Source organism: Schistocerca nitens, chromosome 6, assembly GCF_023898315.1.
Source record: "Schistocerca nitens isolate TAMUIC-IGC-003100 chromosome 6, iqSchNite1.1, whole genome shotgun sequence".
Taxonomy (NCBI): Eukaryota; Metazoa; Arthropoda; class Insecta; order Orthoptera; family Acrididae; genus Schistocerca; species Schistocerca nitens.
In genome coordinates, this window is record NC_064619.1 from 50,833,185 (window position 1) to 50,977,363 (window position 144,179).

General features: G+C 40.2%; 1 protein-coding gene across 1 annotated transcript; it reads right to left on the minus strand.

Moving 5' to 3' along the window:
• Positions 1-22,918: 22,918 nt before the first annotated feature.
• On the minus strand, positions 22,919-108,947 carry LOC126262895 (RNA polymerase II subunit A C-terminal domain phosphatase). The gene is made up of 8 exons (XM_049959790.1): positions 108,719-108,947; positions 85,879-86,035; positions 76,291-76,416; positions 71,459-71,703; positions 66,197-66,387; positions 65,300-66,102; positions 37,866-38,418; positions 22,919-24,441 (listed from the first exon to the last, which is right to left on the minus strand). Exons 1-8 carry the CDS (start codon positions 108,934-108,936, stop codon positions 24,161-24,163), a joined length of 2,574 nt encoding a protein of 857 aa, XP_049815747.1. The 5' UTR covers positions 108,937-108,947; the 3' UTR covers positions 22,919-24,160.
• Between the last annotated feature and the right edge of the window lie 35,232 nt (positions 108,948-144,179).

Here is a 144,179-nt window from a genome sequence, read left to right on the forward strand (position 1 = left end):
CCCGACCTTTTTAGGGGGACGTTACTGTTCTCAATCCCATGGCGCAAGTCCAGGAAGTCACAGCCTAGGTTGTCACAGTACCTTCGAAGTCTCTGGTTCAGTCCTTCCACTTGACTCAGAGCCAAAGAGTCATGATCATTTCTGGGGACAATGTTGCAAATTGTAAGTTTCACTGAAACTCCATGCGCAATGCTGGTCTTCTCAACCATCTCTGCCAGTCACTGGAATGACCCAAATATGACCTTGGAGTCTAAACAACAGGCATCATTTGTTCCAATGTGTGTGTCAATTTGCAGTATGTTGCACACTGTTCTCTCAATGGCTGTCGGAATAGTCTCTTCAACATGTTGAATAAGGCCCCCAGGCATATACACTGAGGGCACATGGTGATCTTTCCTGCCCCTTGCTATCATTTCTGCCTAGGGGTACCAGATTCGCTCTATATTTGATCCGCTGACAGTTAATAGACCCCTAACCTTTTGTGATTGCCTCCTCCTGATACTAGACCAAACAGGTTTCCCCAAAACAGGAGAAGTCAGTCCCACTGGCTCAGTTTCAGTGAAAGACAGCATCTCAGACATGTTGGTTAGGGGGATCGGTACAACACCTTGAGTCCTCCCTGTACAAACACCTAGATCTACAACTGCCATGCCACTCGCAGCCAAGTGGATGGGTAGTGACAGGTCCTGTAAATGACAGCTCCTGTAGTTTCTGCAGAGGAGACAGGATCTCCAGTACATGTATCACAGGTACATGACTCTCAGGAACTCTGTGAACACACCGATTCAAAACAGCTGCCAATCTTTTGACAGTAGTCAGTTCAACTGCCAGATGCTATGGAATGTCAACCAACTCATCCGTGTTTGAGAACAGTGTTCACAGTGATGCTGCATTTTGGCTGGTGCATTATATTACAAGGCAGTGAACAAATAACTTTAAATTAAGCCTACTGATTATCTTTTAATCTGTTGAGCTAAAAAATTCCGAATTCCCTATAAGAATTGAAGCAGATACACAAAACAAGATTTCTATTATGGCAACGCAAGATTACTAATTTCCTAAAATGTTTTGGATATAATTACAGTTGTTAGCAAACTCGAAAAAAAGAGTTAAAATTTAAAATAAAAGCAGATAATATATATGGCTACTCCTCTTTAAGGGAAAACTAGATGTAACACAATATTTTAGATAGAAAATCTACTACAGTAACTAAATTGCAAACACTAGTTTGCTACAAACTGCTCTCAGATTATGTAGAGGAGTATGGTAACTTCTGAAAATTCTCAGAATGCACATTTATTGCATCGATATACAATGAAACTCAGGGCTGATGTATACTTCGGCTGAACCGTGAACCACAAATGCTGATTTGCTACGAATTAAATTACATATCCAAAACACTTGTACCGCTAACTTATGTCAAAAAGGTGTATATCATGCAGGAACAAAACTTTACAACAGAATACCAAGACATATAAAATCTCTTCCTGAACTACAAAGCTTTAAAAAGTCTGTGACAGCCTACCTTCTAAAAAAACTGCTACTATTCAATCTCACAGTATCTTACGCAAGAAAAAATGTAATTTATATCTTTAATTGTCGAAATAAGTTATAAATATACAGTATTTCAAAAAATTGTCATTATTAGCTGTATAGATCCAATTTGTTATAAAAATTTAAATAATGTATGTTTGATGTTTGAAAAACCAATAGCTAAAAAGGTTTTCTGTCCAACATCCTGTGAACAATATATGTACTGAAAAAGAGATTTATATGGACAAATAAATAAAAATAAATAAAATATAATTTTGTAAGCTTCCAAAAATTCTGAAACTAACCTATTTCTCACGTAATTGTTAAATGAAATAAGTGAAGACTGTTTTGAACAAGGATAGGCCTATTGTCCTCAAAATTTCTAAAAGAACACAATTTAGTTTAAGCCTACAATTGATGATAACAGTATTAGTTTATCGCAGCACTCGCAAATGTTCTAAATTTCAGAATATATCACAATACGGGTATTGAGATAATCAACAAAAGATTATGCAGAAGAAGCGATGCAAACAGAAAATTATGCGAATCTAGAACTTTAAATAGTTGGCTTTTATATATAAATAAGTGCATGTATTGCACCAATTTTTCACTTACCTGATTCTGTGCACACTTCTATGCTGGCGTGCTCGAGAAGAACACTGCAGCATAAGATTATTTCGATCAAAATCGCTAAAATGTGCAGCTAACAGTGGAACCATGGGCATTGATTCAGCTTAGGTCTTTCAGTCTGTGTCAAATTCTTCTTCGGGTCATATCTCTCATCTCATCTTCATCTACTTCCTCTTCCCTTTCTATAATACTTCCTTCAAGTTCATATCCCTTGTATAATCTCTCTATGTATTCCTTCCACCTTTCAGTTTTCCTTTCTTTGCCTAATACTGGTTTCCCAACTGAGCTATTGATATTCATACAGCTGCTTCTCTTTCCTCCAAAGGCTCTTTAATTTTTCTATTGGTGGTATCTCTCTTTCCACTAGTTATATCGGTCCTATAGCCTTGCATTTGTCCTCTAACAATTCCTTCTTAACCATTTTGCACTTTCTCTAAATCTCATTTTCTAGATGTCATATTCCCTTTCGCCTGTTTCATTTTCTGCACTTTTATGTTTTCTTCTATCATCAGTTAAATTCAATATATCCCAAATTATCCAAGGAGTTGGCATGTAGGTGCACCAATATTAATAACTATGGGTCTTAGAGTGATGCCTTCCTTGTGTACATTACGAAGGCCGCATGGCTGCGATGGTTCAGCTGATCATATTCTATGATCATTAATAAACATTACGTGTGTGGTTGTTTTTATCCCTTTGTTGTACAATGAAGGAGTAGAAGTCACCAACATGAGGTCCATTGTTGAACAATTTATTCACTAGCTGCAAGAACACACAATGAACAAACATGAGAAAAACTTGGGAAAGTGAAGTTGGCAAATAACATAGAGCTGACAGTCATAATTGCTGTTTTTGTGGTCGATAGTTGCCACAGAGCGACCCCCCACCTCCCCAAGTAGTGCAGAGCAGGGGGCACAAACTAGGCAGGAGAAGGAGACCAAGAGGAAGTCTTAACGCCACATAGGTGGACAAAGGTGTTGTCCCGTGTGGGAACAGAGAGGTTTGTCGATTGGAGTGAGGTCAATGAGCTGTGTGTGGAGATGGACAACAGCAGAAAGAATCCCATCACTCAAGATTTTGGCCACTATGTGGTCCTGCTCAGTATGTGGAGGTAGTTCGAAGGAGTTCAGTAGCTATATGTGATTGTTGAGGTGTCGTGTTGCATTGGCAGGGAGATGATGAAAATGAAGACAATGCCATCTTGAATCTTGACGAAGAGGCCATCAAGGTGAATATCTGTGATATCGACAGTGAACACTCTTGGGCAGAGATAAAGGAGTAGAGATGGCGTGTTACACGAAGGGGCAAAAATCATAGCACATTTCATGGGTTGTGTCTCATGGAGAGCTGTCACTGATATTGTACGGGGGGGGGGGGGGGGGGGGGGATGTGGTGTCATTGACTGTGGGTGGCAAATCTATAGTAACAGGCAGATGCAGATGTAGTTTGTTGGCTAATGATTGGGCTGGCTGTGCTCTATTCACTGATAATGTTTGGCATTTGCTGTTTAGTAGTAAGTCTAATGTTTTCTATTCATGGTCGAGGACCTTGTGAGGGCCCGAGTATAGGAGCTGGAGAGATGCCCATATGGACCTGTCATGAAGCATAACATAACTACAAAGGGAGAGTTCTTTGTGAACAAAGACTTGTGGTACTACATGCAGTTTTGTTGGAGAAGTATGTATGTGTGAAATATGTTCATGCACTTGATCAACTAGAACAGGCAGCTCCTCATCATTCGAGAGGTGAGAGTGTCTGATGAACTTGGCAGGAAGGATGAGTGGTTCGCCATAGGGGATGTTAGCAAGTGACACTTGTAGGTCCTCTTGGTGTGCAGTGTGTATTCCCAGGATGATCCATGGCAGTGCCTCCAACCAGGAACTGTCATGGCACATGAGTGCTGCCTTAAGGGTGTGGTACCAACATTCCATAAGGCCATTACTCTGTGGGTGGTAAGCAGTAGTGTGGAACTTGTCAACACTGCAACAAAGCTCACGTAGTTTGGTAAATAGAGAGGATTTTATTTGGCAGCCCTGCCTGGTAGTTATGGATGAGGGGCAACCAAAGTGAGAATTCAGGAGCTGATAAAGGTATGGGCAGCCAAATCAGCTGTAATATCAGATAGAGGAACAGCTTCAACCCACCTCATGACTCAGTCAATGATTGAGAGTGTATATTGAATGCCTTCAGAGGGAGGGAGCGGGCCAACGAGGTCAATACGTACGTGACATAGGTATCCTTAGAGGGGGTGTGCACGTCACCGGACTTTACTCCTGTGGCAAGGGATACAGGTATATGTCAAACTGCAACAATCATGCTTAGTACCCAGTCAGATGAACTGTTGGGTAACCAGTTTCATCATGGCCTTGATGCCTGAGTGAGCAAGATCGTCAGGGATCCAACATTGCTCATCAGAGAGGGGGAGGCACAACTGGTCGGAGAGTACCCATCAAAGTGTTGCACACAATGAGGGTGGATGAGCCCGGTAGTAAGTGTAGTTCAAGAGTCAATGCACATTGTGTGTCCTTTAGCATGTTTCCAAGTTCGGTGTCATTTGTTTGCAGGAGGGCCAAAATGTCCATATCAATGGGAGACATGATAATGTTCACCCTGGACAGGTAGTCAGCAACAACATTCTCAGAACCGTGTATACAGGGTGTATCATAATTAATGATGTAAACACATACAGTTGAAAGTACACAATACTAGAAGCAAAAAAGTCTCAGTAAACGTAGGGTCAAAAATGCGTACCTTAGGAACTACGAGCAATTTTTCATCTTCGATACCGTGAAACAAATCTCTTCTACTGCAAGTTCTGTGCTTTCCATACTAGTATGGACCAAAACAAGAAAAAAGTCCAGTAAAGAAGGATCCTTTATTGTATGATTATATGATAGCAGAAGAAACACTGATAGCAGTTACTTCTGTAAAATATCTGGGAGTATGTGTGTGGAACGACTTGAAGTGGAATGATCATATAAAATTAATTGTTGGTAAGGCGGGTACCTGGTTGAGATTCATTGGGAGAGTCCTTAGAAAATGTAGTCCATCAACAAAGGAGGTGGCTTACAAAACACTTGTTCGACCTATACTTGAGTATTGCTCATCAGTGTGGGATCCGTACCAGCTCGGGTTGACGGAGGAGATAGAGAAGATCCAAAGAAGAGCGGCGCGTTTCGTCACAGGGTTATTTGGTAACCGTGATAGCGTTACGGAGATGTTTAGCAAACTCAAGTGGCAGACTCTGCAAGAGAGGCACTCTGCATCGCGGTGTAGCTCGCTGTCCAGGTTTCGAGAGGGTGCGTTTCTGGATGAGGTATCGAATATATTGCTTCCCCCTACTTATACCTCTCGAGGAGATCACGAATGTAAAATTAGAGAGATTCGAGCACGCACGGAGGCTTTCAGACAGTCGTTCTTCCTGCGAACCATACGCGACTGGAACAGAAAAGGGAGGTAATGACAGTGGCACGTAAAGTGCCCTCCGCCACACACCGTTGGGTGGCTTGCGGAGTATAAATGTAGATGTAAATGTATACATGTGCTCTAAATTGCATTCCTTAGGAGCTATGAGCACTTGTTCATCTTTGGTACTTTGAAACACAACTCTTCTAATGATCAAGTGTTCATATTGTGTCAGCAGAGACTGAGAAATGGGTGTCAGGTATTGCTTGTGCCAGTGTTATGGCATGGGCGAGGGCAGACTTGATAGCCATGAACAGTTGGATCATGTCATCTGTCCCTGGAACTTTCCTTGTGCCAGATATGATTGTTGCAATCAGAACATCAATAAGCAGAGCCTCGATGGAGGCAGTGTAATGGAGGTGGTGACAGTAGAATTTTATAATGCCCAGGAATATTCACAGTTCTTGACACTCCATGGGTAGTGGAAGGTTATGAATATACTCAACATGGTTGAATGTTAGTTGGATGCCCTCAAGTAACATCATATACCCTAGGAAAGTTACACTGTCATGATTTAGTTGTGACTGCTCATGATTGATTTCAACACCATTGTTATGGACAATGACCTGGACTTGAGCCAGATGCTGTTTGTGTTGTTCGACAGTGGAGGAAAAGATTAGGGTGTCATCCAGATAGTCATATATGAAGGTTGGAACTTAAATAGTGGCAACTATTTATTCATAACCAATACAAAAGAGTTACATGTTTGCACCTGTTACTGTCCTTCAAAGTAGTCAACAGCTTTGTGTAGAACCCAATGCCAGCGATGTGGAAGGCATAATATACCGTTAACAGAGCCTGTTCTGTTGATGGTGCGAATGGAGCGGTCTACTGCCTGTCAAATCTCTGGAACAGTTCTGAAGCAAATGCCATGTAGTGGTTCCTTCATCTTCGGAATCAAATCAAAGTCACAAGGACTTAAGTCCAGGGAGTATGGTGGATGGTACAGTGCTTCCCAGTCCCATCAACCAAACAGAGCAGCCACAGCTTGCGCTGTATGTGCCCGCACATTGTTGTGCAAAATGATGGGTGGGTTGCGCAGAAAGTGTCGCCACTTCTTTCACGAAGCTGGTCGCAGGTGATGCACCAAAAACAAACGGTAATGCTGTGCATTGATGGTCTGCTGTGGAGGAACATAATGCGTTATGATAACACCATCACAGTCAAACACAAGAATCACCATGATTTGCACCATACTGGGGCTCTGACACACTTTCGAATTTCACAGAAACCCATAATGATGCCATTTGTTGGTTTGGCGTTTCAGTTTTGGCTTGTATGACGTGGCCCATGTCTCATCCAGTGTCACGATATGGCATAAAAAAGCCTCTCCTTTACACTCATAGGACTCCAAGTGTGTCTGAGCAGCATCATAATGCATCCATTTCGGCATTTCCGTCAAGTCATGTGGAACCCATCATGATGCATTTTTTCACATGCCCAGGCATTCCTTCAGGATGTGGAGCACAGTCGAATCCTGCTAATCTAGCTTCATGGGCAAGCTCATGAATCATATGGCATCGATCACTGTCCACGGCAACAGCATGTACTTCTTCTTCAGAGACGCTAGGACGACCTGCCCAATGCATGTCTGCCACAGTTTGCCGACCTTCGTTGAAGGCTTTTACCCAACGTGCCACTGCCGATTCCCCACACACCTCTTGAAGACCTTGATGACACTGTCATGCTGTATGACCTCTGGCACATTCAGTCTTGATCCAACTTTGTTGTTCCTGTTTTGAAAACATAGTGACACTATTATGTTAGACCGCTCACTCACAAGTGACTGTGTTTCCCTCGATTGTGCGCACGCTAGTGACATGGGACGCGCGAGTCCATTTGCTCAGAGGTAAGGTAGGTATGTCAACAACGTGTGCTATCAATGATGATTGATTGATTTTAACAGGAGAGCTGAAACAGCTTAGGTCTAACCCGCCACTGCCCGCACCGAAACTAGTTTTATTGTGCGGTATCGCTCCCTGTATATCTAGTAAAGCCAACCAGTGCCCTTAAATAGTGCAAGGAGTCCCTTTACCAGTTTTTTGTTAGACACAATTTCTTCAGGTCTAGTTGTCCTGAAGATTCTGTATCTTTTACTCTCCAATGCCATGCATCCAAAAATCAGGTGTGGCGCAGTTTCTTCACGCTCATCACATATCCTACATTTAGGGTCCTCTTCCATTATGCCCATTGTGTGTAGGTGTTTTTTGAAGTTCCCCCTAGCTTCACCAGAGCCCTGTGGCAATCTGCAACAATCTTAGATCTTGTTGCAGGAGCTGCCAATGATTTCAGGGCTGCCTGGCTGTCCAAATAGATGTAGATGCTGCGGTCATTGTAGCACCTACTCATATTCTCCTCCACACATGCCCTGATTGCAGTAATTTTGTCTTGGAATACAGAGGCCAGTTTCCCTAGAGAGATGCTGCTCTTTAGTCTTGGCTGAACCCCATACAACCCTGCCCCAATGCCTTGATCTATTTACGACGCATCGGTGAACCAAACGATGTCCCCCGTACGGTGTTGAACAGTTTTCTCCCACTGCTCCCTACTTCCAATTATTATGTTGTAAGCTTGTTGAAGCAGATGGGAATTATTATATAGTCGGTGGGCATTTCCCCAGCCATACCTATATTTACCTCACTCACTATGTTAGTGTGTGATTCTGGATATCTGAATGAGACCCAGTTTTGGCCAGTTTTAGGTCTGTATGCCCCAGCTGCTGCCTCCATCTTAACCCAAAGGTGAAGTAGAGGCATATCCAGCATGGCTTCCATTCCAGTGGTTGGTGTGCTGCTAATTCTGCCCGTTATGGCTAAGCGGGCCAATCTCTGCACCTTAGCAAGCTCTTTAGCAGCAACCCACTGTTCTTCTACCTTCTTCCACCACACTATGGCCCCAAAGGTCTAACCACTGTGGTGTATATCCAGTGCATACCCCTGGGGCTTACGCCCCAGTTTTTGCCACAAGCCTTCCTAGTACTCACTAAAGTGCTTTTTGCCTTGGAGCAGATACTCTTAATATGAGGAGTCCAAGTTAGCTTCTCATCCAAGGTTACCCCTAAATATTTCACTATCCCCTTCACAGGTAGAGTTTCATCAAAGAGCTTTAGATTCCAACTTGCATGCTGAATATGTCTCTTCGTAAATGGCACCACAACAGTCTTCTTAGGATTAACTCTCAGATCCTCCTTGTGCCATATTCCTGACTGTGTCAGTGAATTTGCCAAGTATTACTATGACAAGGTCATCTGCATATCCTTGACAGAAGCATTGTCTGGAATTTAGTTCCTCAATGAGTTCGTTCACCACTAGATTCCACAATACAGGAGACAAAACTCCTCCTTGTGGGCAGCCTCTATTGGTCTTAATTACCATCTTTTCATTCATCATGTTAGTCTCTACCTTCCTTCCACGAAGCATGGCTCTGGTCCACCTACATATAGTGGTCCCCAGGTCATGCACCTCTGCTGCCCTTACCATGGAATCGAAGGTCGTGCTACTAAAGGCCCCCTCGATATCCAGGAAGATGCAGAGGGCTATTTCTTGGAAATGAAGTGCTTTTTCCACCTTCCTGACGAGTTGGTGGAGAGCTGTCTCACATGATTTACCTGGCTGGTATGCGTGTTGGTTCAGGTGTAGAGGGACCCTACTTAGCGTCCTCTCCCCTACGTATACATTAACCAGTTTTTCCAATGTTTTGAGAATGAAGGAGGACAGACTGATTGGTCTCATATCCTTGGCCTTGGTATGATCAGCTCTCCCTGGCTTTGGAATGAAGACAACCTTCACTGCCCTCCAAACATTGGGAATGATTCCTACTGCTAAGCTAACCCAAAATAGCCTGCATAGGATTCTTATAAGCTTTCCTCCTGCCTGTTGCAGGAGAGCTGGAAAAATTCCATCTGGGCCAGGTGACCTGAACGGCTGGAATGTTCCCACCGCCCACTGGATTTTGTTGAAGTTCACACACTCCTTGGCTGATTCCCAGTCCTCTCTTTGAGTGTCTGAGAACTGTTGTCTCTCTGGGGTCACATACTGGTCTGTGTTACCCAGCAGAACATATTGAGGAAAGTGAGTTTTGAGGAGCAATTCCAGTGTCTCATGTGCTGTCTTTGTATATTCCCCATCCTCCTTCCTCAACGTACCTCCTGGATTGGTTGGTACTCTAGTAAGAATCTTGTGAAGTCTGGCTGGTGCAGCCGTGCCTTCCACTTCCTCACATAATGCCTTCCAGGATGCCTCCTTTGCTTGTCTTATTGCAAGATTGTAACTGACAAGGGCCTCACGATATTTAGCCCATTGTCCTTTACATCTCACAATATTAAACAGTCTCCGAACCTGTTTTCTATGCGTTTTCAATTTGTTATTCCACCAAGGAACACTCCTATTTGTGCACTTCCTGGTGATTGTGCAGCTGTCCTAATATGAGGTCACTATGGCAGAGGTAGCAGCCTCTGCTACTTCCTCAAATTCTACTGGCTTTCTTATCGTGGTTTTAATTTCCGATAAGCCTAAGTCAAAATCCCTCCTATGTCTCCCAGTCTGTTTTCCTGGGATTCCTATAGGTCATGATCTGTCTGATTCCCATTTCAATCTTGAATTTAATGTACATGTGGTCCGATGAGGATGGCTCCAACACTACTTGCCATTGTTTGACATAGCTACCCATCATCATGGAACCAAATATTAAGTCAATTACTTCTTTCCTTCAGCTATTCCTGAATGTAGGTTCATTGCCCCTATTCAGGACCTCTTAAGTTGTTAGTTAAGAGGAATTCAAGAAGGTACTCACCTCTACTGTTGGAGTCCTTGCTGCCCCACACTAGTTTGTGGGCATTGGCATCGCACCCCACCAGCAGTTGGTCACCATGCCGATGGCAAGTCTCTACCAGTCTCCTCACCTCCAAGGGAGGGGGAGAACTGTCTTCATAAGGAAGGTATGCTGAGGCAAGGCAATAGTAGATTCCATTGCATAGTGTCTCCACAGCAGTGTTGCCACTATTTAAGTTCCAACCTATGTACAAACTGGATGTTGAATGAGAAGAATCAATAAACTGCTCCCATGTTTGGGCTACATTTTTGAGGCCATATGGCACGTAACAGTACTCAAAAAGTTCAAGAGGGGTAACTGAAAAATCTTGGGGATGTCGTCCTTGAACATGGGAAATTGGTAGTAATCTTTGCGGCAGTCAAGTACATTGTACACTTTTGCACCACTGAGCAATTGGGTGAAGTCCTGAATATGTGGTATTAGTTGATTGTCTATAATAGTGTAATAATTCAAGAGCCCTGTAGTCCTCACACAGAAGAAACAAATAATCTTTCTTCTGGACTAGGTACTTGGGGGAAGACAAATTACTATGTGAGGGGCATATAATGCCCACATCAAGTAGACTGGTGACAGCTGTTTTAGCATGGCACAGTTTTCTGGGATTGAGGCAGGGAGCTTTGTGTCATATGGGTAGTCCCTCGATATTATTGATTTTGTGACAAGTACCATTAGCAATCCAGCTACAAGTGCATTATTTGAATCCATGAGAGCAGTGTCATTGTCAGTTGAAGAGGGGTGGATGCACTGGGAGGAAGCACTGTGAAGCAAAGCGTCACTGACCTTAGAGCCCTGCAGAGTAGGTAGTGACAGAGAGAGCATGTGCCTAGCTGCTGGGAGTCATCAGAGAGCAATGAGTGCACGTCAAAGCGCTGACATTGCAATTTATAAGCTCGCATCTGTTGCATGGATGCTGCGTTGATCATTTGTTGAAGTACAGCATTATGAGTTCGTAGAGCATTGTAGGTGAAGTGCTCGAGAGTAAGCCCAACCAAGGATGCAGTGAGTTGAACTATTAAAGCAGAGCACTCGGGGAGAGAGAGAGAGAGAGAGAGCTAAGGAATGGTAATTTGTGGTTAATAGAGAAGAATAGCTGAACAAACCTGGTATTAGGGAGCCGGAGGCACAGTGGAGCAATGAGACAGATTGGATACTTAGTGCTAGAATGAAATGTTTAAGTCTACACCAAGCAAAGGTTTGCCAATTTCTCTGACGTGGAAATTCCACGTAAAATTTAGATCAGGAGTGAGATTTGCTGTGCTGAGGACATTGATACTTGAGGTGTTAGCAACACATAAATTTAGTTTGGTCAGAAATGTGTGAGTGTGGGCTAACACAGTAGGCATGATGCTAGCCTTCACACCTGTATCATTCAGAAATCTTGACCCCAATATGTGGTCCACCACATAGATATGACCACCTAGAATGGAGGTGGCATTTGTCGATTGTTGTTTTGTTGGGTGCGATGTGGGGTCAGTGTGGGCAGGGGTGCTAAAACCAGTCCACGAGCAGAGTTTGAGAATGTGCAGAGAGGTTGGCAGTTCTGTACTGCATCGTCGAATGTAGCTTGTAACCAACAGAGGGGGTACATGGGGTGACGGGTGCTCACCCCACTCGTGCATCCTCTGTTGGGTTCCAAATGAGTCACCTGTGTGTTCAAACCAGCCTTCAGTGGTGATCAGAAATGGTTGTGGGTTCAGTGCAAGTAGTGCTCGGAACTTGCCAACAGCTGTTTGCATGTCTTCCTGAAGTATTGTGTGTGCTCTCACATAGCTTCTGCCACGGCAAGTTGGAAGGGGGTATCAGAGTATCATCAGTAGTACCAACCCTGTCCTCCCTACAGCTTGTGCAAAGCTGTAGTCTCCAGGGAATCTGAAGCACGTGAAGACAGTTGCAGTTGCAGACCATACAGAAGGCAAGCCACAAAGTCCACAATGTTGGGCAAGAATTCCACATCAACCAACGCCCATAGGTGGCACTGCAGTTGGGATGGAGTCTGTCATCCCAACCTTTTATTCAGATGGAGGGTGCAACAAAGTCTCGATTGAAGTTAAAAGTTTCTGGGTTATTAGGACACGTCACGTTTCTTCTAAAATGTTCGACGTTTTGACCCCTCTGCTGGGATCTTCCTCAGGATCTTTTGGTGTCCACTACTGCTAGAACACTGTCAGAGATGAGTGTCGCGTCCACTTATAAAGGGGGAATTTTCTGGCGTTCGTGCTGGAGAAGTGATAGTATTGTTTAAAATTCATATGGCTACCATTGGTGGGCCATAGTCATAGGCCAATACAGAAGAAGGGGCATTGGTAGCTCATCTCCTGTGGATACCATTGGCAGTCTTCATCATTGGATAGAAAGGCACTATCCCACACTTATGCTGGAGAAGGGTTATTGGTTGAAATGTCTGCTACCGCTATTGGTTGGTTGTCATCAGTGGCTAGATTCAAAACAGACAGAGCAAAAGAGGGGAATGTTTACCCAAAATATTATTGTCCGCCGAGGTGACTTGCAGCTTGTTGTTTATGCCACTCACACACCGCGACTGCGTATTTACTTCCTTGATGGCGGGGAGCCACGATGCTGGAAGCCTATAGCCGTCCTCTCAATTGAAATTAAATGTATTCTTAGAAATTTCAACTGCTTCTTGGACCTTCCTTCAAAAAATAAATGTTTGTTTCTTTAGCCAGTACACATACATTATTAAAATCGATGTCAGAGCTACAGTTCTCATGATGTTCCGCTACTGCCGATTTTGCACTTTGTTTTAGCCGCATGTGCCGTTTGTGTTCCTTAATGCGTTCTTTCACAGTTCTTCCCGTTTCGCCTATATACACTTTGCCACAGCCACATGACATTTGATAGACGCCTGCATTGTGGAGGTAATCAGGTGCATCCGTTTTCTGTCGGAAAAAGTTTTTTATTTTGTTTTGACTAAAGAAAGATGTCTGAATACCATTTTTCTTTAAAATTCTGCTTACGCGGTCAGTGACGCCAGAAATGAACGGTAACCTGACAGAGTGAGAAGGCGGTTCCTCGTCATTCTTATTACCGGTATAAATATTCCGCCTAAAAGCCCTGTCGATTGAATAACTAACATACCCTTTTGCCTTAATTTCCTCTTTAAAAAATTCAACTCCGATTCTAAGTTGTCGTAATCGCTGATACGGAAGGCACTCTGAAGACAGACTGTTGAGTACTGCTTGCTTCTGGGCTGGGTGGTGGTGCGAAGTGGCATCTAATTACCTGTTTGTGTTAGTCGACTTTCTGTTCACTCTGTGACCTAGAGTGTTATCAGATCTTCTGTATACCAACTCATCTAGGAACTGGAGACCGACCTCACTCTCAGCCTCCAAGGCGAATTTGATTTTGGGGTGAATTCCATTTAAGAAATTGTGGAACGCATGAAGTTCTTCTTCGTCATGTGGCCATATAACAAATGTATCAACCACATAGCGGAGCCAGCAAGAAGGCTTCAAAGGAGCACTACTTAACGCTTGTTGCTCAAAATGTTCCATAAAAATGTCAGCTGCAACTGGCGAAATGGGTGAGCCCATGGCAAAGCCGTCAGCCTGTTCATAGAATTCACAGTTGTATTTAAAATAGCACGAATGAAGACATAATTCAATTAAGTCACAGACATCTGGAGCAACATTCTCTCTTATCATCTCCATTGTATCTGATACTGGGACATTAGTAAATAACGATGTATACAGATGATCTGGTAACACTCTAGGTCACAGATTGTACAGAAAGCCGACTAACACAAACTGGTATTTAGATGCCACTTCGCACCACCACCCAGCCCAGAAGCAAGCAGTACTCAACACACTGTCTTCACGTGCCTTCCATATCAGTGATGATGACAACTTAGAATCAGAGCTGAATTTTTTAAAGAGGACATTGAAGGCAAACGGGAATGATAGTAATTCAATCGACAGGGCTTTTAGGTGGAATATTTATACCGCTAATGAGAATGACGAGGAACTGCCTTCTCACCCCGTCAGGTTACTGTTCATTTATGGGGTCACTGACCGCATAAGCAGAATTTTAAAGAAAAATGGTATTCAGACATCTTTATTTAGTCAAAACAAAATAAAAGACTTTTTCCAATGGAAAACGGATGCACCTGATTACCTCCACAATGCAGGTGTCTATCAAGTGTCATGTGGCTGCGGCAAAGTGTATATAGGCAAAACGGGAAGAACTGTTAAAGACCGCATTAAGGAACACGAACGGCACATGCTGCTAAAACAAAGTGCAAAATCGGCAGTAGCGAAACATCACGAGAACTGTAGCTCTGACATAGATTTTAATAATGCATGTGTACTGGCTAAAGAAACAAACATTTATGGAAGGAAGGTCCGAGAAGAGGTTGAAATTTCTAAGAATACATCTAATTTCAATAGAGAGGACGGCTATAGGGTTCTGGCACTGTGGCTCCCCACCATCAAGGAAGTAAATACGCGGCCGCGGTGTGTGAGGGGCATAAACAACGCGCTGCAAGTCACCTCAGCGGACAATAATATTTTGGGTAAACATTCCTCCTCTTTTGCTCTGTACGTTTCGAATCTAGCCACTGATGACGACCAACCAATAGCGGTAGCAGGCATTTCAACCAATAACCCTTCTCCAGCATAAGTGTGCAATAGTGCCTTTCTATCCAATGGCAATGACCACCAGTGGTATCCACAGGAGATGAGCTACCAATGCCCCTTCTTCTGTATTAGCCTATGACTATGGCCCACCAATGGTAGCCATATGAATTTTAACCAATACTATCACTTCTCCAGCACGAATGCCAGAAAATTCCCCCTTTATAAGTGGACGCGACATTAATATCTGACAGTGTTCTAGCAGTAGTGGACACCAAAAGATCCTGAGGAAGATCCCGGCAGAGGGGTCGAAATGTCAAACGTTTTAGAAGAAACATGACGTGGCCTAATAACCCAGAAGATTTTAACTTCAGTGACAACGGCCACGAAAGCCTGCAGACTTACATAAACTCTCGATTATCATAGCTTTGACAACAGAGTACTTGTGATGAGCAACTGGGCAGAGAACTAGATCACTGATGGGATCTGTGTGGTCATACAGATAGCTGATGAGACACACAAAATGTGAGTTGACATCCGCAATGCCATGGAGGCAAGGGATGTCTTTCAGTAGCAGGGGTGACAGTTTAGGAAATCTGCCATTCAGGAAAGTGACAAGGCACTGAGAGTGGTAAAATCTTGATTGGGCATTGAGCAACAGATGGTGCCCCAGAGCAACTTTGCCAGAGGTTGTTGCAGAATGGGGGGGGGGGGGGGGGGAGAAGGTCATGGTGGTGACCACACATGGTATATGATATGGTAGGTGTGAGATGAGAGAGCATGGTTGAGCGACGCAGGGGGGACAACTACGGTCATGAAATGCAGCAACAGTGTGCTTTGATTTCATACAGAGGAGGGACACAATGTGATGTGTCACTACAGCCCCCCCCCCCCCCCACAGAGGGGGGGGGGATGAGTTTTCACAGTATGGAGAGTGCGGAAGTGCCGTTGGCCGTCGTGAGTGATACGGCCACGGCTGTGAAAACTGATAGCAGAAGATACATGGTATACAGAATCAAAGAACGTACAGTGCCTTGAGGGGTACGTTGAGTGTAGTAGTTAACAGTTTGGTAGCCACTGAGTGTCAATGACAATATATGTAGTACATTAGCCCTGTATTGGACGGTTATATTAAGTGCAAAACACATGCGTTCAGCAGCCTCCTGCAAAACTTGGGGAGTGCTGAGACTGACGTGACCTTGTGAACCATAAAAGACAATGCACTTTTTATGTGCAATTGTGAACTCAGATAGGTCAGAGAGGTCATCTGTGTTGTAAGAGGAAGGAATCGCTCCTGTTCCAGAGTAACAGTGGTATGTGGTGGGTAGTACAACCAAGATTCACAACCCGAGGGTGAATTGTGATGAGAGAACATGGGGTTTGGTGCAGTGTACAGTGAATGACTCATAGTTCATAATGTGCACATACCACACAGTAAACACTCACTGGAAGAATGTGCGAAGAAATGAAAATGAATTCGGGGTCACCAATGTGGCAGTTTCCATCCCTTTGTTGTATGATGAAAGAATAGAAATTACCAACACGAGGTGCACTGTAGAACAATTTATTCACTAGCTACAAGAACACACAATGAACAAACATGAGAAAAACCCACACAAGCTAAGTTGGCAATGAAGATACAGCTAACAGCCTGCAAGTCAAAACTCGCAGGTGCTGTTTTTGTGGTCGATAGTCATCACACGGGGAAAGCCTGACACACTGACAAGATTGTTAAGGCTGTCATGGTCACTTGTTGACAAACTACTTGTTGGTTTCTGTCTCGGGTTCTTTGTCCAACATTTGTTTGGTGACATTTCTGATATTTCACCGGCACAAGTGACAGGCATGGTGAGAGCTTCGCCCTCCATTGCTGGTGGCAAAGCTGGAAGGTGAAGCCTTGACAATGCCAGCCACTTGTGCTGGTGAAACATCAGAAAAATTACTAAACAAACATCAGACAAAGAACCTGAGACAGAAGCCAACAGGCAGTTTGTCACACTGATAAAACTCATCACCTTGATTTTAGCCATAGCATCACCATTTATCTGTCTATAGGTAATCTCATTAAAAAATTAAAATCTTCTTGTCTTCTTGTTGTAGTCATCAAATGCATGAAACAAAAGTGAGACCTTAGTGATTTAATTCATTTATTTAAATGATATCAATTTAAACTGAAGCACAGTTAATTATAGATTCATAAAAATGAACTGAAAATACCTTATCCCTTGGAACAGCTATACACAAATTTGATTAGATTATTATTTTAAAATGTAACTGGGATGCATGAAAGCACCTTTATGATTCTCTGATGAACATTATAGAACAGCACTAGCCAACACATTCATTTACAAAAGCTCAAATTCAATAGATATATATACACCTGATTATGTGTTATGACAGAAACGTTTATGTAAAAAAACTAATTAAGTTGGTACATAACCAGCAACCAACTGCTTAAGCAGAAATTTTTCAACAAGAGAAAGTAAATTACAAACAATCACAGGTTTTTCCAAATCTCTGAGAATTAAAACAATTATTTTGGGCATGACTTTAACACCAAATAGTAACTGGAAAACCAAAAAGTGATTTGTTATCTAAGTAGAAAAATGATTAAATAGACTGAAAAGGAATTGTTCCTAATAGCATAAGACATCTCAGATGAAATATTTAGGAATCCACAATAAAACACAAACAAATTTACACTCACTCATCAATTCCATTCATTCAAAAAACCACAGTTATACTGGTGGATTAAGAACATTTGCCTCTAATTTTCAATTTCTTTCTTAGCTTTTATTTTGTGAGAGTGCACCACACTCATTAATGGGAGCAAAAGACATGCTCTGCTGTACTACTGATGATGGTTAAAGCTTGCTGAGGTCAGATAATTGCTCAGTTGTTCCTACCACCATCTGGATTCTATTGCAAGTGTGTGCACCCAGGCAGGTTGTTCCAAGAAGGAGTCCTTGCTTACGCCTCACTCAAGATCTAACTACATGAGACTAGCTTGCAAGTGTCCTGTTTATCTCTACCTTCTCCTGCACTTGATGGGGCTTGTGGTAGTAACTGAAAACATGCTGACAGCTGCAAACCACCTGTGTCCCTTCATGCTTGATGTCTTCCGCAACGGTGATATCTTTCAGCAGTATAATTGTCCCTGTCTTGGAGCCACAACCATGCTACCGTCATTGGAGGAGTGTTATGGTGAACTCACATTCATGTCCCAGCAACCAAATTTGCCTGATGTAAATCCCACGGTACCCATCAGGCTCGCTGTCAGGTGCCACCACCGCATATGCAAATCAGCGGCCCATTATTTATATGAATTGCATGACCCGTACGTCGACATCCAATGCCACATACCTTCACAAATCTACCAACAAACTGCCAGAACCCTCATATGCAGAATCAGTTATGCATTTCATTCCAAAGACAGACAAACAAGCTATTAAGCAGTTACTCATAATGCTTTGGCTCATCAGTGTATGTTTTGGCAGTATTAAGGTGACAATGGAATAATGAGATGTGACCTAACTAAATACATTTTATTCCACTGAACAACTCCCTATTGTCTTGTTTCATAGTGGATTGGTGAATAAGAAATATCCAAAGAAAACAATTGCAGAATGTAAGTGAAGATTTAGTTATATTTAAACAATGTAAAATCCAGGATGGGATGTAACAATATTATAACATGTATAGATGCTTTTCAACATATAACAAAGATCCTGAGTTACTGATAGGCACAAGGAGAAAAAAGGAGACTGTCAGAAAGTGGGCTTTCAGCCAACAAGGCCTTTGTTGGAAACATGGAAAACTAACACTCTCTCTCTCTCTCTCTCTCTCTATCTCTCTCTCTCTCTCACACACACACACACACACACACACACACACACACACACACACACACCTCAGAATCTTCGCTATTTGGTGTGTAGCAACTACCCTTTTCAAAAATTATATTTAATTATATCAAAGGAAACTGCTGTCAAGAAAACTAATAAATAATGAAACAGTACTAGCGATCATGACTTACCTTCAGTAGACACATACAAAAGTACAAGGAACAAACTATCTAGCTTTTTGAGCCAATAGTTCCTTCACTGGGGATGAGACAGATGTGTCGGGGAAGGTCAATCTCTGATCTATTCTTTGTCGTGCCTTCCCCTTCTTCTTTGTCTACCCTCGCCACAAGTGGGTCTCTCCCACTTGCCTCATCATAGCCCACTCTCCTCCTTGATGAAGGAAATGTTAGTTTCGAAAGCTAGGTACTGTGTTCCTTTTACTTTTGTAGCATGTGTCTATCTGCAGTACTGTACACTCCACCAACTGAAGTTATTTGAACAGTAAATTCATCATTTTTAAAACACCACAGACTATTTATTTTTGGCATGAAACTGTCCACTGCATTTTCCACAGAAAGTTATTTGTTTGCAAATTCTTCAGTATTTTGACTAGTCTGATACAGTCATTTATCTTTTGATCTCTACTTAACTATTACACCCAAACATTTCTATAATCTGTTTGGCATATTCTAATCTTTGTCTGTCATTACTATTTTTCTCCTCTACTGCTCGTTCCAGCACCTTAAGATAGGCAGTCCTGTATGCTATAATAAATGTCCAACTAACTTGCCTCTTCCTCTAGTAAGAACCTTTCACGGGTTTCTTTCCTCACCTGCTGTTTTTAGTACTTAATAATTTCAATTTTAATTGTCCATTTCATTTTTAACAATATTTGATAAAACCAGGTCCACATAGCAACGATGAACATCTAAGTACAAAGGGCAACCAAAACATGTAAGAAGACTTGTACAGTATGTTCAGCAAATTAGACAAAGAAGCAGTAGTGTCATGTTTCAATGAGGAAGAAGCATGTAGAGGAACTACGGCTCAAGTTAAAAAGAATTGTTCACCATGCACTGGAGAGATATGTACCCAGTAAAACAGTTCATAATGGGAGGCACCCTCCATGGTATATAGTCATTGTAAGGAAATTTCTACAGATAGGTAGACACTGAATGAAACATGTTTGGCAGTCAAGACAGCAGTGTGTGAAGGCTTCAGTGACATCTGTAGCAGAATACTGTCAAAAAGTCTTTTACAAAAAACAAGAAATTCTGGTTGTATGTAAAGGCTGTTAGTGGCACCAAAGTTAGTTTCGAGTCACTCATGGGCAAGACAGGAACTGAAATTGAGGTTAGCAAAGCAAAAGCATAAAAGCTTAAAACTGTTTTCAAATGTTCCTTCACAAAGGAAAACCCTGGAGTTTTGCTCGAATTTAATCCTCGAACCACTGAATTGATGAGTGGAGTATATATTAGTGTTGGTGGCATTCAGAAACAGCTGAAATCACTGAAATTGACAAAAACACAGGGCCTGGTGGAATCCCCATCATAACTAATTTGCAGCTAGGTTAGCCCATGTGATAACTATAACCTACATAAATCCCTTGAACAAAAAACTGTGCCCAGTAGATGGGAGAAAGCACGTCACACCAGTCTACAAGGAGGATAGCAGATGTAATCCTCAAAACTGCCATCCAATATCTTTTTGACAGCCATTTGTTGTAGAATCTTAGAACATATTTTGTGCTCACACATAATGAGGTATCCTGAACAGAACGAAGTCCTACATGCCAACCAGCACAGATTTTGAAAACATAGATCATGTGAAACCCAACTTGCACTTTTCTCACATGACATTCTGAAAGACACAGATCAAGGCAATCAGATAGATGTGCATTTGACTCAGTACCACACCTGCACTTATTATCAAAAGTATGACTGTATGGAGTATCGGTCGAAATTTGTGACTGGATTGAAGATTTCTTGGCAGAGGATGCAGCATGTTCTCTTGGATGCAGAGTCATTGACAGATGTAGAAGTAACTTTGGGTGTACCCCAGGGAAGTGTGTTTGAACTCCTGCTGTTCATGTTACATATTAAAACAAAGGACATGTTCCACATCCCCAAGAATCATCTCATATTTGGGTCTATGGATGAAAACTGAATCTAATCTAATCTAATGACTTTGTGATCAACAGAAATAGTAACTACAGTTTGAGTCTAGCTCCAATTGCCACAGAATGTGGTCATGTGTGTGTAAGTTGCATCTCTTTGTGTGTGTGTGTGTGTGTGTGTGTGTGTGTGTGTGTGTGTGTGGGCGCGCGCGCGCCAACTTTCCAACAGTCTTTTCTGTTGTGCCTTTCTGTGACTCAGGATCTCCGCTATACAATGAGTATCCTTTTCATTATATTGTTGAACCACAGACTTTTTGCAGATGATGCAGTTATCTACAATGGAGTACAGTATGAACAAATATATACAAATGATCAGTCAGACTTGATAAGATTTCAAAGTGGTATAAAGATTGGCAACTTGCTTTAAAAGTTAAGAAATGTAAAACTATGCACTTTATGAAACGAAAAAACATAGAAGCCCATGAATATAATATGAGTCAGTAACAGATGGAATCAGTAAACTCATACAAATACCTAGGTGTAGCACTTAGTAGGGACATGAAATGGAACGACAACATAGGCTCATTTGGGGTAAAGCAGGTAACAGTCTCTGGTTTACTGGTAGAATACTAGCAAACTGCAATCAGTCTACGAAGGAGATTGCTTACAAATTACCTATGCAACCCATATTAGAATAGTGCTTAAGTGTGTGGGACTTATACCAAATAGGACTAACAGGGGACATTGAACGTATAAAGACAAGGCAGCACAAATTGTTACAGGTTTGTCTGACCCATGGTAAAGTGTCATAGAGATGTTGAAAGAACTGAACTGGCAAACTGTAAAAACAGATGGAAACTATCTCAAGAAAGTCTACTACAAAGTTTCAAAAACCAATTTTGACTCTCGGATTATATTACAAATCCCTACATATATCTCCCATAGAGAGAGATTAATTACAGCATGCACAGAGGCATTTAAACAATCATTCTTCCTGCACTCTATATGCAAATGGAACAGGAAAAGCTCTAATAACTGGAAGGATGGGACGTACACTCTGGCACGCACTTCACACTGGTTTACACAGTAGAGATGTAAATGTAGATTCACATCCATACAATGCTGTGCTCTTGGCTTACACTTTCGGGAACTACTACTTCTGTTCCATATCAATATCTGATACCAGTATTGCCCTTTTATTAAAAAGAGTTTTCTTCATTTGTGCCAATCTACTTGCTTGAAAAACCTTGTATAATCTTTCACTTCTTCCACTACTTTGTCATTCCCAATGTTGATTTTAAGTATGTCATTATCCTCCTTTCAGCTACTCTTCATCACCTTCATTTTTCCTCTGATTATCCTTCTGCTATATTCTTCAGTAAGTACGTATGCTGTCTATTCCTTTTACCACATCTTCAAAGCCTTCCTTAAATCCTATCTTTTTTTTCCTGATGGTTTCAGTAAAAGAATTCAATGTTGCATCTGCAATTGTTATGTTACTGTCTGCCACTTGTAAAGGGCTCTGAACTGTCACTGAATGTCCTCTCTCTTACAAAAAAGTCAAATTTTCTACATATGTCATACATTTACATACTCACCATACTGTGAATTAATCACATGTTGAAAAGCTCATTTTGGTACCTGACTTATTAATGAAATATTTGAAGTGTCTATGTACTGTATAAATCCATAGAGTTTCTTTATACATTAGGTTAAGTATAGTTCATTAAAACATAAAAAAGCAAATAAATTTATTCACCAAATTAGTAACTATTTTACTGCAAATAATAATGTGTGGACAATAAAATTAAAATTTTCATTTACCATAAGAAACTTAGGTGAAAATTCTGAAGTTCCCATTTTCAATTTAATTTTGAAGGTATAGCAACACACAGACAACTTTGTGAAATATTTATGGATGAAATTCCTGAACTGAAATCCCAAGTTTCTCCTTTACAGTGTAGAAATAGTGTAGCTGTTATGTTGAAAAACAATTATTGCTATGGTAATGATGGCATATTGAAACTAATATTGTTAGATGCTCAAATATTTAGAAACTCTATTTAATTTAATGCATCTTCGCACTCTTCTGAGGAAGTCAGCAACTGAACACAAGCAGGAAACAATCAGTTCAGCACACAAAATATTTCATATTTTCACACTTGTCACTACACATTTATGGTTAGTAACTTTTGTTACTTTATTACTACTGAGAAGGAAGGGAAAACAATATTGTTGTTTTGCAGCATTCATTTACTAATAAATGCAGTTCACATTAAAAAACAAATTACTGATGAACACTTCAGCACGGAAAGACTCCTTGGGCAGTTTTGCATATATTTAAGTCAGACTGAAGTCTGTAAGGTTTTCCACAATATCAAAATGTGTTGTGAATCCAAATATTAATGTTATACAGCGTTTTAAAACCTTAAGATATTTTGCACCTCTCTCTTGTCCTCATACTGAGCCACACATTAAAAATGAGTGTTGTAATAATCCTAAAATTACCTTAGAAAAATATGTATGTTTAATGTACATGTACTTTCACAAACTTTCATGACTAGCACAATAAATTATTTGTACAATCTTTACAAATGATTACAGAAAAAGTGCTCATTGAAATGAATGTGTGTCCATGCAAGCAGCTCTGCAGTGCGGTCATATCCCTGTTGCTAATCATTAAGCAAATTCTAAAGACACCTGCCACAACAGGGAAACCTCATGGTTTCATACCTTTAGAGTGTGACCCCCCCCCCCCCTCTCCCCCACATGCACACACCCAGAAAAAGAGAAAAAGGAATGAGGAAGAGAGGAAGAGAGAGAGAGAGAGAGAGAGAGAGAGAGAGAGAGAGAATGCCCACACTGTTCTTGATACATGAGCACAAGCTAAAATTCATTGAAACTTGCTGTAATGTCTTTACAAATTATTAGTTCTTTTCCTAACATGAGAAATCTTTCACTGGGGTAACTTTCAAACTTCAGCCTTTAACTATTCATCAATGCAAAGCAAAGATGAATTTTTGGGTCTATAGTCACAGTTCTAGAACAGGGTACTACTGTATGCTAGTTTGACACCCAAATAAAGAATGTAACTATATGTGGCAGTATGTACCAACAGCAGGAACTTCCACCAAGGCACACTGTAACATAAGTTAGTCACTGCCCGAGAGGAATTCCCTTTCAAGAGCAGCACCCATCATATTCCATTCCCCATCGTCTACTTCATCGGGAGGCTCATCACTTCCATCATTACTTGCACTCTCTTCATCTTCTGGACTATCGACATCCAGATCACTTGGCACCTTTTCCCCACGTCTGAATTTGGCACATGGTGAATCCTCTAGGAGATCTTCATCATCTTCAAATGCCTCCTTCGCTCGTCTTTTCTCTCTCTTAAATTCTTCATGGTGTTTCCAGCCATGTGGACTTTCCGCTGCAAATAAAAAATTACTAGTGTTAAGAATCTGATGATATACTACTGCCACATTAATCATATTATATAATTACCAGCAATAATTTTACAATGACAAGGTGAAAAGTTTTCGACTCTGCACAGCGATGCCACAAAGACTGCTTTCTTTTTGATGGATGGGTGACATAAGCTTTATTGTATTCTGTAATATTTTCTCAGGTGTCAAGTATGTTTTCAGTTACATATATTTTTGTAGAATCATGATATCAACATTATAGTCAGTGAATAATTTACATATATCCTTTGACAAATTCCCTTTGTTGAACTGTATGAGGCAGACTCTGAATCTGAAACTTGCTGCTGCTTTGCTCTGAAAGTGCTGTGGTTTGCATTTATCAGTTAATGAGTGTGAACTTCGAACATAACATTTATCAATAAATTTTATACAAATATGTGCAGATACTTCTTGTAAATAAAGAGTCTTCATGGTATCAAAAATTTAACTTGCCGAGAAGTACGCAATAAAGAACTACTGACAGCTGAACTAAATGGCTTAGCAACCAATCAATATACAAACCACCTGACATATCTGTGCCATCACTTCTGACTTATTTCATCTAGTTAGGGGATTAATAGCCAGCATTCATCTTGTAACAATTCAAACAACAATTAAAACGGAGGTAGAATGACAACATGGAGTGAATGATAAAATCTATGTCGCAATTTTGATACAGAAACCAAAACATTTCCCTCTGCCTAATGGCAAATTGTTATAAATTTTTAACTGTTTTCTTTTCCACAAACATCCTTGTTGTCCCTCTGGACCATTCAAGAATGGTTTTAATTTCCCAAACAGTCAGCATCAGCCAACACGGCATCAACCGAAAATCATTCCAGCATTAAGACACATGCTATAATAAATCCACCCAAGTGACAAATGAAGAGTATCAAACATCTGGTGATCTACTAAAAGCTAAAAGAACCCTAATAGAATTAAACATAGACAAAAATGAGAAACAGAAAGAACTAGTTTCTCACTTAAGGAAAAAAGCATGGTTGGCATTACCAAAAATTGGTACTGCATTAAACAGTTGTCAAAAAGAACAGAACTTCATGTGAGAACGCAATCTGAGAAATTTCACATACATCCAGCCATCAAAACAAGAAGAAAGAAAGAGACAGATGCCCCCTCCCCCCCACCACCCACACACACACACACACACACACACACACACAAAACTCTCACTCTGAAGTTAGTCAGAGGTGAAAGAACACAATGAAAACTTAAAACACAGGACCCTTACTTAGGTGTTCCTCTGTTGACCCAATGACATTGTCAGTTATGATTGCGGTGAGCACAGCGTCACTGGGTTTCACTGTGAATCAATAGAAATGTGTCACCTGTCAAACGAAACGCATTTCTTGTTACATCAGGTCGATGGTTGGGCACTCACACATCATCACCCAGGCGAATGGCTGCTTGGATATGAATTGTGCCCCAGATGCAGGCCAGTGAGGGCAGAATTATGCTATGGAATTCAGTGAGTTGGGCTTCCATGAGATCTGTGGCAGTAATCGAATGAATCATGACAGCAGTGAACTATGTGAATATTACTGCAGATCATCTGCATTGCTTCATGCTTGAAATCTCCCCATATGGTGACAACATCTTCCAGCAGGATAACTGCCTGTGCCGCAAGGTCAGTATCATGCTACTGTAGTTTGAGGGGCATTACAGTCAACTCCCATTGACGTCTTGGCCAACAAATGTGCCTGATCTGTAGCCTTCTTCTTCTTCCATTGGCACTACATCCCAGGATGGGACTTGGCCTCCTCAATAATTTTCTGTCATTCCTCTCTGGACTTCGCCGTTGACCTCCAGTTACGGCAACCGACTCTGGCAGCGTCCTCTTCAAGCTCGTCGCTCCATCTCAACCTAGGTCATCCTCTTGCTCTTCTTCCTCCAAGTTCACTGCAGTAGGCTTTCCTTGTGGGATCTGTCTCATCGAGTCGCATTCCATGTCCATCCCATCTCAGTCTACACAGCTTTATGAACTTTACCACATCCTCCTCCTTACAACAGTCATAAAGTTCATAATTTCTTCACCTTCTCCCGGTCTCATTTTTATATACAGGTCCAAAAATCCTCCTCAATATACTTCTTTCATGTGATCTCAGTTTGTTTTCAACCTGCTTCGTAATTGTCCATGTTTCTGAGCCATAAGTAAGTACTGGGCGTATCAGCATTTTGTAAAGTCGGCACTTAGTCCCTCGTGATATACACTTGGATTTAAAATGTCACAACATTCCAAAGTAGCATCGGTTAGAAGCACTTATGCAAGCCATAATTTCAGTAAAGTTGGTGCCATTTGCTTCTATCTTTGAGTCCAGATAGGTGAAACATTCCACTCGCTCAAATGCCATTCCATCAAGGGTTATTGTGGGCTGTATGGGTTGGTTAGTCCCATTATGCATAAACTTCACCTTTCCTTCATTAATTCTCAGGCCCCTCTTCTCTACACTCAGTTTTAGAGCTGAAAATGCACTTTGTAGATTTCTAAGTGTAATGACATCCAAGTCATCTGCATATCCCAGCAATTGTACAGACTTATAGTAGATAGTTCCTCTTGTCTGAATACCCGATTCGCATACCACTTTTTCAAGCACCAAGTTGAAAAGTAGAAAGGAAAGCCCATCTCCTTGCCTTAACCTATTTCGAGTGGGAAACTGAGGCGATAGCCTCGACTGCACTCGCACAGTACACTGGGGGTACTTTAGGGTGACCTCTATTAAATGCACCAATTTTCCAGGCACTCAAAATTCCTGCACTGCCTCAAAGTTTGGCTCGGTTTATTGTGTCATATGCAGATTTAAAGTCAATGAAAAGATGGTACACACCAACAATGAATTCATTGGTCTTTTCTACTATTTGTCGGAGAGTAAATACCAGGTTTACAGTTGACTTTCCTGGTCTGAACCTGCACTGATAGCTTCCAATAATATCTTCTGCTATAGGTGAAAGTCTACTAAACAGGATATTTAATAATACTTTATATATGATATTTAAAAGTGTTATGCCTCCGTAATTGCTGCATATAAATAGATCTCCTTTCTTATGCACCAGACACACTATCCCTACATTCTGTTCTTCTGGTAACTCTTCCTTTTCCTACATGAGGCACACAATCTTTTAGATCCTACAATTTAGCTCACCTCCTCCAGCTTTCAATAGTTCAGATGTTATACTGTCAGTCCCTGGTGCTTTATTGTTCTTCAATCGGGCAATTGCTTTGTTCACTTCTCCTTGGGAAGGTCATCCCCATCGACGCGCAGGTCGCCGAAGTGGCATCAACTTGAAAGACCTGCACCAGACGAACGGTCTACCCGATGGGAGGCCCTAGCCACATGACATTTCATTTCATTTCAGGTGGAGGTACTATGGCACCATCTTCTGGAGTGACTGGGATATCTTCAATAGGGGACTATGAAGCATCCAACAGTTCACTGAAATACTCTACCCAATGCTCCAATGCCTCCTGATTATCGGTTAGTAGTGCCCGTTTTTACTTTTACACAGGCTGATGCGCAGCTTAAATGCTCTTCTTTCACTGTTAATTTTCTGATAAAATTTTCTAACGTAATTTGTTTTTTGAATTGTCTCCAGTTCTTCAATCTGCTTTCTTTCCCATTCCCTTTTCTTTCTCCAATGCAGTTTCTTCTCTTCTTTCCTTTTATCTTGATAATTTCTTACCGATAAAAGAGTATATGCTTTCTCAAGCATTTTCCTGTACACCAGATTTTTCTCCTGACTACTTCTCTTACATTCTTCATCAAACCAGGAATTCTTCAATTTTTTTCCTTCTTTCCCTAGCACTTCTTCTGCTGCCTTAATGACTGCATCCCTGCAAGCGTTCCATTCCTGACAGAGGTTATCACTTACACTAGGGGTGTATAATGCAAGATTCTCAGCAACCTTCTCAGAGTACGTTTTAGAGATGTCTTCATTTTTTAACTTCGATACCATATACTTCGTGGTGTTCCTTTGACTTAATTTGCATTGGATACTCGAACTCTTAGTTTGGCAATTACAAGGCAGTGGCCTGAATCTACATTAACTCCTCTGTAAGTTCGTACATCTAGTAAGTTTGAGGAATGCCTGCCATCGATAATTACACAATCAATTTGGTTGAAGGTACGCTGATCAGGGCTACGCCATGTTGCTTTACGAACCCTTTTGTGTGGGAACATAGTGCTACCTACTGGGAGGTAATGTTGTTCTTTACCAATCTGTGCATTGAGGTCTCCCATAATTATTTTAGTGTCACACACAGGGCATCTGTCATAAGTTCTCTCAAGGTTCTCAAAGAAGGTGTCTTTATCCTGGTCATCTGATACTTCTGTGGGTGCATGTAGATTGAGCAATCAGTAGTTTGAGAATCGGGTCTTCAATCTCATATGTGAGATCCTAGATGTTATTCCAGTGAATCCTCTCACTAGGTGTTTAAATTTTTGTCTTTCCCTGAACCCTGTATCACACTCATGGTGGCTCTCTGAATCATGGTAGAAAATTATCCAGCTTCCCATATCAAGCACTCCATCATATTTCCTGGGTCAATTATGCCTGCCTTGGTTTTATCAAGTCCATCAAGCAGTGACCTCGGGGCCCCTGCCATGTACAGCGATTGTACTTTCCAGGTTCCAATAAACACATCATTTTTTTCATTTTCGTTTGCCTTTAACAGTGCCATTTTGTCGTCCATAAATCTGTCTGGCTTCTTTACTATGAGGTTTCTGAACAAGAATTTCTTTACAGGAATGGGTTGTTAGCTACTTGCCCAACTTCCAACTTGGAGGACCAGGATTTGTATGAGGTTTACTCCTTTAGGGAACCTAGCTTCACTATGCCTATAGAGCCCTCCCTGCCCTATGTTGTGGGACACACTTTGTCTGGCTCGTTTGTCAAGACCACTCCTGCTTGGATGACCCTGCCAGTAGCTACACTACCACCGACACAGCTCTCGACTTCATCAGAGAATGCAAATCTTCCTGCCCAGCACTGAATTTACCTTCAATAAGGTGATGTCCCTTGGGAAGGCTGATTTGTAGGCACTGGAACACATATTGGGTGCCAACTGCATGCTCGTAAACCAGCATCATGTAGTTTGTGGGAATTGCTTGACCTGTGCATAGACATCTGGTGCCGCATACTTCTGGAATCCTGTCAAGTACCTATAGAATCCTTGCCAGTTTTACAAGAGCATCATCAGAAACTGGAATTAACAATTTAAAGTACAGTGGTTGGCTGATTACATAGCCGGTGCAAGAGACTGAATTCCAGAGATTTTAGTAACGCTTTTGTAAAATTAAAGAGCAAAACTGGTCAATAAAACATACTGAGTGCTGTCCTGGAAAACTTAGGAAATAAATTATTGCCCATTTTCAGAATACTTAAAACCACCATAAACACTTTCATACCAACCAAGAACAAGATAAGAAAATCATTAGGACAAGAAACCACAACTAAGGTCTTATACCAACGTAGGAACACTTATCATATCCAGAAAGCATTGCAGGGAACAAATGTGATAATTGACCAAACACACATCAACTCAAATTCTCTGCTACACAACCACATTAAAATATATACAATATTATGAAGAGGATAGATTGCTACTCAAAGATGACACACTGAGTTGCAGACAGGCAGAACGAAATGAGTGTTACGCATTGAACTTTCAGTCAAGCCTGCTTCAGAAAAGAAAAAAACACACACATTCATACAAGCAAGCACAGCTCATGCAAACAACTGCTTTCACTGGTCGTGTGTGTGTGTGTGTGTGTGTGTGTGTGTGTGTGTGTGTGTGTGTTTGGGCAGATCACTGATATCATAAACATACATTCTACAGTTGGTAACAGCATTCACCAGCTGACACCTGTATCCAAAACATAACATCAAGTAAACAAATGTACATTTCCTTGTGCTATGAAAATGAAATTTCAAAAGGCAGTACGCAGAAGAAGAACAGCTGCAAAGCAGGAAAAACACACATGTAAATCAACATCTATGAAATTTGTAATTAGAAATTTCTTCTATTATCACAGATAAGCAGGACTGCTAGACGTGTGCCAGAACTGTTTGTAACCTCTATACATAGTGTCTAAAATGTAAAACAAAATACAGGGTGTATACGCGGACAAGGAAAAAAAAATTCCTGGATTTCCCAGTTAAAAATACACTTTCTCCCAGGTGAAAATCCACTTTTTCCGTGTTAAGTAACACTATACTTTTCCTCAAAACTGTAAAACTTATCAATCCTTTGAATGGTTATGGTTTTATACATTGGCGTAGAATTTCCTGGCACTTTGGAAGACGAAAATCAGGAGGGGGGGGGGGGGGGGGGGAATGTTGTGGAAAGATCTTTGATGTGCAGCAACATGTATGCTGCATACTTTCGTATTTCCAATGTATAAATTCGAATTCCACCAAACACGGCCTATTACTTTCCGAAACATTCAAATAAAGATTGTGATGCGCTTTTGTAAGCGTCAAAATAGCAACATCACTGTTATGTTGTGTGAACACACAAACAGACAAACTTAATCGTTTAAATTAATATATATAGTGTTGCTACAAGAAAAGCAAAGCTTTCACACATAATGTTGATATTTTTTGCGCGTGTTATGCTTTAAGATACATCAAACAAATGTGCCAGAAAATTTTTTAATAACAATATAAATGTCTGATCTTCTGAGCTCAAAATTCTTCTAAATGGTCGTCCTCAAAGAGTTGATTTTTAAATGAGAGTCAAACCCTCTGTGATTTAAGAAATTCATCGTACATTCTCGCACATAGTTCATCCAGCGAAAAAGGAAATTTTCTTTGAAATCAACACTTTTCAAACCGCCATTCGCAATATTTTCCTGTGATCTGTTACAAATTGGTTCGTATCAGCAATTGCCAGACAACGCCAGCTAACAGGCGTCACCGCACTTGTGCAACTACGACGAAACAGGAAGCCTGTATGTTCATATGTGTAAAACATTAGAAGATCTTACATTATGTCATAAAAGAAACAAGACATCAGAGGATACTGCAAGAGCATCGGAATTTCGTGAACCATACTGAAATCCATAATTTGGCTTAAAGTGCGCATTCATATTTCCAGATTCAGATGTAAATTTTCTTGGAGTACCAGTACTGTATTATCTCCTGTTTGATTCTTTAGTATGGCATAATGCCCTACGTGCTAGATGATGAAAACGTGCACTTGCAAGGCAGCGAACAGTAGAAACTAGCCACCAGTTGGGAATTAAGCATTTCATTTCAAATAAATTGACTACCTCAGTGCAAAAGATTACTAAAAGCCAAATTTCTTTAGAAAATGGACAAAAATAATTTCATTGTTCTGCAAGGCAATTAATGCTTGGCAGTCAGAAAGGTGGAAATAAAATAAAATCACAAACTAATAACATTTGGCCTTCCGTAATTATGTAAATGTATTTTAATTCACTTGATAGCTCCCGGCCAGAGAAATCAGTTTTGTTTTCATTTGATATGAGAGCAATAAACGAAGAGGAAACAGCAAAGTCACTAAACGTAAACATGGGTCACATGGAGACTACCCATCTCGCCACAACAACTCAGACAGCTCTGCACAGATAGTGTGACCCCCCCCCCCCCCCCCACCCGAGCGTTTGAGGAAAAAAAAAATGGACGACTTTTCAAAAATATGTTCATTTTGTAGAGCACGTCTTTCTGAGGGGTCTGATACATAAAACATACATGCTTGAGGAATTGAAGACATGTTATTTGGTCTTAAGTGTGTCAAAATGCAGTTCCCTGCCTCTTCACACACCCTTCTTCTATCGCATGGCACTGTATTTCTTTCTTTGGAATTAAAACATGTATATTTTGTAACGGATGCCGTCAAGCTATATTCAGGACAGTGGAAGTTTTAAAATGTCCTGTGGTGCCTCTCCTGCTCCAAGTCAGCCGGTTCAACAGGAAAAAAAGCCACACTCGCAATTAATACTGGATGGGATTATGGATTATTTGTAACCAGGAGAACAAGAAGTCTTCAGAAAATTTGCAGTATTTATTTCCTACTAGCTAATAACGTCCTGCTTTGTGTGACACAAAATTAAATATACGATACATACAACCAGTAAAGACAAGAGACAATCACAACAGTACACGTTTCTTCAATCCTTAAGTCATGCATTTTTTTCTCTTTCTAATCTTGCTACAGCTTTACATGAAGTGCTTTCCTCTCTGTGAAAGAACTATTATCTCATCAAAGTTCGTCAAATGTTTTGCTACATGAAAAAATGAAATGTCAACGTCTAAAACTAAAAAAGCTCTTAATACAAATAGTACTTAAGACTGGTGTGGTTTCTCGATCTGATTATGTGTATTTTGTCACTGTCTGCTAGATAAAACGAAATAGGCCTGTCTAATATTGCAGCAATTGCAACCCACACAAAACAAATGAGACTGTTTTGGCACAAATGGCCATTTTTATAACATGACAGAATATAATTCACGAAGTACCAATATCAAATGCCTATTAGGCCTACTACAAGCAAAATGCTTTATGTCAGGAAATAGTTTCACATTCTCAAGCATGAAATTGAAGATTAGTAGTACGAAATTTTTATATAAATTTGGAATCGTCTTATTCTTCCACAAATTGTGTGATGTCCCCATTTATTCTCTTTCCTCGTTCTAACAAACAATCTTGTCATCACTAATTCTGTAACTGCTCCTGCCAATGTCAAAACTTATTTTCCAGTTAACTTCACTAACTCTTCCATAATCACCGGTTTAGTTATCCAGTGTTTATTCTCCCGTTAGACGTTATTATGTGTTTGTAGAACATGTTTTCCACACTACTCCCAGAATAGAACTTTAGCAGCTGCTAGCGAGGGACTGTACAACTGGCCTTATTAGTGTAGCGGTCTGACCAAAAGTTTTCTGTCAAAATTACATTTTCTTGGACACTCCGAGAAGATAATATGCACTATTTCTTACCTGTTATTTCTGTTAGTTGTTTATTTCCCCCCTGGTAGTCTGAATCTCCCCCCATGAACCACAGACCTTACCGCTGGTGGGAAGGCTTGCGTGCCTTAGCGATACAGATAGCCGTACCGTAGGTGCAACCACAATGGAGGGGTATCTGTTGAGAGGCCAGACAAATGTATGGTTCCTGAAGAAGGGCAGCAGCCTTTTCAGTAGTTGCAGGGGCAACAGTCAGGATGATTGACTGATCTGGACTTTTAACACTAACCAAAACAGCCTTGCTGTGCTGGTACAGTGAACGGCTGAAAGCAACGGGAAACTATGGCCGTTATTTTTCCCGAGGGCATGCAGCTTTACAGTATGGATAAATGATGATGGCGCCCTCTTGGGTAAAATTTTCCCGAAGTAAAATAGTCCCCCATTCGGATCTCCGGGCGGGGACAACTCAGGAGGACGTCATTATCAGGAGAAAGAAAACTGGCATTCTACGGATCGGAGTGTGGAATGTCAGATCGCTTAATCGGGCAGGTAGGTTAGAAAATTTAAAAAGGGAAATGGATAGGTTAAAGTTGGATATAGTGGGAATTAGTGAAGTACGGTGGCAAGAGGAACAAGACTTCTGGTCAGGTGAATACAGGGTTATAAATACAAAATCAAATAGGGGTAATGCAGGAGTAGGTTTAATAATGAATTAAACAATAGGAATGCGGGTAAGCTACTACAAACAGCACAGCAAATGCATTGTTGTGGCCAAGATAGACACGAAGCCCACGCCTATGACAGTAGCACAAGTCTATATGCCAACTAGCTCTGCAGATGACGAAGAAATTGAAAAAATGTATGATGAGATAAAAGAAATTATTCAGGTAGTGAAGGGAGACAAAAATTTAATAGTCATGGGTGACTGGAATTCGAGAGTAGGAAAAGGGAGAGAAGGAAACATAGTAGGTGAATATGGATTGGGGATAAGAAATGAAAGAGGAAGCCGTCTAGTAGAATTTTGCACAGAGCATAACTTAATCATAGATAACACTTGGTTCAAGAATCATAAAAGAAGGTTGTATACATGGAAGAAACCTGGAGATACTGACAGGTTTCAGATAGATTATATAATGGTAAGACAGAGATTTAGGAACCAGGTTTTAAATTGTAAGACATTTCCAGGGGCATGTGTGGACTCTGACCACAATCTATTGGTTATGAACTGTAGATTAAAACTGAAGAACCAGCAAAACGGTGGGAACTTAAGGAGATGGGACCTGGATAAACTGACTAAACCAGAGGTTGTACAGAGTTTCAAGGAGAGGATAAGGGAAGAATTGACAAGAATGGGGCAAAGAAATACAGTAGAAGAAGAATGGGTAGCTTTGAGGGATGAAGCAGTGAAGGCAGCAGAGGATGAAGTAGGCAAAAAGACAAGGGCTAGTAGAAATCCTTGGGTGACAGAAGAAATATTGAATTTAATTGACGAAAGGAGAAAATATAAAAATGCAGTAAATGAAGTAGGCAAAAAGGAATACAAACGTCTCAAAAATGAGATCAACAGGAAGAGAAAAATGGCTAAGCAGGCATGACTAGAGGACAAATGTAAGGATGTAGAGGCTTACCTCACTAGGGGTAAGACAGATACTGCCTACAGGAAAATTAAAGAGACCTTTGGAGAAAAGAGAACCACTTGTATGAATATTAAGAGCTCAGATGGAAACCCAGTTCTAAGCAAAGAAGGGAAAGCAGAAAGGTGGAAGGAGTATACAGAGGGTCTATACAAGGGCGATGTACGTGAGGGCAATATTATAGAAATGGAAGAGGATGTAGAAGAAGACGAAATGCAAGATATGATACTGCGTGAAGAGTTTGATAGAGCACTGAAACACCTAAGTCGAAACAAGGCCCCGGGAGTAGACAACATTCCATTAGAACTACTGACAGCCTTGGGAGAGCCAGTCCTGACAAAACTCTATCATCTGGTGAGCAAGATGTATGAGACAGGTGAAATACCCCCAGACTTCAAGAAGAATATAATAATTCCAATCCCAAAGAAAGCAGGTGTTGACAGATGTGAAAATTACCGAACTATCAGTTTAATAAGTCACGGCTGCAAAATACTAACACGAATTCTTTACAGACGAATGGAAAAACTGGTAGAAGCCGACATCGGGGAAGATCAGTTTGGATTATGTAGAAATATTGGAACACGTGAGGCAATACTGATCCTACGACTTATTTTAAAAGAAAGATTAAGGAAAGGCAAACCTACGTTTATAGCATTTGTAGACTTAGAGAAAACTTTTGACAATGTTGACTGGAATACTCTCTTTCAAATTCTGAAGGTGGCAGGGGTAAAATACAGGGAGCAAAAGGCTATTTACAATTTGTACAGAAACTAGATGGCAGATATAAGAGTCAAGGGACATGAAAGGGAAGCAGTGGTTGTAAAGGGAGTGAGACAGTGTTGTAGCCTCTCCCTAATGTTATTCAATCTGTATATTGAGCAAGCAATAAAGGAAACAAAAGAAAAATTCGAAGTAGGCATTAAAATCCATGGAGAAGAAATAAAAACTTTGAGGTTCGCTGATGACATTGTAATTCTGTCAGAGACAGCAAAGGACTTGGAAGAGCAGTTGAACGGAATAGACAATGTCTTGAAAGGAGGATATAAGATGAACATCAACAAAAGCAAAACGAGGATAATGGAATGTAGTCGAATTAAGTCGTGTATGCAGAGGGAATTAGATTAGGAAATGAGACACTTAAACTAGTAAAGGAGTTTTGCTATTTGGGGAGCAAAATAACTGATGATGGTCGAAGTAGAGAGGATATAAAATGTAGACTGGCAATGGCAAGGAAAGCGTTTCTGAAGAAGAGAAATTTGTTAACATCGAGTATAGATTTAAGTGTCAGGAAGTCATTTCTGAAAGTATTTGTATGGAGTGTAGCCATGTATGGAAGTGAAACATGGACGATAAATAGTTTAGACAAGAAGAGAATAGAAGCTTTCAAAATGTGGTGCTACAGAAGAATGCTGAAGATTAGATGGGTAGATCACGTAACTAATGAGGAGGTACTGAATAGGATTGGGGAGAAGAGGAGTTTGTAGTACAACTTGACTAGAAGAAGGGATTGGTTGGTAGGACATGTTCTGAGGCATCAAGAGATCACCAATTTAGTACTGGAGGGCAGCGTGGAGGGTAAAAATCGTAGAGGGAGACCAAGAGATGAATACACTAAGCAGATTCAGAAGGATGTAGGCTGCAGTACGTACTGGGAGATGAAGAAGCTTGCACAGGATAGAGTAGCATGGAGAGCTGCATCAAACCAGTCTCAGCACTGAAAACAACAACAGTCTGAATCTATGGATTTCACTAGTAATTATAACATTCGCAAACCCAGTCAACCACATACACAGCGACTGGCATTAACCTGTTCAGCTTTATTCCTCTCAGCTCATATAGCTCCATCCCCTTTTGTCTGCAGGAAAGTTTCTTTCTAGATGCAGCGGGGATTCCCCTGGCAGAGGCATCTAGTACACTATGCACGCATTCAAAAATCAACTTATGATTCATTCAGAAATCAACTTAGAATGTGCTCAAAACCAACTTAGAATGTGCTCAAAACCAACAGGAATGCATTTCAAAATCATATGAATAATCGATAGACCAACATGCGCTGAATACTAGGCACTTTGTGAAACAAGTTTTTTTTCATCAAGAATACGAATTTGGCGCCCTCCCTGAAATTGCTGCCTGGAGCAGATACTCTCCATATCGTTCTTTTGAATTTCTTTAATAGCTGTTCTATCATATGAATAAACAAACAAACAACTAGGATGGGAGTTGGCTTTGTATCAGTATGAAATGACTCTTCAACGTAGTTGAATTTCCTACCTTTCCCAAGTTTTCGAAGATATGTTTAAACTAACACTTCAACCGTCATTGTCAATTTTCAAGTGTTGGAGACAAAACTAAAGGATTAGAATCTTTCTGGTGTCCAATGTGACAGGACTGTCAAACTATTCTTACAGTCTAGGTTTTTGAAATACATTTGTCTTGTTTACTGCATCAGAGGTGGTATGCTTGCAATTGTAGTATAACCACTTACTTAGTGATGTTGCTATTGATTTTTATCCATGTAAATTATTTTGCTGTTTGTATGGTTCCCTTCTATACAGAAGGCATCTCTTTTACATTTCTATCATTTGTATTAGTATCAGAAAATCAAGTAACAGAAGATATCAAATTAGGTATGTGTTAGTGTCATTACTATTCTGATAACATTAATTACTCATTTAAAGCTACAAAGAATGGTATTGCTGGAAAGGTTGCATGCTTAAAGCAATTAGATTACAAATCATTTTACACTAAAAAATCGTATGAACTAAGTTACACAGGCCACAGACATGGCCCTGGTATTCAATCAAATATATTACCTGTAAGTGACCCCGAACTACTGCTGCTGCTGTCATCCTCGTGCCTGATCTTGGGAGGACTACCACCCAGAATACTGTCATCATTTTTATCATCTTCATCAGTGTCTGCCTTACTTTCACCTTCAGAGTCACTTTCACTCTCCGATTCATTGAAGATATCTTCCACTTCGCGGTCCATACTCGCAATATCCTCAGATGAAAAAGACATCAAGGGATTGATAATTTCCAAGACACTGTCACCAGACGTGCTCTTCTGTTGTCCTGAGGAATCATCTGGAGTTAACACATAACTCGGAGGAACACGAGTAGGTGAAGCACAGTGAGCCGGTGGATGACGACGAGCAGAGGTGCCACGGCCCAGCGGGAAGAGACGCTCCTCGACATGTTCCCAGCGTTCTGCACACGCCCAGAGCCAGTCGGGAGTCACGAGGAGAATATTATCGTGCCTCCTCTGCACTGCATTCACCTTTGCAGTGCCTGGGCGAACAGCAACCAAGTGCGTAGTGTAATCTGTCAGGTCGGGTGTTACCACAGCGCCCAATTGCACTGCCACCTACAAAATGATGGGAGAATTACACTTCTTGGAGAGATTCTTAGTAGACATATAAGCCTCTAATATGTGTACATAATGACAACTGCAGAAATCCCTCTACAATTATTGTAACAGATACACTGATCTCAAGCACTCATGTTTTAACAAAAGCCCTGTTACACTGAATTACACAACTGTTTCAGTATATTAGAGTTGCAGCATACCAGGGTCCGAAAATTAACATTTCTACAAAGTATTCAAAAAGAGTGAATGGTTAATCAACATTGAGGCTTTTTATGATAACTAACAAACGTCATACACAGATGTTTGTACTGTTCTTGGATTTCCATCCAGATGCAGTCTTCTTTGTAACATGATATTTTGATAGCTTACCTTGCCATCATCTTCAGGTAATATCTGTAGAATGAGTTTCTTCACTACATCCTGCCTCCTTTAAATACTATGATTACTCCGCACTCCTTCACCCACTACAGATCGCATGACACATTGGGTGGAGGGGTAGGGTGGTGGGTTTGTGGATGGCACTGCCGAAGGTTGAGTGCGAACCCTGGTATAGTGTGCGCAGAATATCGTGTGCGATAGATGCGCGGATGGTAGGGCATGCTTGTGGAGAGTCGTTGTGGTGGAGTCTGCGGACAGGCCAAGTGCCGGACGGTTGGGTTTGGTTTGGTTTTGTTTTGCTTTAGGATGCAAAAACAAGTGGGGTCATACGCACCCAAGTCAAACCATAGAACATGACAGAGAGTAGTTAAAAAATGACAATATATCAGCCCCAATTGCCATAAGAGAAGACAGCTAAAAACAAAAAACAGCGATGTGGAGAAGGTGCAAGAAAAGACACCATACAGAAATGGAGGCCAAAAACCAAAAATTAAATGGCCTTTGCCATATTGCTTTGGCAGTTAAAAAGTAAAACGTGGTTGACAGGCCGCACTTCAGTTGTTAAAATGGCTGATAACTCAGAAGGCAATCTTAAGCTGGAACGTAGACGGTTAAAAAAATGGGCATTCCATCAGGAAGTGGCAGATAGTTAAAACTTGGGCCCAATGTATACAAAGTTGTGGGGGAGCGCCACTTATCACATGACGATGGCTAAAAACGCAGTGCCCAATACGGAATCTAGTTAAAATGACCTCCTCCTGGAGGGAGGGCCGAGAGGTCATCCAAGCTGCTGGGAGAGGCCTAATAAGCCGGAGCTTATTCCTGTGAAGGGAGGACCATTGGTGATGCCAAAGGGACACCACCTCCAGACAGACGGCAACATAGAGATAGTCAGAGAGAATATAGGAACTAGTGTGCTGAGGTAGGAGGACTGCAGCCTCGGCAGCAGCCTCGTCTCCTGGCAGACCGACATGACCAGGAACCCGCATGAACAGCACAGTGGCTCCACCAAAAGTGAGCAAGTGACTGTTTTCGTGGACCCATTGTACTAAGGAATAGGCAGTGTACAGCACAGATATTGAAAGACATGGGTGTCAGTGACGAAGGCATGCCCAAAGCCAAGATCAGTCCGAGAGTCATCAGCGTATACAAAGGTACTATCATGAAGATTCATGCTAAGGTTGTGAAACTGGAGGCGACAGACTGAAATTGAAGGTGATAGAGCGAGTAGTGCCCTTCGGAAGCGAATGAAGGTCAAGGTTTAACACGGGCCACTTCATGAAGCTAAGGTGGTGAAGGGTTCACACCCATCAGGAAAGTTACAGGTAGTGTGAAGTTAAGCCGCCAGAGCAAGTACTGAAAGCGGACTCCAGAAGGTAACACAGAAGTGGGACGCACCCCATACTGGCGATCAAAGGAATCACCAAAGAAGGAGGCATAGGATGGGTGGCCACGCATGCAGACAAACGGCATGCATACCTGCTGAGGAGAAAGTCATGGTGGTAGGACAGTGGTAGTTCAGCAGCTTCAGCATACAAACTCTGAACCAGAATAGTGTAAAAGGTGCCAGTGGCCAAACGGATACCACGATGGTGGATAGTGTTGAGACGGCCTACGGGGATGGGAAGTGCAGACGCATAAACAAGGCACCCATAGTCGAGTTTTGAACGGACAAGGGACCAGTACAAACAGAGGAAGGTTTGATCGGCACCCCAGAAAATACAATTGAGGTCACATAGGAAATTGAGGGAACACGTACAGCGGGCTGTCAGGTAAAACACATGGGAGGACCAAGGGTATCCTATCGAGCATGAGCCCCAAGAATTTTACAGTTTCGACTAACGGAAGGGCAACAGGCCCAAGACATAAAGATGGTGGGAGAAACCATTTGTGCCGCCAGAAATTTATATAGACAGTTTTGTCAATGGAAAAACGAAAGCCACTGTCGATGCTGCAGGAGTAAAGACAATCAAGACAGCGCTGGAGTTGGGGCTCAGTGAGACAGGTCCGTGGACAACTCCAATAGATGGCAAAATCGTCTACAAAAAGAGAGTTGGAGATGCCAGGAGGGAGATAAGCCATTATAGGGTTAATGGCGATAGCAAAGAGGACAACGCTCAGGATGGAACTCTGAGGCACACCGTTTTCCTGGATAAAGGTGCCTGACAAGGCAGACCCCACACGCACCTTGAAAACTTCGTCTTTAAAAAATTCCTGAAGGAAACAGGGCAGGCAGCCATGGAAGCTCCACATGTAAAGAGTACAGAGGATACCAGTTCTCCAGCAAGTTTCGTAGGTCTTCTCCAAATCGAAAAACATAGCCACAGTCTGGGATTTCCCCAGAAAACCATTCTTGACATGGGTGGACAAAGTAAGAAGATGGTCAACTGCAGAATGCCACGCTTGAAATCCACATGGTGGAGTCGTTAGTAAATTGCGAGACTCGAGCCACCATACCAGCCAGGCATGAATCATACATTTCATCACCTTGCAAACACAGCTGGTGAGAGAGATGCGGTGATAGCTAGAAGGAAGATTTTTGTCCTTACCGGATTTAGGTATGGGTATGATGGTGGCTTCATGCCAATGTGAAGGAAATGTGCCCTCTCCCCAGATACGGTTGTACGTGTTAAGCAGAAAATGCCTGCCCACAAGAGAAAAGTGCTACAACATCTGAATGTGGACAGCGTCTGGCCCCGGCGTGGAGGATTGGGATGAACTAAGAGCCCAATCTAGCTCCCTCATAGTAAAGGTGGCATTGTAGAACTCACGATTCGGAGACGAGAATGGTATTGCTGAGCCTCCTCCGCTCCTTTCCGATGGAGGAAGGCAGGGTGATAGAGGCAAGAGCTCAAAATTTCCACAGAATGGTGGCCCACAGTGTTGGAGACAACAATAGGGTCCATGATAATATCGTTTGCTACTTTCAGGCTGGAAATTGGCAAATAGATCTTAGTCCCAGAGAGCCGTCGGAAGTTGGCTCACACTACAGAAGAAGTGGTGGAACTGTTAAAAGAACTAGTGAATGAAATCCAGCTAGCTTTTTTGCTATCCTGAAGAACGCGGCGGCATGTTGCGTGCATCTGTTTATAACGAATGCTGTTAGGCAGGGTACGATGATGGTTAAAATTGTGGAGAGCATGTCTCCATGTGCAAATTGCATAACGTCATGCCTCAGTCCACCAAGGGACTGGGACACGGCGCAGGAAAGGGGAAGTGCGAGGAATGGAATGTTCTGCAGCAGTAAGTATAACGTTTGTGAGATAGTCCACCTGGTCATTACAACTGGGAAAATCCTGTTTTTCGAAAGTCACCAGGGAGGAGTAAAGTAAGCTGCCATTTGGGTGTGCACACAGGTGGGGGTAGGAGTCAGAAAACGGATAGCACATGGGAAATGGTCGCTCGAAGAGGTGTCACAAAGAACGGACCACTCAAGACAATGGGTAAGCTGGGCAGTGGAAAAGGATAGTTCCAAATGAGAATAGGTGTGCGAGGAGTCAGAAAGGAATGTGGATGCTCCAGTGTTAAGGCAGAAGAGGTTAAGTTCTTTAAGAAGATCAGCCAAGAGGGCACCTCTCTGACAGGTTCTGGGAGAACCCCAAAGGGGATGAGTCACCAAGTAGTAGAATTAGGGGGGGGGGGGGGGGGGGTTAGCTGCCCAAGAAGCTGATGTAAGTCTGCCCTGGTGAGATTGAATGACAGAGTGAAATAAATGGTACAGAAGGAAAAGTCACGTGAGGAAGGAAAAGGCAAATGGCAACAGCTTGAAGATGGGTGGTCAGGTAGATGGGTTGACAATGAATATCATCTCATATGAGCAGCATGACGCCCCCATGAGATAGAATGCTGACCTCAGGGGGATGGTCAAAACGAACTGGGAAGAAATCTGAAAGCTCAAAGCAGTTGTGAGGATGCAATTTTGTTTCCTGAAGGAATGCCAGAGTCATGATGAGGAAGAGATGAAAGGCTGTCATCTCGGTGGCTGCCGAGTGAGAGCCTGTGAAGAATCGCTGCTACAGGGCACAGAAGCAAGAGGATCCTGCTCCATGGCATCCACAGAAGCATCAGCTTGCTTGTGCTGTCAGTCTGTGGAGTCCAATACAGAAAAACAGTTGGTGGTGTGCACCGGCAACACAGAGGCCAGCCGGGCTAAGTGGCAACAGCAACGAACAGGATCTTTGCATCGGCGAAGGAGAAGACCGTTTGCCTTTGTTGGGCTTCTGCGATTCTTTCTTGTTAGTAGAGGAAGACTCAAGTGTTGTTTGGCTCAAGGGACGTAGGAAGTCTTCACGGCAGTACTCCTTCTGACCTTTCCGGCCTGCCGGTTGTGTAACTAGTGGTTTCGCTCCTTGAGGCGAGAGTTTGATGGCTTGTTGCACAGCTGGAAGCAAGCGAGAGACCTCCACATGAGCAGTTACTTTTTTCGCCTTCGAATGCATCTTCATGTGCCTTGATCACTGTCGGTGCTCCCTGGGCAACTTATTGGTCTTTTCCAATTAGGCTAACTCTCGAAGAAGGCGATTTAAAGATAATTCGAACAGCGATTACGAAATTAACAACAATATGAAACCCTATACAAACGGCACTGTTCAGAGCCAACATGGAAACGTGCTCAGAATGTTGTTGTTGTGGTTTTCAGTCTGAGACTGGTTTGATGCAGCTCTCCATGCTACTCTATCCTGTGCAAGCTTCTTCATCTCAAGTTGTGCCACAAACTCCTCTTCTCCCCAATTCTATTATGGATCTACCCGCCTAATCTTCAGCATTCTTCTGTAGCACCACATTTCGAAAGCTCAGAATATGTCAACTGAATGTTGAGGGACTGTGCAGATATGAGGGCAAAATACTGTATGAAATTTTGAGAGAGAATAGGGCGGATGTCTAAGCACTGCAAGAGACTCATACTGAAGATGACAATGCTCTGTGGAAGCGAGGGCATATCCCAGGCTATAAATTAGTGTCCCAAACTAACCATCCTCAATATGGAGTTGCCAGCTTTGTCCGCAACAACTTAAAGGATGTCTCAGTTATTCTTGAGGAGAAATCAGACAAAGAAAACGTGATGGTAGCGGTGATTCAGATCAGAAATATAAAAATAGCAAATATCTACAAACCACCGAATAGCACTTGGCGCAAACAATTCCCAGTGCTAGAACATCCTGCAATATATGTAGGTGATTTTAACAGCCATAGTTATGAGTGGGGCTAAGCCGAAGAGGATGAAAATGATAGAAGTCTAGCAGAATGGATGGAAGCAAACAACTTAAAGCTCCATTATGATGCAAAGGGAAAAGGCACATTCAGGTCTCAAAGATGGGGTACAGAGAGCACACCTGACCTCTGCCTGCCAACTATGGACCCTTCGGAGAGTAGTAGCGGAACTATCATCAGAAAGGTGCTGCATGACTTTCCCAGAAGCCAACATCGCCCCATTCTCATCTCCTATGGGTTACACATTCCCCCAGTGCGATCTGCTCCTGTATCCCGCTGGAACTTTCAAAAAGCAGATTGGGATAAATTTTCTAAATTGCTGGACGAGTCAATAAAACAGGTCCCTGCACTTCCAAAATAATACTCAAAGTTTTTTAAAACTCGTAATATCTACTGCCAAAAAAAGCATGCCCAGAGGATGTCGGTAAGAATACATTCCTGGCTGGAATGAAGAGATCAACCAGCTGTTTAACCAATTCAAGGAAAGTGGAGACTAAGAAGCAGCTATGAACCTTATGAATTACTTGAATGAACAAAGGAGAGAAAAGTGACATGAAGAAACAAGGGAGCTCGATTTCACACACTCCAGTAGAAAAGCATGGACGCTGATTCACAAACTTGGAGAAGACCCTTCCCACAACAAAGAGAACTCAACGGTCTCATGTGACTCAATCACCAGTCACTTAGTGAGAGTTTCCAAGGTCCCAACAGATAAAGCAAATCTTCAGCAAGTAAAGAGAGAGCTTACAGAAGTCAAGAAATCTCTGCAACATAACCCGGAATTCTCTTCTCCATTTACAATCACTGAACTGGAGACAGCCCTTAAAGATATGAAATGTAGAAAAGCTGCAGGTGCAGATGGGCTTTACCCTGAATTTTTGGTGCACAGTGGACCGGTAACACAAAATTGGCTGGTTTGCCTTTTTAACAAAATTCTTCGTACAGCGACATTACCCAAAAAATTTAAAAGAGCAAAAATTATCACTATCAAAAAGCCAGGGAAAGAGGGAACAGCTGCAGAACACTTCCGCCCAATATCTCTACTTAGCTGTGCTTACAAGCTATTGGAAAGAATGATTCTAAACCGAATCCAAGATCAAATTAATGCTATGATACTACTTGAACAAGCTGTATTCAGACCTTATAGAAGCTGCTGTGAATAAGTGCTCTCCTTGACTACTCACATAGAATCTGGATACCAAAAGAAACTTAAAACTGGAGTAGTGTTCATTGACCTGTCAGCAGCTTATGACATGTCTACATCTACATCTACATTTATACTCCGCAAGCCACCCAACGGTGTGTGGCGGAGGGCACTTTAGTGCCACTGTCATTACCTCCCTTTCCTGTTCCAGTCGCGTATGGTTCGCGGGAAGAACGACTGTCTGAAAGCCTCCGTGCGCGCTCTAATCTCTCTAATTTTACATTCGTGATCTCCTCGGGAGGTATAAGTAGGGGGAAGCAATATATTCGATACCTCATCCAGAAACGCACCCTCTTGAAACCTGGCGAGCAAGCTACACCGCGATGCAGAGCGCCTCTCTTGCAGAGTCTGCCACTTGAGTTTATTAAACATCTCCGTAACGCTATCACGGTTACCAAATAACCCTGCGACGAAACGCGCCGCTCTTCTTTGGATCTTCTCTATCTCCTCCGTCAACCCAATCTGGTACGGGTCCCACACTGATGAGCAATACTCAAGTATAGGTCGAACGAGTGTTTTGTAAGCCACCTCCTTTGTTGATGGACTACATTTTCTAAGCACTCTCCCAATGAATCTCAACCTGGTACCCGCCTTACCAACAATTAATTCTATATGATCATTCCACTTCAAATCGTTCCGCACGCATACTCCCAGATATTTTACAGAAGTAACTGCTACCAGTGTTTGTTCCGCTATCATATAATCATACAATAAAGGATCCTTCTTTCTATGTATTCGCAATACATTACATTTGTCTATGTTAAGGGACAGTTGCCACTCCCTGCACCTAGTGCCTATCCGCTGCAGATCTTCCTGCATTTCGCTACAATTTTCTAATGCTGCAACTTCTCTGTATACTACAGCACCATCCGCAAAAAGCCGCATGGAACTTCCGACACTATCTACTAGGTCATTTATATATATTGTAAAAAGCAATGGTCCCATAACACTCCCCTGTGGCACGCCAGAGGTTACTTTAACGTCTGTAGACGTCTCTCCATTGATAACAACATGCTGTGTTCTGTTTGCTAAAAACTCTTCAATCCAGCCACACAGTTGGTCTGATATTCCGTAGGCTCTTACTTTGTTTATCAGGCGACAGTGCGGAACTGTATCGAACGCCTTCCGGAAGTCAAGAAAAATAGCATCTACCTGGGAGCCTGTATCTAATATTTTCTGGGTCTAATGAACAAATAAAGCGAGTTGGGTCTCACACGATCGCTGTTTCCGGAATCCATGTTGATTCCTACATAGTAGATTCTGGGTTTCCAAAAACGACATGATACTCCAGCAAAAAACATGTTCTAAAATTCTACAACAGATCGACGTCAGAGATATAGGTCTATAGCTTTGCGCATCTGCTCGACGACCCTTCTTGAAGACTGGGACTACCTGTGCTCTTTTCCAATCATTTGGAACCCTCTGTTCCTCTAGAGACTTGCGGTACACGGCTGTTAGAAGGGGGACAAGTTCTTTCGCGTACTCTGTGTAGAATCAAATTGGTATCCCATCAGGTCCAGTGGACTTTCCTCTGTTGAGTGATTCCAGTTGCTTTTCTATTCCTTGGACACTTATTTCGATGTCAGCCATTTTTTTGTTTGTGCGAGGATTTAGAGAAGGAACTGCAGTGCGGTCTTCCTCTGTGAAACAGCTTTGGAAAAAGGTGTTTAGTATTTCAGTTTTATGCGTGTCATCCTCTGTTTCAATGCCATCATCATCCCGGAGTGTCTGGATATGCTGTTTCGAGCCACTTACTGATTTAACGTAAGACCAGAATTTCCTAGGATTTTCTGTCAAGTCGGTACATAGAATTTAACTTTCGAATTCACTGAACACTTCACGCATAGCCCTCCTTACGCTAACTTTGACATCGTTTAGGTTCTGTTTGTCTGAGAAGTTTTGGCTGCGTTTAAACTTGGAGTGAAGCTCTCTTTGCTTTCGCAGTAGTTTCCTAACTTTGTTGTTGTACCACGGTGGGTTTTTCCCGTCCCTCACAGTTTTACTCGGCACGTACCTGTCTAAAACGCATTTTACAATTGCCTTGAACTTTTTCCAGTGTCGGAACAGAAATTTTCGTTTTGATCTGTTAGGTAGTCTGAAATCTGCCTTCTATTACTCTTGCTAAACAGATAAACCTTCCTCCCTTTTTTTATATTCCTATTAACTTCCATATTCAGGGATGCTGCAACGGCCTTATGATCACCGATTCCCTGTTCTGCACATACAGAGTCAAAAAGTTCGGGTCTGTTTGTTATCAGTATGTCCAAGATGTTATCTCCATGAGTCGGTTCTCTGTTTAATTGCTCGAGGTAATTTTCGGATAGTGCACTCAGTATAATGTCACTCGATGCTCTGTCCCTACCACCCGTCCTAAACATCTGAGTGTCCCAGTCTATATCTGGTAAATTGAAATCTCCACCTAACACTATAACATGCTGAGAAAATTTATGTGAAATGTATTCCAGATTTTCTCTCAGTTGTTCTGCCACTAATGCCGCTGAGTCAGGAGGTTGGTAAAAGGAGCCAATTATTAACCTAGCTCGGTTGTTGAGTGTAACCTCCACCCATAATAATTCCCAGGAACTATCCACTTCTACTTCTCTACAGGATAAACTACTACTAACAGTGACAAACACTCCACCACCGGTTGCATGCAATCTATCCTTTCTAAACACCGTCTGTACCTTTGTAAAAATTTCGGCAGAATTTATCTCTGGCTTCAGTCAGCTTTCTGTACCTATAACGATTTCAGCTTCGGTGCTTTCTATCAGCGCTTGAAGTTTCGGTACTTTACCAACGCAGCTTCGACAGTTGACAATTACAATACCAATTGCTGCTTGGTCCCCGCATGTCCTGACTTTTCCCTGCACCCGTTGAGGCTGTTGCCCTTTATGTACTTGCCCAAGGCCATCTAACCTAAAAAACCGCCCAGCCCACGCCACACAACCCCTGCTACCTGTGTAGCCGCTTGTTGCGTGTAGTGGACTCCTGACCTATCCAGCGGAACCCGAAACCCCACCACTCCATGGCGCAAGTCGAGGAATCTGCAGCCCACATGGTCGCAGAACCGTCTGAGCCTCTGATTCAGACCCCACACTCGGCTCTGTACCAAAGGTCCGCAGTCAGTCCTGTCGACGATGCTGCAGATGGTGAGCTCTGCTTTCATCCCGCTAGCGAGACTGGCAGTCTTCACCAAATCAGATAGCCGCCGGAAGCCAGAGAGGATTTCCTCCGATCCATAGCGACACACATCATTGGTGCCAACATGAGCGACCACCTGCAGATGGGTGCACCCTGTACCCTTCATGGCATCTGGAAGGACCCTTTCCACATCTGGAATGACTCCCCCCGGTATGCACACGGAGTGCACATTGGGTTTCTTCCCCTCTCTTGCTGCCATTTCCCTAAGGGGCCCCATTACGCGCCTGACGTTGGAGCTCCCAACTACCAGTAAGCCCATCCTCTGCGACTGCCCAGATCTTGCAGACTGAGGAGCAACCTCTGGAACAGGACAAGCAGCTATGTCAGGCCGAAGATCAGTATCAGCCTAAGACAGAGCCTGAAACCGGTTCGTCAGACAAACTGGAGAGGCCTTCCGTTCAGCCCTCCGGAATGTCTTTCACCCCCTGCCACACCTTGAGACGACCTCCCACTCTACCACAGGTGAGGGATCAGCCTCAATGCGGGCAGTATCCCGGGCAACCACAGTCGTAGTCCGATCGGGGGATGCTTGGGAAGAGCTGGCCGTCCCCGACAAACCCCCATCCGCACCCCCACAGTGATGCCCATTGGCAACAGCCTCAAGCTGTGTGACCGAAGCCAACATTGCCTGAAGCTGGGAGCGAAGGGATGCGAACTCAGCCTGCATCCGAACACAGCAGTTGCAGTCCCTATCCATGCTAAAAACTGTTGTGCAAAGAACGTCTGAACTACAGAGAGCGCAAACAATTCGACAAAATTTAAACGGTTATTAAAATACAAGATTGCCTAGTAAACGCAGTAGTGCTGCTACTTGCGCACTGCTGACACACTGCTCGGCAGCGGAAGGAGACTACGCGATTTTACACTATTCAGGTACTAAAACGCGATGCTACAACTCTCAAATACTACAATACGCCAGAAATTTAGGAATTAAACAATGCAAGTACCAAAAACACGCAAAGAAATTAAGAATTAAACTATGTAACAAATGAGTGAGCTAGGAGTATACGACTTGCTGCTGCAGCTGCTTATCCAGCGGCGGCAGGGAGCACACTGACTGTGACCAACCGACACTGGCCGTTCAAAACAAAAACAGAAGACAAACGACTACGCGAATTTACACTATTCAGGTACTAAAACACGATGCTACAACTCTCAAATACTATAATACGCCCGAAATTTATAAATTAAACAATGCAAGTACCAAAAATACGCAAAAAAATTAAGAATTAAACTATGTAACAAATGAGTGAGCTAGGAGTATACGACTTGCTGCTGCAGCTGCTTATCCAACGATGGCAGGGAGCACACATGGTGTGGAACAAGGGCCTATTATTGAAATTTTTGAGAGCAATGCCTTGCAAAACTCTAGGCAACCTCTTAAATAACATGTCAAGCAATAGGCGGTTTAAAGTACATCAAGGAGAAGAGAATAGCAGATGGCATGTACTCAATGACGGATTACCTCGGGGCTCTGTTCTTGCTCCAGTGTTATTCAACCTCTACACAGCTGACCTGCCGAAAATTTCAATATGCAGATGACCTGGCAATTTCATATCAGAGTGAAGACCTTTATGGATGTGGAGAACACCTAACGAACAGCCTTACTAAACTTTACGAGCATTTTGAGACATGGTGACTGAGACCAAATGTTTCTAAAACCGAGGTAAGCCTGTTCCACCTCTCCAATTGCCTTTCATCAGCAAAGATCAGTCCACAGTTCAGCCCTCTTGGCACAGTCACATACAACGAAAGCCCTACATACCTGGGAGTCACTCTGGACAGAACTTCAACATACAAAAAACACATCTTCAACTTCTGTAGTCCTGTCTTCCTCAGTTGGGTGTAATATTACGGTATATTGATAATTTTTACTTTTGGACCGTCTGACAGCAACTGAATAAAACACAATTTTAGTGCCATACACGTTTCGCCTTTATTTTCTGCAAGGCATCATCAGTGGCCTGGAATATGTACATATGTTTGCTATTTAATTTACATTTTTGTCACTGTACCTATAGGTTATAAACAGTTGTGGTGGTTGGTATTTCCTATTAAATAGCAATGTTTTCAACTGTACTTACAGGTTGCGTGGACAATTTCTTACATATTATGCTCCTGTTGCATTTTTGGTGTTCTTGTTCATCTTATGAATGCCAATTTGCAGGTTTTTCCCCACATTCCACAGCACTATGAACTGAATGCTTGTTTCAATGCAATGTTTTGGTTTCTGTTGCCAACTGTCAAATGTTTTTGCCAAAGATCGAATGTTATTGCACAAACTTTCGAGTGTAATTATTGAAGTATCTGTGATCTGTTCGTGTATGCATTTGTGTGTGTGTGTGTGTGTCCAGAAGGTGAAGGGGGAAGAGGTTGTGGTTTTTTTTTGTCATTTCCTTAATTAAGTGTAGTAGGGAGCCTGTGCTGATGCGTGTTTGTTCATTTATCACATGTCTGTTTTCTGCTATGGCTTTCTGGATGTGGAAGTTTTCTTGCGTTTGTATATGATGTTTGTCATGGTTGCTTATTCTCATTATTTTCATTTCTTGTTCCATGTTTGTAGGACGAGGGTTATGGTGTTTTAAATGTTCTGCAAATGTGGAATGGTTTGTTTCATACTTCCAACATCTGATATGTTCTTTGTATCGTGTTTCAAAATTCCTGCATGTCATGCCTATGTATACTGCATCACAACTTTGACATTCAAGTTTATATATTCCTGATTGTTGGAATTTGTCCCTCCTGGTAGCTGGCTGGCTTAGGTGTGATTGGAGGGTTTGCCCAGGCTTATATGCTATTTTGAAGCCCTGTCTCTTTAGGGTGTTTGCAACTGTGTGTGTTAGTTTATGTGTGTAGGTCATGGTGTACCATCTGGTTCTTTTCTGTGTGGTGTTGTCATTGTGTGTGTATGTTGAGTGTGTTTGTAAGTTTTCCGCTTGTTAGTTCTCTTGTATTCTGGAAATGTTGTGTTCGTTTGTATTTGTGTTTTTATTTTTTGATTGAGCCTGTGTACCACCTGTGTGTCATACCCGTTGTTCCTAACTATTTGTATGATTGTACTCATTTCTTGTTCATAGTTTCTCTTGTTGAGTGGGATTCTGTATAATCTATGTAACATGTGTCTTAGTGCTGCAAGTTTCTGGCTGTGGGGGTGGTTGGATGTGGAATGTATTATTGTGTCTGTGGCTGTTGGTTTTCTAAAGATGTTAAATGTATGTTTGACATTTTCTTTTTTGATTGTAATGCCAAGAAAATGTATTTGATTTTCTTTTTCTTTATCATGTGTGAATTTTATGTTCTGATGAGCTTTGTTTATTTCCGAATGGAGTTCATCTATTTTTTCACTTGGCTCATCTACCAGACAAATAACGTCATCCACGTATCTGTACCAATATATGATTTTGAAACTTTCATTAGTGGTTATCTTTTCAAATATCTGATTTTCTAGATAACTGATGAAAATGATTGCTAGTGCTCCTGATATTGGGGATCCCATGGGCAGTCCATCACTTTGTAGATAATATTCTTTCTCAAACTGAAAGTAGTTTTGTTCAGTTGTCAGTCTGAGCATATCTGTTATTTCTTTTATTGCATCTGTGGTGAAAATATGTAAGAAATTGTCCATGCAACCTGTAAGTACAGTTCAAAACATTACTACTTAATAGGAAATACCAACCACCATAACTGTTTATCACCTATAGGTACAGTGACAAAAATGTAAATTAAATAGCTAACATATGTACATATTACAGGCCACTAATGATGCCTTGCAGAAAATAAAGGTGAAACGCGAATGGCACTAAAATTGTGTTTTATTCAGTTGCTGTCAGACTGTCCATAAGTAAAAATTATCAATATACCGTAATAAAAAGAACACCTTTCCATCTTGGCCAAGAAGATACAAACAGAGTGAACCTTGTGAGAAAGCTGGCAGGCAGTACATGGGGAGCAACCTTGTCAGTCCTCCGAGGAGCATCCCTTGCACTGGTATACTCTGCAGCAGAATACTATGCACCAGTTTGGCTCCGAAGCACCCCGTAGTGAAGGTAGATGTCCAACTGAACTCAGTTATGAGAGTAATTAGTGGTACAGTCCGGTCTACACCCAGTTGCTGGCTACCAGTGCTTTCAAACATCTGTCCACCAGACCTCCGTCAAAAGGCTGCTCTTTACAACCTCTGTCAGCAAGTTTCTGAAAACAATTCGATCCCTCTTCATGACGATTTGCTATCACTGCCCAGGAAATGCCTCAAATCTAGAAGACCAGCATATGAAATGGGAGTCCAAATGTGAGTGGCAAGCTACAAGAACCCGAAACCACAAACTTGTAGACAATCCAACAGTTCCAGATCCAGGCTTCCACCAACCAAGGGAGGTGTGGGTGCAGTTAAACAGATATCGGACTGAAGAGGGTAGGTGCAAATGCAACATGCACAAATGGGGCTTTTCAAGTGACAGTGTGTGTAACTGTGGTAACACCCAAACTATGAGCCACACTGTGAATGAATGTCTAATCAGATGCTTTCCTGGTGGCATTGAGAAGCTCCATCAAGCATCCCACGAGGCACTCCGCTGGATCGAGTCCATCAACATCCAAGTGTAGTCTGAGCCATTTTAAAACTTGTGTACTGTATATAATTTCACATGTTCTATTTTATATATATTTCTTTGTTTTGCTAAATCTGTATTACTATAATTGATGTGTATGATAATAATAATAATAAAAACAGCTGGAAGCGGGGATGGCGATGCTATCTCGATACTGGGCAATTTCACAACCTTAGAGCTGAAGTTGAGGTTGCACATCTGCGTGGCCGTGTTCTTCACAGAGCGAGGGGTAACAAGAACCAAACTATAGGTGCCAGGAGAACGCAGAGTTTGCAACTAGCCAATAACTTGGGAGCGACTGGGTAAAGCACTTTTTCCTTTACCTGGATCTCTTGGACAGCCTGCTCATCAAGATGCACGAGACAATGCCAAGAGGCGGAGGCATGGCCACTGTTTCAGTTGACATAGCGGGGAGGAGGAGGAGTCTGACAGTCACCCTCGTGCGCATCCCTACCACAGGTTACACATTTGGCTGGATGTCGACAAGACGTTCTAGTGTGAATGAAATGATGACACTGGGAGCAGCACATTGGGTTTGGAATGTACAGTCGGACTGTGATAATATTGTAGCCTACTTTGGTCTTGGAGTGAAGCACCACTCTATCAAAGGTGAGAATAAGAGTGCGGGTGGGCACTAAGGAGGAATCTACCATTTTCATTACATAATGGACGGCAATGACACCCTGATCAGACAGATAAGATTGGATTTTGGCCTCAGTCAGATCGTCAAGCAGCCAAGGGTGAATAACACCACAGGGAGAATTCAGAGCCCTATGGGCCTCGACACGAACAGGGTAGCCATGGAAAAGCGAGGTGGTAAGCAGTTGTGCTTAAGAATCAGAAGTAGTCTCCAAAAGCAAAGTGCCATTCCGTAAACGAGAGCAGGATTTCACCGTGCCAGCAACTGCATCAACACCTTTCTGAATAATAACTGGATTTACTGTGGCGAAGGACTGACCTCCTTCAGTATGTGAGACCATGAGGAAATGTGGTGCAGCTGGAAGGGTCTTTGAATTGTTAGCCTCATTCTGTTTATGTTTTCTAGACGTTGATTGTGAAGATGATTGGCTCACTGCAGGAAAATCCCCCATCATTGCCAGTGTCTTCGATGGCACGCTCCTTCCAACTGGGGGCCCCCTTCACATGGGGGCGCACCTGCCTTGGTGATTGTTCACACCTCAGGTAACACCTGACAGAGGGACCAATCGGCAATTTGGGAAGCTTGCAGCTCAGGCAATCACCTTTCCCTGGACCTAGCCTGTAACAGGTGCAAACCCTACCTGTCGACCCGGGGCTGGGAATTACGCATTATTCAGTCACCCATAACGTGTCAGTTGCATGAGGTGGCCTTCAGGAGCTTACAGGGAGGAGGAAGAAAAGGAAGAACCTCAAACGCCAAAGTGGAGGAACGCGAGGAGAAGGGAAACGGGGAAAAGAAAAGGGAGGGGATAACAGTGCTGAGACTGTTCTTATGTCAGCAACAGACAATGCAGAACATTCTCTATAACACCTGGGACATGTTCCCAAGGAAGGGGAAAAAGAACAGCAAGAGGATAGGGAAAAGATGCTGCAAAGGCTGGGGCCCCGTGGTAGCCAAGCATGAACCTGCCAAAGAGTGGCAAGCCCCCTGGGTGGAGTGCTGGAGGGAAAATGACGTTCTAAACTGAAGGCTACACTCACATTTTTTGTAAATATTAAGCAGGGACCCTTCATGCCACAACTTGCAGTGTGACCATTCAAAAAGATCTTTCACCTCAGCTCTTGTATCTAAGAAGGAATTCTGCCGAAAATGCAGTGATTTATTTTCGCCTGGCTTGTTAACCATTTGTAACCTTCAGCGAAGTGTCATGAGTGGCTGAGTAAAACCTACACATTTCTGTTGTTGCCATGCTAAAATTTGCTTCTTTTGCCAAAACTCGATGGAGTTTACACAGTCTCACCCCACTAACATGTTGCACAGACGCAATTGCAAGAGAATTTTGAAACAGTGGTTTATCAACTTTATTAAGCAAGGAACTGAGGAAAAGGAAGGTCAGCTTCTTATGAAAAAAAAACACATCCTTAGTACAAAATAAACGTGTAATGACTTGGCTTATGTTGTTCCAAAATACATACCATTTCTCGTTTCACCAACTATTGATGATCCTTAAAAATTATATTCCTTCATCAAGAAAGTCTGCAGTTAGTGGAATAACACATTGGATAATTAAGTTTTGCATAATAACCGTACGGGAAAATACTGTCCTCTTTGTGTGCTATATTTTGCCAAAATCTCATTGCAATATCTCACACCGTTTATAAAATATGAAGAATGTTGTGGATATTTCACTCTGGTTTTATCTCTGGTGTGGAACAATCACAGATGAGTGTGCTACGTCAAATTAATTTTCTTGAGATCCACACAAATATCACAATAACTATAAACATTAGTTAAATGATGTGCACATCATAATGAACCTGATATACAAAGCAACAAGTAAAGCAAAAATGATTTTTTTTTTACCAAACAGTTTCTGCAAAATCGTTTGAGAAAGACTGCACAGCGTGCACGTTGATTCTGCCATCGCCAACCGACTGAAAGTTCGGCAAACACTTATCAGCCTCTCCTTCTGAACAAACAAATGAATTTGCGCAGCACTTTGGATGAAAACTGGTCACTGCGCATTGGCCTTCATTCCTACTTGAACTCTAACTCACTGCTTCTGTAGCCTCAGTCAGCTGAGCCCTGGATCCCTAGCCTTGCTTAGGGTGTAGCCACTGTCTCTGTTGATCTGCCCATTGGCCACTCAAATTTCAATATAGTCGCCTTCAGAACACTGTCCAAAACTGACGAGGCCTGTCGTAACACTTTCGTTTCTTCATACTTCACTGAGTCCCTTGTAGCCCTGCAGTGTTTTTTAAGCGCAGATAACAGTACAAATTGTCAACCTGTCAGGAAAGCTTAAAATTATGCATCACACTCACATGTCTAAAACTGTATTTGAAAACAAGAAATGGTATTGAGAATCCAAGGAAAAAGTACCAGTTTAAATAACATACTAAGCTCAGGCTATCACAAGCACAATACTTTATGATTACTAGAACTGATGGGGCATGAGAAATGAATCTCATGGAATTGTGGGACAAAGTTTAATAATGAGAAAAACAATCGTCTAACAGTGGTAAATCCATATGCTGACCTTTATGATGAACAGGATATGAAAGGTATGAAGACATATTAACTGACATATATTTTTGGCAAGATTTCAAGTTCATGTCATTCAGTGCCAACACTTAATCAGACAAGAAAGTAATTGGCGATAAAAACATTGTGCCCTTGTTTAATAATTTATCATAGTAATAGCTTTGAAGAATTTATGGATGAATGAAAAGCCACCATGCGGCGGGTGGCAAGATGGGTGCTCTGGTACTCACAACACAGTCCCTCTTTAATGAGAAATAGCACTGCAAAAAGACGGTGAAGTATTCACATCTGCCACTTTCCTTTTCAGGGGGAAAAAAAAACCTTCACCTAATTCTCTTCCCTCCAAGCCTCGAATCACTGAAATGCCCATTATCTCATCCACATCTGCATGAAAACTCTGCAAACAGTGAATGGTGTTTGGTGAAGAGTCCCTTATACCACTACTAACCATTTGCTTTCCTTGTCCACTCACAAATTAAGCGAGGGAAAAACGTCTGTATATACGCCTCCACATAAGCCCTAATGCCTCTGTCTTATTTTTGTGGTTCAAAGCAAAACTTATGCTGACAGCAGTAGAATCGTTCTGCAGTCAGCTCCAAATGCTGATTCTCTAAATTTTTTCAATAGTGTTCCACAGAAAGGACATTGACTTCCCTCCAGGGATTCCCATTTGAATTCATGAAGCATCTCTGTAAATGTGCATGTTGACTGAACCTAGCGATAACAAATCTAGTAGCCTGCCTCTGAACTGCTTTGATGTCTTCCTTTAATGAGACTTGGTGGGAATTCCAAACACTCGAGTAGTACTACTCCTGCTGCAGATTTCTGATGGTAGTCTATTCCAGTGTACTAACAGCTCTACACTTACCATTACCAACCTACTAATACTACAGCCAGGGCTGCATTTACGTGCAAGGCTATCTAGACCACAGCTTAAGGGGCCACACCACAAACATTTAAAATTAAAAAAAAAAAACTATTTTGGTAGGGCTTGCATGAGCCACTGAGTGGAATGGATAGAATCTTCAAAAGAACTTTAGGACTTGAATGAACAGTTGAGTGGATGGGTCGAACCCAATAAAGGTTATACGATGAACAGCAACAAAATTAAAACAAGGGTAATGTAACGTAACTGAACTGAATCAGGCTATGCTGTTGGAAGTGGATTAAGAAATGACACACTAAAAGTAGTCAATGACGTTTGACACATGGGGAGCAAAATGAGTGATGATAGCTGAAATAGAGAAAATATAAAATGCAGATTGAAAACAGCAAGAAATGTTCTTTTGAGAAAATGTAATTTGTTAACACCGAGTATAATTTTAATTGTTAGGAAATTGTTTCTGGAGTTCTTTATGTGGCAAGTTGCATGGTTTGGAATGGAAGAGAAATATGTATGATAAACAGTTCACATGAGAAAAGAAAAGAAGTATCTGAAACATGGCATTACAGAACAATGCTAAAGATTAGATGGGTAGATGGAATAACTAATGAAGAGGTACTGAAATGAATTGAGGAGAATCTATGTTTATGGAACATCTTGACTACACGGAAGGATTGGTTGACAGAACATATCCTGAGGGACCAAGGAATTATCAGTTTGGTAACAGAAGTAAGTGGGGACAGTAAAAATTGTTGTGGAGGAACAAGACTTGAATACATTCAGGAAGTTCAAATGGACGTAGGTCGGAGTAGTTACACACAGATGGTATGTCGTTCATTTGTTTAACATTTTGATATGATCCAATACTTTATTTTGAACAATAGAAAATCCAGGATGTAATAATGACAGTATTATGGAAAGGATAGATTGCTACTCACCATATAGAAGAGATGTTGAGTCACAGACTGTCCCCATCATGTGCTGCACACTCCCACAAGCAGGAATTTGCCCCCCCCCCTGCCCTCCCCCCCCCCCCGCACACCTACCCTGCTACCCCACCCCCTCCCTGCCCCAGCCTCCTCCTTACCCTCAACCACCCAGACTGCTTCTCCCATCAGGCGCAGTTTCTCACAGTCCAGCATCACCTGCCAGAGACAGTACTCATGCATGTGTGAGTTGTGCTCGCGTGAATGTATGTGTCTTGTTTACTTTAGAAGAAGGCCTATAGCCGAAAGCTCATATGTTTAGCAGTCTTTTTGTTGTGCATGTCTATGACTCAACATCTCCTTTACATGGTAAGTAGCAATCCATCATTTTAATTAAATTGTCAATATTTTAGTGCCACAACACAAATTTTGAATCTCTGACATTTTCACACATTTGAGACACTGTTTTGCTATTTGTGTGAATTTGTTTCTTCAATAACAATATAAAAACAAATTTTGAGTTGTCTCTATAACTTTCACATGCATACTAAAACTTTAATAGAAGAAAAGTGTCATGAAGGTTTATTGCCTTCCAGATGACGTGTAATGTTCTATAGTTTAGAAATCACACTACCTAATTTCTCATTTATAAAATTTCAAGTGCAACTACATCTCCAAACTTCATCAATAAAGCTCTAATGGTTGAATTCTGGTATGCCACAAATAACAGTAGAAAAATTACATGATACATCTCATCTGAATTACCTTGTGTAAGCTAGGCAATAGGGGAATCATATGTTCTCCTGCAAGTGCCAGGTACATTCCATGTTGTGGATAGAGTAGAATCTCTACCATTTTTTTAAACAATGGAACATTTGAAGTGATATAACAACAATATGAAGCAGGACAGATTTCTACTCTGCCACAGAGAGAAGGAACACTGAAAGTAGATTGTGACAAAGAGAAACAGATTTCTGCAGTGAAGTTGTAGAAAGTATACTGTCACACAAGAATTTTGCACATTAAAATCTACAGTACAGTAGCCAGACAGGCAAAAATTGTAGACTGATGAGTTGATAACACACTCAAATAAAGTAAGAACACCACAGAGAATTATAAAGAAAGAAACTTGTAGGTCAGTACCAAAAAGAATGAATGTATTATGAATGCTAGAGGGCTCAAAAGTCACACATCCAAAATCAGTTGAGAAAGAATTCAATGGAAACTTCACTTTCCTAGTTGAAGATCTCAGTAATTTGTACAGGACTAGTCTGAAGTTTTTCCAACAAGTCAGCTGTCTCGGATGCCTCTAAGTATGTTTATAAAACAAACTGTTACAAAATTACAAGTAAAATTGAATCATTATGCAATAAAATGTCAAGTGGCTTTGATGAAGTACCTGAATTCATAGTAAAAGTTTGTGCTCACTACACAGCTAAATTAATTCTAAAAAATTCTACTAAAACTTTTTTATAACAGGCTCAAAAGTTTCATAAATAAATATTCACCTTTTACCATCCAACAACATGGCTTTAGGAAGTCTAATTCTACATAAACAGCAATTTTTGAATTTGTAGACTGCACTTTAAAATCCCCCAATCAACAAAAATTAGCTGCAAGTATTTTCATAGACCTTTCAAAAGTATTTGATAGCCTGGACCATAAAATTCCACTCAAAAAATTAGGAAGACGAGGTCTAGCACATAGCTGGTTGTGTTCCTACCTAAAAAAAACTGCAGGCAGAAGGTATCACTTCAGTGTGAGTTCAATACTATGAATGAACCAAGAAACAACTCTTTCTCTTCCAGCAAATTACCAATAAAATATGGTGTATCTCAGGGCTCAATCCTAGGAACGCTACTCTTCTTGAATATATGAGTCCTCAAAAAGACAGTCCTATTTGCTGATTACAACAATATTTTTCTCACTGGATCCTGTCCAAAAAACCTTGCAGTCAACAGCAGAAAGTTCTACGAAAACACTTTCAGAGTGATTCACCAAAAGCAAACTCAGTGTAAATAACGAAAAAATTGTATGTGTCAACCTCTGTTAACCTCCACCATCTAGCCAAATGTCTATTCGAGCAAGATTAAAAAATGATCTAGCAAATGTGACAAAATTTTTGGGTCTGTGGGTTCAGTGAGACTTAAAATGGGATACACATGTAAATAACTTGTCAAAGATACTCTCATCTGTGTGCTACCGCCTGATAATGAAAAACAACAGTACTTTGTGTTCTGAATGTTCCATGTTTATTCATTTATGAAACTACCTTGTTCATTAGGAACTATCTTTTGAAAACAGGCAAACTACTGCAGAACAAGAATGTACACAATTGCTGTAGCAGAGGGAAAATCAAATTCCAAAACAATGTCTTATCAGAGGACCATAATTAACTGTCAGTCTACACCATAAGATACCAGGGGAAATAAAAATTTCTTTGTAACCAATATTTAAAATGTATTTAAAAGCATTTCCAATAGAACACTGTTCCTATTCCACAAATTAATTTCCAAATGTGTAAAATAAATATTACTTTCCACAAACTTGTTACGCTGTTGTAACAGGCAGAGACGTGCTACTCCAACATGGCGTGTCCCCAGGTGGTGCATGGGGAGGGGCGGGGGGGTCCTCACTGGCTTGCCAGTGGACTTGAGTGAAATCAAACAGCTCTCGCAGACCAAACACAAACCCTCTGGATTAACATTCTGGTTGTATCTCGAGCAATCTTCAGAAAGTTCCACCACCCCAACCTTACAAATTTTATGGATTATGAGTGGAAAAGAAAACAAATTACCCCAGGAAGTAAACTCTCTCGACCTCAGGTCACAAGCAGGCATTTGGGATTCCGGGGAGCCTGCACTTTCTGCTCTTGTTTTATCGAAAGAACCTGAAAAACTTAAAGTCAAGAAGAAATATAATATAGGAACATTGAATATTAACTCACTGATTAAAACAGGAAAACATCAAGAAGTGACTCAAGCATTTTAACACCATAATATCCAAATTCTGGCACTGTAAGAAACTCGCTATATTGATAAAAATTCTTTTGAAATGGGCAATTACAGAATTTATAAAGGAAAACCAGCAGAGTATATCTTTGGCAAATGCCCCCTATTAGGTACAGCCTTTATTGTTAGAAGAAATATAAAGGAGTCCGTAACAAACTTCAGCTCTATGTTCAACAGGCTCTCAACATTGACGATCAAATGTAGAAACAAAATGTATATGCTAGTGAATGCTCATGCTCCAATACAAATATTGACAACAACAAAAATCCGAACAAAGTACAGACTTTCTGGGAAGAACTAGAAGATATGATTCAGAAGATTCCAAAGGAAAATGTCATCATCCTGCTCAGGGATTTTAATGCACAGCTCGGCAAGGAGAAGAAATACAAAAACATCATTGGAGAATACCCAGCACGTAAGAGGGCAAGCAACAATGGAATAAGACTTGTGGAACTCTGCCAAATTTTCAACCTCAAAATTATGACTACAAACTTGAAGAAACATCCCAAGAAGATGAAGACTTGCAAAGCACCAAATCAACTCCTTGAAGAGTTCCAAATTGACCACATAGCCATTTCTAGAAGAGAATTTATGACAATTCAAAATATTAAGGTACAGAAAGGAGCCAAAATAGATACGGATCACTTCTTGTTAAGTCTAACATTAAATTCATCCCAAATTCAGGAAGAAATAGTAATAAACCTATGAGAAAGCATTTTGAAACCAGGAATATCGAGGTAGATACTCAAAATTATTTCAAATCAAAATTGCAAGGTGAGACATGGGACGAAATGTAGTCTCAAATAATGAGAGCTGCAGAAGAATCTTTTCCCATCAAAACTAAACAGAAGAATATCTGGTGGAATCAAAAGAGAAATGAAGCTTTGGAAAACATACAAAAGCTTTGGCAAAAATGGAAATCGAATCTGACAGAAAACAATGTGGGAAGGTTCTGAGAAGGTAGAAAAATAGCCTCCCACTCAATCAGAAACGAAAAGAGACTGTATGAAAGAATATCCCTTCAACAAATACAGGTGTACTTCACTCAAAACAAATCCAATGCAACATTTTAGCACACTATTTCGAAGACCTTCTCAACTGTAAAGCGCCTCCAGAGAAACCGGAATTCAAAACTCCCTAAGAAATCCCTGCAAAACCACATCCACCAACTCTAAATGAAGTCCTGCATGCTATAAAATCCCTCAAGAACAACAAATCTTCTGATGAAGATGGAATCCTAGCAGAACTTTTGAAACTAGGTGAGGATAAAGTAGCACTACACCTCAGTACAATTATTAAGGAAATTTGAAGAACCATGAAGGATCCCAGAAGATTGGAGGACGGCACTTATACATCCACTTCACAAACAGAGTGACAGATCAGATGTAAACAATTACAGGGGGATTTCCCTTATATCCGTTCCATACAAGATCCTTTCCATGATATAAATAGGAGTGAACCAGTTCTCGATCCACAGATAGGATAATACCAAGGTGGATTTAGAAAAGAGAGGAGCTGTTCGGAGCACATTATTAACCTTAAAAACATAATTAGAACACGTGCTGGTCAACCACATGTTACGACGTTTACTGATTTTAGAAAAGCATATGACTCCATAGACAGATAAAGCCTCATTAGAACTCTGGAGGAATTTGGAATTGACAGAACAACTAGAGAGATAGTAAAGCAAAACTGACAGATATCAAGTCCAAAGTAATATTTCGAGGCAAGATTTTTGAACCTTTTAAAATCCAAACGGGTTTGAGACAAGGGGATGGACTCTCCCCAATTCTATTCAACATCACTTTGGAAAAGACTATGAGGGAGACACTGGAGGAATACACACAACAAAAAGTAAAGAGAATTTCTTTTGGAGTATCAGTTAAAGGCCTTACGATACATGCACTAGCTTTTGCAGATGATATTGCTCTCCTATCCACAAATATAGCAGATGCAATTAAACACACAGAAATCTTATCAAAGCATGCAGCTAAATTTGGTTTACAGATATCACATGAATAAACTACATTCATATCTAACAAATATAAGGAAATCAAAGAATTGCACACAACTGTTGGATGTATTGAAAGGGTCAAACACTTTCAATATTTGCGAGAAACAATAACGGATACTGGCACAGAAAAAGAAGCTGTCAAACTTCAAGAAGTTAAACTTAGGAGAGCACACATTTTAACACAGAAGCTTAACAACCATAAATGCCTATCTTGAAATGCAAAGTTATTACACTACAATACAGTGACGAGAACAGATGTTCAATATGCAGCAGAAACACTCTCCCTCAAGAACAAAGGACTAATAGATGAGCTCAAGAAGGAAAGAGTAATTCTGAGGAAGATTCTTGGTGGACACAAAAGAAATTGATGAAAAATGGGTACAGATGAGCAATGAGAACATCTACCAATTTATTAAACCAGTCACAATGGAAATGAGAAAGAGGAGGCTGGTGTTCTTTGGTCATCTGGTGAGAATGGATGTTGGCGGATTAACGAAGAAAATCTTCAATATAATTCAGCAGAGGAAAACACTCAACTCTTGGTTGCAAGGAATAAAGAAAGACCTCGATGAAATTGGACTTGCAGAAATGAACGCGATGAATAGGGACAAGTACAGAAAGGCAATAAATTAAATCAAGGTTTTTCAGGAGGCTCCAAAACCGAAGACCAACAGCAAACTAACAGCTGAACATCTGGCAAAAATGGCCGCAGGCAGAAAAGAAAGAAAAAGTGGACATGAAACAGAATTTGTAATGTGGTTCTTAGTTGGCCAATTCGTGTAAATAAATAATAATATTACTTTCAAACTGAATTGTAAGAATGGGTACTTAATTTTAATCTGACTCTTATTTTGCTCATAGCATACATTATTATATATTTATTTTGCTCTGTGCTTTAACAATTACTTACAAGCTTATGTTACACGATTATATGTCAGTCACTCAGTCAGTCAATCTCTCTCTCTCTCTCTCTCTCTCTCTCTCTCTCTCTCTCTCTCTCACACACACACACACACACACACACACACACACAGAGAGAGAGAGAGAGAGAGAGAGAGAGAGAGTCCTCACTTTCGTCTCTGGGCTTAACAAGATCTCAGTGACAAATCGATTTTCCATTTATGATTACTTTCCTACCACTACATCCCAAATCCCTACCACTACATCCCAAATCCTTTTGAACTGGAACATGACTAATCATAAGACATCAGCATAGGGACGTATTTACAATCTTTCACAAGAAAACTACATGAAGGAAGTAATTGCTGTAGATGTGACAAAGGCATATGCATAAGTTAAAAATATTTGAAAAGAACATTTGTGCTGTGCTGTTTAATATAGCAGGAACTTGCAACAGTTATAAACAGGATTGATGTGAAGGTATGGCTACTTTAGTGTAGTATCCGCATCCCTCGTACTGTGAATGGTGCAAATAAATCATTGTCGCTTACTGCTGGGTGATGGTCAATGTGCAACCATTAAAAAATTAATTAATTCAGTCTGTATTTGCAAAAGGAACTGATTTCTTACTTTTTTGTAAAATACATATTTTCTCACTTTCATTCCTTTTCTGAGGAAACCTGAAGACGATGTACCAAAATTCAATCATATGTTATAGTGTCTTGGTAGCAGCTATGTGCACTGTGGCATTCTCACACGGACTAGTATCATCAACAAAGTCAGCGTTATTCCAAACAATGTATGTTGAATTAAATACAGTCAGTCCAGCGATTTGAGTGATGGAAGTTAGTTGGTCACTGCATTGAGATTTACTACAAAACTTCAAGAATGTCCAGGACACCTAATGTTGTGTCAAGAAACTGACAGAAAATAAGTTACTTATACGGCATCAGAATCTGGTACAGTTAACAAAATCACAAATTAAAGACTTAAGAATTACCACTGAACTTACAATGGTGTATAGTACTCAAGTGAAGCTTATGAGTTACAAAAATGTGATTTGTATGTTTACATTTCTCCAGTGGCAATATTGGTTTGGAAGGGATTATACCTGCAGTCCTCACACCCCACCCCCACCCTCGGGGTTGCACAGATTAAGCTACGTCAAACAATTAATAATAGTTAAAAAGAGGTTAAAATTGCTAGTAATAATGGCTGCAAAAATGTCAGTACTTGAGATGCCTGTTGTTCTAGGAATATACTATAACTACACTATTTAACATACTCCTCATATGAAGAGTTTCTTGGAGATTGTGACCAAAACATTAAAAACCAAGCAAATATTTTTCTTGAAATTACCTGGTAGGCACGACTACGTTCCAGAGGTACATGTGTGGGAACAAGGCCACTAAAGACGAGATAAGTGCCTGCCAAGACTTTTCGGCGTACATAAGGAATCACATTTTTCAAGTCTGGCATTTCACCTGGAGATTCATCATACAGTTCATAAAAGGAGCGATGTATGGTCTTGAGTATCTCTTCAAGATATATCAAATAATCATCATCATCCTCCACTTCTGTTAGTTCATCATCTCCATTGGCACCTGCCGTACTATCAGGTTTCTCCTCTTCTTTGTCTGAAACACCTGATTTTTCAACAGCTTCCTCTTCTTTTTTTAATGGTTCTGCATTTGGCTGTTTATTTTCTCCCTCTTCGGCAGACCTGATATTTTTTTCTTCTTTCTTCAACTGTTTATCCACCCTTGACAAGTTCTTATATTTCTTTTGATCATTTTCTTTCTTCTGGTCTTGCTTGTTCTCTGCTTTCTCCTGCAAATCTGATGTAGAACTCAATCTGTTAGCCAATTCACATTCAGTTTCATTACCTAAGCTTGACTTTCCTGTAGTAATTTTACTTGCAGTTGCTTCTGTACATTCCATTTGAGAATTATTTACTGCAGGGCTACTTTTTTTATTAATGTGATTCTGTATACTTTCCTTCCCAGGCAGGGTATTTTGAAAACCATCTTTCTCTTCCTTGCTATCAGCTACTACACACGGTTTGTTCAAATTATTTTCTTCGCCTTCTACAAGCTTATTCGACTCTGAGGCAGAACCATTTCCTTTGCTGTCACTCTCCATTTCAGTTGCAGGTTTAGCACCTGCACAGAAAAAAAAAAAGAAAAAAAATCAGCTGACGGGAAATACAAATGCACGAAACAGTCTGTCATATGCTAAGAAACTATTGTTACCTACCTGATTTTTTAAAATCGTGGCCACTTTTATCATCATTTTCACATTTTGCTAGACCTGGAGGGGCATTTATATCCCCCGTGTGTTGGAAAAAGTGGTATGGTTTGACATGGATTAAATTAGGAGCAAAATTCCAAACATCTTCTCGGTCATCAATGATACACACCAAATTGTCCCCACAGGGAAAAAGTGCCCTGAAACATTGCGTCTTGCATCAATAAACTAGAAGGAGAGCTCAAAACACCAGTAACAGATTATAGCTAATTTGGTTCAGACTAATGAGCGAACACTGGACACAGACAAAAAGAACAGTGTCCATTATTATAATAACCTAATCAGAACATAATGTGACCCTCTGTCACCCAGTAATTACAGCAGAGAAGAAATTTGCAGCAATATTCAGAGCTCAACAAAATTTTTGCAGATACAGACAATGATTTTGTTTTCTATGTTTTGATGGAGTTTTGCCATTAATGTAATTTTAATTCTGAAAATATGAAAAATATAGAGCATGTACAGCAAAAAGAGATTTTCATTATTTACTCCATGCTGCAATATATTTATACATTACATTTTTCACATATCTTCTCTTTATGTTTTTAACAACCAGCAAAAATGTGTTAGGTGGCATGCCACTGTACAAATTTCTCCTCAGTCTACACTACATAAATTTCTTCTCAGCCCTCCCTCTTATCTTTTAATTTTTTAAAACTTTTTTGAGGGGGTTACAACTGTACATTAATTTTTCTGGAATGACATAATCACAAGTAGGTAGGTCAGATTAACAGGTCAAAAGGGAAATTGAGAACCTATATTTCTCAAAGGAAGTCACTGAGAATGAAAGAGATGTGTGCAGCTGCACTGTCATGATGAGGGTGCCAGCCTTTTTTATTATTCTGTCAACAAATTTGTCCATAAAATTTTCCTAAATACTGCTCAAAAAGAATCACTGAATAACTTCCACTGTATGTTTTTTATGATATTAAAACGTGAAATAAAAATAAATTGTCAGCATATTAGCACTGACTTTGTTTTGTTGCAAACTGGATGTGTTGTTTTCAGTCAAACAGGGAGTGACACACGTCACTGCAAAGACCACTATCGTGTTATGTACTCACAAGATATTAGCAATTATAAGTGCACGAGAAGTTTGGAACGTCTTTACTGTAGCTAGCAGCTTAGTGCACCGCTGATCATGACAGTTCCTTTGATTGCTATCTAAGCGAGGGAACAAACATATTTCAATTCCAAAGTACAACATTCACTCTGCAGTAGGGACCACATAATTATGAAATTTCCTACCACATTGAAATTGTAAGATAGAGTGAGACCCGGGCCCTTTCTTCAAAGTTAAGTCCAGCATTGCATGCAGAACAACTTATTTGACATTTGGAGAACAGAGAGAGAGAGAGAGAGAGAGAGAGAGAGAGAGAGAGAGAGAGAGAGAGAGGTGTTGGCAAAATAAAAGCTTTGAGTGTGGGCATAGGGTGGACAGCTCAGTATTAATCTGTGAGCAAACTTCAAAAGAGTGAAAATTCCACAGCAGAGTGAAATATTCATTCTGGAAACTCACTCTATGCTGTGGCGGCACCATTTCTATACAGTATTCTTTCTTCTGGGAGTGCTGGCCCAAAATTATATGTAGGAGAGCTTCTGTGAAGCATGAGACATCTACTGACAGTACTGAAGCTGTGAGGGTAGGTTTTGAATTGTGCCTGAGTAGCTCACAGCCACTAAGAACACTAACCATCAAAGGTAAGGCACCCAGTTTGAGTCCCAGTCCAGCACACAATTTTAATCTCTCGGAATGTTTTATCACTCAGTTTGTATTCATTCCATTTGTTAGAATGTACTGGCAGTACCCATAAGACAGTCAATCCTGCAATCATCATAATCATAGCTATCTTCCAAGCACCAAGTTCCTACTTGGTTTAAAGCCTATTCACTAAAAGCCTCCTTTAATTGAAATTTTTTTCTCCATTTGCAAAAAAAAACTTAACCAAGTCCTTTACTCATCCAAGCTGTAACAGCCACTTTAGGTCACTACCACATTCTGCAGTTACCACAATATATACCACCCCAAAATTTCTATATATTATTTCAACCACTCGCTATAACACTGAAATCAAACTAGTTCCTTTTGTTCCACTTGGATCATGTGCCCTGCTGTCTGCTATACAAAATGTGTATTTGGTATTTTATGTTTCTTCCAGTAAGAATAACCCCTGAAAGACACTCTTTTACATTTGTATAATGGGTAGCTACATTACCAAGTACCTGCTTTTTGTTGCTTTGTTAGTTTTCCCCTTTGTCCAGCTTGCTTCTTTTGTCTCCACTGAGTGTTATTCTCACCCTCTCTCTCTCTTCTGTTCTCATTCTCATAGTACAAGAAGAATCAAACATATATCTTAAGCTGGAACTGCAGTAATTAATGTTACTCAAATATGGGTTACTTCCTTTGAAGTTACTGCATAAATATTTGATACAGATGCTGTTCTAAAGCAGTTACTACCCAAACTACTTCCCTACAGACCCAGCCTATGAACTTCCAAACACTCCTACACACTCGACAATTGTGCCAACAGTCTGAACATACCATATTTACCCAAGTGTAATACGACCCTGGTTGCAAGACAACCCCATTTTTCTCAACAGGCTTCTTGAGATAAATTTATTTTTAACAAGTTCTGACTAATCAAAATTAGGAACTGTTTTATTGACAAAGTATCTTCCTACAAAGTTAACATTATACCTATTCTAAATTTATCAGACAATGGAAAATCCAGGATGGAATGTAACAATATTATGACAAGAAAAGTTGCTACTCACCATATAGCAGAGGCAACTGAAATTGCAGTCATGTGTGTGAGTTGCGTTTGTGTGTGTGTGTGTGTGTGTGTGTGTGTGTGTGTGTGTGTGTGTGTGTGTTTATTGTTGACAAAGGCTATAGGCCGAAAGCTTTAAGTGTGCTTTTGTTGTGCCTATCTGCGACTTAACATCTCCGCTATGTGTTGGGTAGCAACTTTCCTTCTCATAATATTATTGTAAATTTATGATGTTTATTGATTGCTACATTTTGGTAATAAAAGGAGAAACAGAATAAATGAAAAGAAATGGTTTTCATCAATCTGCGGACCGTTTTCTTTTCAACATTTTTCACTCACTAACCTTGTCATCCGAGGAACCACTACTTTTTAATCATCATCATTCTATTAGCATACCTGTAAAATTATATCTTCATGGTCACAAATATCTGGCTGTATCTTCCGAATATGTTGCAAGTTTTGAAGTTGTGGTGACTGTGGGACCAGACAACATAGCTGTTTTTATCTGAATACATTTCAGATTTCGCTTCTTGCTGACATGAGGATGGTGCGATGACTCTTACTTCCAAACTTATCATCCACTCACTGCTTTCTCATTGTCTATGTAGAACAAGCTGCTGACACAGCCCCTTTCGTTACCTTCATACGTCAGTGAGTGTCAACAATATTGCAGCACTTGATTAAGCTACTGGCCCCTATCTAGACTTTTACTGTCTCCTGCAGGAATGAATACTACTGCTGAGTATCTGTCAACTTTCAAGTCAATTCAATTCTGAGTACAAATGGATTCATACGACCTTCAGTTTAAATGTGGTAGGCGTTCTTAAATCACCAAAGTATGCGGTATATGTTCCCAAGGTTGGCAACATGACATAATTTGCTGCCTGCTCGCTATTCCCATACTCTCACTCATCAAGGTCTCAGTCAAAGTGGTATCACTGTTCCCCCTCCAACCCATCCGCAGTGCTGTGCTTGAGTGAGTGCAAAACGAACTGCAATATCTTTTAGCATGCAAATCATATGTAACAATATAAACTAATACATAAATAAAACATCACAATTACATTTCAGTCCAATGTTTGAACTTTCACTCATCCCATGATCTACTAACTTCTCTTGATACTACCTGTATGAGGGATCTTGCCACAGTAATTCATTCTCATGACAAAGTCATTTTAATACACTTTATTTCATTTATAAGACATTTCACTCTGGATTAATTTTTTTTCTTGTTTCATCTTAATATTGCCATTTATTGCCAATTAAAAGCTGGTAAAGTTTTTACCCAGTATTCTAATACATGAATAGCTACCAAATTTCTCATTTGCAACTCACTTAGTAAATCAATACGGTCTCTCGTAATCAAATAAAGTAATGATCAGGGTTCAGAATCAACTAATGTTTCTTCAAAGATAACATTTCCATTTTTGAATGTCACCTTTACTTAAAATCCAGCATTAATGTTTGTACATGGTATCCATACATATATGGGAACTTTTATTGCAAACCTGTTCAAACACAAAAAGAGTCTGTAAGGTAATAGAATTTAATGCCACTTCCTCTGTTGTTTCACAAAATTGTCAAATTTTAAGCACAGTAATAGATTGTTGTTGTGGCTATTCATCGTTTCTCAGATACCCCTTGCATATGATACCTTGCATTAGTGCTGCGCGAGTCAAATGTTGCACGACTGTTCGAGCAATGTTGATACTGTACTGTATTAAGCAGTTCTGTCCTCACGAATTCTTCAAAATAAATCTGCCTGTGACTCATACATCTCTATTAAACAACATAAAATTGTTAACCTCGGCAGCAATAATTTAATCTGAGAATATAAGACAATACTGTATTTTTTTAATGATATATCTGGGAAAAAACCTCATCTTATAATTGTGTGAACTGTAGATCTCTCAATAATATGATTACTAACCACATGCATTTGTGACTGGAAATTACCAAGTCCTATAGACCACTGCTCCACGTACGAATTGGAAAAAAAACTGAGTATTCAGCATCTATCAAATGAATTTTCCATGACAAGAGCAACAAGAACATTAGTGTATTTCAGAACTTACAGATAAATAATTCAATAATTTGTAGTCAGATCTGTTGCTTGAGGTACACACAAGATTAGACAAACTAGCCGAGAACAATTTCTTAGACATTGATCATAATAATCATACATTTATAGCATGAATTATGAAATATATCACATAATATATTAAGTTAATATTCCTTCACTGTTTGGCATACCACCCTCATGTCCGTAAACATTAAGTTAACTTTGACATCAATCTTCAGAGAATTGGAATTAATGATGCTCTTGTTCAGTTCTGGTTTCAAAGTATTCCACACTACTGTTTGAACAAAGGGCACAAAAGCTTATAGTAGAAAAAGCTTATAATATAAAACAAAAATAGCAATGTATGTCACAAATTACTTAAGATTTGCTGTCTTCGTATTAGAACTGAAGCATTCATCACGGGAAAGAATGCGATGTGAAAAGTATTTTCCATCTGGATCGAGAAATGTGGCAATCGTATGTGCATAGTTGCGAGCACCAAATGTACAAATATGTAATTCGTAATACTGTGTTATTTCACTTAAGAACTTCTGGGTGCCAGGTCTTATACGAGTGTGATACCAAGGAGACACTGATCCATACAGCTGAAAGTGATAAATATCCTGCAACAAAAGAAATAATTTTACGTTAGCCTTGACCACATACTAAAATTACAATAATAATAATACACAAAATAAATTTTGTCATGCCAGAGCATTAGGGAAAACAAAATACTGAATGGCTCTAAATGGCTCTGAGCACTATTGGACTTAACATCTGAGGTCAACAGTCCCCTAGTACTTAGAACTACTTAAACCTAACTAACCTAAGGACATCACACACATCCATGCCCGAGGCAGGATTCAAACCTGCGACCGTAGTAGTCGCGCGGGTCCGGACTGAAGCGCCTCGAACCGCTCGGCCACCGCGGCCGGCAAAATACTGAATGACTGGCATCAAAATGGAAACACACACACACACACACACACACACACACACACACACACACACACAGACACAGACGTATAATGAGACAGTGGTCTTTACAGATGATATTGAAGATTTCTGTTAATAATAATTTGTAAAATCTTCTGTAAGATTACAACAATTCACAAATGATAGAACAGTAAGTTAAACCACGCCAATAATTTTAGGCAGAAAATCTATAAACTTTATCACTCGCTGCATAGTACCATAGCATTTCTTTCTTTCTCAAACATGTACTGTTGACTGTAGTGTAGAAACAGTGGAAATTACAAACTAAATGAATAAATTGAAGACAGAATAAAGCTGCCATTTTTACATACTTCTGAAACTGGAAAAACGCCAATATGTGTATGAAATAGCAAGCATTCAAGTCCCCAATATGTTTCTTACAAGTAAGTTGGCTGAGCAACAACAATTACAATTTTTTTATGTGCTTGTCCACTATACAGGATTTCCACACTTTGTGATGTGTGGTAGTCAACCATCAAAGCATATTTTTTCTTCTTCTTCCAATCAGGCTTTTCCATACTCTCTGTATGTGATCTAACAGAGTAATTAATGGAGAGTAAAGTCTGTTACATGCAGAATACAAATGAATGAAAAAGTATACAAGTTTGGTTACTCCCTTTAACTTGTTAGTGGAGAAAATTTCAATAACATCTACACCATCAAAGTTATTATCTGTTGTTAACCAAATGGTGAAAAGGGCTTAGTTTCAGAATGTGAAGTCAAGTGAAATGTAAATCTTGTAAATATAAATAAAACAATGGGAACACCAGGTTGGAATATCAACAACTTAAGGAAAAGATAGATTGCTACTTTTCGTAAAGATGAGTGCAGACAGGCACAATTAAAAAATATTTACACATTAGCTTTTGGCCGCTGCCTTCATCAGAAAAAGAAAGACAATCACACGTCATTCATTCACACAAACAAGCACACATCACACAAACACAACACATGACTGCCAACTCCAGCAGGTCAGAGCAGAATGTTATCTTTTCCTTAGATTCTAAATATGAATAAAACATATGAACATGAACCATCAAACTGCTGTGCCACTACACTATTTCAGAGTAGAACCTCGTGACTAACTGGTCAGTACATCTATTATGGAGGAGCCTTGGATTCATACTGAATGACATTTGGTTAGCCTCTGGTTGATTACATGTTCTTACGTATGTCTTGGATTCATACTGAATGACATTTGGTTAGCCTCTGGTTGATTACATGTTCTTATGTATGTCTTTGAATGTGCTCGAGGCACGAGTCTATTACTCTCTCATTTGTTGGACACTCTCCTTCAAATCCAAGGAAAAACCTACAAATGTTTGACATTAAACTGCAAGCCAACTTTCTTTAATAACGAAACTCGTTTAATTTTATTCACACAGCTGATCTTTTCATTAAGTGACAATGTGAAGAGAAAAATGTTGTCGCTTGAGTATTATCAAAAGGAATGAACAGTTTGTCTTTATTTATTACCTAAATAATTTCTAGCTGTTCAATATTCTCATGATTTTCAAGGTTTTGTAAATGCTAAACTACTACTTTAACAGGAAAACGGCAACACTTAAATTTATCCCATTATATGGAAATGTTTGAGGTCTACGGTTGTATTGTAAATTTGTTAAATAATTTCTACTGCTTCAATCACTTTTTACTATAGACCAATTAAAAGTACTTATAGTTGATGTCTGACACTTGCAACTAAGGTGTTGCCAAGTCAGCTCGCAGACACACTAACATGGAAAGTTGCTTCACAAATGCTGTTAGTGTGTAACGTGAAGAAACATTGAAAATCGCCGCCGTGAGGTATGTCGGAAATACGAGATGCCCTGTCAACAGCTGATTTTGAGTGACCAATGGTTGAACTGCACATTTTGTAGCCCTGAATTCAAACTCATGTTCTAAGCTAACAACATCCTCCTTAGGTGCAATTCAAGAAAATGGCTATCAACAATATAAGGTGGAACTAAAATCCTGGTCACTTTGTTCACAGCAATCATCAGTTTCAGTGCTAAAAGCAAACTGTAATTTCTTTCTGTCATTGGTTACATGAAACTAATCTCACAATGGCTTCATGACATGCTGCATTACCAACTGATGAACACTCCTGGTTGGCACTCAGTCACAGATTATAGGCAACACAGGAAAAGTCCAAATGAAAAAAGAATGACAGGAAGATAAATAAGAACAAAGTCAATGCAATGATAAAAAATGATGCAACAAAGAATTAGAAATAAAAGAAATTATGTATGAGTCAGTTAATTTAATAATAATAATAATAATAATAATAGATCACATAACATCAACAGATACGAAGAAAGTAAATTGGAAAAAGAAAACACTTCATGGCAAGCACCCGTATCATCTAACACAGCCACACATCGATCAAGACACATCCAACACATGGCTAAGAAAAGGCAGTATATACAGTGAGACAGAAGGATTCATGATTGCAATACAGGATCAAACAATAAACAGCTACAGCAAGCATATTATTAAAGATCCCAATACCACAACAGATAAATGCAGACTTTGTAAACAACAAATAGAAACAGTAGATCACATCACAAGCGGATGTACAATACTAGCAAATACAGAATACCCCAGAAGACATGACAATGTCGCAAAAATAATACATCAACAGCTTGCCTTACAACATAAACTTTTAAAACAAGTTCCTACATACAAGTATGCACCGCAAAATGTACTGGAGAATGATGAATACAAATTATACTGGAACAGAACCATTATAACAGATAAAACAACGCCACATAACAAACCTGAAATCATACTCACCAATAAAAAGAAGAAATTAACACAACTAATCAAAATATCCATACCCAATACAACAAATATACAAAAGAAAACAGGAGAAAAAGTTGAAAAATACATCCAACTGGCTGAGGAAGTCAAAGACATGTGGCATCAGGATAAAGTTGACATCATACCAATTATACTATCAACTACAGGAGTCATACCACACAATATCCACCAGTACATCAATGCAATACAGCTACATCCAAACATATATATACAACTACAGAAATCCGTAATTATTGATACTTGTTCAATTACCCGAAAGTTCCTAAATGCAATATAACACATACCGTACAGTTAATAGGAAGTGACGCTTGATCAAGGTCCGTGTCACTTTCCATTCTTAACCAGACTTAACGTCTGAGAAAGTAAAGAAATAATAATAATAATACAACTCTTTTGGGTAGATTTACAAATTAAAAAAGTATGATGCATTTGCATCACATCACAACGTAAAGCACATATATTTATGAATCTACTGACCCAGTCACAATGATAAATTGCATCATTTAAAAAATTCGGCTTCAAAATTGTCAAGATTATCTAATGTACACCAATCTCTGTGATTATAATTACCTGTATAAATGACGTTTAATCGTGTCTTTGTGGAAGTATCCAGTAGTGTTTGATTAGTGCTGTGTATGAAACTTGTGTATTTCATTAGCATTGTTTATTTTGTGTGTGTGTGTGATGAAATAAAATTGCGAGACTCGTGATCTGGGATCCAAACACATAAGGAAAGAATGCCAGAAAAGGAATTAGACGTGAATGACCAGTTGTTGTGGCAGTTTGGTAATGGTGAACGGTTCGGGAGTGATGTTTAGTGCTAAGGTTGGAGGAAACCAACTCCAACGCATGAAGTGTCAACCATCCAATAATTTTAATCAGACTTTAATACTTAATTAGCATGACATGTTTCAGTACCTGTGTCTTGCTTGTTAAGTATTAGAATTAGAAGAAAGGAACTTAAGCACTAGAAATTATTTCATAAAGACAGCATCAGCTATACTATTATGAGCAAAGTACAGTTTCATCACTGTGTTTGCCCATGACACATTCCTAGATGTAGCACCTGCATGCCAGTTTGCTGTGGTACTTACTACATAAGACTGAATTACTTAAACAGTTATTGGTTACATACATTTCTTTGCATCCAAAACATAATAGCAAAAAAGCTAAATAAAAATAATGCATCAAGATTATTGGAGGAATCTATTCTTGCATGAAGTTTTAATTAACTGTGATGAAACTGTTTCAAACTTCATGGTTACTGCTTTAGTGCAGTTTGGCCACACATTTTTACAATAACAATAGCAAATCAAACAATTTTATAAATCTCCCTTAACATATATACAACACAAAGTGATAAAAGACTTTCTAAGTGATAAAAGACTTGCCTTTATGTTTGGTGGAATATTATCATTTGTAGTATGGATCAGAGTCTGATCCAAGTCAACCAACAACACCAACCTCCGTTCCTTAAGAAGCCTCTCTTCATCAGCTTTTCCAAGAATTTCTGCTTGCTGTACGGAAATACAAAAAAGGATAAAGTTGACTGATATGACACATTTCACTGAAAAAGTGTAAATTTTAGCAAGTTGATTGTAACATAGCCTTTATATATACAAGAGGTTTGAAGCAAATTGAGAATTTAATCCCATCACAGAATTAGTTTTCCAGTCACAATACGGTAACTTCTAAATGCTATTGCACTGCTTAAGTAAGTATAAAACAGTTATCAAATAATATATGGAAAATCATTTGGTAAGTGACTTACAGAGCAGGAATTCTGGGGAAGTGTACAAACTGTGTGCAAGTGTAAGTATATGACTGAAGCAAGGGATCTGAAATTTAACATGTACTGACATTTCACAAAGTTTTGCGTAGGAAATCACTGAAACAATTAGCAGAACATGATTGAGGAAAAAAAATAAAAAATAAAAATAAAATAAAAAAAATTTCAAGTTGTTTACAACAGGAAATCCAAATACTGTGCTGTGTCAACTACTTGGTGTGATTTCTACGACTGGAAATGCTGCATATGAAGCAAATTTTAAAGTGTGCATAGGGTGTCTGCAATAAATTACAATAGCTTCACTGCCATAAATTGCTCAAGTCGCTTCAACAATTCTTTTCTTCTTTGGAATGATACAATCAGTTTTTTGGAACTGGAATTTTTGACTAAACATACAAAGCTTTTAAACAGCTAGTTGTTATGATACTTTTAAGACATGATCTTTATTTAATATTCAAATATTCAACCGCAGTTACAAAGCTGGACCTTCACTGCCATTGTTTTTACTCACAAGAGAGACTATCCAAACCACGTGCAACAAAACCCACCAACCTAGTCATACGTTATACACAGTTTTTACTCTGTATATCAAACAGCATCAAGTGCCTCCTTCACCAGATTTTCATTCTTCATGTGCTTACAACTATTCACTTCCTTCAGCCTTTTAGCAGCAATTTTCAATTTTCTACCACTGCTTCACCTACAGGAAATTAGCGTAATATAGCAGCTTTGGGGTTTGTAGAAGAGTAGACGATACACAATATTTAGTGTATTACTTGACACTGAATCTTTTATTGTGTTATATTACTTTTGGGTTTATTCCTTTCACAATTATTATTCATTATCTAGCAGTATTTGGAATAGCTGAATGTCCTGAAAATAAAAAGTTACTTACACTAATTCATTTACAAAATTATGACACTTTGGAATTTTAACATACACACTGCCATTCTGTTAAAACAACAATTTATGACCCAGAAAGATGACAATTCAGTTATGTACTATGGTTTTGCAAAAATAAGAAATAAAAGGTTAAAAAAAAAAGACAATGTGCAATGTTATGACTAATTACTGAAACTGTTAATGCCAGCAGCTAATAATCTTTAACACAGTTCGTAAGGCAGTTGGCTGTACCAAATAATGTAATTTTAACATTGAAGCCTCTGTAAATGACATTAATTAAAATAACTAGCACTTTAGCATCAATCTGCATATTTGAACAGTAATTTTTCAAAATTAATACTTCACGTAATTTTTCATTCTAGCTTTACAAAAATTACATTTTTTATGAAGAGGTAAATGCAAGTGCAAGTTGTTGTTATTAGCATAGTTATGGGTTAGATATTTGTTGTAGATCATGCTGCACTGAAATGTGGCAGAATGGATTTAAATTAATCGGCAAATTGGAATCGGTGAGTGTGTAAAATTGTGAATTTATCTGCTGCATCTCGGAGAGGAGGGAGGGGGTAATTGGAAGATGTATACAAATACTGACGGGTTATTATTTTATGATCAAGGGGCCTGGACCTATTTATTCTACATGGAAGATAGGCATTATTGTTATTTTTGCACTGCTGAGATAATTTTCCAAAATTTTTTAGGTGGTGTTGTATTCTAGAATAGTATCTCACCTTAGCAACAATAATATCCTCAAGTATATCACAGTTTGGGTTTCAGGAGGGTTGCTCTACTAAGAATGCCATTTATATGTTCACTCACCAGATTTTACAAGCATTAAATAATAAAATAGTGTCAGTTGGTATTTTCTGCAACTTATCTAAGGCATTTGACTGTGTGAATCACAGTATTTTCCTAGACAAATTGAAGTTTTGTGGGATTGATGGCATAGCCAATGAATGGATAATGTCATCTCTATCCAAAGGAATGCAGAAAGTTGTACTTAGTGATACACCCAATATAGTCTGAAGACATAATTCTGGCTGGGAAGAAATAACATATGGCATTTTCCATGACTATCTTAGGTCCACTATTGTTCGTCATATATGTAAAGAACCGTCCATATTTATTATTTATTTACATATTTTACGCCCACATTGGAGCACTTTATTCAATCCGTATACATTTAAGTTTTAATACAAGTTGTAGATTTGGCTTTCCTCTCTGCTCCCAAAATTTCTTCATCCTTTCTGACCTGGCTGTCCTTTCTTCATCAGTTATGGTGTATTTTTTGTGTGTTTAAATGTCTTTACTTTAAATCTCGTGTCACTGTTTTTCAGGATCTTCTCTTCTCTGCCTTCAATGTGCTGCATTGTCAAGCCTAACTCATCTAAATAATCTTGAACTTCTTTGAACCAGATGTTCTTGGTCTCTTCCAAAATTAGGTGAACAGTTGTTTCAGTAGCCTGGTTTCTGGTAGTCTGGATATGTGGCAGAAAAAAGCAACCCTCATTTTCCAAATTGTGTCAATTATTGACTCAGTTTCTTGGTATGCAACTTCATTAAGCAATGGTAGCAACTGTCCCTCTACTTGGTATTTTTTGTTTATAATTGTTCTAAGGATTCTTCTGTCTGCCTCCTGTAGTTTGTCTGTGGTTGATCTGATGTTCATCTTGAACAGTGTTCCACTAGCATAGGTTGCTTCAGGTTTAATAGCAGAGTGGCAGTGTCCGAGTTTTGCATTTATCAAGAGCCATTTCTACTTGTATGTTGGCCAGGTGAAGCGTTGAGCTTGTTTCAGTTTAGTTGTTCTGCTTTCTACTGACATTTTCTTGTTTGAATTCCAACTTATAGCCTCCCCAAGATATTTGAATTTATTTACAATTTTAATTTGTTTGTTATCATTCATTGTAATTGCTGGTGTTTCAACCATGAAGGATAGCATCATTTCTGTCTTTTCAAATGAGATCTGTAGTCCGACTTTTGCTGTTATTTTTTTGAGTTTTTCAATTTGATGTTTAGCCTCTTCCACGCTATTTGCAAGCAGCGCTAGATCATCTGCAAAGGCCAGGCATTTGAGCTTGATATTTCTGCCAATCTTGATGTTTGGTTGGCATTTCTTATTCCACTCTCGCATGACTTTCTCCAGTGCACAGTTAAATAGTAGTGGTGAGAGACCATCCCCCAGTTGAAGTCCCGTCCGGATTTAAAATGACCCAGATAGTTCCCCTCTGAATTTAACTTTTGATTTAGTATTCTTAAGGGAGAGTCCAATAAGATTAACGAGTTTCAGGTGCAATCCAAATTCCATGAGGATTTTAAGTAATGACTCACGATGGATACTGTCATATGCTTTCTTGAAGTCAACAAAAGTGGTGACCAACTTTTTGTTTCTCACTCTTTGAAGTTTCATGATACACTTAAGGCTGATAATCTGATCTGGACAGTTTCTTCCAGGATGAAATCCTCCTTGATATTCTCCAAGTTCTTTGTTGAGTTGTTCCTGAATTCTTGTAAAGATAATTCTTGACAAGATCTTATATGTGACATCAAGCAACGAAATCCCCCCCCCCCCTTCCCTGATTGTTGTTTGCATCCGATCTATCACCCCTTTTGTGTACTGGGTGGATTATAGCTGTATTACACTCTTCTGGCATTTTTTTCAGAATTCCAGATGTCTACTATGTGCTTATGGAGGTTCTGAAGTGTTTATTTATTTGTATTCTTCTAGAGCTCTGCGGCCAGTTGATTCTCCCCTGCTGCTTTGTAGTTCTTGAGCCACCTAGTTGCTTCGATCACTTCACTGAGATCTGGTGGTGTAATCTTCTGTGGATGTGTTTTGTTTTTTGGATGTGGTTCGAAATCTAGGTATTGTTTTGGTTCCTCGGAATTTAGTAATTCTCTGAAGTGATCAGCTAGAATGTTGGCATTTTTCTATCATGAGTGTAGGAAGAGTATACTTTGACTGATATTTTCTGAATGTCCTATAATAGTTTGTTTGAATGATTCCTCTGTGAAGTTTAGGGTTCCTTTTTGATGGCCTCTTTTGATTCTACAGATTTCCTTGGCGGTTTGTCTTCTGGCAAAGGTTAGCTCTTCTTGAGATTTTTCAGTTTTCTTTTGCTGGTCATTCAGCCATGCTATATCTTCAATGTAATATACAACAAACATAATTAGTTCCTTTTGCAGATGACACCAATACTGTAATCAATCCAAGTATAAATGCAGAAACAGACAAACTGGTAATAATTTTCTTCAAAGTATCATTGGCTAGTTTTCTGCAAATGGTCTCATCCTCAATTTTAAAAAAGACACAACATATCCAGTTCTGCACATCTGGGGGTACTACACCAATGATAAGTGCAACACATGGGGAGGAAATAATAAATAGGATGGAAACTTCAAAATTCTTATGTGTCCATATTGATGAGAATTTAAACTGGGAAAAGCATATTTTGGAACTCCTAAAACAACTTAGTTCAGCCAAATTTTCACTTAGAATCATAGCAAACCTTGGAGAGAGATAAATCAGCAAGTTGACACATTTTGCATATTGTCATTCAATTATGTCATATGGAATAATGTTCTGGGGTAATTCATGCTTAAGAAATAAAGTCTTTATTGCGTAAAAATGTGCTGTAAGAAAATATGTGGTGCTCATGCACAGTCATGTTGTAGACATATGCTTAAGGAGTTGGGGATTCTGACTGCAGCTTCACAGTATAATTATTCCCTCATGACCTTTGTTGTAAATAATCCACTATGGTTCAAAAGGAACAATGATGTACATAATTACAACACCAGAAGGAAAAATGACATTCATTACTCCACATCATGGTAATCTTTAGTACAAAAAGGGGTGCACAATGCTGCAGTTAAAATTTTTGATCACTTACCCAGTGATATAAAATGTCTGACAGATAGAAAACTAAAATTTGAAAACAAACTGAGAAAGTTTCTCCTTGACAATTGCTGCTATTTCACAGAAGAATTTCTATTGCTGTACTGTATAAAAGGTTGTGGGTAGGACTTACTAACTCATAACAACTGTAAACATTTTTTCCTTTTCAGTGGAAAAAAAGACTTAGAAATGTTCAGAATGTAACTACATGTACAATTTAATTTGCAATGGAAATGTTAAATGACTCATTCCACATAATTATGATCTAGCGTGTAAAACGATCTATGTAACATGAAACTAACTAATGACATCCAGTTAACTGACAGTATGTAGTGTTATGACTTGGGTTGATGTACCAATTACATCAATTTACACAGATAATTTTCTGTTAAACAATTGGGTAGTTTTGTTACACTAGTAATCACAAATGAGCACTCTTACTAATAAGTTAATATGAACCGAAACTGGCTAACGGGCCTTATAAGAGACCAAACATATTATATAAGCGGTGACAGCAATCTTCTAGAGAACTCATATACAAACTATTTATTGCATTAGAATTTCGGATCCTGTCGAAGGCAAAACATACAGTGATTGCTGATGCACTCAACAGTTCACTGCTTCATCTTCTACACTTTAAACATTACGCATTTCCCTGATGTAGCATTCATTTTATGCAGACTACTTCTCCCTCCAGATTTACACCAGCTGATTTTTGGAGACGTTCTGTAACTACTCTTTATGTTAACACATTCACTACATTTTGCTCTGTTTTCATGAACTTTACTTACGAATTAATTCATTCCTCATGGAGAGAGAGAGAGAGAGAGAGAGAGAGAGAGAGAGGGGGGGGGGGGTCAGACTATTCCTTGGAACTAAGTTAACTTGGTGGGAGGAACTGATGGCAAAGAAGTGTTTCCACTGTAGGTATAGAGAGAAGGAGAGAAGGTTTTAGATGAGTCCAGTGAGCTAAGCTTGGGTGTGGGGGTGAAGATGAGGTCTTTGAATAGGGCTGAAACTTCTGTAAGATTAAAGTTTTTGATGGACAGATTGACAACAGTGTTTTGAGTCTGTTTAGGTTCTGGGTTTCATGGAATATTGCGAGGGAGTTCTGGAGGATGTGGAAAATTGAAAAGGTCAGTAAGGGGTCCACAGGGGATTTCCTTATGCATCTTACCCATTACATCTCGTTGGAGGGGAAGAAATATAAACAAATATGTGGCACAGTCATTGACATCTGATAGCAGCCTCTCATGCCAAACTGTTTACGGAACATCAGAGGAAACCTTCCTATCCTCTCAAAACTACAAACACACTGGTGGTGATATCTTCATGATATGCACCAGAGCCAAGGTATCCTATCCTTATTCCTCCGCAATCTCATTCTCTCTCCCATCCACTTCACCTGGGACCACCTCAGCCCAATATGACACCCTCCTGAATGTTGAGCTCCACCTCTCAAATGGATCCACCCATACCTCTGTTCATATCAAGCCCATTAACCATCACCAGTACCTGCACTTCGATAACTGTCACCCCTTCGACACCAAAAAATTACTACAATTTGGCCTGGCTACATGTGAATGAGGTACTCGCAGTGACAGAATTCCCTTGTCCAATACACTTAATGTCTCACAAAGACTTCCACAGACAAACCTAGTCCGCAAACAGATTTCCTGTGCCGTAACTCCCATCCCCCCAAACCATCCCACTATCCCCAAGAACTAGGTGCAGAGGAGCACCCCCTCATCTCTCAATATCACCCCACACTGGAGCAACTGAACCATGGCCTTCGCCATGGCTTCAACTATGGCTATCATCATGCCCAGAAATGAGGGACATCTTACCCACAAATCTTTCCACCCCTCAAAGTGGTATTCTGCCACCCATCCAACCTACACAACATCCTGGTCCATTTTCTATGCCACTCGCACTCCCAACGCCTTTCCACAAGGGTCATATCCATGTGGAAGACCCAAATGCAAGACTTGCCCCATTCATCCAATCAGCACATCTTACTCTAGTTGTGCCACCAGTTTATCCTACCCCGGCACAGGCATGGCCCCCTGTGAAAGCAATCATTTCATATACCAGCTCTGCTGTAATTTCTGCATTACACTGTATATGAACATAACCACCAACCAGCCAAACTGTAGCCAAGAACAGAAATGACCACCCAGTGGTGGAAAACACTCTTGAGTACAAAACACTTTAGTTTAATGGGTGCTTCACAAGCTGTGGGAACTGGATCCTTCCCCATAAAATTCTGCTTTAAAAATAGTATTGTTTCTAACTGGAAACAAACTGATGCTTTCCACAGACCCTGGATGCTGCATGAAAGACATGATGAGCATTATGATGGGCTAACTCCAGCTACACATTATAAAAATGTAATTGCAAATATCTGCAGTGTGATACAGCATTATTAGCATCTGACAGAGTTTGAAAGTGTCCTCATTGTGTGTGTCTGGCGAACTAGTAGGGTCGTGCCATATCCAGATTTGTGGGGCATTCGGATGAGATAGTGGTCTGATGTTAGACTACATAGGCACATGAGGGTAGGCACACACGTTGTCAAGGTTTTGGTTGATCACGTCAGACCTCCACAAGAGAGGATAGCTCTGTCGGTGCTACGAGTATCCTAACCTGTTCACATCTGCGCCTGCCACCTGAGAACAACTAATGGACTCCCTGCAACATTCTGTGTCACCCCCTACTATTGGTCGGATACTAGCAGCAACCTGACTAGCGAATTACTACCCCATGCACCACAACACACATCCGGAGTGGTACCATTATTGAGAAGTACAGACTGGTAATGAATAACATTGACTGTATTCAGCAACGATTCACGAATGTTCACTAGCCTCCATCATTGATGACTATGGTGGCTACCCAGGGAAAAGTCCCAATTGTCCCATGTTTTAGAGATGAATAGCAGTGTTGCTTCTGGCTACACATTCAGGGGGCCATTGGGTATGACTTCAGGTAATGGCTGGTAGTGATTAGGTGAGCTTTGATGACACAATGATATGTCATGGACACCCACCCTGTGTCATTTATTTACGGTGATGCCGTTTTCAACAGGACAGTGGTCGTCCACAAGATATGCCTCTGTACGAACTGTCGGTGCGAAGCTGACATACTATCATGACCAGTAAGATCCCCAGATCTGTCACCAATAGAGAATGTTTGGGACCAGCTTGGACATCAATTCTGTCTCACTGCCAGTATATCATGGAGCAGTTACAACAGTTGTGGGCTAGCTTGGTTTTATGACACTGTTCACAACTGAATAGAGGCATGCTTCTAGGATGGATGGGGTGCAACATCATACTGATAAGTGGCCTCATACTGCCAGGCTAATTTTCTGAATTTGACTTGATTTTGCATTCACTGAAATAACAGCACAAATCCTCTCCACGTGTGTAGTTTCATTTTATTTTCTTATCCCCTTCTGGGTAATTCACCTTTCTTTTTTTTCCTTTTTTTCAGGCGATGGGGTGTTGTTCTATGGTAATAAACTCTTAAAGATTCGCTGTAACAATCACAGAGTGTCTACGTCACAGAAACCAAATAACTGACAGGAATCATCTGCAAAACATAATTCACCCCACACTATTCTCCCCCCTCCCACCCCAAACACACATGAAAACACACCCACACTGTCTCATGTTATATCACAAATAACCAGCATCGTTGTATCATACTTTCATTTTTTTTTTTCAATTTCTGCAACTATACCAAAGTGAAGTTGTGTTAAGTACTGCTATTTAGACAAAGTAATTTTTCTGACACTCCTTGCACTAAGCAGAATCATTGGATAGTATGTAAACGTCGTAGCACTATTACACTGAGATAGGTTCCATCTTTGGAAACATCCTAAGACAATTCAAAGAGTATTTTTCTTCAACTTATGACTTCTACTTTGCTCAGGCATGCATGATAAGGAACTGCTTACTTATAGACAAAGACAGTCCAATGTTCTAAAATGCTTATTAAAGTGTGCCATAGAATTTTTTCCTGGGTATCAAACAGCCACTGCATACTTTGCAGTGATTTTTGTGTTATACTTGTTTAAGCTTATAAGCAATGCAAGAGTCAAGAGAAGGAGTCCAGTCCTAAACTACATTTCTCAAGAACCAAATGTGAATTATGGTTTCAAGAAAATTGCTTTCACCCTCTTTTCCTTTGAACAGCAACATTATTAAAATTTAAGAAAAGTTTCTATCCAGATGGCATTTAATTTTTAAACAAGATTAAATGTTTCCCTTCAATACATATAATTATGAGAAAGCAACAAAAAGTGCCTAAAAATACAGCTGGGATTTATGATACACACACATTCAATAGTTGGAGACAAGTGTGGAGAGGATAGGTAGGCTGACTCACCTCTCTGCTGACTTTGAGGTCAGGAATGCTGTGTATAACAGGCACAGATGCATTACTTTCAACCTGGTCATCTTCCTTCAAGTCTACTCCACATTCTGCACACATGGAATTCATAACAGTTGGATGTGTGCAGCCATCTAATTCCAGTATCTCCTTCCTGCAAACAGAAAATAAAATGGTGTTTCAAATTAAAAGAGTATAATACAACTAGCTGAAATGTTTGTGATAGGAGAGGGCAAAAATAACATCATGTGATGAGCAGAGAAGCCCCCCTACCACTTTTAACAATGTCCTATACTTTAAAATTTATAAGAATAAAACTGTCAGGATAAATCTGAAACAGAATTGACTTTCAATAAACATATTCAATATTCTGTGACAACCTTACTGCTGCTGTTTCATATTTACTACATTAATCAACTTGCAACCCTACTCACCTGCAGAATAGATCAGTTTACACACTTCGCCAAATTTTACAAATGAAATAAGACTAAAGTTGTCATTTGAACATCTCTCAGACATTTTCAACCAAGGAAAAACAAACTGATAAATTAAGCATCTCTTCCAGCCTTCTTTTCCCTACTTTGAGCCAGATCTCCCTTCTCTATTTCGTCCCTTTGCTTGTACACTACACATTTTTTTTTTCTGATGACATTCACAACTGAACTGCTCAATATTATTTGTGAACATTCTAGTGACCTCGTCCTTTTTTGGTTGTGAACCACTGCCTTCACTATGCACTTTGTATTTCTGGTTAACAAATGCGTGCCTTGAGTCATTCCTCCTTGAACAGCTGGCCCATTCTCTTCTTACAGCTGGCAAACAATACTCACCAGTGTACACCATGCTCTCCATGCTCAGTGCCAGTGCCAAAATCACAACACTCGTATGGGAAAGGTGTATCATTGCACTGCTGCTAATGGCACTTTTATAATTTACAGCTTTTACCAAATACATAATCAGTCTTTAACCCAGACTATACTGTCAGTATTTGTCAGCCACCTAGCTGAAACCTGTTTTATTCACTGTTCTGCTGTATTCCTTGCCTTCACTCTTGTGCACATGCTTTGAAGGAGAACTCAACTTTATAAGCCAAACTAAAATTCTCAGATTCTTCTGTACATATTTTTCCACCATTTAGTGTCTCTATTATAGGTTTAATGGTCTGTATTTACTTAATGAACAGTATCTGATATATGATTTTCCAATACAATATTAAAGCTGTATTCTCCTCGAGAGCTATGAATAGTGAATTAAAATACACACACTTATGAATGATAGTGTAACTAATTTAAATGCCGTACTACACAGAAAACTTTTCCAGGGGCAGATGTGGACTCTGACCACAATTTGTTGGTTAGGAACTGTGGCGTAAAACTGAAGAACTTACCAAAAAGGTATGAAATTGATTAGATGAGACCTGGATAAGTTAACAGAACAAGAGATTGTTGAGAGTATAAGAGGAAGCATTAGTCAAGGACTGAATAGAACAGGGAAAAGGAACACAGTAGAAGAAGAATGGGTAGCTGTGAAATGTAAAATAGTGAATGTAGCAGAGGATCAAATATGTAAAAAGAAAAGGCTTAGTGTACATCCTCGCATATCACAGGAGACACTGAATTTAACTGATGAAAGGAGAAACCACAAAAATGCAGGAAATGAAGCAGGCAATAGCAAATACAAACGTCTAAAAAATGAGACCGACAGGAAATGCAAATTGGCTAAGGTGGAATGGCTAGAGGACAAATGCAAGGATTTAGAAGTGTTTTTCATGATGGGAATAACAGACTCTGCCTACAGGAAAATTAACGAGGCCTTTTGAGAAAAGTAAAGCAGCTGTATGAATATCAAGAGTGCAAAAGGAAAACCTGTCTTAAGCAAAGAAGGAAAATCTGAAAACTGGAAGGAGGGTTTAGACAAGAGAGATGAACTTCAATACTATCAAGTACCACGGGAGATATGAGACTGAAAGAATAATCTGAAAGAGCACTGAAAGACCTAAGTTGAAACAAGGCCTGTCAGAGCTACTGATTGCATTGGGAGAGCCAGCCATGACAAATTTATTCTACTTGAAGTGTAAGCTATAAGAGGCAGGTGAAATACCCTCAGACTTCAAGAAAAATGTATTACTCCTATTCCAAAGAAAGCAGGTGCTGACCGGTGTGAATATTATCAAAATAACAGTTTAATAAGTCATAGTTGTAAAATAGTAACACGAATTCTTTACAAAGAATGAAATTATAAAGGTAGTAGGGGTAAAATACAGGGAGTGATAGGCTATTTACAGCTTATATAGAAACCGGACGGCAGTTATAAGAGTCGAGGGGCATGAAATGAAAGCAGTGTTTGAGAAGGGAGGGAGACAGGGCTGTAGCCTATCCCACATGTTATTCTATCTTTACATTGAGCAAGCAGTAAAGGAAACGAAAGAAAAATTGGGAGTAGGAATTAAAGTTCATGGAGAAGAAATAAAAATTATAAGGTTTGTCGATGACGTTGCAAAACTTCCTGGCAGATTAAAACTGTGTGCCGGACCGACGTTCGAACTCAGGACCTTTGCCTTTCGTGGGCAGGTGCTCTACCATCTGAGCTACCAAGCACAACTCATGCCTCATCCTCACAACTTTACTACAACCAGTACCTCATCTCCTACCTTCCAAACTTACAGAAACTCTGCTGTGAAATTTGCAGTACTAGCACTCCTGGAAGAAAGGATATTGTGGAGACACAGCTTTGCCACAGCCTGGAGGATGTTTCCAGAATGAAATTTTCAATCTGCAGCAGAGTGTGCACTGACATTAAACTTCCTGGCACATTAAAACTGTTTGCCAGACTGAGACTCAAACTCGGGACCTTTGCCTTTCGCATGCAAGTGATCTACCATCTGGGCTACCCAAGCATCTACCAGGAAGTTTCATATCTGCGCCCACTCCGCTGCAGAGTGAAAATTTCATTCTGATGACATTGTACTTCTGTCAGAGACTCCAAGGGCTTGGAAGAGCAGTTGAATGGAATAGATAATGTCTTGAAAGGAGATTACAAGATGAACATGAACAAAACTGAAATTGGGGAATGGAATGTATTCAAATTAAACCAGGTGATGCTAGGAGAATTAGACTAGAAAATGAAACACTTAAAGCAGTAGATGAGTTTTGCTACTTGGGCAGTAAAATGAATGTTAATGGCTGAAGTAGAGAGGATATAAAATGCAGACTAGCAATGGTATAAAAAGTGTTTTTGAAGAAGAGAAATTTGTTAACACTGAATATCGATGTCAGCATGAGGAAGTCTTTTCTGAAGGTATTTGTCTGGAGTGTACCCATATATACAGCGCGATTTTTTCCACCATGTACAAATCTAGGGATTGTTTGATGAGAGGATACAGAACAAAACAGGTTTCCATACTACAGACCATTTATTCAATCACTGATTGTTTCAGAGACTGTTGTCTAATACATGCTGTACCATGTAGCCACAGTTACAGTATGTGTTGAAAGTGGTTTCCATGAGCCTCGATGCACGCATGTACATGGCGTAGCATGATCTGCGTCACGTTCTCATCGGCTGCGCTGCCATCTGAACAGTGTCAAAGGCAGCATGAATATGCAGCTTCAGTGTCTCCACATCTGGAATGAGCTCTGCATACACAATACTTTTGAGATGGCCTCATAACCAGAAATCGCACACGTTGACAACCAATGAATGAGCAGGTCATGCAAATAGACCCCCTCTACCGATCCATCAACCAGGAAAGATGCCTGGTGAAGAAACCAGCGACAAAAATGCTCCCGATGTGGAAAATCTGTTCCTAATAAGCTCTGCACACACTAAGTGATAAGAGTAGTAAAAATTGGTGGAGAATGTTCCACACAGTCATCTGGCTTAACCTGTACTGGCAGGCCAACTGCCTGGTACAACACGGCGGTCACCTTCCACAGTGTTAATCACATTTTCCTCCAGGTCTAGTGTCCGAACATTTCAGGTCTATCCTTCATGATTTCCTGCTTCCTGGAACAACCCTGTCTCAGACAAATGGTGAAACACTGTTGCAAACATTAAATGATGTGGTGGTTGTGGGAGGGGATAGGTCTCCTGATACAACCTTGCTGCCCACTGCCTGTTTCCATTTGCCTTTCCATAAGTCAACACCACGTCAGCAAGCTCTCAGTTTGAATACGGAACCACTGTGTACAACACAGTATCACATCCACTACAGGGTGAGTCAGCAAGAGAAATGAATCAGATGCAACATTACCACTTACAATTGCAAGAGAGGGTGGTAGGGCATGACATACAAGGAACAGTACCACCCTCTAGGAGGAAACCATGCATTCTGTAACTGTGGTAGCATGGTACAACACATATTAGACCGCAGTCTCTGTAACAAAGTATGAATACATGGTCTGTAGCATGGAAACCGAGCATTTCCGGACATAGATTCATTAGACCTTTTTTGCTCTGTATCCTCTCATTGATCAATCCCTAGAGATGGTACATGGTAGGAAAAAAAAAAAAAAAAAAATCACCCTGCAAAAGTGAAACACGGACAATATACAGTTTACACAAGAAGAGAGTAGAGGCTTTTGAAATGTGATGCTACAGAAGAATGCTGAAGATAAGGTGGATAGATCATGTAACTCGTGAGAAGGTACTGAATAGAAATGGAGAGACAAGAAATTTGGCACAAGTTGACTAAAAGAAGGGATTTTGACTAAAAGAAGGGATTGGTTGATACGACATATTCTGAGACATCAAAGGATCACCAATTGGTAATGGAGGGAGGTGTGGGAAGTAAAAATCAAAGAGGGAGACCAAGAGATGAACACAGTAAGCAGGTTCAGAAGGACATAAGTTGCAGTAGTTACTCGGAGACGAAGAGGCTTGCACAGGATAGAGTAACATGGAGAGCAGCATCAAACCAGTCTTTACACTGTGGCACACATACATGCTTGAATATGGTCGGTCAGATAATACAATGTTATCACATGAAACCCACCAATATCTCTTAACTGACCAGGCAAAATATACAAGACACATTCAGTTGTAAATAATGTCCTGGAAAGATCTCAAAGCATGTCTGAAAGTTCCTGAAGGCGAACTGCAGCCAAAGTCATTAATAAGCACACTGAACAAAAACATTTGTCACACCCAGAAAACATCCCACTAGTGCCACGTAACTCCACCTGTAGCTTTAATAATGGGCTCAATTCAGCAAGATGAGAGTCCAGAAGTTTCTTCAGTTATGCAACATCCAGATGAAGCTTCTCACTTTTGATCAGGTTCCACAGGGCTGCCAAACTACAGGTGTACTGATTGCAACACTTCACCCCCTACTCCAAACAATCTCAGACGTTTTCTATGGCATGAAATTAAGCAGTTTAGTAGAGCAGTCAAGATGGAATAGGATGCTCAGGAATTCATCAAACTGGGAGCATATGCGTGCAGCACAATGGTCATGGCTGTTGACACTGTGGAAGATGGCTGTTTACACTGTGGAAGATGGGGGTGTGAATAGCATATCACATTGATTTTGAGGAAAGGGCTACACACGGATGTTGAGAATGTTGAAATGATCACCCTGATTCATGTTCACAATAAACTGAATGAAGGCCCACACTTCAGTCTATGAAGAATGTACCCAAAGCATTACAGAACTACCTCCAGCCCAAACAACACACTCCACACACTGTGAATTAGTCATGATGCGTCACTGATGCATTCAGTACCTCGTATAACTTGAACGGAGGCATAACTGTGGCTCTACTGATGACATTTCACATCTCCAGACAACTACTGTCCAGTGTCTGTGTTTCTTGGTCCATTGAAGACTTGCAGCTTTATGTGCTGTTGTGAGCAATGGTCTCTGCGAGGCATTTGACTCCAAATCTCCATTGTATGCAGTTTCCTTCACAACCTCTATTGTTGATAAGGCATGACAATCATTCCGGCCCGTCAGTCTAGATTTCCTACAACCACTGTTCTTATGCCATGTTACACAGCTGCGAATGGTACACCATTCCTCGCAACATCTTCCTTCATGGTGTGGTTATGGTGACATCCATATATGACATAATCTTTCTGACATTCTGTCACATCTCCACATCGCAACCAACAGGTACATACACACCACTTCATGACTTACCTCAATCAATAGTGGATTGGTTGGGAGGTTGTTTGTTGCAGTTAAAGGGACCAGAGAGGTCATCAGTTCCATCATCTTACATGTATGAAACCAGGAATGATTTTCAGAAGAGTGTTACAAAAAGCAAATCCTGGGAAGCCCGACTGTAAGCAATATACAATGAGACAGACATTAAGGCAAGGAGTAGTAGGAAGGGAGTGAGAGGGGGTAAGGCAGGCGAGTCACTCTGCCAAGAATGCAGTTGGAGGTCCCGTAAGCATTATATGCGGTGGGAGACGCACCCTGTGCATCTCACCAGCATCACCTCCCCGTTCATTACCCCAACAAAATGAGCAGCACAGACAAGACAATAAAACTTTAAAAAGGACGAACATAAGAGAATAAAAAGGTGGAAAAGATAGGGGCCAGGTCAGACCGCTGAGCAAGGGCCACTGTGGGTAAGCAAGCGAGGGGTGCCCCTTCAACCCTCTAAGCACTCAATGAGGCCAAAGTGCTCCATCTCAAAGAGATAATTAGAAACCATTTTTGCAAGTGAAACATAAAACAAGGTCAGCCACTTTGGCGTCATCCTCCAGCACTACAGGTAGCGTGTCAGGAAGGTTAAGATATTGTGCCAAATTTAGGCAGTCTAGTAGGATGTGAACCATCCTCAGGCAGGCACCACATCAGCAATAAGGTGGACCCTTACAGTGGAGAATATGACCGTGTGTCAGCCAAGTGCGGCTAATGCATAGCCGACAAAGGATTTCCTGCAACAAGCACAAAGAGAAGACTGCCACGAGATCGTGGTCTCCTTTATTGCCCTCAGGTTGTTTGGGGAGTCCACGGCAGACAATTCTGAGTTCCAGAACTCCAACAACTGATGCACGGAGCTGACCGAAGGTCCAGTTCTGGGACCCCAATTTCCGACATTGGCATCCTGGTAGCCAACTTTGCCAAGTGGTTGGCATGTTCATTCCCTCAGATCTCAACATGTCCAGTGGTCCAAAGACAACTGACTGTCCAACTTGATGGAGGCCAGAAAGAAGATCCTGGATAATTGTGACTAATGGGTGACAAGGGTAGTACTGGTCTAAAGCCCGAAGGCTGCTCAGTGTGTTGCTGCAGAGTGAAGCATCTTGCTTGTGCAAGACGAGCATGGTTAAGGGCTTGTTTGATGGCCATCAAAGTAGCACTGAAGACACTGCATCCATTTGGTAGGGAGCACAGTTCAATACACTTTGCATGTGTGTATGCAAAACTGGTTTGTCCATTGACAATTAAGCCATCAGTGTACACCACTTCCAAACCTGGAAATGCATCAAGGACAGCCAGCAACAGGCAGCAAAACAACAAAGGGCCAAATATATCTTTCATTCCATAAGATAAATTGAAACACATCTGAGGTTGGGGTACACCCCATGAAAGCACAAGCAACTGCTCCCTGACAAGAAGCGAGAGTGGGGAAGTTTGAGTTCAGAGCAGAGACACTGTAATCAAACTGCAATTGTGACCCCAGTTCTTGGTCTCTGTTGTGGGAGATGACCCCCCACCCCCCCAAATTAGGAAAAATGGACATGGTAGTTTGGATGCTTATGGAAGCTGCTAATGTGTACAGCATAATTGAATAGCTGTTGTTGGCACCTGATCCATAGTGGAGGGACCTCAGCCTCCACGAGTAGGCTGCACACAGAGCTAGTTCGAAATGGTCCTGTTGCAAATCGGACGCCACAGTGGTGTATTGAGTCCAGTGACTGCACTGCTGGCGTGATGCTGAACCGTATGACTGGACAGGATCAGGGCTTTGTAAAGCTGCAGGAGGATAGAGTAGTCCTCACCCCAGCTGGTATTACTGAAGCATCGAAGTGTATTACGGTGTAGCCAGCACTGTTGTTTAACTTGGCGAAAATGGGGAATTCACATCAGATGGGTGGGCATCGAAGAGCAATCCCAAAAAGCAAGAAGTCTCACCGAGATCGAGTAATTGGTCATCAAGGTATAGTTCCGGTTGTGGATGAACATTACGACGGTGACAGAAGTGCATGACGCAAATCTTGGTGGCTGAAAACTGAAAGCTGTGAGTGATGGTACATGACTGCACCTTTCCAATGGCACCCTGCAGTCAATGTTCAGCAATACATGTAATTAGTACAAAAACGTACCTTAAACAATGGAAACTTCAGGTAGGACCATCAACAATGTAGGAAAAGTTAAGATTCTACTTACCATAAAGATAACGCACTAAGTTGCAGACAGGCACAATCATAAGACACTTACACACATAAGCTTTCGGCCACAACCTTCGTCAGAAAGAGAAACATAAACCATTCACTAATTCAGATTTCCATTCTTACAACACAAAAACATGCAATGACAACAACACTTTAGCATAAAAACAAATGTTCGGGGTACTAGTTTGTACAACAAAATCCCAGAACAGATAAAGAAATAAAATAAAATTAATCATTTCAGGAATCAGTATTCAAATTTTTAGTGGTCAGCTACCAATATAGTGTAAATGAATACCTGCAATAAACTTGTAGCAAATAACTCTTACATGTACTACAAGCCAATAGTATTTTTAACCAAGTGCTTTCTTTAATGTAAATTAATATTGTGAACAGATGTGTTAGAAATCAAATTTTATTCATAAGTAAATGTCAACTGTATACCTTTATCTTACAGTTTTGCGATTCATCAGATTTTTATACACAATTTGGGGTGCGATATTGTGTAGTCTACTGTACACACTTGTACGAGGGGGGGACCCAAAAGAAACCGGATTGTTGTCATAAAAAATTTATTGCTGAACCTTTTTACAAAATTACTTCAGTCACCTTCAAAATACTCTCGGTTACATGCGATGCATGTGTCAAGTCTCTTTTCCCACTATTGGAAGCATGTTTCGAACTCTTCAAGTTTGATATTGTCCAGTGGCCTTTGCGAAGCTGTTTTTACCGCCTCCACATCATCGTAACGCTCCCCTTTTAGCATTTTTTTCATTTGTGGAAATAGGAAAAAGTTACAGAGGGCTAGGTCTGGCGAAAAAGGAGCGTGGGGAACGACAGACCACCTCTGAGATGCCAAATAGTGGGTCACTCGTAAGGCCGTGTGTGCTAGAGCGTTGTCGTGATGCAGAAACCAGTAACCTGATCGCCAAAGTTCCGGGCGTTTCCTCCTTACATCCTCTCGCAGACACCTTAAAACATCCAAGTGCTGGTTAACAGTCTGGCCAGGGGGTATAAATTCCCGATGCACAATTCCACAAACATCAAAAAAGACAATGATCATCATCTTTTTTTTTTTTTTTTTTTTTTGTCTAGGGGAGTTGGGAGTCCTCCACTGGCTTGACGCTTGCTTGGTTTCTGGGTCATACCCGTAACACAAACTCTCATCCCCTGTAATGACTTTGTTCAAGAAGTTTGGATCACGTGCAATCTCTGTTTTCAAGTCCTGACACACATTCATGCGGATAGTTTTATGCTCCTGTGTGAGAAGGCGCGGAACAAATTTAGCAGCAACACGTCTCATGTGCAAATCCTCACTCAAAATCCACTGGCACGAGCTCCAACTGATTCCTGTCTCTGCTGAAATTTGGTCGATCGTTTGGCGACGATCCTCGTTGATCTTTTGGCGGACCTTTTCAACGTTCTCCTCATTTCTTGATGTTGAAGGGCGTCCAGAACGAGCTTGGTCTTCAACACACATCTCACCATGTTCAAAGCGCCCAAACCACTCGAAAAACTGTGTACGGCTCATAGCGTCGTCCTGGAAAGCTTCCTGAAGCATTTGGTGTGTATCCGTTGCAGTTTTTTAAAGCAGGAAACAAAATTTCACACACACTCTTTGTTCTTTTAAAGTTGCCATAACGACTTCGCAGAGGTAACCCGCCAACAGTCAGAGAAACACAATACCACACTTGCACGGTCAGTTCTACACTGACGCCGTCTGCACAGCTGTTTCATGAAGGTCTCTACTAACACCATCTAGCATGAGAACCCTGCACTACGTCTACGAGTGGCAGCGCCCTAGGAGTCCGGTTTCTTTTGGGTCCCCCCTTGTATACCTATGGTATGTATTTACTGATGAAATCCATTCAATGTATATTGTCTCTGCATGTGTGCCTCTGAATGAATAAACTACAACAACACTACTACTTCTGCTACTACTAAGTTACAATATCAGTTGTTAAAAGTGTTCAATTTGTCTATGAATCACCACAGCAGTCAGTTTGAATGTGGTATTCCTGAATACGTATCCACAATAACACGCAATTCATTGCAAAATATTCAGGCTCAGCTGTGGGTCACAATTTATCAGTCCCAACATAATATTATCATCAAATTATGAAATGTATCTGCTAATAATGTACAAAATAACTGGTGAAAAGTAATACGACCTCATTTTAAAGTACTGGTATCAGGGCTGAGAAAAACCCAAGCATTTTCTTCTTTTGAAAAAAATACTCCATGGGTTAGACTGAGTTTTTATGGATTTTATTTAGTTTTCTGTTTTTTTTTTTTTTCTTTCATATTGACGAATAGTTCAATCTTAGTGCTTACGATTAATTTATTCAAAACACTAACCCATTCTTACAACTACTTTACCTGCAGAAAAAAAATGATAAATTAAACTGGCAAAAATTGGTAAATTACATTTTCTTATGTTGGCAGCCAGAATCTATCACATTCCCTTGTTTATACATACGGCTGTAAAAAACCACCTTTGTCAATAATTCTTCTAAATATTTAGAAATTGTAATGGTGCACAATGAAGAAGTCCCTGCTAACATTAGCATAATCTAGGATATGTTATAATTTATAAAGAAGTCATTCATCTTCTCCAAAAATTGTTAGAGGTCTGTAGAGGCCTGGATCTTCTTCAAGAAGACATCACAAATATTGCACAAGCTGTTCAATTGTGAATCAGTCTTTTAGAAAGTCCTGGTATAGAACCCTTAAACAATAAAATAAAGCCACCCACACACAAAAGGAACAAGTTTTGGAACCCTTTTACTGTCTTACTAATATTGTAAATCCAAGATTCAGTGGAAGAAGATTAAATGCCGAACACGAAGAAAGTCCAAAAAACTGGCTCACAGAGATGCATCCAGAGTGGACTGCAAGTGTTATGTCTTTTAGGAATGCGGATTCTCATAATTTTCCTGCTACTGTGTCTTCTGATGCAATTGTAACACAGTTTCATCCACACCAATGGTGGAAGATAATGAGCTGAAATCAGCAAAAAAGGAAATTTTCCAACAGGGTACATTACTTTTGTGAAAATCCTCATTTATTTCCCTGTTACCATTGCAATCACTGGAGCAACTCCTCCAGTTCGGTCAAAATTAAGGGATAATGCAGGAGAGAAAAGAGCTGAGAAATCAGTGAAGATCTATAAATTTCTGCTGCTTCCAAAAAGGGCTAAATTGTACTTTACCGACATTAGGATTTTACATCAAGTTTGAGGATCTTTTTTCCCCTGGAAGTGTAAATGTTATTGAAGTGTGTTTCTTATACTGTGAGAAAAGTTAAAACACAACATTAATAAAACAGTTGCCTTCAATAAACATAGTGACTCTTTTCAGTTTCTGTAAAGTAACTATGTACCACTTTGTAAATTAATTAAATTTTCATAATTAAATACTGTTGGGTTTTTTAAAAAAAATTTTAACCTCATGTGGAGGGTGTTTTATTTATTTATTTTTTTTCCTCTTCAGGTGAAATTACAATCATGACTGGTATTCACCACCTTGAGCTACACACGATGTGTTCCCTGGAAAATCACAACATTATGCACCTAAAAGTTACACACTTTTACTTGGCCCCTCTATGATTGCTGCTAGCAGCTGACTTCTTGCCTTTCAGGAATGTTTATGCTTGTTGACAACCTTACCTATATAGCTGTTCGACACAGAATACGTAGCTGTAAATACAGCATTGACCCATGTGCATTGATGTGCAGAGTAATTATTATTACGTTAAAAAATGAGCAAATTGCCATAAACTGTCATAACACTTGTGTGGTGCATTAATCCATTACAGTTCATTTCTTCTATATACCGTAAGCCGGTTGCTCTGGGAAAAGGAGGTGGGGCTTGTCTCAGTCAATGTGCTACAAGCCAATCACAAGCTTCTATTTCCCGCATCTTCCACTCAGTGGCCAAGTACAAGTATGTGACCCATTTTCAGGGAAGGGACAAATAAATCAACTGAGCCTACCGATACTGGAAGCGGACGTCAAACTGTTACATAATGGTGTTGTGGTGTGTGAGACAATAAAAGTGCACAGACAGGGAAAGTATAGAACACTGACAATATTTTGTTTTGTGTTTATGTTATTTTCTTTAAACATATGTTGTGTTAACAGACTGATCAGTGATATAGTCCGAGGTGTAAATTACCCTGAAAGGTGACAATTTGGTTCCAAGTTGGTGAAGCCAACTAGCACTCTTGATTATTTATGAAATATTTGTTACATTTCCTTTGCCACCCATAACAAAGAGTATAATGGCTAACTAGTAGTCACAACAACTATAACAATAAAATCAACATAAAATATTTACAATTTATGCCATGGTGCTTGCAAAAGCCAGAATTACTGGCACATCACATCTTACACTTCATTTTCCCACTGCACTGCACTGATCTTCCCCATCTGCCTCCTTAGCTGCATGACATCCCAGCATGGAAGTAAAAGAAACTGGGTAATTCAGGAGGATTTGGATAATGCATCAGACAAAAAACAGTTAATATCACAGCATAATGGTATTTTATGTATAGTTTCTTCACAATGACCTAAATGAGGGCACCCTAGATCTGGATCGGCTGAAGTCAGTAAAGTCAGTTGACTTTGGGCCATGAGTGTCTTATGATCTAATAATATTGATCATGTGTGTACAGTAGTCATTACAAAGTAATTGACATGTAGTGATTAAATAGTAAGCACATGTATCATGACAGCACTGCATGAAGAAGCTGCACTTTGCACCCTCTGAATACTCACTCTCCCCTCAAATGTCAATGTGTTGGGCTTTGGTGGGCAGAGCTTGCTTCCTTGCTCCCAGCACCCCAATGAAAACTAAGACAAGACATTGTGAACAAATAGTAATCTTTACACATCCAAATGGGTTCGAGTCTGATACTACCTCCCTCAAAATCTTGGTAGTCGTGACAGACTGATCTGTAATGCAGCCTGGCATCTAAATTAGTTGGAAGATGACAATCTGGTTGGGAACTGGTATAGCAAATAAATATGAACATGAAATAAAGGTTGTAGTAACAGACTGATCCACAGAGTAGACCAAGGCCTATGATCACTCTATATTTAGTGTGTTTACATTTTGTGGTGTGCAGTTGCATCTGCGGTGGTTGGTTCTTCAGTTAAGTTCTGACAAAGTTTTTTGTGCACTGTTATACAGTTATTAAACTTAGTAGTTTGCAATGATGTCTTATGCGGTTTCTGGAGAAATAACAGTTTCATAAACTTCTGGAAACATTTGCTCACTGTGTTTTTTTGAGTTGTCTGTGCATTGAAGTCATTTAGTAAATTTCGTGTGGTAGTTTTCAGCTGACGTTTCTTATTGTTTCTAGTGAAATATTTCAATAAAATTTCCATTCACTGTTTTAACTTCATTGAGTGTTCCAGTGGCCGCTTGAATTTTTGGTTTTAGCTAAGAAATTGTGTGAAGTTTTGATGGTATTGGTATTAATTGTGGTTAGTAGTATTAATAAAAGTTGTTGCTTTCTTTGTAGAGAGTGAATTTCGAGACAACTATTGTTAGTTCTATAAATAGTTCTACTGGTGTAACTGAACTTTGGTAACGCAGATGTTCTGTTTTTTCAGTAACAGTAAAATTTTACCATGAGTGAGAAGAGTGGGCTTTGTCGTAGGTTTGTGAGTAGTGGGTTATGGTGTGGGATTTGTTCAAAGAATTTTCACTGGGGGGAATGCAGTGGGGGAAGCCAGTGGGCTTTCTAGTGAGATCTTCTCCTGGGAATGCAGAATCTGCAGCAGAAATAAGTCTACAGAGGAGCAGGAGCGTAAGATCTGTGCCCTTCAGGTGTAGTTACAATACGCAAAGGAGGAACTAGATAGGTTGAGGAGGGTGAAGGATGCTATGGAATGGGAACTGGCAGTTGGCAAGAAGGCAGCTAGGAGGAGGAGCTATTCAGACAGTTGCACCTTGCATATATCCAATAGATTTGACCAACTGTCACAGTTTAGTGGAGATTAGCCTCTTGTAGCTGTAGGTGCAGAAAACATTGTAGCAGTCCTCAGCAGTTAGGAAGTCTAAGTCAGTTGCAAAGTCTAACAGAATGGAGGAGGTTCTGCAGTTACACCTTGCTAAGGATGTAACCGCTGTCACTATTTAGTTGTGGCTCCCTTACTCTAATCTCTATGGCTTCTTTGACGACACAGTCCCAGTATTTGGAAGTCTGTGTCAGGACTTTGGTTTGGTCATAATCCATGCTGTGGAGTTCCAACGGACAATGCTCAGCGATTTTCGACTTACTGGGCTGTTGCAGTCTAGTGTGCCGTTGATGTTCTCAGCATCGGTCCTCAATGGTACGAATGGTCTGACCTATGTATACACTCCCGCATTGGCAAGGTATCTGATAAACCCCTGATTTACCTAGACCAAGGTTGTCCTTGATACTACTGAGAAGGCTCTTGCTTTTGCTTGGAGGACGGAAGATGGTTTTCACTTGGTGTTTACATAAAATGCGTCCAATTTTTCCGGATAAGGCCCCACAAAACAGAATAGCAGCCAAGGCCGCCTCCTCCTGAGGTTCACCCTCAGTTTCCGCCGGTGCTGCAGGTGTGGGATGTAGAGCCTTCCGAATTTGCCCTTCCTTGTAACCGTTCCTCCGAAACACAGTCTTCAGATGGTCCAATTCTTGTTGGGGACTGTCCCTGTCGGAGATGGTGTGAGCTCTGTGTACAAGAGTTTTGAGCACGCCATTCTTTTGTGCCGGGTGGTGGCAGCTATCCACATGTAGGTATGAATCAGTGTGCAACCTCTTCCCATACACGCTGTGGCCCAAAGTGCCGCCAGCTCGTCTTCTAATCACAACATCTAGGAAAGGGAGCATCCCATCCGTTTCGATCTCGATGGTGAACCTAATATTCTCGTGTCTGGAGTTGAGATGTATCAGTAAGTCTGCCAGTTTCTCTCTTCCATGTGGCCAGATAACAAAGGTATCATCCACATATCTACAGAAACAGACGGGTTTTAGATGTGCTGATTCAAGAGCTTCCTCCTCGAAATGTTCCATGTACATATTTGCAACAACGGGTGAGAGTGGACTCCCCATGGCTACTCCTTCTGTCTGCTCGTAGTATTCACCGTCAAATAAGAAGTAAGTTGATGTCAGAAATTGTCTGAAAAGGTTGGTGGTCTCTCTGACAAATTTCTGGCTGATGAGTTCCAAGGATTCTTGTAACGGAACTTTAGTGAATAGAGATACCACGTCGAAGCTCAACAGTATGTCAGATTCCTTAAGCGTAAGGTTGTTGATGCCCCAAGAAATCCACGGAGTTACAGATATGGTGTGTACATCTCCCAACGTAAGGGCTAAGCAGTTGTTTGAGGTGCTTGGTGAGAAGGTACGTTGGGGCACCAATATTGCTGACAATGGGATGTAACGGAATCAATTCCTTGTGCACCTTCGGCAGTCCGTAAAGTCTAGGAGAAACAGCAGCCCTCGGGCGTAGCTTCTTGGTAATCTCGTCAGGGAAGCCGGAATCCTTGAGAAGTGCCAGAGTCTTCCTGTCGACCCTCTTGGTAGGATCGGTGTCAATCTTGCGGTATGTGCTGTCACCAAGTAGGCCCCGCGGGGAAGAATAATGAGAGCGGTGCCCGCAGACCCTCCTGAACGAGAACACCTAGGACGCCGCGCCCAGACGGCGGGAGAACGGATGCTGTACCTGGACCGCGCGCAGGGTGCGGACTGCACTGACTCATAGGAAGCGCCTGAGGGAGGAGGGGGAGTGTCCTAGATATACCTGGTGCCGGCCCACTGCCGTTCAGTACATCAGCGCACCTGATGATGGCAATGTGGTCGATTGCTGAAATATTGTGTCCTATGCACACTCATATCAGGCTGTACACCCGAGATTTACTTCGTCACTTTTATTCATTCTTCATAACTACGCGGGCACTCTGATACTACAAGGGTTAATGGCCTTTCAGACCATGATGCACAAAATTTAACACTACGAGGGTTTTGTACTCAAACAAATGTCAAATATAATTACAAACTATATAGAAAAGCTAATCCATTGGCAAGAGCGAGTTTTTTAAACCCTGTTTAGGAACAAGAGTGGCAGGATGTATATAGTGCCCACAACATAGATGACAAATACAATGATTTCCTTAACACATTTCTCATGGTCTTTGAGAGTTGCTTTCCATTAGAATGTTCTAAATGGGGTAATAGCAGTAAAAGCCAGCCTGGGTGGCTGACTAGTGGGATAAGGACATCATGTAGTAGAAAGCAAGAATTATATCAAAACGTTAGAAGTAGTATCCAAGTTTCTCGGGTGTCCAGCCAGATCCGTTCGTCGAAGTTCCACGATATTTTGGCGGATAACCGTTCCGCCATCATCAGGTGGTGCTGATGGAATGATCTGTCTGCGATGTGTCCGTGGTATTTATGTCCGTGGGGTCCCGCCCGAGTCGTACCCCGGCGCAGGCAGCCAGCGGGGCGCCGCGTGATGGGAGGGGTGGGGGAAGCTGCAGCCACGCCCGGTGGTAGGCGCAGTCCATCTCCGTCCGCCGTGGCGGAAGGATCTCACGTCCGCTCATGCCGTTGCTCTTTGATGGTGTTTAATAACGGTTTCCAGGCCTTGCTAAGTTGAAACCCAGTGTACCTGTTGATGAGGTTATCTGTTACTCGAATTTCTATGGCCTCCTTGTAGATACTGTCCCAGTAGGCACTTGTGGCAGTCAGGATTTTTGTCTCTTCGAATTTCGCTGTGTGTCCGGTTTCAATGCAGTGTTCTGCTAGGGCCGAATGACTGGGTTGGCGTAAGCGGGTGTGACGTTCGTGTTCTTTGCATCGGTCCTTGACTGTGCGAACTGTTTGGCCGATATAGGATTTGCCACAGCCGCACGGGATTTTGTATACGCCCGCTTTCTTCAGCCCTACGTCATCCTTTGTTGTTCCTAGTAGGTCACGAATCTTTGCTGGTGGCCGGAAGGCTGTGTCAATCTTGTGTCACCTTAACAGTCTCCCTATTTTTGACAACACATTGCCAGCAAACGGCAGAAAGGCCAGAGCTTGCTTTTCTTCTTCGGGTTGTTCTTCATCTCGGTTCTTGCTGCACTTCTGTTGTCGGAAGGCCCTTTGGATTTGGTGGTTGCCATACCCATTCTTGCGGAACACGGTCTCCAGGTGTTTGAGCTCAGTTGTCAAGTCTGTTCATCAGAGATCGAGTGTGCTCTATGGACCAAGGTGTTGAGCATTCGATTAAGCTGCGCCGGATGGTGGCAGCTGGACACATGTAGGTACAGGTCAGTGTGTGTGGGCTTTCGGTACACACTGCGACCCAGTGAGCCATCAGACCTACGTTCCACTAGGACATCAAGAAAGGGTAGTTTTCCATCTTTCCCCGCGGACATAAATACCACGGACACAGCGCAGACAGATCATTCCATCAGTACCACCTGATGATGGCGGAACGGTTATCCGCTCAAATATCGTGGAACTTCGACGAACGGATCCGGCTGGACACCCGAGAATCTTGGATACAGCACATTCGCCGGGAAAGCCTGAGATCTCATATCACGTTAGAAGTAGTTACAATCACGCTACAGTAGCCCACTGCAAACAGTATTGTAAGATGCTTAAAAATGTTATTAGGAAGGCAAAGAGTATTTGGTACACAAATAGAATAGCTAAGTCACAGGATAAAATTAAAACTACATGATCAGTTGTGAAGGAAGTGTCTGGTCAGCAGCACAAGATCGACAATATAAAGTCAGTTCGTAGTAAAAACATTTCTGTTAGTGGTAAGTATTTAACAATCATTTTCTGAGCATTGCTGGTAAATTAAATAAAAACTTAGTTTCTACAGGGAAACTTACAACTCTCTTGGAAAATGCGTTTCCGAGACTGATGTCTGAAATACTCCTCTGCGATACTGACAATGGGGAGACTGAGTCAATAATTAACTGAAGACTAAGGACTATCATGGATACGGTGGAGAGCCTAGCACAATATTACATTACTGTGCTGCACATGTTAGCCCTGTACTTACCCATATTTGTAATTTTTCCTTTAATAATCGTCATTTTGCTGAACGATTAAAGTACTCAGTAGTACAGCAGCTTTATAAAAAGGGAGAAATCGATAATGTAGACAATTTTAACCTGTTTCTATGCCATCAGTGTTTGCTAAAGTTGTTGAAAAGGCAGTGTATGTAAGGATAATTGATCATTTTATATCACATAATTTGCTATCACAGGTGCTGTTCGGCTTCAGTAGTCATTTAACAACTGTAAAGGCTATATTGTCTTCTCTCTGTGAGGCACTGGATGGAGTAAACAAAAGATTTTGAACGCTAGGCATATTTTTTTATTTAACTAAGGAGTTTGATTGTGCTTGTCACAGAATATTGCTCCAGAAGTTGGACCATTACGGAATACAGGGAATAGCTCACAATTGGTTCACCTCTTACTTTAACAACAGACAGTAAAATGTCATTATTCACAGTGTTGAGAATGGCTGTGACATGGGGTCTGAGGGGGGGGGGGGGGGGGCGGTATGGTCAAATGGCAGGAGTCCCAGGAATCAGTGAAAATTAATATACTTTGCCTATTTTCATTACTTATGTCATATGGTATTATACGAGGGTATTTCGGAAAGTAAAGATACACCGTACGCCGAAGGAACAGAAGAGTTTTGGCGAGCAAGTTGGCAACTCTGGTGTTAACCTTGAACCGTTAGCTTTCTCCTCGCAGTCGTTCGGCAGTTGAACATTGCTTCTGGTTGGAGTAGGTCGCTTTTAAAATGGCTGCGCCGATTAAGAATCCCACCAACTGCGAAGTGCGCTCAGTCATATGTTTTCTTCATGCAAAAGGTCAGTGACCAGCAGATATTCACAAAGAAATTGTTTCTGTTTACGGGAACATTATGAATCGACAAAATGTAACGAAATTGTGTCGTCATTTCTCTGAAGGTAGGACCAATGTTCATGACGAACAAAGAACAGGTCGGCCATCTGTGATCTTTGATGCCCTTCTTTGGAGAACGGAGGAAGCAATTCATGCGAATAGATGTCTCACATTGAAAGGATTGCATCAGATCATACCAGACGTGTCAATGACAACTCTTTATGATGATGTGACTGTCAAGTTAGAGTACAGGAAATTGTGTGCGCGCTGGGTTCCAAAACTGTTAACGGAACACAAAAAGAAAAGGATGGGCTTTGCACTCGGCTTCCTCACACGCTATGCTGAAGCAGGTGATGAGTTCCTTGATCACATTGTGACACGTGATGAGACGTGGGTTTATCACCATACACCTGAATCCAAGCAACAATCAATGCAATGGTGCCATTTGAATTCACCAAAAGCCAAGAAATGGAAAACGTCAATTTCAGTGAAGAAAACCATGGCTTCTGTTTTTTGCGACAGACAAGGCAATCTTCTGTTGGAATTTATGCCTCCTGGAACGACAATTAATGCTGCTGCATATTGCCAGACTTTGAAACGTCTTCGAAGGCCAATTCAAAACAAACGCAGGGGGATGCTGACAAGTGAAGTCCGCTTGCTTCATGACAACGCTCGGCCTCACACAGCGTTCGTAACCAAAGCACTATTCTGACAATTCAAATGGGACGTATTGGACCGTTCGCCATACAGCCCGGACCTTGCGCCCACCAACTTCCATGTCTTCCGTTACCTGAAGTCACATCTTGGTGGAAAATCATTCCACGATGATGAAGAGATCAAAGATAAAGTTGAAATGTGGTTCCGACAACAGGCGGCAACCTTCTATGACTGTGGGGTACAAAAGCTCGTGCACCAACTTAACAAATGTTTGGATAACAGGGGTGATTATGTTGAAAAATAACAAATAATCCAGTTAATAAGATGTAACTGTCTTTTTCTAAATAAATGTTCTATTTAAGGGCTGCGAGCCATTGTATCTTTACTTTTCGAAATGCCCTCGTATTTTGGGATAACTCTTCCCATTCTCAGCAGTCTGTGCGATAAATGGTGTCAGTTCACGAGCCTCATGTCAACTCCTGTTCACTAGCCTGGGTATTCTCACATTGGCCTCTCAATATATATATATTCTTTTCTGTCATTTCTAGTTAACAGTATCAGCTTATTCCCAAGAGTTAGCAGCTTTCACTCAGTTAATACTAGGCAGAAATCCAATCTGCATTTTGACTGCAGCACTTCCTTAAATCTTGTGCAGAAAGGTGTGCAGTATATTGTTGCATCCATTTTCAATAAGTTACCACAAGAATTCAAAAATCTTAGCAGTAATCAACACGCTTTCAAATCGAAATTGAAGAGTTTCCTCATGGGTCACTCCTCCTATTCCGTCAAGGAGTTCCTTGAAAAATTTAGCTGATGCCTACGTTATATTGTTTATTGCGTTTACTTAAACTTATGGCTTGACTTTTTTTGGGTCCATAAACATTTTATTTTATTTGTTATTACTTTTATGTTGTAATTTCATGTACTGACATGGTCAATGACCTTGGAGATTTGTTCTCAATTTGGTCCTACGGAACTAGAGATGTAAATAAATAGATACCAGTCTTATACAGGATGTCCAGGCAGAAATAGTCAATATTCAGGAGTCTAGAGCTACACATAAAAGGAATGATCATTCGAAGCAAAATAGTACAGTAGAAGAGATGAGTTTCACAGCAGCAAAGACGAACAAGTGCTCATAGCTCTTAATGTATGCACTTTAGAGCCCACATTTACTGGATATTTTTTCTTGTTTTGGTCCATACTACCACCTCTCAAAATATGGAAAGCAAAGATCCTGAAGTAAAAGAGATTTAGTTCACAACCTGAAAGATGAACTGCTCATAACTCTTAAGCTGTGCATTTTAGAGCAAATGGTCACTAGACTTTTTTGCTTCTAATGGTTGTTCATGTCATATCCCTGAATATCGACAACACCTCCTGGGACATCCTGTATATACATAAAACTGCAAGGTAATTCTTAACGAAGGGTATACACTAGATGCAAAATACTTTCATTGCTGTACTTTGCTCCCCCTATTAACAATCTGCTTTTAAGTTTAACGTTCCCTGTTTACTGTCTTTATGAAGTACTAGGACAACACAATGGAACTTGGTCAAGCAATATCTTACCTGTCATTTCTGTCGTACCTGTAAAACTAATTACTTGGTTTATGGTGTTAACATGATGGACATATATATATTTGGACATGTGCGTGTGTCCATCATTTTAATACCATGCAAAAAAATGATTGCCTATACTTCAGTAGTGGACTACACCTCAGTATCCTAGAAATAAGCACATATTTAATAATGCTGATGCCAGTATTCTCGAAGCCAGAAAATACTGACGAGAGCAAAGACTAAGCCTACTTGAGAATCAGTGATAATGATATAGATGACACTGACGTGTCTTTAGTTTTAATTTGAGTATGAATGAATCCTTCAACTTTATTTAAAGGTCTTACTGAAGAATTCATTCAATCTTAAATAAAAATGTAGGAACGGTTTGCATACTATGGTTTACTACATGAAGATATGATATCTCTACTCGAACTATGAGACCATGGTTCAGGGCCAAAATTGTCAAAGCTATATTCACACTCATCTGTGCAATAAAAATGGAACAGTTAGTAAAAACAAAATCCAGAAACCAAGTTGTTGCTGAATCAGACAAATCTATCCAAGCCTGCAGCGCCTGCAGTCCACAACAAACGAAGAGAATGTTCATGTGGGAGGTAATTCCTTGAAGAATGATGTATAGCCCATGACAAGAAAACAGAGCAGAATGTATACTAATAATTGTCTCGCCATTTAGTAATACACAAATATTGGAATAATGAGAAGGCATATTTATAGGTCAATGACAGCCACTGTGATAGTTTACCAAACAATTTCTTTAATTATTCTCGATGTCAAGAATTTATTTCAAATGTACCTTAAAAAGGAATTCACGCTAAGGCCTACAATACAATGTACGAGTTACCACTGTTATGAAATGCTGTTCACAACTATTCCACTAATAGTTAGATGCAAATTAATTATTAGTGATTAATGTCTTCATGTTTTTTGTCAGCATGACTATAGGCATTTAAGTATACTTCTAAATTTTTTTAGAGTCAACTGGTGGAGAAACGCTCGGTATCGGGGAATAATTTTACTCGTTGTGTCAATAAATATTTCGGTCACTAGTCAAATTAATTTCCGAATGCAACCAGTTAAAATTGTAAACTTTAGCGTACGCTGATCACGTCAGTCATGCCAGTTCTGATTAACATCAACATTAACGCCGACACAATGATGCTTTTGTTGTTGTTATTGTTTACATCGTGCCACTTCGCTACTCATTCACGACACTGATTTCCTTGCTCCCACGACAATTAATTTTCAATAATACTGCTAGTGTAACAAGTATTACGGCATATAAAATAATGAAAATATGAATTTCAACCACAGATTACGAAAGGCACCACGCTACAACATTAATTAAGTAAGTTACATACCCTGGTTCGATTATTTCGCCTTCCTTCACCAACAGCTTTCGAATTACACCCACGGTCTTTGCCTTCAATTTTTGTTCTGTCGGTTTCTCTGCATCTACATTTAGGTTGTAAAATAGTAGCACACGACCTATAGAAACGAAAGATCCTTCCTCCACGGCCCATTTTAAAAGTTTTGCTGGTTTTCCAAGCGGGAACACAATTACGCCTTTTGCGCCCATGTTGACTGAATGTCTGCTTTGTTTTTCTAATACTACCTCACACACTATTGGATGGCTCCGGCGGAACTGACGTACTGGTGACCAATCCGACGTGATTCGTCACGACGTCGCAAACTTTCGAGCGTAATTTGAATTTAACAACACAGCGCAGCGTGTTCGTATGACGCTCGGCGGACTGCATGTGGTACCCAACATACCAGTTAACGACACGATTTACAGCATGTCATTATGAGTTCTAATTAAAGTCGTAACTTTGAACAGGGTACAGCGTCACCAACATTCACGGTGTCAGGAACGGACCTTCTTTTTTAAAATATAAATATCTAGAAACGGGGACAGCTGGAAGAAAGTCAATGTATTGCTAATATATCTTGAGGTGATTTTCTGCAGGAAACTCACTATTTGCGCTCGTGTTTCTTTCAACGAGGCACGTAACCGAGAGATGGTTCTTTGTGGGGAGGGGGAGTGGCTCACAATTTGTTACTCTGTCTTCCCCCAATGTTATTTTATATAACTCAACCACTTTTTACGGATACAATAAACACAGTATTTCATACGGCCATCTAAATATTCTTGATATATTTCTACATATACATCTATAATCTGCAAAACATCGTAAAGTGCGTGGCAGAGGGTATGTCCCATTGTACCAGTTATTAATGTTTCTTCATATACCCAAGTGCAGGAATAATGACTGTTTAAATGACTCTTTCATGCTGTAATTAATCATATCTTGACAACGTCACAATTACTATATGAGCAATATATGGAGGGTTGTAGTATACTCCTAGTGTCTGTCATCAGTTAGACCCACTTCTTGAAACTTCATAAGTAGGCTGTAACACTACTGCACTGCCACCAGAAGAAAAAGCATGCAAAGAACCATCCATAGCTAAGACAATTGTAGACCTGCAAAATCCTTATGTACCAAATAATCCAGAAGACATGGGAGCTGTCACTGCATGTCCAACTGCACCCACAGGAAAACCAATAGTAGTAGAAATAGAAACACCAACAACAGAAGAAGAGGAAACAACTGCATGCCCACCCGTACTCACAACAGCAGCAGCAGCAGCAGTAGAAGACACAGAAACACCACCAACAGAAGAAGAGGAAACAGCTGCAGGTGAAATGTGTAGTGTAACAAGCAGGCAAAAAATAGTGCCTCCATCCCACCTGAAAGATTTTTTAATGTCAGGCACAAAGAGGAGGAAACCATTACAATAAGTAGAACTACATTTTTCACTGTATTTCACCAAAATATACAGTCCATAAAGAATAAAATTCAACAACTAGAATTAGAATTGCAAAAACTAGACAGTACCATAGTGTTTATTACTGAACATTGGTGTAAGGAAAATGACATTATATATTTTGCATTAACATCTTATGACCTGACCTATTCCTATGATAGAATTAATACGAAAGGTGGGGGTTCATGTATTTATGTGAAAAAAGGCATAACATTTAAAATTAGAAAAGATCTTATACCATTAAGTGAAGACAAACATTTTGAACTATCAGCAGTTGAAATAACAGAAAACAGCTTGTCAAAAAAAATTAATTGTATTTTGTGTATATAGATCCCTCAGTGGTAATATGGACATTTTTGTCTCAAAACTCAATCAGAGCTTAGAAAAGGTAACTTGTCCCAAAATGAACATTCTCATATGTGGGGATTTAAACATCAACACAGTGCAATCAGATGATCTTAGTAGTACCTACTTGAACATTCTCTGCAGCTATGGCATAACATCACTCGTTAACTATCCAACTAGAGTGACCAATCTTCCTCAATAACAGACCATGTAGCAACAGACATAGAAAGAAAGCACTGCCACTTACTCGTTCAAAATCTAGGCCTATCAGTTCATCTCCGTCAGATATTAAAAGCAAATATTAGTGTAGAAGTCTGCTAAATTGAATGCATGCAAGAGGGCCTTCTCAGAATCAAACCTATGTCATTTTTCATCTCAGTTACAGCATGAAGGGTGGGAGGAAGTGTGCAGAAACAAATGTAAACAAAATGTTTAATAAGTTCATGACAATATTTAAACTAAAATTTGAGGAAGCATTCCCCAAAACACTGCATTCAATTGGAGCTGCAAACAAAAATAAATGGGTGACCAGAGGTATCAAAAAATCCTCTGAAAGCCTAAGGTATCTCTCATCCATCAAAAATTGCCAGACTGACCCAGTGAGTTCTACAAAAATTACAGGAGAACTTATAGAAAAGTATTGCTAGCTGCAAAAAAAAACTTACAAATGGCAAAACATTACTGAAGGCAGGTAACAAAAGTAAAGCAATCTGGAACATAATTAAACAGGAGATAGCAAATGATGGACAAAAAAATCTGGAAAAACAGATTAAAAGCAAAGATGTTGAAACCAGCAACCCAGAGGAACTAGCAAACTTTGTGAATGAATACTTTGGTGGGATTGCTAAGGAATTGCAACAGAAATTTCCAGACACATATGTTCTACACCAACAGGACCAGCCATCACACACAATGATGCTCTTTCCAACAACAGAGCAAGAAGTGGCATGGGTGAAACACCATCTAAAGAATAAAAAATCCACAGGGTTAGATGAGATCCCAGTCAGTGTGCTAAACAAATGTACACACAGCATAAAAACCCCATTAACAATAATAATTAATCTAGCTTTCCGATGGAGCTGCTTTTTGAATTGCTGAAACAAGCAAAAGTAACACCAGAACTAAAAAGTAGCAATGCAAAAAATGTAGGAAACCACAGACCAATTTCCTTGTTATCTTGCATTTCCAAAATAATAGAAACCATAATGAAAAATAGACTAACTAGAAAAATTTAACCTTCTCCGCAATGAACAATTTGATTTCAGGCCCACAAAAAGTACACAGACAGCTATAGCACAGTTTACCAAAGTCGTACTAGAAGCATTAGACAAGAGTGAGAATGCAACAGGCTTTTGACACAGTTGAGCACAGAATTTTATTACACAAAGTAGAAATATTAGGAATAAGGGGTACAGCAAAGCAATGGTTTAAATCATACTTGGAAAACAGGGTGCAAAGAGTTGAAATCTCACATATTTGCCAAAGATTGGTAGTAAAACACTTATTTCATCCAATATATATTAATATAGGAGTCCCCCAGGGAAGTGTACTGGGCCCAGTCCTCATATATATATATATATATATATATATATATATATATATATATATATATATATATATATATATAAAGAAAGTGATGAGACTTACCAAACAAAAGCGCTGGCAGGTCGATAGACACACAAACAAACACAAACATACACACAAAATTCTAGCTTTCGCAACAAACGGTTGCTTCGTCAGGAAAGAGGGAAGGAGAGGGAAAGATGAAAGGAAGTGGGTTTTAAGGGAGAGGGTAAGGAGTCATTCCAATCCCGGGAGCGGAACAACCAATCCGCTCCCGGGATTGGAATGACTCCTTACCCTCTCCCTTAAAACCCACTTCCTTTCATCTTTCCCTCTCCTTCCCTCTTTCCTGACGAAGCAACCGTTTGTTGCGAAAGCTAGAATTTTGTGTGTATGTTTGTGTTTGTTTGTGTGTCTATCGACCTGCCAGCGCTTTTGTTTGGTAAGTCTCATCACTTTCTTTCTTTTTAGATATATTTTTTCCACGTGGAATGTTTCCCTCTGATATATATATATAAACAAAGATGATGTGACTTACCAAATGAAAGTGCTGGCAGGTCGACAGACACACAAACGAACACAAACATACACACAAAATTCAAGCTTTCGCAACAAACTGTTGCCTCATCAGGAAAGAGGGGCAGGAGAGGGAAAGACGAAAGGATGTGGGTTTTAAGGGAGAGGGTAAGGAGTCATTCCAATCCCGGGAGCGGAAAGACTTACCTTAAGGGGAAAAAAGGACAGGTATACACTTGCACACACACACATATCCATCCACACATATACAGACACAAGCAGACATATTTAAAGTTTGGGCATATATATATATATATATATATATATATATATATATATATATATATATATATATATATATATAACAGAGGTCTTTCCGCTCCCGGGATTGGAATGACTCCTTACCCTCTCCCTTAAAACCCACATCCTTTCGTCTTTCCCTCTCCTTCCCTCTTTCCTGATGAGGCAACAGTTGACAGGCACTGTAGTGATTACAGACAAAAGCTCAGCACTGATAATAGAAAAATCTAATGAAGCTCTCAGAGACATCCACAACTGGCCACTAAAGAATAAAGTAACCCTAAATGTCAAAAAGAGAAACTGTATAAACTTCTGAGTAAATAAAAAACCCATTGACATTACACTGAAAGTAAACAATGAGGTACTTGATTGTGTAACAGACAGTAAATTCTTGGGGATGAATGTAGACTGTCAGCTAAAATGGACAGGGCATGTGAGAATTCTTGTACCAGTGTGCAATATTTCCTCCTTCAAAGTAATCTACTTTGGGTATGGGTATATGATTCTGTCTTCAGTTATGGGATAATGTTTGTTTTTTATGGGGGGGAGGGGGGGGGGGAAGTGCTGGAAACATACAAGCTATTTTTAAGATACAGAAAAGAGCTGTTCGAATAGCAACAAATAGCACTAACAGGGCACACTGCAAAGAGTTGTTCTAAAAGTTAGAAATTCTGACAGTTCCGTGTGAATATATTTATCAAAACATAATGTACATAAGGAACAACATTAATCCGTATACCACAAACAGCGCAATTCACGACCATAGAACCAAATCGAGACACTGTTTACATCTAAACAGAAGAAACAAGTCAAAAACTCAAAATAGTGTATTATATCATGGTATTAAATTGTACCGCTAAAAATAAAAGGTGTAAATGATCCCCACACCTTTAGTCAAAGGCTAAAAAAATATTTACTAGATAATAGCTATTACACTGCAGGCGAATATTTAAAATAACTATAGACTAATGTTCATGAATATTGTACTGCGTAACAAATTTAACTTGACATGATTAGAAAAGTAGAACTAAGTATAGGAGCTGTATATACTGTAAAGAGACACGTTTATTTTATAAGAAATATTTTACAAACATTTGATGACATCCATGCAATTTATATTGTTCTACGGATGAATAAATCAATCAATCAATCTTGGGATAGTTTGTCTATCTTCAGGAGTCTGCCAGTTCAGTTTGTTTACATATCTGTACCACACCCCCACAGGTCAAACAAGCCTGTGACCATTCATGTTGCCCTTCTATCTATGTATTCAATATCTGCTGTTAATCCTATTTGGTATCAGTCCCACACCCTCGAGCAATGTACTAGAACCAGTCACACGAGTGATTTGTAAGCAATCTTTGTAGACTGATTGCACTTCCTCAGTATTCTACCGGCAAACCAAAATAAAATGTACCACTTGCTTTACCCGTAAATGAGCCTATGTGATCATTCCATTTCATATCCCTACAAAGTGTTACACCCGGGTATTTGTATGAGTTTGCTGATTTCAAAAGTGACTCGTTGATATTATATTCATAGGATACTATGTTTTTTTGTTTGGTGAAATGCATAATTTTACATTTCTAAAAATTTAAAGCAAGTTGTCAATCTTTGCATCAGTTTGAAATGTTTTCAAGGTGTGGCTGAATATTTATGTAGCTTCTTTCAGACAGTATTTCATTATAGATAAACTGCATCATCTGCAAAAAGTCTGAGGTTACTATTAATATTGTCTGCAAAGTCATTAATATACTACATGAACAGCAAGGGTCCCAACACACTTCCCTGGTGTGCCCTGGGGTTACTTCTACATCTGATTATGACTCTCCATCTAAGATAACATGATGCATTCTCCCTACCAAAAAGTCCTCAGTCCAGTCACAAATTTCACTTGATACCCCCTATGATGGTATTTTTGGCAATAAGCTTAGGTGTGGTACTGAGTCAAATGGTTTTGGGAAGTCAAGAAATACTGCATATACCTGCCTGCCTTGATCCGTATGCTTCAGTATGTCATGTGAGAAAAGTGCAAGTTGTGTTTCATAAGATCGATGTTTTCAGAATTCATGATGGTTGGCATGGAGGAGGTCACTCTGTTCGAGATACTTCATTATGTTTGAAGTCAGTATATGTTCTAACATTCTAAACAAATCGATGTCAGGGATATTGCACAGTGGTTTTGCGGACCACTTCTACTACCCTTCTTGTACACAGGTGTACTCTGCGATTTTTTCCGAGAATTGGGCACAGGTTTTTGTTTGAAGGATCTATGTTTATAGTTAGAAGAGAGACTCAATCAGCCACAAATTCAGCCATAACATATGACCAGATTTCTTTGGGTTTTGTGAAGGATCATTGGACAATATTCTGCTATGATTGTTACTGAAGGCTTCATGCATTGCTCTCTTGATAGCCAAATGTGTTTCATTCAACATTATTCTATCTATAGCACTATGCTTTGTTTTACACCTATTATGCCGGAGAAGATACATATTTGGTGAGTTCCGTTTTTAGTAACAAAAATTGTGAGTTTAAGTGTTCCCTGTGCGAGAAATACAATGCAGGGTGTGATAATTTGTGTGTGCCGTGCCAAATCTTAATTAAAAACACTGGGAAAAAAGAGCATGTAAACTCTCGTGTATATACAAGTGTTAGTGATCAGCCTGGTAAACACAGACCTTTGCAACAAAATTTGGATGATATTCTGTGTGAACTAGCAACAAAAGAAAAAAAATCATTGACATCCTGTGTGACGACATAGTAAAGCTAAAACAGGACTTGATATATCTTCAGTCACTGAGCAGTGTTAATACATCACCAAATAAAAGTTGTGCTGAGTTTAATAGGCCTAAAAAGTTCACTCATCGAAAACCAAACGAATCTGTCATCCAAGTGCCATTAAATAATTGTTTCAGTGTTCTTGAAGAGATTAGAAATAGTGAATACTCATTTGCTACTGCATTGTCAAATAAAAGTGCATCAGGGAAGAAATCCTTTAAGGTAGAATATCCACTCGGATAGTCACAGTTGTGGATTAGCAAAAATCTTACGTGAAGATCACGATGTTAAAGTTTGCAGTTATGTGAAACCAGGAGCACCCTTGTATGAAATCAGAAAAAACATAAAAGACGGGTCTCCAAGAAATATAAATAAATATGCAGTAATAGTGGGGGGAGCCAACGACATTTATAAAAATGAATTTTCGAGTGCTGTCCAAAACTTGAATAGGATACTTGATTTTAATAATAGTAAAGCAATTATAGTCATGGGAATTCCACATAGACATGACCAAACATCTGAATCGTGCGTAAACAAAGAAATAATCAAGGCTAATGAACAGTTCGAAAATATATGTAAACTGTATCTAAATACTCAGTTTCTCCCTGTTGACTTCCTACTTAGAGACAGCTTCACGAGACATGGGTTGCACCTTAACAGAAAGGGCAAGAAACTTCTCTGCAGAAAAATTGTGGAAATGCTGCCTGTAAGTGCCAACAAAATAAATTACTCTTCTAGAACAGTTCAACCTTCAGTACCTCAGCAAACACCACCATATGCAGCAGCTCAACTTTTCAAAATTACTGCAACAACTCAACTCCCAACAGTGGACCCACTATTAATAACATTAGCAAATTCACCATCATCAGCGAATTCAAGAGAGCCAACACCTGTGGCAGTATTACCAGGATTAATTGCTGACACAACAGAGACTTCACCAAGGGCAGCAACACCTGAATCAACTGAAGGAAAATCACCCTCATCAGAAGTGGTTGCAACAGTAGTACTAGCGTCAACAAATAATGTTGCTCCAATGGTCATTCAAGAAATCACTTCAGAATCCGGAATAGACCTACCAACAATTTCAGAAGAAGAAGAGGGGATATCATTACTCCCACAAGCAGAAGAGGCTTTCCCAGCATCACCTCAGGAAGATATACTGGCATCAAGAATAGTTCCAGAGCCAAAAGATGAAGCATCATCAGCAGCCAGAGTATCATTTGCTGCTGTTGCAGAACCATCAGAGCAGCTAACAGACAAGAAATCTTCAGCAACCAAGGAGAAGTGCCAACTGCAAGGAGGAGGAGCAAGAGGTCCAAAAAAGCTGCAGTTCGTAGTGAGAATTTTTTATGGTATCATCACAAGGAAAGGAAAATTGTGTCATAACTACAACTCCAAGTAAGCCTAATGTTAACACTTTAAGAGAGACTAACCCAATCAACCACCCCAAATCTCCAGCCAGTGCTAATAAATTTGCTGTTTACCATCAGAACATTTAAGGCTTATTAAGTAAACTAGATGATCTATCCATTAACATTTTAGATAAGGACTTTATTAACAATGCTGATGTAATCTGTTTTAGTGAACACTTTATGAAACTTGGTTGTGACACACTGCAACTGAGTAACTATAACCTAGCAGCTCTTTACCGTAGACATTCTTTAGATAAGGGTGGAGTGGTGATTTACGTTAAGAACAAAATAGCTTATAGATCTTTAGACTTGAGTGAATACTGTATTGATCAACATTGTGAGGTTTGTGGAGTTGTAATCTGTACTGATTTCTCTGAAATTACTGTCCTTTCATTTTATAGGGCTCCTGCAGGCAAAAATCTGTATTTTTCTAAAACAGTTAGAATCTCTGTTAACTCATCTCTTTGTAAAAACAAAAGATATTATAATTGTAGGTGATTTTAATGTTGACTTTCTTACAGATAACATGGGAAGAAATGATTTATCACATTTAATGAACTCTTTTAACTTAACAGCACTGGTGGATTTTCCCACTAGAGTCGCAGCTAATTCTACAAGTCGAATTGACAACATCCTCTTAGACAGCAGTAGAATTCTAAACATAACTGTAAAATGTATATTGAATGGGCTCTCAGACCATGATGGTCAACTACTTTCAATTGACAATGTTAGCCCTCTTTGTAAGAACAACTCCTGCAGTAAAACTTTCAGAGTAATTACCACACAGGCTATCAATAGCTTCTGCAATTCCCTACAAGAGGTAGACTGGGACCAGATTGAGCTCTTTGACAATGTTAATGACAAGTACAATGCTTTTCTAAATGAATTTATCTGCCTATTCAAAGTGGCCTTTCCTAAAAGGACTGTCAAATCCAAACACGAAACCTACTTTAACAAAAACTGGCTAACACTGGGCATTAAAACGTCTTGCAGAAGGAAAAGGAATCTGTATGCCTCACTAAAATCCAGTTATAGTGTAGAAAAGGAAAAACATTACAAACTATACTGCTCTATCCTTAAAAAAAGTCCTAAGAAGGGCAAAGAGTATTTCTATAAAATCAGAAATTGATGTCTCTAACAACAAAATTAAAACCATATGGGGCATAATGAAAAGGGAAACAGGTAAAATCCCTGCTGCAGAAAACACAATAGAAATTAAAACAAATGATATCATTCATGACAATGTTGAAATAATCACTGAAATTTTTAACAACCACTTTCTGGCATCAGCAGTACAAACTGGAAAAACATGTTCTGTTAATGAAGCCATGTTATCCCTTCAAAAAGCTATTAATAAAAAAAAAAGAAACAAGCAGATTAAAGTGTCTCCTGTCACAGCACATGAAATTGAGAATATCATTACAGAGATGAAGAGCAAGAATTCTGTTGGCATAGATGATATCTCTTCAAGATTACTGATGGAGTGCTATAAGTCGATAAGCAAAATACTGTGCCACATATTCAATGAATCCATCCAGCACGGGATTGTTCCTGAGAGACTAAAGTTTGCTATTGTCAAACCTCTCTTTAAAAAAGGCGATAAAGCCGACGTTACCAACTATCAGCCTATCTCCCTTTTAACACCCTTTTCTAAAATTCTTGAGAAATTGGTTCAGAAAAGACTTATTGAACACCTCAAGTATTAAACAGTAGCCATTTCAGATTTCAACAGGGTATATCAACAGACCAAGCTATTTTTTCCTTCACCCAACAAATCTTAAGAGTCTTTTAATAACAAATTGTCTCCTGTTGGTATCTTCTGTGACCTTTCTAAGGCCTTTGATAGTGTTAATCATGAAATCCTCTTAGCAAAGGCTGAATATTATGGTATAAGTGGCTCAGTTGGCTCATGGATTAAATCCTACCTAGCTGGAAGAAAGCAGAAGGTCATGTTGAACGCCTCTGTTTGCAATGCGAATTTTGTCAGACATAGGGGATATAAAAATGAAAAAGCTGGCATACTATGCTTACTTTCATTCCATAATGTCATATGGGATTATTTTTTGGGGTAATTCATCAAGCCAAGCTAAAGTTTTCCGGGCACAAAAACGTGCAGTGAGAGTTATATGTGGTGTGAACTCAAGAACATCCTGCAGAAGCCTGTTTAGGGAACTAGGGGGATACTAACTACTGCTTCCCAATATATTTATTCCTTAATGAAATTTGTCATTAAAAATATATCACTTTTTCAAACCAACAGCTCAATTCATGGAATCAATATTAGAAATAAGAATAATCTTCACAAGGATTTAAAGTCACTTAGTCTTGTACAAAAAGGTGTGCATTATTCAGGAACACACATTTTCAATAACTTGCCAGCAGCCATAAAAAGCTTAACAACCAATGAAATTCAGTTTAAGAGAAGCCTAAAGGATTTATTGGTGGCCAACTCCTTCTACTCCATTGATGAATTTCTTAGTAAAACCAACTGATTTATATATAAGTACAACATAACTTCTGCACAATTTCAGTGCAGTAATGTGTTCATTGAAAATTTGTGTGTGTGTGTGTGTGTTAGTATAATCTAACTTCTGCACCATTTCAGTGCAGTAATGTGTTCATTGTAAATAAGTATTACAGTAGTTGTATTACCTTATAAATAAATAAAAAACTTTTTTATTTTAAATTCAGTGCATTAGTATTTGTAAAATGACTCTTAGTGTTCATTAAAAAATGACGATCATTCCACTTGGGACCTGTGGAATGGTACATTAGCTTATTTGTTTTAGTTGTAAATATTTGTCATGTACTGTTGTTTTTCTGACATGTTCCACATCCTGGAGGACCTCCTCACTACGGATCAATTGGAATGAAAGTAAATCTAATCTAATCTAATCTAATCTGAGGGGTACTCTGTGTCATCTAGCTGGGGCTCTATTGGCTGTGGTGTTCCTCAGGGCTCTGTACTTGGCCCCCTTCTCTTCCTCATCTTTATCAATGACCTTCCCTTGTGTACTAGCTTTAAAACTCACTTTACTCTTTTTGCTGATGACACCTCTATCCTCATCAACAAAACTCCCAACCTCAATCTTGAGGAATTGGCCAATATTGTCTTTAGTGAAGTATGTAAATGTAAATAATGGGTTATCACTAAATGTTAATAAGACCCAGTTTGTACATTTCCAAGTAAGGAAAAAAGTTGAGGATCTATTAAGTATTACATTGAATGGTAGTGAGTTACTACAAGTTGAGTCAACCAAGTTTCTGGGTGTACACATTGACAACAGACTAAAATGGTCTGAACATATTTTGCACCTCCACAAAAAACTCAGCTCAGCAACATTCGCTGTTCGTATTATTTCCACTGTATGTGACCGAGACACCACAAAAACTGCTTATTTTAGTTATTTCCATGCACTATTGCTGTATGGCATAGTTTTCTGGGGTAATCAGCCATTATATAAAAAAAAATATTCATTGCCCAAAAGAGAGTTATTAGGATAATGAGCGGAGTCCAGTCTAGACATTCTTGTAGGAACCTTTTCAGAAAATTAGGGATACTGACAACTGCATGCCAATATACCTACTCCCTGTTATGTTTCATTGGTAAAAATGGACAATCGTACAAAACCAATGATTCATACCATAGGCACAATACCAGGAGGAAGATGAACCTCCATTATGAATCAAAAAACCTTACTATTGTACAAAAAGGAGTCCATTACATGAGCTGCAAGGTGTTCAATGCTCTCCCACCATCACTGAAATTACTTATCCATCAGCTTCCCAAATTTAAACAACAGCTCAAACAGTATTTATTAGATAATTCCTTCTATTCAGTAGACGGATATTTCAGTAGAGTTAACTGTAATTGATTTTTTCATTTACTAACTTGATGTGCTATTGTGCATTACGATACTCACAAACACTGTTAACATTACTGTGTCTTTCATTTAGCTATTAAGATCTACCATTTTTAATGAAATTTTTTCTATACCTATTAATGTGTATTTTGTCTTATACCAGGAATCGTCTTGAAAGAGGTACTTTTATGTATTCCTTTTGTATTATTTGTAATAATTCTGACACATCCTACATCCATGCGAATGTCTCACAGTATTGGATTTATGGGATATAAATAAATAAATAAAATAAAATAAAAAGTAAAATATGCAGTAAACTATGAATCTTTAGGAGTTTCTTTACACTGACTATGTACTGTGAAGAGTCCCTCCCATTATGAACTTTTCTACTGAGTGCATATCTATCCAGTGCAAGGTGAATTATTCTTTTAAACTTGAGCTATAGTTCCTCCACATGCCCCTGCCCTATACTGAAAGTTTCAAGTTTGTCATTGAGATACGACACTACTGATTTTTTATCTAGTTTACTGAACATATATGTCTTTCTGTTTGTTGTAGTTCTCTTTTGCACACTGGCAATCATTGTTGCCACGATCATGTCATGGTCACTGATCCATTCTGCTCCATCTATCTGCACCATTTCAGAAATGTATCCCTTGCCCTAGCTACAACCAGTCCCAGTCCACAACCTGTTCCTTAAATTTTTCCTAAGCCATGCAATTCCCCCCTCACCCAATGGGCTGTACATGAAAAGTATTTTCTCTGGATTCCACCCCTCCTTTCGCAATGACCTTCAACTTTTCCGCCAGTTCTCATCCCTCAGAAACCTGGTGCTGGCACCCCTCTGCTCCCTCCACAAGCTACTCCTACTGTGCAATCCTTACTACATACATAACATCTCTGAAACTGAATCACTTGCTCTACAGCACCTGGAGGAGCTATCCATACACTGCGTCCATAAGTTATTCAACTGTTGACATGCTACTACTGCCTTGGTGCAACACTACCTAACTCTTGTCCTGCCCACATTGTTCCTCCTCATCGATCCCTCAAAGCACCCAGACCCTGCCTACCTGATCTTTTAAACCTGCCACATCCCCCAAACTCTCTAACAACACTCCACTAATCCAGAGCTGAAGCTGAAACTTTCCCAGAACACTGTTGTTAAACTTTCCACCAAAATTCTCAACTCCACAGAAATTTCAGTCCTATCCAAAGGCCTCACCTTTAGCCCCACAGCCAAATTTAACCATGTTGGACTTATCAAACACCTACAGTCCTTCTTCCAAGCCCCACAACTGAAACACTTCTTTGTCACCCATCCCTCCAGCCAAAGCCAGCTTAATCCCAACACTGAACCTGCCTCTCCCAGTTAATACCACCATCCAACTGTCACCCCCCCTCCCCCCCCCCCCCACACCGAACCACCCCCTGATCACCTTTCAGGAACTCCTTACCTCCAACTTGGCCACACCATTCTTCCCCAGGTCCATTCCTAAGAAAGCCAACCTTTCAGCAGAAGAAAGGAGAGTGATACAACCTCAAAACAAATCCGGACCTAGTCATCCTACCTGCTGTTGAGTGGTACTTAAGATAGGTAAGTAAATTAGTAAAATCAATGTGAAGTGAAGTAGAAATTAGAAAATAAATGAAAAACTTAGAATAGTTTAGAAGAGTTACACACTGGCAAACAGCAGGCAGAGCAGCAGTGGCAATGACCGTGAAGTCAGCACGTTCATGAGAAGCCATCACCCTGCCCACATAAGTGGACACTGTCAATTCAGCCATCAGGGCATCGTCCGACTGGCTCACATGTTTCTCAATTGTCACATGTGATCAAAGGCCCTCACCTACATTCCAAGAGCCAATGACCGACGTTAAGAAGATTTTCAACGTGACAGAAGAGGCAATGACCGTGAAGTCGTTCACCTCCAGTGAACTGAAGTAAAAAAATATGCGAGACACAGTGGGCCCGACAGTAGTTTTCAGTTCAGTTCAGTTCCAGTACAGTTCAGTTGGTGCTGAAGACCGTCATGCAGGAAGAGACTACATCAGACACAGAAGCACCAAGTCCGCCGCTGTAATGGAATAGCAAGCAGCAGCCTCGCTGCCAGAAGACAGAAGCTAGAAGGTATTTGAAGACTGATATTTACGTACCCGGGTGACTCGTGAGGATGGGAAGGAGACGGCCTCACATCAGCAGTCACCTGTGAGCTGGGATGAAGATCTGACAGCTGAAGACTGGCAAGCTGGAGTCCGTTGTTCGAGTCCGGGACACTGGCCTTCCCCCACCGCGCTGCTCCGCTGGCCAACACACAACACTGTCACACTCACAGCACAGATACTCACAGCCAGGCGTAATCAGACGCCGCCGCTCATGCTGCAGAAGGCTTCGCAAACGACACAGCTGCCGCTCTCCCAGCCAGAACAATCCAGTAAGGAAACCATTGTACAAATCTTTCAATAAAAGTTACCTTATATAAAAATGCTGTTTCATTCTACCTCATGCCCGAGCCAAGGAAGAACCCACTCTGCCCACATGTTGTTAAGAGAGAAAAAGTAATTTATTTAGTGTTTTTCGCCCTGCCATAATGCTTTAGAATCAAATGCCCTTTGCAATAATGCTCATCCTGACAACTGACTAGCATCAAAAGAGGTTACCCAGTTACACTGCAGTCAAAGGTTCCACCATTGTCATTATGAATTGCAATGACTACCTAGCAGAAGGCTTCTGCCAATTATCTGACTACTACACCTATAATCTCTGCCACAGTGATCCCATCCCAGAAGTCCAACATAACCTCCAATCCCTACTTATAATCTCAGGTCCTTCTCAGTATTTCTGTCCTGAATCCATTTTTTTCCTCACGCTTACGATACTCCACACACCCACCTTCTACATGCTCCCCAAAATCCACAAACCTGACAATCCTGGATGTCCAATTTTAGCTGGTTATTCTGTCCCCACTGGAAAATTTCAGTCCGCATTGTCAAATGCCTCCCAACTACCTGTACTCTAGCCTCCCAAGACAAATAAACCAATCTCATCTTTCACCGAATCTCCACCAGACCCACCCCTTTATCTCCTGGCTCCCTACTCATCACTGTTGATGCCACATCCTTATACACGAATATCCCTCATGCCCATGGTCTTGCCACTACTGAACACTACCTTTCCCAACATCCTTCAAACTCCAAACCCACTACCTCAATCTTATACACCTTACTAACTTTATCGTAACACACAAATACTTCTCCTTTGAAGGGAAGGTATATAAACAAACCTGAAGCACAACCATGGGCACCAACATGGCACCCATCTATGTCAACCTGTTTATAGGCCATCTAGAGGAAACCTCCCTAGCCTCCCAAAACCTCAAGCCCCTGGTATGGTTCAGGTTCACTGATGATATCTTCATGATCTGGACTCAAGGCCAGGGCAACCTATCCTCATTCCTTCGCCACATCACTTTTCATCTCTCCATCCACAACTCTGTCTACCTTAAACCCACTAATCACCAATAGTACCTGCATTTTGACAGCTGCCATCCTTTCTACTCCAAAAAATCCCTCCCATAAAGCCTAGCCACCCATGGACAATGTACCTGCAGTAAAAGCAACCCTCTTGCCCCATATGCTGAGGGTCTAAACAAGGCCTTCACTTACAGGCACTATCCCCAGACCTAGGGCACAAACAGATCTCCTGTACCATTTCTCCTCACATCCCCAATCCTCTCCACGAACCAGCTACAAAGGAATTCTCCATTTATCATTTAATACCACCCCAGACTGGAACAACTGAACCATGCCCTTCATCAGGATTTTGATTCGGTCTTCATACCCTGAAATAAGGGCATCCTACACAAGATCCTTTCCAACCCTTCTAAATCGATGTTCCATCATTCGCTCAACCTCCACAGCATCCTAGTCCATGTCTGAGCCACTTCCAATCCCAACCCCTTGCCACAGGGATTGGAAGACCTGTCCAATCTGCCCTACCAGTACCTCCTATTCTATTCTTGTCACAGGGTTATCCTATCCCATCAGAGGCCAGCCCACCTGTGAAAACAGCTATCTCATATACCAGCTCTGTTGCAATTGTTCCACATCTTTTTATATTGGTGTGGCTACCAACCAGCTGTCCCGCAGGATGAACGGCTATTGTCAAACTCTGACCAAGAGCATGGTAGACCACCAAGTGGCACAATATGCATCTGAACATAACACGCTTGATTTCAACAGCTGATTCACAATCCTCCCCCCCACCACAAGCTTTTCTGAACAGTGCAGGTGGGTGCTACCCTTACAACATATTCTCTGCTTCTGAAATTATCCTGGCCTCAACCTACAGTAATTTATTGTCCCAATACCCTCCACCCAATAATTTTCACCCCCTCTGTCCTGTCACTTGCTCCCAATTTGTGTCCCTCACCCTCATTGTGTGCTGCCCTCTACCAATGCACCCACCCGTCTTTCCCCTTCCCTGCTCCTCTCCTTTTCTGAACTCCATTAACCCCTACCACCTCCCCCACCCATGCCCCACAGCCTCCCAATGTTTGCTCGTGGCATTCTTGTCATGCCTCCATCTAATTCCTGTATGCTGTAGCAGACAGCACTCTCTTATCTGCCCACCCCACCCATACTCTTCTGTCCTTCCCCATTCCCTGTCCCACTACAGATGTCTGATCAACATGACAGCTGCATTCTGATCCAAGATCCTGGAGATGGCCATCATGTATGCTTGAGGTGCTTGGTTATGTGAATGTTTTCTTCTCTGAAGGAGGCTGTGGCTGAAAGCTAAATGTGTAATAGTATTTTCATTGTGCCCATCTGCAACTCAGTGTGTCATCTTTATGGTGAGTAGCAATCTGTCCTTTTATAATATTGTTGATATTCTGACCTGGAATTTCCGTTATCAGTAACAGAAACATTTTTACTATGTATTAACTTTGTATCCTCAACCTTGTGCTGCTGGCCAGACACTTCATTCACAACTGACAATATGGTTTTAATTTTATCCTAAGAATTAGCTGTTCTATTTGCATTTTATTGGCTTCCTAATAACATTTTTAAGCAACATACAGTATCGTTTGTAATGGGCTATTGCAACTTGATTGTGACTATTTCTAAGTTTTTATATGATTCCCACTTTATTCTGTATGATAGTCTTATTCCACAAGTAAGCCACCCAGGTTACTTGTTAGTTCTATTACTTGTTTGGGGATTACAGATCGGTCACTTCCCTTCACCTACATACCTCAACCACAATTGTTAATACCACAAATTAAGAAACCAATTACTCCAAAAATTATAATCACACAGCAACTATCGATACCACAAAACTAACAAAAATTGGAATCAAACACTTCCCTTGACCTATATAGGACAACAGCAGCTCACGATACCAAACACACAACCATGACACATTGGAATCTAACACTTCCCTTGACCTATATAGGTCAACAACAGCTCACGATACCAAAACACACATAGCTACGATGACAAATTGAAATCAGTCACTTCACATGACCTATACAGCTCAGACGCAACTGACGATACCAAAGAAATTGAAATCGAGTGCTTCCCCTAAGATACATAAATCAACCACAAGTGCTGATATCAAAACATCAACCACCAATACATGCAGTAAATAACATTGACCCAACAACACATAAAATCCCCATCGAACATCATAACACGCGAGCAATAGACCCAAAAAAAACTACTACTTACAATAAAAAAGTTTTGGCACTACTCACTAACCCCCAGCTTGCATATTCTGCTTGCATACGCTGCATTTCACTATCTCTGTCACAAAGCCAAAAAGTTGCAGAAACTTAATGACAGACAACATGTCATCCCCCATTTCAGCCTGCAGACGCGTGCTATTATACTTAGAAGTCATATCCATACCTAACAAAAGAAGCCACAAATTGAATTAAACGACTTACCACATGACAAATAGCAAACCAATAACATCAAACAACACTGCAATAACATAAACACAACATAAACTTAATTCTTAACTCACTGACACTAATTTCCTTTCTTCTATAACAGTCACAACCAATAAATACACACTTCAATCACTGACACCAAAATGAATCCAATAGACCACATAACACGTGGACCATACACACACCACCAACTGCAACAAGACGGCCTCTGCAAACACAACACATTAATAAACTAAACTCCGCACCGTCATGACATCACACAACACATGCACCCTTATGTCACAGGTCAAAGCCGACGGGTGGGATCAGATGCCTCTGTTGACCACCTGTTTGAAACATTCTAATGGATAGCAACTTTCTAAGAGCATAAGAAATTTGTTTAGGAAAGCATTATACTTTTTGTCTATGTTATCAGCACTCTTGTTCTTTAACAAGTTTTAAAAAAGTGTATTTTGCCACTTGATTAACATTTCTAAATAGTTTGTCGTTATATTTAACACATGTATGTGTACAAATTTCTTTTAGTGTTAAAATTTATGCATATGGTCCGGAAGTCCATTTACCCTTTTACTAATGGAATACTTGTCTCATAATGAAGAATGGGCAAAAATGGTGTCTGTAGTTGTGCTACTGTTCCCTTACACTCTACATGGAAAGAATATAGTCTGCATCAGACAATCTGAATTTAGTAGATTTTCCAAGATTCTTTTTCTCGCACAAACAAACATAAAATAAAGTCATCACATGCAACTAATTTTTAGTATGTTCTGTTAAGTGAACCCTGAATTCTCATTAACTTGAACAGAAATGTCCTGAAATCAGAGTTAAGGGATCTATAGCTAACTATAATTAAAAATTTAGTTTCACTAAACTCAACTTCTCCTGCAGTTGATTTAATGACGTGTTCAGTGCAGTCAGTTAGTTAGGCCCTAGTTACTTTCATGTTCCATGGATCATTTTGCATGATAAATTGTCATGATGTGGAATGAGTCATTTTACATTCATATTGCAAATATTTAATGGCAGCAAGATATACAGATTGAGTTAGCAATTCCTACCAACCACCATTTACAAATTAAAAACATAGAAATTCTTCTACAAAATAGGAGTTGTCAAGGATTCAATTTATATTCAAATTTTACCTTGCTGTCTGTCAGACATTTTATATCAATGGGTAAGTGGTCAAAATTTTTTGTTGCAGCATTGTGCACACCTTTCTGTGCTAAAAGACAATCTGAATGTTGAGTGATGAATGTCATTTTTTTTCTAGTATTGTAATTATGTACCTCATAGTTCCTTTTGGGCTGTAGTGGACTATTTACAATAAACTTCATGAGGGAGAATAAATATACTGTGAAGCAGTAGTCAAAATGCCTAACTTCTTAAACAAATATCTACAAGATGATTGCGGGTGAGCACCAAATATTATTCTTACAGCACATTTTTGTGCAATGAAGACCTTCGTTCTTAAAGATGAGTGACCATAGAACATTATTCCATATGAGATTACTGAATGAAAATAAGCAAAATGTGTCAACTTACTTATCTCTCTCTCACAAAAATTTGCTATGATTCTAAGTGCAAATGTTTCTTAACTAAATTGTTTTAGAAGTCCCAAAATGTGTTTTTTCCAATTTAAATTCTCGCTAGTATGGACACCTAAGAATTTTGAATTTTTCACCCTATGTATTATTTCATCATCATGTGTTACACTTACCACTGGTGCAGTACCCCTAGAGGTGCAAAACTAAAGATGATGTGTCTTTGTAAAATGCACAGTGAGACCATTCACAGAAAACCAGTCAATGATAGTTTTAGGAAATTAGTTCACCATTTCTTCCATTTCTATATGTATACTGGGAATGATTACAATACTGGTGTTATCTGCAAAAGTAACTAATTCTGCTTGTTGTACATTAGACGGTACATCATTTACATATATGAGAAACAGTGGTGGACCTAAGACTGAGCCTTGGGGGACCCCATATGAAATTTCTCCCCAGTTAGAATTATGTCCCTTGATTCTGGTGGTTGAATTACTACTAAATACAACTTTCTGCATTCTTTTTGTTAGATATGACATTATTCATTGATCAGATATACCATCAATCCCATAAAACTTCAATTTATGTGGGAGTTTACTATGATTCACACACTTAAATGCCTTGGATAGGTCACAGAAAATACATACCGGTGCTGTTTTGTTACTTAATGCTTGTAATATCTGGTGTGTGAACATGTAAATGGCATTCTCAGTAGAGCAACCCTTCTGAAACCCAAACTGTGATTTGTTGAGTATATTATTGTTGCCAAGGTGAGATACTATTCTAGAACACATCATCAACTCAAACATTTTGGAAAATGATGTAAACAGTGAAACAGGTCAGTAGTTACTGACATCCCTCTTATCACCATTCTTACAGAGGGGTTTTACGATGACACCTTTTAGTCTCTCTGGAAAAACCCTTTGAGTTAGTGATGCATTACGTGTTTTGGACAATACCAGACTACTTATATGGGAACAAATCTTTAGTACTCTATTGGAAAAACCATCAAAACCAGAAGAGCTTTTATTCTTGAGAGACTGTATGACCGTCTTAATTTCAGAAGTGGAAGTTGGTGGTACATTCATATGATGTAATTTTATATTGCTGTGATCTTTCTCTTGAACTGTTGGTCCCTATGTTTTCTACTATGTTTAAGAAATGATTATTAATAACAGCATTTTTCTATCTGTGACTTGTCATTTATAACTCTTCCATTCAATTCAATGGTAATGTTATCCTCTTCTGTGGTTAGTTGTCCTGTTTCTTGCTTCACTATATTCCATATTGCCTTAACTCTGCTGTCAGACATACTGATTTCTGACATTATTTGTCAATAGATTCAAATGGAACCGTATTTCACATAAAAGGCCACTTCTCCTCTCTGCAAAGAACTCCTCAAAAACAGCCAGCTAGTCTGTATGTTGGTATAGGAAACGTCTGAACTGTCACATTGTTTCAGTGGGGCTCTGATGTACCAGGGATGTCAGAGTCAACAACTATAAGCAGTTCACTAACTTTATCTCTGGCACCTCTTATATTTTGATAAAATATGCTAGGTCCTTAATTTTGTAGATACCTGGCCTTTTTTTAAGGTGGTTCCTTTGATAGAGAGACTTCTATTAAGCAGGGATATCTATCAGCTGACTTCAGTCTAAAAAAGGTGGAACTCCAACACCAACAGATGCAGGAATTTTCCTATGAGTGATCCCACTATCTCTCACTATGCTGTGACCTATAACCTTTGCCAACCTCACATTCCCATACCTATGACCTGCGGCTCATGCCAATCTATCAATAGACTCAACTGGTACAACTGAAATGTGAGCCATCCCCTCTGTCATTGATGTCTACTCAAATCCCATGCTAATATGTGTAACAGCTGTGTTAAGATGCTGAAACAGCTGATGAGGTGCACATTTGTGCCACCTCTTGGAGTAGCTATCTTTTCCAGATCACCATCTATGTCATACTCCTTGTCCCTATCAAGACTATGCCAGCTCCACACACAATCACTATCTGATCTTCTTTTGTAAAATTCCTACACAACTTCCCTATGATATCAGTCACCTGACCCAACCCTGCAATATACAACACAATACTGGTGACTGGGTATCTTCTCTCCAACACTTTCTGGAGCTCTTGGATTACAACTCTGCCATAAGAACTACCTAACCGCAGAATCGTCTTCTTTCTATTTGAACTTGCAACTGACTTAGGCTTCTTTACTGTTGAGGTTTGCTGCATGTCTCCTACACCTTCAGCTACAAGGGATTCCTCTCCACTAAACCCTAACAGTTGGTACACAAAGTGCAACTGTCTGACTAAATCCTTCTCCTAGTAGCCTTCTCCTTCTCCAGCTAAATTTAACTGATTAAATTAGTAGAAAGCTGATGCTTTGAAAATTCTGTTGCCTCCTCAGTTTTACTGTATAGCTGCTGTTCATCTTCTGCTAGTAACTTAGTACAGTGGCGTTTTTCAAAGAAAATATTTCCTTACATCTGTCAACGCAGAGTCCAATTTACAGTACAGTATTACTTGTCATACAGCGGTATAAGAAACACTGCTGCTTGCCAAGGCTTTTTATATGAGAGTAATAGGCGTACAGCACTGTTTGGATACTGCAGCAGTCTCTGAGCTTTCTCAATATAAAACAATATGCACTAAGTTTTCATTCAGTTTCCCCCTTCTTAAGTTGTCATACAAACGTATATCGAAAAATTTTGTGTAAGTTATTTGTCCAATAATATAGTCACCTAATCTCAGTTTTAAGTTATCTCTGATGTTGTTTCTTATTAGCTGGAAATTCAGCCATATGGTTTTCTTTTAATTTACAACCAAACAGTTGTTCCCAAACCATTTACCTGTCTCATCTCTTATTGCAGTGGCTTTTTCTTGTAAAACTGGTTCATTCAATCCCTAAAAAAAAAAAAAAAAAAAAAAAAAAAAAATAAAAGGCAGCCTTATATTGTCTGCAAAAAAAAACTGGCTCTGCCCTTATTAAGTGGTTTGATAAATTATTTATGGAGACTAAAACATAACAGAATATCCTAAACAGAACCTTGGGATACATCATAGTTAACTTTTTTGTATGCTAAGTAAAACTGTCTGCCTGAGATATTTCAGTTCTTTGATATTGTATGGGTGCCAAGTGGAGACACATCTATGCTGACAGAGTAGTGTTGTGGAACTTGTAGAATATCTTTTGTAGCCAATAAACCAAAATTAGTGAGTTAATATTTATTCATTTATATTTAAAGTTCTGCGTATCTTTGCCAGCTGATGTCTCAGCAATTCAACTGAAGTTTTGCAGGCTGATGTCTGCAGTCTGCAGGTGAAGCCATAGTGTGAGATCATGTCCTCACACTAAGTCAGAGCATTTTCAATCCCATTACAAAAGATGGTGTTGACCCATAGTGACCCATTGACATGCAATGTGCTGTCAGAAGTTGTCTAGTCAGCTGGTCCTGACCCCAGATGACAGGTAGGCCCTTGCATCTGGATGTGCCTGCAGTGATGGTCATCACCCAGTGCTGCAGATAACAGCAGTGCACTGCAGTAAGTACTGGTGTCAGAAGAGCCTCAGTCTCCTTATCAGTGATGTGGTAGGCAGACAAAGCGAAGTCCCACAAGTGGCAGGTCATGGTTACTTGGATGTTGCCATCTTGGGAATGGCAAGTAGTATGTTCATGAGAAGTGCTGGAAAATCTACTACATGGATGTCACTATACCGTAATGATCATTGAATTGAGTACTTTAAGATGAATGCCATCGATTGTCATGTCAACTGCCCCCAGAACTGGAAAACTGCAGTACTTGTGGAGATGGGTGAGAAATAATAACGTGAGGCTCAGTTTTTTATGACCAAATGTGGTCTGCATCTTTTCTGCTGGTCCTTATTCCACTCTGTTTTCTTAACCACTTGTTATGGGCTCTTAGCTGCAATGTCAAACATCCAATAGGTGTTATTACATCCAAGGTATAGCATGCTGCTCCACATAACAAGAGCTAATGAATAAATCTCTGTCCTACTCCCCTCATGGTTGTTCTTTTGAATCCATAACTTTCTAGTGATTGGTGCCAGTGAAGCGACATTTGCTCATTCCTCCCACTGACTTGCAATGTTTATTTTTCTCACTGCTGTGTAGCTATGTCACCGATTCTGCCTGGTGTCACCTGTGGCTGTGCTAGTGTGAACTTAAGAATTTGTTTTTATTTCTTCCCCTTTTCTAGTCTGTGGTGTAACATTGTCCCCTTCTTTAAGAAATTACTCCCAAATTTTACTAGTCTGTACATGTTTTGTATTTACAGTTTAAAATTACTCTGAATTTAATCCGTTGGTTGCTTCTTGAACTGAAATGTAAGACTTTTAATTTTAGTTTGCACTATCTTAATTTTTTAACTTTACATTGTCTTTCAGGTCTCTTTTTCTACTGCTAATACACTTTACAGTTTCTGTTCTTAATTCTTATCACTGGTATATATCCATTCCATGTGTATTTGATAAACTGGTAATTTGTCTAAACAGGACATTTTGCATTTTAAGCAGAAGTAAATTGCACAAATGAGTACAAATATCTTGGTCCTGTCTACTTCAACAAATTACCTGAAGACACCTACACAGTGCCGGTAAATAAATTTAAAACTAGTCTTTCAAGGTGGATGAAAAGTAAAGTAATTTACTCTGCTCAAGAGTTCCTTGAGTATGTGACAAATGACCCACTTTCCTTTTCAGAATGAACTGTAAATTAACTGCAAACTATGCATATGCCACACTGTGCAACTATTTTATTACTGTTTCGTGTACTTAGGGTTAATTATCTGTTTGATTATTTATTTATCATTCACTGAACTATGTAGTTCATTTGTCTTGTAACTGATCTGTTAGGGAACTTCTTGTTGTTACTGACATTTGCACAAATATGTATTTTGGATTATTATATTGTAGTTAATAACATTTTCATGTCAAAATGTATACTATTATTGTGTTAACACTGATGACACCAATTGCTTGTAAATATGGTCAATGGTGGAATAAAACATTTGTATTTGTATTATTTGTATTTGTACTAGAATCAGGATAACTCTTGTTGTTGACACACTAACAATTATTACGTTTTGCTTGTGTTTCGGAGTAGGAATTAAAATCCATGGAGAAGAAATAAAACTTTGAGGTTCACCGAAGACATTGTAATTCTTTCAGACACAGCAAAAGACCTGGAAGAGCAGTTGAACAGAATGGACAGTGTCTTGAAAGGAGGATATAAGATGAACATCAACAAAACGAGGATAATGGAATGTAGTTGAATTAAATTGGGTGATGCTGAGGGAATTAGATTAGGAAATGAGACACTTAAAGTAGTAAATGAGTTTTGCTATTTGGGGAGCAAAATAACTGATGATGGTCGAAGTAGAGAGGATATAAAATGTAGACTGGCAATGAAAAGCAAAGCGTTTCTGAAGAAGAGAAATTTGTTAACATCAAGTATGGATTTAAGTCTCAGGAAGTCGTTTCTGAAAGTATTTGTATGGAGTGTAGCCATGTGTGGAAGTGAAATGTGGTCAATAAATAGTTTAGACAAGAAGAGAATAGAAGCTTTCAAAATGTGGTGCTACAGAAGAATGCTGAAGATTAGATGGGTAGATCACATAACTAATGAGGAGCTATTGAATAAAAATGGGAAGAAAGGAAATTTTTGGCGCAACTTGACTAGAATAAGGGATCAGTTGGTAGGACATGTTCTGAGGCATCAAGGGATCACCAATTTGGTATTGGAGGGCAGTGTGGAGGGTAAAAATCGTAGAGGGAGACCAAGAGATGAATACACTAAGCAGATTCAGAAGGATGTAGGTTGCAGTAGGTACTGGGAGATGAAGAAGCTTGCACAGGATAGAGTAGCATGGAGAGCTGTATCAAACCAGTCTCTGGACTGAAGACCACAACAACAACAACAACAACAACAACAACAACATTGTCATGTCAAAGTTTATATTATTATTGTGTTAACACTGATGACGCCAATTACATGTAAATATGCTCAACGGTGGAATAAAACATTTGTATTTGTACTACAATCAGGATAACTCTTGTTGTTGACACACTAACAATTATTATGTTTTGCTTGTGTTTCTCGTAATACCTATTTGTAATACCTGGTCAACTGAAATTCTTCTCTTTTATCAGATTATCTGTTCATGTAAAGGGTGTAATAGACTGGAATCTGAAGTTTAGGTTCTGTACAGGTAATATGCATAATTGATGCCCTGACTAATACAACACTGGTCGAGAAAAGTTAATCATTGTTGTTGCTGTGATAGTAGCTGGACGATGAAACCATGTCATGGCTATGTCACATATTGTTCCATTGATTAGTAATCCATTATTTCATAATTCTAATTTTGTCATCCATTTTGATTCTCCATTTCTGTAACAGTTGACAATCTCTGTTTCTGGTGAAATGGGTCTAAACCCAGAGGTCTCCAATTTTCTGGAAATATGGCTGTGGGGCCAGTACTTCCCTTTTACACTCTGCTGCCTCCATTTTCCCAAGAAATAGTTGGACTTCACATGCCTGTCTCTCAGTGTGAATTGCCCTGGCTGGATTACTGGTAACACTCCCTCTGATACTTGCTTCTACTAAAGTGTAGTAGTATTTATTTGTTTTTTTATTTATTTATTGTATTTTTTGCATGGAGACACCAACTGGTGCCTTTTGCAAACGTCATAGCATTTTTTTACAAGTTTAGTACAGTCATATATACATATGTGATTACATATACATGATACAAATGTACCATTGTAGCTAATAAGGCACAATATTGGATGTTACATCGTTCTTGTTGTTGTTGTTGTGGTCTTCAGTCCTGAGACTGGTTTGATGCAGCTCCCCATGCTACTCTATCCTGTGCAAGCTTCTTCATCTCCCAGTACCTACTGCAACCTACATCCTTCTGAATCTGCTTAGTGTATTGATCTCTTGGTCTCCCTCTACGATTTTTACCCTCCACGCTGCCCTCCAATGCTAAATTTGTGATCCCTTGATGCCTCAGAACATGTCCTACCAACCGATCCCTTCTTCTAGTCAAGTTGTGCCACAAACTTCTCTTCTCCCCAATCCTATTCAATACCTCCTCATTAGTTACGTGATCTACCCACCTTATCTTCAGCATTCTTCTGTAGCACCACATTTCGAAAGCTTCTATTCTCTTCTTGTCCAAACTGGTTATCGTCCATGTTTCACATCCATACATGGCTACACTCCACACAAATACTTTCAGAAACGACTTCCTGACACTGATATCTATACTCGATGTTAACAAATTTCTCTTCTTCAGAAACGATTTCCTTGCCATTGCCAGTCTACATTTTATATCCTCTCTACTTCGACCATCATCAGTTATTTTGCTCCCCAAATAGAAAAAATCCTTTATTAGTTTAAGTGTCTCATTTCCTAATCTAATTCCCTCAGCATCACCAGACTTAATTCGACTACATTCCATTATCCTCGTTTTGCTTTTGTTGATGTTCATCTTATATCCTCCATTCAAGACACTGTCCTTTTCCGTTCAACTGCTCTTTCAAGTTCTTTGCCATCTCTGACAGAATTACAATGTCATCGGCGAACCTCAAAGTTTTTATTTCTTCTCCATGGATTTTAATACCTACTCCGAATTTTTCTTTTGTTTCCATTACTGCTTGCTCAATATACAGATTGAATAACATCGGGGAGAGGCTACAACCCTGTCTCACTCCTTTCCCAACCACTGCTTCCCTTTCATGCCCCTCGACTCTTATAACTGCCATCTGGTTTCTGTACAAATTGTAAATAGCCTTTCACTCCCTATATTTTACCCCTGCCACCTTTAGAATTTGAAAGAGAGTATTCCAGTCAACATTGTCAAAAGCTTTCTCTAAGTCTACAAATGCTAGAAACGTAGGTTTGCCTTTTCTTAATCTTTCTTCTAAGATAAGTCATAAGGTTAGTATTGCCTCACGTGTTCCAACATTTCTACGGAATCCAAACTGATCTTCCCCGAGGTCCGCTTCTACCAGTTTTTCCATTCGTCTGTAAAGAATTCGCGTTAGTATTTTGCAGCTGTGACTTATTAAACTGATAGTTCGGTAATTTTCACATCTGTCAACACCTGCTTTCTTTGGGATTGGAATTATTATATTCTTCTTGAAGTCTGTGGGTATTTCGCCTGTCTCATACATCTTGCTCACCAGATGGTAGAGTTTTGTCATGACTGGCTCTCCCAAGGCCATCAGTAGTTCTAATGGAATGTTGTCTACTCCCGGGGCCTTGTTTCGACTCAGGTCTTTCAGTGCTCTGTCAAACTCTTCACGCAGTATCTTATCTCCCATTTCATCTTCATCTACATCCTCTTCCATTTCTATAATATTGTCCTCAAGTACATCGCCCTTGTATAAACCCTCTATATACTCCTTCCACCTTTCTGCCTTCCCTTCTTTGCTTAGAACTGGGTTTCCATCTGAGCTCTTGATATTCATACAAGTGGTTCTCTTCTCCCCAAAGGTCTCTTTAATTTTCCTGTAGGCAGTATCTATCTTACCCCTAGTGAGACAAGCCTCTACATCCTTACATTTGTCCTCTAGCCATCCCTGCTTAGCCATTTTGCACTTCCTGTTGATCTCATTTTTGAGACGTTTGTATTCCTTTTTGCCTGCTTCATTTACTGCATTTTTATATTTTCTCCTTTCATCAATTAAATTCAATATTTCTTCTGTTACCCAAGGATTTCTATTAGCCCTCGTCTTTTTACCTACTTGATCCTCTGCTACCTTCACTACTTCATCCCTCAGAGCTACCCATTCTTCTTCTACTGTATTTCTTTCCCCCATTCCTGTCAATTGTTCCCTTATGCTCTCCCTGAAACTCTCTACAACCTCTGGTTCTTTCAGTTTATCCAGGTCCCATCTCCTTAAATTCCCACCTTTTTGCAGTTTCTTCAGTTTCAATCTGCAGTTCATAACCAATAGATTGTGGTCAGAATCCACATCTGCCCCTGGAAATGTCTTACAATTTAAAACCTGGTTCCTAAATCTCTGTCTTACTATTATATAATCTATCTGATACCTTTTAGTATCTCCAGGATTCTTCCAGGTATACAACCTTCTTTTATGATTCTTGAACCAAGTGTTAGCTATGATTAAGTTATGCTCTGTGCAAAATTCTACAAGGCGGCTTCCTCTTTCATTTCTTCCCCCCAATCCATATTCACCTACTACGTTTCCTTCTCTCCCTTTTCCTACTGACGAATTCCAGTCACCCATGACTATTAAATTTTCGTCTCCCTTCACTACCTGAATAATTTCTTTTATCTCGTCATACATTTCATCAATTTCTTCATCATCTGCAGAGCTAGTTGGCATATAAACTTGTACTACTGTAGTAGGCATGGGCTTTGTGTCTATCTTGGCCACAATAATGCGTTCACTATGCTGTTTGTAGTAGCTAACCCGCACTCCTATTTTTTTATTCATTATTAAACCTACTCCTGCATTACCCCTATTTGATTTTGTATTTATAACCCGGTAATCACCTGACCAAAAGTCTTGTTCCTCCTGCCACCGAACTTCACTAATTCCCACTATATCTAACTTTAACCTATCCATTTCCCTTTTTAAATTTTCTAACCTACCTGCCCGATTAAGGGATCTGACATTCCACGCTCCGATCCGTAGAATGCCAGTTTTCTTTCTCCTGATAACGACGTCCTTTTCAGTAGTCCCCGCCCGGAGATCCGAATGGGGGACTATTTTACTTCCGGAATATTTTACCCAAGAGGACGCCATCATCATTTAATCATACAGTAAAGCTGCATGTCCTCGGGAAAAATTACGGCTGTAGTTTCCCCTTGCTTTCAGCCGTTCGCAGTACCGTCACAGCAAGGCCGTTTTGGTTAATGTTACAAGGCCAGATCAGTCAATCATCCAGACTGTTGCCCCTGCAACTACTGAAAAGGCTGCTGCCCCTCTTCAGGAACCACATGTTTGTCTGGCCTCTCAACAGATACCCCTCCGCTGTTGCCTCATCAGGAAAGAGGGAAGGAGAGGGAAAGACGAAAGGATGTGGGTTTTAAGGGAGAGGGTAAGAGTCATTCCAATCCCGGGAGCGGAAAGAATTACCTTAGGGGGAAAAAAGGACGGGTATACACTCGCACACACACACATATCCATCCACACATATACAGACACAAGCAGACATATTTAAAGACAAAGAGTTTGGGCAGAGATGTCAGTCGAGGCGGAAGTGCAGAGGCAAAGATGTTGTTGAATGACAGGTATGAGTGGCGGCAACTTGAAATTAGTGGAGATTGAGGCCTGGTGGGTAACGGTAAGAGAGGATATATTGAAGAGCAAGTTCCCATCTCCGGAGTTCGGATAGGTTGGTGTTGGTGGGAAGTATCCAGGTAACCCGGACGGTGTAACACTGTGCCAAGATGTGCTGGCCGTGCACCAAGGCATGTTTAGCCACAGGGTGATCCTCATTACCAACAAACACTGTCTGCCTGTGTCCATTCATGCGAATGGACAGTTTGTTGCTGGTCATTCACACATAGAATGCATCACAGTGTAGGCAGGTCAGTTGGTAAATCACGTGGGTGCTTTCACATGTGGCTCTGCCTTTGATCGTGTACACCTTCCGGGTTACAGGACTGGAGTAGGTGGTGGTGGGAGGGTGCATGGGACAGGTTTTACACCGGGGGTGGTTACAAGGATAGGAGCCAGAGGGTAGGGAAGGTGGTTTGGGGATTTCATAGGGATGAACTAACAGGTTACGAAGGTTAGGTGGACGGCGGAAAGACACTCTTGGTGGAGTGGGGAGGATTTCATGAAGGATGGATCTCATTTCAGGGCAGGATTTAAGGAAGTCGTATCCCTGCTGGAGAGCCACATTCAGAGTCTGGTCCAGTCCCGGAAAGTATCCTGTCACAAGTGGGGCACTTCTGTGGTTCTTCTGTGGGGGATTCTGGGTTCGAGGGGATGAGGAAGTGGCTCTGATTATTTGCTTCTGTACCAGGTCGGGAGGGTAGTTGCGAGATGCGAAAGCTGTTGTCAGGTTGTTGGTGTAATGGTTCAGGGATTCCGGACTGGAGCAGATTCGTTTGCCACGAAGACCTAGGCTGTAGGAAAGGGACCGTTTGATGTGGAATGGGTGGCAGCTGTCATAATGCAGGTACTGTTGCTTGTTGGTGGGTTTGATGTGGACGGACGTGTGAAGCTGGCCATTGGACAGGTGGAGGTCAACGTCAAGGAAAGTGGCATGGGATTTGGAGTAGGACCAGGTGAATCTGATGGAACCAAAGGAGTTGAGGTTGGAGAGGAAATTCTGAAGTTCTTCTTCACTGTGAGTCCAGATCATGAAGATGTCATCAATAAATCTGTACCAAACTTTGGGTTGGCAGGCCTGGGTAACCAAGAAGGCTTCCTCTAAGCGACCCATGAATAGGTTGGCGTATGAGGGGGCCATCCTGCTACCCATGGCTGTTCCCTTTAATTGTTGGTATGTCTGGCCTTCAAAAGTGAAGAAGTTGTGGGTCAGGATGAAGCTGGCTAAGGTGATGAGGAACGAGGTTTTAGGTAGGGTGGCAGGTGATCAGCGTGAAAGGAAGTGCTCCATCACAGCAAGGCCCTGGACATGCGGAATATTTGTGTATAAGGAAGTGGCATCAATGGTTACAAGGATGGTTTCTGGGGGTAACAGATTGGGTAAGGATTCCAGGTGTTCGAGAAAGTGGTTGGTGTCTTTGATGAAGGATGGGAGACTGCATGTAATGGGTTGAAGGTGTTGATCTACGTAGGCAGAGATCCGTTCTGTGGGGGCTTGGTAACCAGCTACAATGGGGCGGCCGGGATGTTTGGGTTTGTGGATTTTAGGAAGAAGGTAGAAGGTAGGGGTGCGGGGTGTCGGTGGGGTCAGGAGGTTGATGGAGTCAGGTGAAAGGTTTTGCAGGGGGCCTAAGGTTCTGAGGATTCCTTGAAGCTCCGCCTGGACATCGGGACTGGGATTACCTTGGCAAACTTTGTATGTGGTGTTGTCTGAAAGCTGACGCAGTCCCTCAGCCACATACTCCCGACGATCAAGTACCACGGTCGTGGAACCCTTGTCCGCCGAAAGAATGACGATGGATCGGTCAGCCTTCAGATCACGGATAGCCTGGGCTTCAGCAGTGGTGATGTTGGGAGTAGGATTAAGGTTTTTTAAGAAGGATTGAGATGCAAGGCTGGAAGTCAGAAATTCCTGGAAGGTTTGGAGAGGGTGATTTTGAGGAAGAGGAGGTGGGTCCCGCTGTGACGGAGGCTGGAACTGTTCCAGGCAGGGTTCAATTTGAATGGTGTCTTGGGGAGTTGGATCATTAGGAGTAGGATTAGGATCATTTTTCTTCGTGGCAAAGTGATATTTCCAGCAGAGAGTACGAGTGTAGGACAGTAAATCTTTGACGAGGGCTGTTTGGTTGAATCTGGGAGTGGGGCTGGAGGTGAGGCCTTTGGATAGGACAGAGGTTTCGGATTGGGAGAGAGGTTTGGAGGAAAGGTTAACTACTGAATTAGGGTGTTGTGGTTCCAGGTTGTGTTGATTGGAATTTTGAGGTTTTGGAGGGAGTGGAGCTGGAAGTGGGAGATTGAGTAGATGGGAGAGACTGGGTTGGTGTGCAATGAGAGGAGGTTGAGGTTTGCTGGAAAGGTTGTGAAGGGTGAGTGAGTTGCCTTTTTGGATGTGGGAAACCAGGAGATTGGATAGTTTTTTGAGGTGGAGGGTGGCATGCTGTTCTAATTTACGGTTGGCCTGTAGGAGGATGCTCTGAACAGCCGGTGTGGATGTGGGAGAGGAAAGATTAAGGACTTTTAATAAGGATAGGAGTTGACAGGTGTGTTCATTGGCTGAGTTGATGTGTAGGTGAAGGATTAGGTGGGTGAGGGCAATGGATTGTTCAGTTTGGAACTGGTATGGGGACTGATGGAAAGAAGGGTAGCAGCCAGAGATGGGAACTTAAAGTGTGAGGCCTTTGGGGGTAATGCCAAATGTCAGACAAGCCTGAGAAAATAGAATATGGGAGCGTAATCTGGCTAGGGCAAAGGCATGTTTGCGGAGGGAATGTAAATAAAACTTAATGGGGTCGTTGTGGGGGTGTTGTGAGGGTGACATGGTATTAGAAGGTGGAAAGTGTAACATGAGGCTGAAATGAAAATGAAAATAAAAATATATGGGGAGAGATTTATTGTGGAAAGATACAGTGAGTAGACTGTGAGGTATTTATGATGAACAAAGATTTCCCTGCATGAATCTCTATACCCTAATCCATGGATAATTCTGATTGCTCTTTTCTGTAGGGTTAATATTCTGTTCATATGTATGTCGGCAGCACAACCCCATATCTCTATCCCGTAATTAATCTGTGCAAAAATGGTTCCATAATAAATTGTTTTTAATGTCTGATGTGGGACTACTTTTGATAACTGGCTGATTAGATGTAATGAACTGCTGATTTTATTGCATAAAAATTTGATATGGTTTACCCATCTTAGATTTTCATCTAGGTGAGTACCTAGAAATCTGCAGCCTTCTGTGTCCACTACTTCAATTCCACCTATGTTACTGATAGAGGTTTGGTGTGGGTTTGTAAGTTTAAATGGCAATAAGTGAGATTTACTGATATTAACTTTCAAACCTTGATCTTGGAAATAAGTAGTTATTTGACGTAGGCCCTCAGTTGCTACCAACGTTAACTCATCATTTTATTTACCAAGAAATAACAGTGAGATATCATCTGCATAGGTTACCAATTGGGAGTTAAAAGGTTGCTCTATATCATTTATGTAACCTAGGAAAAGGAAAGGGCCCAAAATTGAGCCCTGGGGTACACCTTGCGTGACTGTCTCATATTTGGACTGGAAATTAATGATCTGATTATTGATTTTGTAAGTCAGCTTTGTACACTGCTTGCGGTTAAATAAATATGTAGCCAGCAATTGCATGGATGCAGCATTTACATTGTATGACTCAAGTTTACTTAAAAGTAACTCATGGTTTACCGAGTCAAAGGCTTTAGTGAGGTCTAGAAATATGCCAGCTGTTTGCATTCCTTGATCAAGTGCACCATACATTTTGTGAAGAAATTCCGTAATTGCTGTGATAGTACTATGATCTTTTTGGAATCCATGTTGTGTGTCTGTTAGGAACTTATTTTTCAAGAAATAGTCACTAAGTTGTGTCAGCAGCACAACCTCAAATACTTTGCTGAAGACAGGTATTAATGATATGGGTCTGAAATTTGAAACCTCTTCCTTGGATCCTTTTTTATGCACTGGTTTAACTGTGCTTCATTTCAATACATTTGGAAATGTATGTTCTCTAATACTGCAGTTTACCAGGTGGGTGATTATTTTAACTAATTCCTTATTACACCTTTTAATCACGATACTACTCAAACCATCCCATCCGGATGAGTACTTATTCTTTAGGTTATTTATTATCCTGCCTATTTCTTTTTCACTTACTTGTTTGAATTCAAAAGGTGGCTCTTCAAAGGGGCAGAGCTTTACCTCACTACTCACAATTGTGTTATTTACTGGACTAACAGCTGCAGATATAAAGTATTTATTGAAAATATTGCAGACTTTATTAGGATCTTTAATTGTGTTTCCTTCATGTCTTATATTTACAATTTCAGTTTCTGGCTTCAGTGTGGCTTTGCGAAATTGATTTACAATTCTCCATGAGGTCTTGGGTATATTGTCTGACTGAGCTATTTCACTGCTGTTTATCTGTTTTCTTAGATTTCAAAGCTCTTTCTTAAAGATTTTCTTGGCTTCATTGTGCTTGGCCTTAAAAACCTGCAGGTTCATTGACTTGTGTAACACATCCAGGTCCTGGATGTTTTGCCTGAGTTTTATCATATTTGCTGGAAGTATCAGTCTGTTGGTTTTTGCACTTTGGTTATGGGTGAACACCCTTTGTATTTTTTTAACAGGGCAGCATCTGTCAAAGTGTCTTAGCATAGTATCATAGAATTTGGCCCATTTGTTTTCAGATCCTTCAGTCTGGTAAACCAGATCCCAGTCCTCTATAGCTAATTTATATCTTAGGGCAAGGATGTTACCCTCTTTTAGGATTCTTTTATTTGCGGTAACTTTTGTCATTTTTTGGATGCTTGTGTTTACATACTCTACAAGCTGGCATTTGTGGTCAGAGTAGTGAAAATCCATATTCCAGCACCTAACACTGTATTTAATATGTTTACATAGTATAACGTAATCAATTCTGCTAGATGTGGACTTTGTTACCCTGGTATCACTATTTACTACATTTACGAGATTATATGGGTTAAGAGGTAACCCTACTGGGCTTCATAATTTGTACACCACCTAAGAGAAAAGGTATTATCATCAATCTCCTCCCTCTTTCAGACCAGTGTATATGTACAGAATGAAGACAAGCAAATGCAAAAAAATATTAACCTAAGTACCCTAACATATACCCCAACATAATCCATGCACACCTAAAGTACAATCTGTGTAGACTCAACCTAATTTCCCTTAGATCTAACTTCATATGGTACATTATTTGTGGCTTTTCTTTTCTTAGGTAACCTCTCTTTTTCTGGTAATGGTGGAGGAACCTGCTGTAATACCTCAATCACTCCTTTAAATGTCATCACTTTACCGACATGGGCTACAGATGTA

Bases quoted from the DNA above. Each gene is read 5' to 3' on its own strand.
- LOC126262895 (XM_049959790.1), bottom strand. From the start codon at position 108,936: ATGGGCGCAAAAGGCGTAATTGTGTTCCCGCTTGGAAAACCAGCAAAA. The intron at 71,704-76,290 runs GCAAGTCTTTTA...CTTTTGTTGCAG, and splicing joins ATATTCCACCAAACATAAAG to GATATTTATCACTTTCAGCT. The intron at 24,442-37,865 runs GTAATATATTTG...TTTTATTTGCAG, and splicing joins TAGTTCGGGGTCACTTACAG to CGGAAAGTCCACATGGCTGG.